The 144179-nt window shown below is 44.4% G+C and overlaps 3 protein-coding genes across 3 annotated transcripts; 1 reads left to right on the top strand and 2 right to left on the bottom strand.

The window, feature by feature from the left end:
* Positions 1-48283: 48283 nt before the first annotated feature.
* On the top strand, positions 48284-95496 carry CEP41 (centrosomal protein 41). Its single transcript, XM_080831405.1, has 11 exons — positions 48284-48408; positions 62804-62867; positions 77183-77230; positions 82167-82228; positions 83144-83213; positions 88627-88777; positions 90872-91023; positions 91435-91502; positions 92561-92675; positions 93140-93355; positions 94006-95496. Exons 1-11 carry the CDS (start codon positions 48376-48378, stop codon positions 94152-94154), a joined length of 1128 nt encoding a protein of 375 aa, XP_080687531.1. The 5' UTR covers positions 48284-48375; the 3' UTR covers positions 94155-95496.
* An 8348-nt stretch (positions 95497-103844) lies between these two features.
* CPA1 (carboxypeptidase A1) lies at positions 103845-110369 on the bottom strand (the record flags this gene model as incomplete). The annotated part of the gene is made up of 10 exons (XM_080831404.1): positions 103845-104032; positions 105672-105756; positions 106155-106354; positions 107088-107178; positions 107774-107884; positions 108069-108170; positions 108707-108808; positions 109057-109290; positions 109748-109829; positions 110305-110369. The coding sequence occupies 10 exons, from the start codon at positions 110367-110369 to the stop codon at positions 103845-103847; spliced, it is 1260 nt and encodes a 419-aa protein (XP_080687530.1).
* Positions 110370-120480: 10111 nt separating this feature from the next.
* On the bottom strand, positions 120481-140017 carry CPA5 (carboxypeptidase A5; the record flags this gene model as incomplete). Its single annotated transcript, XM_080831406.1, has 11 exons — positions 120481-120668; positions 121114-121198; positions 121492-121691; positions 125000-125090; positions 125513-125623; positions 125966-126067; positions 127270-127371; positions 128561-128659; positions 137525-137659; positions 138712-138793; positions 139902-140017. 11 exons carry the CDS (start codon positions 140015-140017, stop codon positions 120481-120483), a joined length of 1311 nt encoding a protein of 436 aa, XP_080687532.1.
* Positions 140018-144179: the final 4162 nt, after the last annotated feature.

Genomic DNA, 144179 nt, shown 5'->3' with positions numbered 1-144179 from the left:
AGGGGCTAAATCACCAGCACCTTCAAGACTGAGCAGCAGAGCAGTCTTTTTTTTTTTTCCCTTCCTCCAAAGCAGCTGTCCAGAAAACACATCCAATGATTTGGTTGTATCTTTCAAGTTAATATTACAAATGGTTCCCTAAAATGCCCCCCAAACATCATCATATCACCATTTTTACCCCACAATAGTAGCAGGCTACATCCCAGTATCTACTTGAAAAATGAGATGACAAAAAGTATCAGGTTTGGATATCATTAGCTATCATCTGTCCTGTACTTCAGCTCCTACATTTGCACGTTCACATTTCATCACTCCTTCCCCAACCCCCCCACCCCCGCTTTTCCTCTCATTCATTCAGGGGTTCCAGCGGAGGAATATCTGCAATGACTCAGCAGAGAGCCAGGGAGGGGCTACGAGAGGAGAGAGGAGCGGGCAGAAGGAGGCTCCATGCAAGTGGGGGGAGGGTTGGGGGGATGGAGGGGGATAGGAAGGTGGAGTGGAGGGTGAGGGATGGGGGGATGGAGAGGGGTTGGAGGGTGGGGGTGGGGTGGAGGGAAGCGGGGGAGGAGCGGAGGGTGGGGTGGGCAACGACTGGGCATTTTCCACTCCTGGACACCCCCACCCTCTATACCTTCCTTCTCTTTCACTCCACGAAAAGAAAAGAGGCAACCTTTCGGGAAGCCGTTTTCTAGTTTAATTACTCGGTAAAAATGTCCCTAACTACATTTTGGGATTTTTAGTAGGGAAGCAATCTGGTAGTCAGTAGCCGAAAGGGATTAATCATTTTTTTACCAAAATCTCCATTACTTGACGAGCCACAAGTCAAGACTATAAATTCAGCAAACCCAAGTAACAAACGTTCTGGAAATTAATCAACCCTTCCAAGCCTTGATTTCTTCGTCTTGTAAAGAGGAAAAAATACATTTAATACCACCAAACCTGCCACCTTCCAGCGTCGGGTGAGGCTGTGAACTACTTTGTAAATCACTGCAAGCAATTCACGTGTAACATTATGATAGTTTGATCACATCATCATTCTCACTTAGCGTCTCATTACCGAAATCTAAAAAATACTTACGCCTCGGTGATATGGTACTGCAAGTTCTAGTCACACCTATGCAGTAACTCACGCCACAGCGATACCAGGGTCTTCAAATCCTAAATCGCGCCACAGCGATACCGGTGTCTACAAATCTTAAATTGCGCCACAGCAATACCAGGGTCTCGAAATTCTAAACCGTGCCACGATGATGCGGGGGTCTAGAAACCCAAAATCACGCCAGGGAAATGCCGGGGTCTAAAAATCTTAAATCACACCAAGGCGTCACCAGGGTCTAGAAATTCTAATCGCGCCTGAGCGATGCCGGGTCTAAAATCCTAAGTCGCATCTAAGCGGTATCAAAATCTAGAAATCCTAAATCGTGCCAGGGCAATGCCGGGGTCTAAAAATCCCAAACTGTGCCAGGGCGAAGATGGGGTCTAAAAATCTTAAATCGCACTAGGGCAACGCCGCGGTCTAGAAATCCTAAGTCGCGCCAGGGCGAAGTCGCGATCTAGAAATCTTAAGCCACGCCAGGGTGAAGCCGCGATCTAGAAATCTTGAAGTGCGCTAGGACGACACCAGGGTCTAAAAATCCTAAATTGCGCCATGGCGACACTGGGGTCTAAAAATCCTAAGTCGCATCAGAGCGATACCAGGGTACAGAAATATCAAATCTGGGAGATCTCCAGCTCAATATTCTACTGCGTGCGAGAGTGACATCCCCTCCCAAGTAAGCAGATAAGGCTCAGAGGGCAGGCAGGTGCTCCCCCCCACCCCACACCCCGGGTGGGGGTTTTCCCTCCACTGCGGGAGTCGCGGTCCGGCAGCCCTGGCACGGACACACAGAGTCCCCACCAGCTAGCCTGCACCCACCCTCTCCCAGACGGCGGCTTGGAGCCAGCCACACCCCCTCGCGCCTGCCGCACGCACCCACCTGCGGAGGCGATCTCGGCGTACCATGGCCGCGTCTTATCCCATGCCGCCCGGCACACGGGTTTGGAGCACCGCGCGCCGCAGCGCCCGCAGCAGGGCAGGCCGGCCGGCAGCCGGGCACAGCCTACAGCCTGCGAGGGCGGCAGCGGCCGCGGCAAGCAGCGAGCAGCCACCCGGGCGTGCGCTGCGGCACTGCGCGAGGTGCGGCTGCCGCAGAGGAAGCACCAAGATGTGCTGGTTGCCGCGGCAGTGCCGAGCGAGTGGGCACCGACTTTTAGAGCCCACCCGCGCCCCGCCCCTGGCCCGCCCACCACGCCGCAGTGCCCCTCCCGCCACAGCCACCACCCCTCCCCGCGGCCCCTCCCCGCAGCCCAGCCGCCACAGCAGGGATGGAGCATCCTTCTCACAGCAGCACCTCTAGGGGGCACCTTTAGAGTTGTCGACCCCCCCCCAGCACCCCACTGCTCCCTCACAGCCCCCCCAACCCTCAGCTCCGGGTTCTGCAGCAGAAATTCTCCTCTCCTGAGTTAACACTGCAGGAAAAGACCACAGATCCCGAAATCCCAACACACACCCCAACTTCAGACCACCACCCACAGTCCCCCCCAACCCCAGAGGTGGCCACTCGACCTCAGGTAAAGGGGCTCAGGGCGGCCAAATGTGGTACCTGCTCTCAGTCTGCACCACGCCCGAGGTATGGGTTCTGAAGTAGGCGAGTACCCAGTCCAAAGCAGCGGTCCTCAAGTGCCCAACACCTCTTGGGTCCCTAACTATGGGACCTATGTCCAGCAAAGACACAGCCAAATGGCTAGGGAACGATAAGCTCTGCTGGGGCCACTACCAATCTCATCGGCTGATTCGGGGTACAGTGGTTAGGAAGCAAGAAGGGCAAAACTTGGGGAAAAGTCTGGATTCCCCCTCTCAACTACCGCCATGACCACGGCGCCAGGCACGTCTCCTTTGCAGCAGCACTACGTGGCCCGCATGCCAGAGCCCCGCCGCAGCCCTCTCCCGCGGATCGGGCCAGAAATAATGATATTCACAATTATGAGACTAAAACGCCCCCCTTTTTTTAGATGTACAACTAAATCACAATGCAAGGGCCCCAGCGGTACAGGAAAGAGGGAAGGAATTTTCTTCCTCATCTATAATCCTTTAAAAGGCATATATTATGCCTTTGAAAAGAAAAGTAGAGAGAATCACAGTGTCTACGTTCATTTTCTGGCTATAAACTTAAACTGATGAACGCGCGCGCGGGATGCAAGCGAGCCAGGCAGCCCAAGCAGTGCCGGCTCCCTCCAGCGGGGGCGCTGCAGGCCTCTCCTTCCACTCACACCCGCCAGCCCGGGCCATTCTGCAGCCCAGAGCGCAGGCAAGCATGAATCGCAAAAGGCCAGTCCAGCTGAGCCCACCCAAGGCCACCCAGCACCTAACATTGCACTGGGAGGTAAGGGCCACCAACCAGACATAGGAGAAACCACCACTTATGAGCTGTCCTCAAAACGTGTGGCGCAATCCAGGGTACACTTCTGGTGTCCGATGAACAAGGTCGTGAAACGAACGCTTTTTTTAGCACCTACAATGAGCTAAGAGCCGGGGATACAAAGACGAATGAGAAATGGCCCCTGCCCCAGAACAAGATGCTGACCATCCAGTGGGGAAGATGGACAAGAACTGACGCCGCTTAAATTTTCTCTTTAATTTCCTGGCAACATTCTGTGACAGGTTGGCCCCCTCCCCCTAACATCTAAGGCCCTCAAAGGCCGAGCCCAAGTATTATTCACCTTTTGTATCCCCAGAGCCCGCCACAGTGCCAGCCACAAAGCAGGCCCCTAATAAATACTGCATGAATAAGTACAAGAATTTGAGGGGCGCACAGGGGAGGAAGTAATTAAGGGGAAGGGGGGGAGGGTTGTCTTGAATGATGAATAGACATTTACCGAGAGACAAAGAGCATTCCAACCAGAGGGGACGGCATTTGCAACCGGAGGCGCAGGACTGCACAACCTTTGGGGAAAACTGCAAGTCCTCTGGGTCCAGCGCCGGCAGGCAAAAAATTAGGCTACAACGAGTATTTCATCCTAAGGAGTTTGGAATTTGTCCTAAAGAAAATGAGAAGCCACAGATGGATGTAAACCCTTTATGGACTTAAATGGTTACTTACCAAAATATAAATTACTTCCTTTAACAGTAGAGGATTACCTATTTTAACTAACTACCACCTTTTAAGGACTGAATTAATTACTTAGCAAAATGTAAATCAGTCCTCTCAACAGAGTAAAGGTTTTCCCATTTTAATTAAGACAATAGTAACAACCTTTGCATTATTTTTTCCCCCATACTTGTTGTCAATGAGTCCCACGGATTCCATACTTTCATTCTCACCACACCAGGAATACCAGCACCCAAGATGAAGGCAGTTTGGTATTTAACGGACTGAGCGCTTACAAAGGATCTTATTCTGAGAGCCTTAGAACAAGTGGACACATACGAGAAACTGCTAGGGGGAGGGATAGAGAGGGGACCAAGGAAGCTTTTGAAAACAACAGGAATTCTAAGTCAGGGGCTCAAGAGAAACAGAGTGGCTAGAAAAAACTTCCTTGGGGAAGGAGGAATCAAGGGTTGAGGACTTCAAACCCAGAACTTGCTTAGGCGACGAAAACATTCCTGTTCGGAAGACCCTCCAGTGCAGAGGCAACGGAGTCTTAACAATGCAAAGGATACTATGAGAGGTCGGCTTCGCTAAAGCCAGGAATTTGCTTTTCCAAAGTCGAGGGGGACAATGCTAGCAATAATGCCCCAGGAACCAGAGGGTTAATGAATTTCTAAATGTGGAATTCTAAATTCCTAAATGTGCCTGCCTTACTTCCAGAAAGAAGCTTCTTCCACCCCGGGAGAATCTAGCCTAAGGTATAAAATAGTCCAAGCGCCTGAGAAAACATGTAACCATACATAAATCCAAAGTCTGCCTCCAGCTTGCTCTCGTACACTCTTTCAGTTCTTGGATACAGAAACCAAAATCCACCGACATCCAATATGCCGTGCAGCGCATTCCCTCAACCAGCAGCTTATCAGACACTCCTGTCACATTCCAATTCTAAGATGGTCCCCCATAATAAGACCTCGGATTTGTGCAAAAATTAGTGTCGGAAGCTCAGCATTCATTGTACGACAGCGGTATGAGATCAGTGGGGCTGGTACCATACGTTTGATCATCATATTTTTTCTAACCCCGGTCTGAGACCCATACTATGACAAGCACAAGGATATTTCTGAAGACGACGAGACAGAACTGGGACTGCCACTCTGAAGAGCCATCTATAATTATTGATTCAAATAAATGGAAGAAGTTCAACATAGGAGAAATTTGGCTGAACAGCAGCACATGTTAGAGACTTAGGGCTTTAGGGGACAGTGAGCCAATGTGATATGGCTCCAAAAATGCCATTGTAGACTGCAGAATGTCATTAGAGAAGCACTGGGAATAAATTAACCCTACTCTATTTTGCTAGTCAGACTTCACAGAAAGTATTTTATTCTGTTCTACAAAGCAATTTAAGAGACACATAAACAGGAATTTGTTCAGGGATCACCTAAAATGCATTGCAAATTATGTCACTGAAGGTATAACCACTCTCATATTTTAAGCATGGATCTTCACCAATTTATCCCTAATCCTTACAATAACTCAGCGAGAGGACTATTTTCATCCACATTTTGCAGAGAAAGAAAAGATACAGCAGCTCAGAGCACTCAGTGTTAGTATGTAAAGGACTGGGAACTGAACACAGATGTGTCTGGCTCCAAAGCTGGCGTTCTTTCCACTACCCCACACTGCCTCCCTGTTTAAAATAACTGGGCATGTTTAGCTGGAAGAAAAGAAGCCTTGTGGAGTACGTGGAAGAAGGAAATGTGTTAGCAGTCCTCAAATATTTGTGGAAGCAGCATTAGACATTTTATTCTGTATGGCTCCAATGAGTGCAAATTGTAGAGAAACAGATGTCGATTCAACATAAAGAATTTTCCAACGGTCAGGTCTGTCTGGAGAGACTGAGTGGCTCAGCCATTTTGGGACGTGACAAGTTCCCCGTCACGAGGAGCTGGGTAATCCTGTGGCAGGTATGCAAGCTCTCAAGAATGCACGAATGACCTTAAAGGTCTTTTCCCATCTGACAGAAACTAAGGATCAGAGAAGTACTGGAACTTGGCCAGGGTGACCCCTCTACTGAAGGGTCAAATCCAGAACTAGGTCTTCCCTGGGTTCCTCGGCCCACAACTCTTTGTACAACATGGCGTTTCATGCTGAGGGCAAGAAAAATTGAAACCATCAATACAATGACAAATACCTCCCTCTCAGCCAAATTTAATCAATATATCCCACAAGTGACTGGTGTTTCCCTCTTCAGGCTCATTTTTGGGTGAAAGTCTTTGACTGAAGAAAGCTCAAAAGTTATGTGGTAGAGAAGCAAAAGGTGAATAATCCATTAACCAGATAAAATGAACCTAAGTGACCGAGAGCTGTTTCTATTGATTACAGTGTCACTTGGCCCCCCAGTGTATCTTTACACACCCTCTACGTTACTGGGCAGGTCCCATAATCCCACAGCCAGTCCTATCCCACTGATCCGTATCTATAGCACATCTTATACACTCACACAGGTAAGATAAATAGGTTGGAGGATTCGAAATAAAATTTCTCTAAGGAAAACAGCTACTTTCTTTCAGACAGACAAGCAATTTCCTAGCTGCCCGGGGAAGAGAGGACGACGGTACACAACTCACTTAAAAATAAATAAGTAAACAACCTCCTTTCCACATTAGATTATTCCTCCAGCCTGGATGAGTCAACCCAGAAGCAGGTGTTTCGCTTTTGCTCGACTGCTATCCTCACCTCACACCTTCTCCAGCTGTCCTCCCCCACCGTGCCCTCCAGTGCCCCCACCCACGCTACTCCTGCGGTGCTGCCTCCCGAGTCCCTGTTACTACCACACTCGCCTGGCACCCCCAGCGAGTGGCTCCAACTCCCAGGGCAAACTACCCTCCCTGCGCCATGTGGCCACGCCGCCGCACCCCCACACCCGCCGAGGACCCTGTGGCTGCCACATCCCTGACCACGACCACTACGGCTGTCCCAGCGTGGGAAGGCACAGCCTCCCAGGAACGCGAGTCCCGGTTCCCTGGAGGGCGGGGAAGTCGACTAACGGGAGTCACGCCGAGGGCGAGGGTTAAGGGACTTTTGTGTTCTCGTCCGACCCCGAGGTTCTGGGAGATGACGACCGAGGACCTCGCCCACGTGGCCCTCGTGTGGCGCGCACACCTCGTGCAGCCACCCACGAACCCCAGCGCGGTCCTGCACGCCCCCAGCATATCGTCACGCCCTCCTGGGCCATTATCATCACTCCAAGCCTGGTCCCCAGGATGGGTGAGTGCTCCACGCACACTATCCACATTCCCCAAGTGTGGCCACACCCGCTCTTCGGGGGGCCTGGGAGGGTTAGGGTCACTTCTCCCCCGCCCGTCTCTTACCTGACTCAGGTAAGACCTGGGCTACCACACTCCATGTTTGGGGAAAACGGTTGCGCATGCGCTTCCTGCGGCCAGAAGTACTGGGCCTTACCCCAGTCTCCAGGGAAGCCCTGCCAAGCCACTGAATACCCGGCTCTGGGCTAGAGCGTCGCCCCTCCGTGCACCGGCTCGTCGCCCCCAACCCAACCTGTGCAGCCGCCTTCTCCCTGCCGGGCGTCAGCGCCACCTATTGCAAAGGGTATGAAATGGCAGCCTGTGCCTTGGAGAAGAATCTAATGGATTGGATAAATGAGAATGAAATTTTATACGGCCTCATCTTTTATGTGATAAACTGAAGGCCAAAGAACAGATATTTGGGTAGTTGTTAACTTTGTAGAGATCTTTGGTGAGTCTTCTATATCTCAGCTATTCATAGTCCCTAACGACTTGTAGTACCCTAAAGGCTCCCCAGTCTACATCTCTAGTCCTGTCCTCTACCCCAAACTCTAGATGCATATATTTGCTTGCCTTGTGTTCATCTTGCCATGAATGGTGCACACACATCTAATATTCAACAAGGGCTAAGTTAAATTCACTGTCCTTTCTCCGTGTCCTCCTTCCCACACTACAATGACTTCCCAAGAACCTGTGCTTCCTTGTATATTCTCTATCTTGGTTAATGACATTACCATCTATTCCAGTCTCCCACACACAATCACCAATACCTGTGACGTAATGGAATGAGGCTAAAGAGCCTGGCAACTTTGGGTGTAGATGCAAGTTCCTTCCTTCCCCCTCCTTTTCATCTTACCTCCCAAGTGTCTCTTGAATTCATCTGGCTCCCCTCTGTTCCCACTACTGTTTGTCCTTATTCAGGTCTCATTATCGCTCACCTGGGCTACAGCCTTCTAATTGGTTTCCAGGTCTCCACCATCACATCTTTCTAATCCATCATTCACGCACCTGCCAGTGATTTTTCTTAAAACTCTTTCCTGCCTCCCTATTGCCAATGCTAAATTCAAACTCTTTGACTTGGCATGCAAAACACAAATCCTTCCTCTAGAATCTTCTCTCTTACCATTTCCACCTGACCCACGCCCCAAAACTTCCCAAAACTTGTACTTCCTTCCAAACACCGTGGGTTTCCTTTCTCCCTGTTCTCCATGCACACATGTTCTTTTCCCTTACCAAATATATTCTTCCCCACTTTGCTACCTAAAAAGTTCATTCATCAAAACTCAACTTAGTTGTCACATCCTCTTGCAAGCCTTTCCTAAAACCTTCTCACAGAACAATCACTCTCTCCGTTGTAATATCTGTGTCCCTTGCACACACTTGAACAGTTGAACAGTTGAACTTGAACAGGGACAGCTTCTTGTTCATGTCTGACTCCCTTGTGCCAAGCCAACAGTTTATAATAATGATAAGAATGAATAAAGCACACATTTGTTCATCACTATGTGCCAGACTTTGCTAAACTCCTTATATATGTCATATTATTTAATTCTAGCATATAAAAAGAGCTATTATTGTCTTCATTTAACCAATGAGAAACTGAGGCTTTGAAAGATGAAGGAGCTTACCCAAGGTGGCTGAGCTGGTAAGTTGTGGAGCCAGGATTTGAACCCAGATATGTCTACTTATGTTTATTCACCCAAAAGTTTGTGGAATTGGGGTGCCTGGGTGGCTCATTCGGTTAAGCATCCAACTCGTGACCTTAGCTCAGATCTTGATCTAGTATCATGAGTTCACACCCCATGAGTTCAAGCCCCTACTTTTTAAACATTATTAATGCTTACTGAGTTAATTTATTTTTTAAAGGGAAACACATAACTATTCTATGCTAGTGGATGGAAACAGATTGTTCTAATTTAAACTAATGGTATAGAAGGTCAAAGAAATACCCTTGATATCAGGTGAAATAAGAAAACAATCCTGCTGTTATTCTGTATAATCTGTTCTTACTATATGCATGTTATGAATACTTTCGTATTGTAACCAATAATAAGTACATTTTCTCAAAACCCCTTCTGGGTGAGTGGGGGAGGAGAGATATAAATTAAAAGAGTCACCATCAGAATGCTCAAGAAGTTGCTGGAGGGGTGCCTGGATGGCTCAGTGCGTTAAGTTCCTGACTCTTGATTTCAGCTCACGTCATTTCACAGTTGTGAGATCAAGCCCCCACCAGGCTCCATGCTGGGCATGAAGCTTGCTTAAAATTCTCTCTCTCTCTGCCCCACCTCTCTCTCTCTCTCTCTCTCTCTCAAAAATAAATACATAAAGTTATTTTTAAAAAGAAGAATAAAAAAGATTCTCTCTCCTTCTCCCGCCTCGACCTCCTCTTTAAAAAAAAAAAAAAAATTGCTGGAGATGAGGATACCAGAATATTATGTGGGATGCCTGCGGTCTAAATGAGTTAATATTTGCAAAGCCCTTCAAAGAATGCCTGGCACACAGGAACTACTCTATTACTACTACTGCTATTACTGTTGTTGCTGTTAAGATCTTCAATAGCTCCCAATTCAATGGTACAGATAAGCACATAAGCTGATAACAAGCAAAGTGATGAATGAATAATACAGCTGTGAACAAAAGTCCAAGGGCATTCCCAGAGTGGAAGGGGGCACGTATCTGCCAGGGAATAGGGAGAGGGGCAGGGAAACAAGATGGCACCCACAGATAACACGACTGAGGAAGGTTGCTAGAACCAGAGCAACACCACCTAACTTCTGCAAAAACATTTGTCAGCAAATCTCTTACTACTGAAGGTTCCGTTTCTCCACATCTTTAATATTTGAAGTTTCCTTGCTATTCTAAGCATTCTTTTGCTGCTGGCGCGGGAATGGGGCATTAACCACTGGGCAAAACGAGACTTTCACCAAGTTGGCATGAGAATATGCAGGAGGAAGAAAGCTGAGTGCAGCTTAGGATGGTGTGGCCCCGTCCTCAAAGGAGGTTCCCACCCCACCTGGAAGTCCAGCTAGGATAATCGCGACTCCATGAAGGAAAAGCACGTTCCCATCCCCCAGTCTCCAGGCCCTCCTTAGCAGAAGAGACACAGTTGGGCATAGACTTGCTGATGTGTGCCCTGAGCAAGCAGGAAGGCAGCAGAGGCCGTCGTCCAGCTTGGCAGGCTCTGCCCAATACGGCGCACCTCTTTCCTCCAAACCCATGCCAGGTGTCTAGCACACTAACCCAGTGTTTCCTAAGCCAAACGACATGGAAGGCTGCTTAAAGGTCTGCATTCTTTACCACAGGCCATTAACTTTATACGTAGGCAAAACATATTTATGTTCCTCCCGTTCTTCAATAAACAGAGTAAAGAAACTTTCTGTGGGTAGTTCACTCTGGACCCGTGAAATGAGGGCAGCTATCCTGATGGGAATAACTAATGAGACACATACAGAAGAAGAAGTTAAACATTAAACAGAGGAACACTGTTGGTGGAATTAAATAGATAGAACTTTTTTTGGAGGGCATTTTGGCAACAGCCATCAAAATTGACCTCGCGATTCCACTTTGCCAAATTTATCCTATGTGTTTACCCCTTAACATGTGTTCAAGGATGAACAATGCTGCATTATTAGGGGAAAAAAATGTTTTTTTAACTGAAAATGAGCCAACTGTCCATCTATAGGGTGCTACCTGTGAGGCTAACTCCTAAAGCTTCTGAATAAACATGGAAAAGCAAGGTTCAAAGCAATGTCTGTTACAATCCTACTTATATAAAAACATCTGTGTATTGTGTATCTAAATATCTATACATTTATAATATTGATATGTTTGTATATGTATTAGAAATGCCTGGAAGGATACAGATGTGGCAAATTGGCAGCTTAGGGACAACTTCGGTCCACAGGGAGATTGGTTTTACTGTTTTTTTTTGTTTTGTTTTGTTTTAAATTCAAATCTGGAATGCCTTTAGGAAGGGTTCCATACAGCTAGCTCTCTTAACCCTATTATCTTACCTTCAATTCCCTGAGTCTTCTTTGCCAGGGCCCTAAATGCTAGTGAGGAGACAAGTGAGCATGGGGGTGGGGGGAAGGGTAGCTGGTGGGTACTTTAAGTTTTTACTTTCCACTTCCATCTAATCAGCAGACAGGACTTAAGGGAGGGTGGGGTAGGGCTTGACGTCTTTCATTCTCCGGAGAAGAACTGGAGGAAAACACCCATCCTGAAAGAAGAGGCACAGATTTGCAAGCTATTGCTATGGTCCAGATAAGGACAAGGAGGATCTGAAAAAGCCCGTAAATGCAAGGCTGAATTGTGAAACCCAGATTTGAAACTTCTTTTTAAATCCCTTATCAGCCACTGCAGTTAAAAGAATGCACAGGCTTTTCTTTCTTCTTCCTGTTTTCCCCATCATGAAAAATCGCAACCTATGGTTTATCACATGGGCCACTGGGCAGGACACTGTTGTGCTCTGTGGGAATCTAGCTCTGCTCAAAGCGTGCCTGGAGAGTCTCATTTTCCCATGCCCACAAGTTCATTTCTTTCTCTTCACTGTGTTGATGGTACCAGCTGTATAGAAAGCAGAAGTCTTCACCACTAAAGGTATAGCAGAAACCAAACTCTGATGTCCCTGGACCAGAGTCAACCAGATAGGACTGTCCTGGCCCTTGTTGTCTACCTTGTAGGATCAGTGGTTTCCACAGTTCACTTTGAGATAATATTAGAAACCCCACAGCCTGCAAGTAAGAGTAAAGCTTTACCTTAAAATAAGAACAAGGAAAACCTCCAAATGAAACATTCCCTTGTTTTTGGCAGTAGCTAAAAGACATCCTGGTGTGAGAGTCCTGGATGCCATCCTATGCTCTTTCATCTACTGGAAATTCTTCAGTTGAATGAAATTATTTATTTGAAAATGTTTCATTGAATTTAGGCTGGTATTTCAGAGACTTTCTCTTCTGCTGTCTCAACAGTGGGGAATGCAGCATGGTACTAAGTTGGAGAGCTTGGGGCACGAATAAAGTCAGATCCATGACTACTCATCTCTTTAGCCGGATCATTTCTCAAAAACAGAGAGAGGGAGAGAAAGGGGGATGGGGAGGTGGGATGTAACACAGAAGTTCTACAACTGTAGAAGGGGTTACTGCCCATTGGTAACCCACTGAACCCCCATTCCCACTATGTTTGTCCCAAAACATTATGCATGTCAGGGATATTCAAGTCCTTCAATGCAAATCCACTGAGTTCATACAAGTAACTCAAATGTCCGTTTATTGATTGATGGATAAATAAATATGGTATATGATACGATGGAATATTATTTGGCAATAAAAAGGACTGAAGTACAGATACTTGATACAACTTGGATGAATCTTGAAAATACTGCTAAGTGGGGCACCTGGGTGGCTCAGGTCATGATCCTGGGGTCTTCGGATGGAGCCCCATCTCAGGCTCCCTGCTCAGCAGGAAGCCTGCTTCTCCCTCTCCCACTCCCCTTGCTTGTGTTCCCTCTCTCGCTGTGTCTCTCTATCAAATAAATAAATAAAATCTTAAAAAAATACTGTATTATGTGAACAATGCCAAACACAAAAGACCACATGTTGTATGAGTCCATTTCTACACAACGTCCAGAATAGGCAAATCTATAGAGACAGAAAGTAGATTAGTGATTGCTTAGGGCTAGGGAGAATTGGGAGAATAAGAATGATTGCCAACAGGTATAGAGTTTTTTTGGGAGGTGGTGAATATATTCTGAAATTGATAGTGGTGATAGTTACACAACTCTGTGAATAAGCAAAAAACCACTGAATTGTATATTTTACATAGGCAAAAGAGTTGTTTTTAAAAAAAAAATTAAAAGGGGTACCTGGGTGGCTCAGTGGGTTAAGCCTCTGCCTTTGGCTCAGTTCATGATCTCAGGGTCCTGAGATCGAACCCAGCATCGGGCTCTCTGCTCAGCAGGGAGTCTGCTCCCCCCCCTCCGCCTGCCTCTCTGCCTGCTTGTGATCTCTCTCTCTCTGTCAAATAAATAAATAAAAACTTTTTTAAAAATCTGAAGTAGCTAATTTTATATAAATATATATATACACACACACACACAAAATACTTAATAGAATTAAGAAGAATTTCATAAGAAGAATTTCACAATAAAGAAAAAGGGATCAATTCATGAAAAAAAATTCTAAGTGTGTGTGTATATGTGATAATAGAGATTCAAAATAACTGGAGCAAAAAATGATGGAAATCAGAAAAATAGGTAAATCCACATTATAACTGGGAATTTTCATATTCCTCTCATTAATTTATAGAAGAAATAGACAGAAAATCAGACTATAGAACACTTGAACAACACCATCAATCAATTTGAACTAAGTGCCATTTAAATAAAACTCCATCCAACAAAAGTAGAACACATAGTCTTTTCAACTGAACAAGAAATATTCACCAGAATAGATTATATTCTGGATCATAAAACAGGTCTCAATAAATTTAAAAGGACTGAATTCATATGACATATAGTTCTCTAACCACAATGGAATTAAATTATAAATCAATAACAGAAAAATATATGGAAATCCTTAGATATTTGGAAATTAAACACTAGACTTCTAAATAATCTATAGGTCAAATAATAAATCACAAGAGAAATTATTAAATATTTGAACAGAGTGGAAATAAAAACAGAACATATCAAAATTTGTGGGCTACAGCTAAAGCTGTGCTAGGAAGGAAATTTATAGCAATGAAAGATTATATTCAACAAGGAGAAATGTCTCAAATCAAAACTTTAATCTTCCATCATAAGAAACTATAAAAAGAAGAGCAAAGTAAACTAAAGTAAATAGAAAAAAGGAAATAATAAAGAGCAACTGATAAAATAGAAACAGAAATAATAGAGAAAATCAATGAAAATAAAAGATGATTCTTCGAAAAGATCAATAAAATAAAACTCTAGCTAGACTAATCAAGGAAAAGAAAAAGAAGACAGAACTTACCAACATCGGGAATAAAAGAGGATAGAATACAGATCCTCATACATTAGAAAGATGAAAAGGAAACATTATAGACAACTTAATGCTAATAAATCCAACAACTTCAATGAAATAGACAAATTCTGTGAAAAATACAAACTACCAGAGATCACTCAGGAAGAAAGAGATCAACTGAATATCCTTATATCTACTAAATAAATTGTGCTCGTGGTTAAAAACCTTCCCACAGAGAAAACTCTAAGCCTAGGTGACTTCACTGGTGAATGCTACCAAATAGTTCAGGAAGAAATAATCCCAATTTTACACAAAGTATTCTAGAAATAAAAGAGCCAGGAACATTCCCGATTGATTTTATGAGGCCAGCTTTATTCTGTTGCCAAAACCAGATGAAGGCATTACAAGAAAACTAAATACCAATATCCTTACGAACATAGATGCAGAAATCCCTAACAAATTTTTGGCAAATTGAATCTAACAGTATATAAAATGAATAACACATCATGACTAAATGGGGTTTATCCCAGGAATGTAAACTTGTTTTAATATTCAAAAAACAATCAGCAGAATTCACCACAATAACAGACTTAAAAAGAAAAACCATCTCCATAGATGCAAAAAGCATTTGACAAAACTGAAACCACATTCTTGATAAAAATTCTTAGCAAACTAGGAATTGGAGGGAACTCCCTCAATCCAAAAAGAGAAAGACCTATCAATAACATAATTTTTAATGTCTTCCCTACTAATACAGGGAGCAAGGACGTCTACTCTTCACATTTCTATTCAGCATTGTACTGGAGGCCCTAGCCAGTGAAATAATGCAAGAAAAAATAAATAAAATCACACATGTTGAAAAGGAGTAAGTAAAACTGTCTCTATTTATATACAACGGGATCGTATATATGAAAATACTAAAGAAACTATTAAAAAGCTACCAGAACCAAGAAGTGAGTTTATTAAGATCGTAGAATACAAGGCTATAAGTATATTTCCTAGCAATGAACAATCAGAAAAGGGATTTTTAAACAATACCATTTACGGTACATCCTAAAATTATGAAGTACTTGGGGATAAATTAACTAAAATATTATAAGATCTGTATACTGAAATCCTTACTGAGAAAAACTAAAGAAGATTTAATAAGTAGAGTTATATGATGTTCATGGATTGGAAGACTCAATATTGTTAAAGTATCAATTCTCCCCCAGTTGATCTATAGATCTGAGATTTGTTTTTTTGTAAAAAACAAACAAACAAACAAAGAAACAAACGAAAAAAACAAGCTGAGGGGTGCCTGGGTGGCTCAGAGGGTTAAAGCCTCTGCCTTTGGCTCAGGTCATGATCCCAGGGTTCTGGGATCGAACCCAGCATCGGGCTCTCTGCTCAGCAGGGAGCCTGCTTCCTCCTCTCTCTCTGCCTGCTTCTCTGCCTACTTGTGATCTCTGTCTGTCAAATAAATAAATAAAATCTTTAAACAAACAAAAAATAATAACAAGCTGATTCTAAAGTTTATATGGAGCACCCAGTTTGGCAACACACATACTAAAGTTTATGTGGAAATGCAAAGAATACCAGAAATAATTTTTAAAATGAAGAACAAAGAGCACTCACACCAACTTATTTCAAGACTTACTCTAAAGCTATATTCATCAAGACAAGGTGATGCAGGTGTAAAAATAGACACGTACAGTAATGTCACAGAACACAGAGTCTAGAAATAGACCCACATATATATGATCATTTGATTTTCAACAATGTTCCTAGGTAATTCAGTAGTGAGAGGATAACATTTTATTATCTATTTCAGAATACTATTTCAGAAAATAGTACTAGAACAAAGCTGAGGTCTATTGGGTATCCAACTGCAAAACACGCACACACACGTGCGAGAAAAAAATCTGGTCTTACTTCATATCACTTATAAATTTAATTCAAAATGAATCACAGACCATAACCAAAACATATTCAAAATGGATCACAGATCTAAATATTATAAGAACTATAATAATTCTAGAAGAAAACATAAGAAAAACTCATAGTGGGCTTTGGTTAAGCAAAATATTCTTAACTAGGACATAAAAATATAAAATATGACAAAAATGATAAATTAGACTTTATCAAAATTAAAAACTTCTTGGGGCACCTAGGTGGCACAGTTGGTTAAGCATCCGACTCCTGGCTTCAGCTCAGGTAGTGATCTCAGTGTTGTGAGATGGAGCCCTGCGTCAGGTTCCCCACTCAGTGGTGAGTCTGCTTGAGATTCTCTCTCCTTCTCCCTCTGTCCCACCCATTCATGCTCTCTCTCTCTCTCTCTCTCTCAAATAAATAAATCTTTTTAAAAAATTTAAATTTCTCAAAAGACACTGTGATGAAAATGAAAAGCTACAGACTAAAGATATTTACAATACCTATAGCTTAGGATTTGTATCCAACATACCTAAAGAATCTTGCAATTGAATAAGAAAACCACCCAGTTTAAAAAGAGCAAAAGAAGGGCACCTGGGTGGCTCAGTGGGTTAAAGCCTCTGCCTTCGGCTCAGGTCATGATCCCAGGGTCCTGGGATCGAGCCCCACATCAGGCTCTCTGCTCAGCAGGGAGCCTGCTTCCCCCCTCTCTCTCTGCCTGCCTCTCTGCCTACTTGTGATCTCTGTCAAATAAACAAATAAAATCTTAAAAAAAAATAAATAAAATAAGTTTTAAAAAGAGCAAAAGATTTCAACAGACACTTCACAAAACAAGGTATATGAATAGCAAATAAGCACAGAAAAGATGCCTAACATTATTCCTCACTAGGGAAATGCAAACTGAAATCACATGAAATACTATTTCAGGCCCAGCAAAGTGACTAAAATTAAAAAGACAGACAATACCAAGTGTTGACAAGGATATGGAACAACTGAAACTCTCATACATTGCTGGTGAGAATGCAAAATTGTGTAACCTCTTTGGAAAACAGGCTGTTTCATGTAATGTTAAGCATATGTTTAATATAAGACTCAATTACTCAGACACTGGGTATCTGACAAATGGAAATGGAAATGTACATTCACACAAAGTCTTGTCGAATGTTCAGAGGAGTTTTATTTTTAACAGTCAAATCTAGAGAAGGTATTCCTGGGGCCCACTCATATGAAGTAAATGAATCTACCTAAAATTCATATGTTGAAACTTTAACCCCCAATGTGATGATATTAGAAGGTGAGGTCTTTGGGAGGTAATTAGGTTAGATGATGTCATGAAGTGGAGCTATCCTCCATGATGGGATTTGTTTCCTCATAGGAAGAGGAGGAGACTTGGGGCACCCGACTCTTGGTTTCTGCTCAGGTGTTGATCACAAGGGTGGTGAGATCAAACCCCACATCATGCTCCAGGCTCAGCGCAGAGTCGGCTTGAGAGCCTCTCTCTCTCTGCCTCTGCCCCTCCTACTCATGCTCTCTCCCTAAAATAAAGAAATAAATCTTAAAAAAAGAAGAAGAAGAGGAAGAAGAAGAAGAAGAAGAAAAAGAAGACAATGACAACGACTAGAGCTCTCTACCATGTAAGGTACAGTGAGAAGGTGGCCATCTATATGCCAAGAAGTGGGCCCTCATCAGACAGTCTCCCAGCACCTTGATCTTGAACTTCACAGCCTCCAGAACCGTGAAAAGTAAATGTCTGCTGTTTAAGCCTCTGGTATTTGTTACAGCAGCCTAAACTAAGATGCCGACATGGCAGCACTCTCTGAGATGGATTGGAGAGGAACTAAGGAAGATTTTATCCAGGAGGAATACTTTCCTTGCCAAAACAGAGAGTAATTTGTAGAAAGGGGTTCTTGAAGGAAAGGACATTGGAAGTTGACTAGGGATGAGGAAAGGATTTCTGAGTCAACCTGAGGGTGGGGCATGGGGATAGCTGGGGCACAGGGATGGCTGAAACCCCTGTGGGTGGCTTCTATGCACCAGGATTCCAGTCCCAGGATAAACATGCTGCACTTCCAAAGAATCAGGCCAATTTTGCCTGATGGTAAATAATTTTAAATACTTTCATATTAATACAAATTCAAATGCATTATGAAGTAGAATGCAAGAGTTGCATGAATTCTTAAAATAAAAATTCCTTGCTTGCAATCATCCCTTCGGCTGCCTCTCCTTCTCTCCTCATGAATTCAATCTTTTCTGCTGTTAGGAATGCTTCGGTGGAAGATTTTAGGAAGTACTTCTTTAAGGAATAAGGGCTGGGGATAAGGGATGTTCTTGGATTTTTTTTTTTTTTTTACAGTGTCCAGACACTTTCCAGAAGAAGAAATCAGGCAAGGATTCAGAATTCAAAAATTTGGGATTTTGAGGACAGGGCTAACATCTGGAGGGGTTGGCAGAACAGATATGAGTATAAGCATTAGGGACTGAGGTTCAGGACTGTTCATGCAAACCCTAAAAGCAGCTGCATTCCTGGGTAACATCTCATGTGGAAACTATGGGATCCTGCCCTGGCTCAGGGTCTGGATTAACGTCTCTTGGTAGGAGTAGGAATCTAGTGTTCTTGGAGAAGCAGATTCATGTCTGGGGTCAAGGGAAGTTCATCTCCAAACAGCAAGCTCTAGCGAGCCAGCTTTCGGCTTCAGAACTGGTGGAGGAGACAGATGGAGCCCAGAGGTTTTGAGTTCACAGGCTTAATAAAATATGGGAGAGCAACAAAGGGTCATAAAAATAAAGACATTTTAACACCAGAAAAGTACGAAGGACAAAATGGAAATGACAGTCCTTCCCTAGAAAAGGACCATTAACAGGCACCTGGTCTTTTTTTTTTTTTTCCCTTCCCCATCATCATGAGGTACGAAAAACCTTATCACAGATCACATCATTCTGAGAAACTGGGAACCAGTGAAGCAACAAGAAGGGTCCTTCCTTTCATGCATTGTGGGATGAAATGAAAATTACCCCCAGGGGACTTTATTAAAAGGCAGCTGGATTAGCTAATACTACTGGAATAATCACATTGCAATATATATCAGACTTACATGTCATACACCTTAAACTTATACAATCTTATATGTCAATTATATCTCAAAAAAAAAAAAAAGACAGGGAAAGATCAGCTCACAGCAATCAGCTTGGCATCTACAGCTAAACCACTGGATAACCAAGGACACCACTGCTCTGCTTCCTCCTGGGTGGGGGCCCTTTGGAAATCTTAATAAGTCTTGACTAGCATGGTGGATTATAAAGGACAGGGAACGAGAAGGGGTGGCGTCAAATGAGAGGATTAAATTGAAAATATAGATTCTTGGTGTGGGGTGGATGAAGAAATTAAGTAATTACAAATCCAAAGGCAAAAGAAAAAAAGAAAAGAAAAGGAAAAAGGAAGAAACACAATCAGCCTGCACCTGGAGCCTTAGGTTCTGGAAATCCAATTTGCACATAAAGAGTGAAGGGGCCTTCACAAAGGGGGGCAGGAGCTGAAGACCTGCTAGTGGGCAGAGGACCGTTGCCCTGGAGACAGTCTTAGCTTAGAAATGGCAAATAGAAAAATAACAGGGGCTTAAGGGAGAAAGAAAAAAAAAAAAAAGGCATTACTCAGGATGGTTGAAATCTTAGAAACCAGACTAGACTACATGAAAGAAATGTACTTAAAAGGACAAATATAGATTTAACTGCTTTAAAAAATGAAAACAGGAAGAAGGAAGGTGTTTTAGTTGTTTCTAGGTTAGGATAGGTGATCAAACACACAATAGATTGAATAGAGGATATGAGAGAAATTTGTTAGAAACAGAAACTGGGATACTCTTGTCTATCTCCTAGCCTTTGTCCTGGAAGGTACTATCAAAATGTACACTTGGAGAGCCATTATAATAGAAAAACAATAGTGAAAATAAATTCAGGGAGCATCCTTATTGTTGCCCATGATAATGATTTGAAAGGGTAGATTTAAGAGGGGGAAGTCCAGAGTTATTAGCATGAAAGCCACAGATACTAATTGACTAGTTCCAAGGCAAGGCAATGACTGAGGGGAAATAGTTTGAGCAAATATAGCCAGGAGGTTTTGGGGTTAGGACTTGCTAAAAGTTGGTCTAGACATCGTCTGCAAGGTAGCTAAGGGTTTTGGTATTGAATTTGGAAACCAGAGAGGCTTGACTAAAGAAGGGATCCTATCTGGATGACCTGGAGCAGGAAGAGCCACCAAGACAGGTCAAAGGATTTAGAGTAAAAGACAACTGGGAGAATGAGGCCCAGGAAGGAGCACAAAAGACAGGTGTGGAGCTAAAACGGTAAGTAGCCAATAATAAGGGAAAATTTAATAGGGACACTTGGATATCATATCAAGTAGGTTGCCAAAAGTACATCAACTGACAAATGCATAAAGGTCATACACACACACAATGGAATATTACTCAGCCATCAAAAAAAAATGAAATCTTGCCATTTGCAACTACATGGATGGATCCAGAATGTATTGTGCTAAGGAAAATAAGTCAGAGAAAGATAAATACCACATGATCTCACTCATGGGGAATTTAAGACAGAAAGCAGGTAAACATATGGGAAAAGGGGAAATTAAAAAAGGAGAGAGGGGAACAAGCCATAAGAGATTCTTAATAACAGAGAACAAACTGAGGGTTGAAGGAGGGAGGCGGATGAAGGGTGGGCTAGATGGGTGACAAGTATTAAAGGGGGCACTTGTGATGGGCACTGAGTGTTGCATGTAAGTGATCAATCACTGAATTATAATACAGAAACCAATATTGCACTGTATATTAACTAGGTAAAATCTAAATATAGAGAGAGAGATAAAAATGAGGGTTCTGGACAACTGCAAGAGGGTACTAAGGCAGTGGTTTTCTGAGTGTTGTCCCCTGACCAGCAGTATCAGCATCAGCTGGGATTTGGTAAAATGCAAATGCTTGGTCTCCCTAAAGCAACTCTGGGGATGGGGCCCAGCAATCTCTGTTTCAACAGCCCCTCAAAGTGATAGCAACGCACTGAAACTGAAGTTTCAGAACATCCCTATTAAAGCATCCCTGACTCACCTTTTAATGGCTCCTGAGATCAGCTTGTTAGGAGGCTCCTTTAAACCTCTGGACCAGCCTCAACAGGAGGATAAATAGTAAGACTCACTGAAGGGGACTCACACAAAGCCATATCGGGGTTTGACGTTGGTGTCAGACTGATGGTGGGAGAGATCTGAAGCCACATGACCCAACTAGAAGAGAGTTAGACAGAATTAAAGAGTAGAACTTCGGGAAGAATCCGAATTCACTGCTAATCTGTATCAGATAATTAACTCTAGAAAACTATGGGTTTGTAATAGAAAAATTCATGAACCCAATAACAGAAAACAAACAAAGGTGACCCCCTGGTCTTCATATTGAACAGGTCTACAGATCAGAAGGTCCCCTGGAAATGGAAAAGGAAATTTTTCAGCTTGGAGAGATCAGGTAGTAAAGCAACAAGAAGCTTTAGGCATCAGGAACCAAAAACATGCAGACATCGCTGGATGGGGTCAGGGCACTAATGGAGAAGACTGTAAATGACTGTAATTTTCGGAGCCGTGAAGCCATAAATTGCACTGGGAGGGCTGCCTGCTATTAGTGTAGCACTCTCTGTTCTCAAGATGAAGCAGCTGGAGGCTGTGGAATTGGTTAAAGTGATTCCTGGAAAAATAAAAGAAAACTGAATATGTACCATAAGAGGTCTTCTGCAACCCTCCCCAAAAGAAATGGGGCCCAAATCCCTGGGCATAGGGGCCTAGAACATCTCCAGAGGTGACACTGCCTTCATGCTTCTGAAATTCAAATATGGGATTTCAAGGCTAAAAACTCAAGGACACTAAATAAGTAAAAAGACTGCCCATTCTTGCTACCACTAAACTTTTGGTTTAATGGAGAGGCAGTGGAAGGGCAGTGGGGGTTGTGATGATATGCAGGATGCAGAGAGAAAAACTTGCTCAGGTTATGGTCTTAGCTTCAGAAATGACAAGAGGGCAAAGTAGGGACCTAACAGAGGCTTAAGGAAAAGACATATCCTCTCCAAGTTCCAACCCCATAAACTGCTGATACAGCAATAGGAAATAAAAGTTAAGATAAATGAAGGTAGATCAAGGCACTAGGAAATCCAAGAGTGAGAACTAGGCAAGTGGGTGGGCCAGGGATGGAAGACTGCCAGAGACTGAGTCTGTTCCAAAGCTTTCCTCAGCCCTCCCTCCTATTTCCTTTTTTTGGGGGAGGGGGTCGGGGGGAGGTGGTAATGGTGGTGAGTTTTTAACAGTTTTCTTGAAATGCAACTGATGTACAACAAACCACAAATATTTAAAGCATATACTCTTCATATGATCTCATGAATTTTAACATACGTATATACCCCTGAAATCATCACCATTATCCAGAAAATTTCCTCCTGCCCCTTTATAATACATTTATTTCCCTTCCACCACCTCCTACCTACCAGTCCCCATCCAGGCACTCAATCGCTGACACAATTTCTGGCACTAGATTGACAGAAATTTTCTAGAAATTTCTTATAATTTTTGTATACACTTTTCTAGAATTTTATAGAAAATTATGTAGTACATACTCTTTTGGATGACTTTTTTCATTCAACATAATGAATCTGAGATCCGCCCATTTTGTTGTGTGTGTATCAATAATTTATTCCTTCTATTGCTGAATAGTATTCCATTATGTGGAATAAACTATATAGCCAACAAGTATCTATTCATTTATCCAGTCATCTGTAGATGAACATTCGGGTTGTTTCCATTCTGGGGTATTATAAATAAAGCTATTATGAACATATGCAAGGCTTTGTGGGGATGTATTTTTCTTAAGTAAATGCTGAGTAAGGAACCTTGCCAGAGATAAAGCTCTGTATCAGTTTTCTATTGCTGCATAGCTAATTACCACAAGCCCAGCAGCTTAAAATAACACCCATGTATTTGTTCACATTCTGTATATTAGAGGTCTGGTATGGCATGACTGGGTTCTCAGGTCAGGGTATCACAAGGTTGAAATTAGTTATCAGCCAGGTTAAGTTTTCATCTGGAAGATCTGTGGAAAAAAATCTACTTTCAAGATCACTTTGCTAGAAGAATTCAGTTCCTTATGGTTGTATAAGTGAGCTCCCCATTTGTCTGCTGGCTACGAGCCAGGGGTCATTCTTGGTTCCTGGAACTTACCTCATTCTTTGACTTGTGGTACTCTCCATCTTAAAGCCAGCAAACAGGGAACTGAATCCCCCTCATGTTTCAAATTTCTGACTCCTCTTCGGTGACTAACGAAAAAATTCTGCTTTCCTGTGATTAGGTCAAGCCTTATGCAGATAATTTCCCTATTTTATTTATTTTTTTTCAAAGATTTTATTTATTTATTGGACAGGCAGAGATCACAAGTAGGCAGAGAGGCAGGCAGAGAGAGAGAGGAAGAAGCAGGCTCTCCGCTGAGCAGAGAGCCCGATGCGGGGCTCGATCCCAGGACCCTGGGATCATGACCCGAGCCGAAGGCAGAGGCTTTAACCCACTGAGCCACCCAGGTGCCCCAATTTCCCTATTTTAAAGGTCAATAGGGCAATATAATATAAACTAATGCTAGGACTAAAATTCATCACATTAACAATCTTGAAGATTATTCAGGTCATGTATAACAGATACAAAGGAAATATTGGGGGGTCATCTTAAAATTTTTCCTGCCTCAAGGTCATTTCATAACAGTACAATGATCAGTTCATCTAAACATAGGAAAACTAAATGTGTTTGTATCTAATAACAGAGTTTCAAAATATAGGAGATAAAAACTAAGGGAACTAAAGAAAAATTATACAAATTCACAATTGTACTTGGAGATTTCAGCTTCCTTTCTCAGTAATTGACAGGACAAATTACAAAATTAGATAAGATTTAGAAGACTTGAACAACACTATTAACCAAATTGACCTAATTGACACTTGTAGAGCATTATTCCCAGTGATTTTAGAATGGCCACTCTTTTCAACTTCATGTGGTATAGTCACTACTATAAAACAAAAACAAACAAACATATATAAACTAGTATAAGTTTCACCAAATGTAAAAGGACAGAAATCATATAAAATGTAGTCTCTAACCACAAAGTCATTCAATTAGAACTCACAAAACCCCCATTATAGCAACTCCATCATGGCATGGAGACACTCCAACTTTATGTTTAGATGTCAACAAGACATTAATCCTTTGGTATGATCAAAGAAATATTATTTAATCACAGAGAATGGAAATCCCAAGGTAACTGGTGGGGAAGACTGCTTCCTCTGGGACAAAGTCCAGAATAGAGAGAGTGAATAGTGAGTGTGCAACTTTTTTTTTTTTAGATTTTATTTATTTATTTGACAGATAGAGATACGAGTAGGCAGAGCGGCAGGCAGAGAGAGAGAGGAGGAAGCAGGCTCCCTGCTGAGCAGAGAGCTGGATGTGGGGCTGATCCCAGGACCCTGGGCTCATGACCCAAGCTGAAGGCAGAGGCTTTAACCCACTGAGCCACCCAGGTGCCCCGTGAGTGTGCAACATTTTATAAAGGGAAAGTTCTATCAGTGTAATATTTGAAAGAGGTTCCACCCAGCATGAAACTTCAAAGAGCCAACAAAAGGGCCCAGGTGCTTATGGGGCCTGGGAGCGAGCTGGCTGTATTGGGATGCTGCAGGAGGCAACAAACACAAGCAAGCAATTAGGCCTATAGGTGTCTAGCACCAAATCAGATGTCAAATCAGATGTCAGAATTTGTTTCTTTCATATCTTCTTCATAACCCCAAATAGGAGAAAATTAACAAAAGTAAATAATCTGCAGATTAAAGATGAAGTTATAAGGGAAATGAGTAAATATTTTGAACTGAATGACAATGAAAACACAGTATATTAAAATTTCTGGGATGCAGCTAATTCAGTGCTTAAGGGGAAACTGAAATCTTATTGAAAAGAGGAAAATTAGATTCAACGACCTAAGCTTCCACCTTAAAAAACTGGAACAAGAAAAGCAAAGTAAGCCCATAATCCATAAAAGGAAAGAAATAATAAAGAGCAGAAATTTACAAAAGAGAAGAGAGGTAATGGAAAAATCAATGAAGTTAAAAAAAATGCTTCTCTGAAAGGATCAACAAAAAGGACAAATCTTTAGCTAGACTGGTCCAGGATAAAGAACACAAATCATCAATATCAAGAATGAAAGGTGTCATCACCACAGATTCAATAGCTATCAAAGGGACAATAAAATAAATATTTTAAATAATTTTAGGCTAATAAATTTAACAACCTAGATGAAATGGAAAAAAAGTTCTTGAAAAACATAATTTGCAGTAGTAATTGATACTTTAAAAAAGCAAGTACTCACAACACATTTTTCAGATAAAGGACTTGTATCCAGAATATATATGTGATATATAATGGTAATAAAATTATAGTATAATATCAAAGTAATATAATAAATATGTAATATAAAAAATATATCTTACAACTCATTAAATAAGAAAACTATCCAATTTAAAAGTGGGCAAAGCATTTGAAGAGATCTTCACAAAGTAAGATCTACAGTCAATCTGCACATGAAAAGATATTCAATATGATTAGCATCAGGGAGATGCAAACTAAAACTATAATAATTTATCACCAGTACCACTAGAATGATTACAATTTTAAAAAGTGACAATTCTAAGTGTTGGAAAAGATGTGGAGAAATTAAAACTCATTTATTATTGGTAGGAATATAAAATGGTACATTTTAGAAAACACCTTGACAATTCCTTTTAAACATACACTAACCATACAATTCAGAAACTCTACCCCAAATTACCAAAGAGTAATTAAAACATATGTTCACACAAAGGCTTGTACATAAATATTCATAGCAGCTTCATTCATAATAGCTAAAATCTAAAAATGACCTGATGTCAATTAACAGATATATGGATACACAAATTGTGGCATAATCACAGTCAGCAATGAAAAAAACTACCACCACCTGCAGCAGCATGAATAAATCTCAAAGAAAAAAAAAAAGATGAACAGTGATTCCATTTAAACGAAATTCTAGAAAATGCAAATCTAATCTATAGTGAAAGAGAGCAGGTCAGGGGTAGTCCAGGATGAAGGGAAGGTATAGTGCCTGGGCCTGGGCACAGAGGAAATTTTAAGGGTGATAGAATTGATTGCACCTGTGATTACATGGATCTATACATTTGTAAAATTCACCTGCTTGTGTACTCAACCTTAGTGCATTTTATTGCATGTAAATTACAACTCAATAATTTGAGTGTAAAAAATCTTCCCACAGGGGCGCTTGGGTGGCTCAGTGGGTTAAGCCTCTGCCTTTGGCTCAGTCATGATCTCAGGGTCCTGGGAACGAGCCCCAAATCAGGCTCTCTGCTCAGCAGGGACCCTGTCTCCCCCCGTCTCTCTGCCAGCCTCTCTACCTACTTGTGATTTCTCTCTCTGTCAAATAAATAAATAAAATATTTTTTTAAAAAAATCTTCCTACAAGGAAAACTCTAAGTGATTTTTCATTAAATATTTAAGGAAGAAATCATACCAATTTTACACAAATGCTTTAAGTAAATAGAGGAGAGGTGCACCTGGGTGGCTCAGTGGGTTAAAGCCTCTGCCTTCGGCTCAGCAGGGAGCCTGCTTCCCTCTATCTCTCTCTGCCTGCCTCTCCGCCTACTTGTGATCTCTATCTGTCAAATAAATAAAATCTTTAAAATATATATATATAATACACATATTATATATATATAATACACATATTATATATATAATACACATATTATATATATATATAATACACATATTTTTTATATATATATATACACAAAAGAAAATAGAGGAGGGAACACCTTTTAACTCATTTTATGAGACCAGCTATACCCCAATACTGAAACCAAAGAAGTTACAAGAAAATAAAACTCCAGGCCAATATCCCTCATGAACATAGATATGTAAACAGACAAAATATTAATAAATTGAATGTAGCAATAATAAAAATATTAATATATCATGACCAAGGGGAGTTTATCCCAAGAACAAAAGACTGGCTCAACACTTGAAAATCGATCAATGTAATTCAATATATTAAATGAATAAAAGAGGAAAAAGCCATAAATGGGCAATTTTCTAGGTCCTCTAAGAATACCTTTTAAACAATTCTCCCTTCAGCTGATTCTTGTCCAATATGGGTTAATATTACGTGAGTGGTTTGACCCCACCTGCCAATTTGTCTCACATCTAATCACCAATTCTTTCTTGAACAAGCTTTGCATTATCAATGTCCCAGGCCCATGCCTGCGTGACTGCAGGAGAGGGTCAGAGCAGGCATTCAAGTGATGACTTCACCCTTTCTTCCTTACAACTTTATTGAAATACTACTTTTGTAGAAAGGGTTTATATTGCTATAGCAATCACATTGGATTCTGGGATTTGTTGTATTTTATTTTGTCAGGGGGCAACACGCAGATGCCCAGACTAGGAGAATTCTGTCTGGTGCTCTCTCCTCCAAAAACTTAAAATACTAATAAAAGATAACCTTTCCTTTAGATGCCTGCCCACCAACTGGAGGCACCCAAAGGAAACCACCGCAGCCAGATTTTGCATTTACTAGCCACCCTGAATCCTGGGAACCTGGTCTCACAAATCTGTGACAGGACTCAGCTTCTGTGCTCGCAAACTGGATCCCTTACCTTGGTCCTTGGCAGCCACTGTGAGTCTCTTTGCCTGTACTTCCAAACAGGCTTCCACCAAGCCACTGATAGCGGCACAAAGACCATTAGAGCAGGACTTCCTCCACCAGATAACTCACCACCATAAATCTCAAGCCATACTCTGGCTCAGGGAGCTCAGAGAGGGACTACCACATAGCTGCTCTTACCAGCAATCCATGGGAAATGTCTGCCACAGCCTGGAGGTGGGCCTCAGCTCCCCTGTGAGCCCAAGCAGGTGGGAGAAGGATCCAGTGATTGTTTTGTAGTAATTTAGGAGGAATGAGCTTGAACCACGAACTCACCCAAGATGGGAGTTCAAGAGATACTTAAGAAACTGAAGTGGGAGCCTCCATGCCTTTGCTGGGGAGCCGTGCTCAAGCCCTTCAACTGTTTATCTCCAGGTCCATTCTTGGTACTGGCCTGGTTCCCCATGTCTTCTGCTCTTGTGGCTGTCCCTGAGTCATCTGCTGGCTTCCTCACCTCCTGCTGTTGTCAATAACTAGTGCTGGCCATGAAATTTATGATCTAAGCTAGGACACCTTTAAGAACGTGAAGTGGGTGCTATTAATAATTATCCTGTAACAACAGGTATAAACTGTTTTTCCCCCCCCAGGAAAACTAGGATATATGATTACTCTAGCCATGATCCCCCCCAACCCCAAGGAGTTCTCTCTCTCTCTCAAAACTAACTGGGAAAGTCACAGTCACCAACCACATCATTTTCTTTGCTGCCCCCACAAAAAAAGACACGCTTTTAATTTTAAAGGCTTTATCTCTGAACACTAGAGGTAAATTCGTAATGGTACAATGGTAACAAAAAAAGAAACTAATTAGGGAAAATTAAAAGAATATAAAGTTTTTAACTTATGGCCCCTGGTGTGAATAGCCAAATTTACTAAAATGGCAAGTAAAATTCCATGGACTTTAGATTTTTTTTTCTTTTTATAAATGACCACTTATTATTACAAACATATCACATGTGTATTGTGGGAAAATAGAAAATGTAAACAAACCCAAACTACAAAATAAAACACTGCATGCCCATCGTCAAGAGATTACTGCTGCTGAGTGATGTTAGCAAAAACAGTGGACTAAGAACCTCCAAATGCTCTCCTCCATACACGCAATGAAAAAAGTAGCAAAAATCATTAAACTCAACTTCTCAGAACTCTGGAAATTAAACAAAGCAATCCAAAGAGCATTTAGTCAAGAAAAAAAAGACAGCTGAAACTCAGGAAGAACTATGAGTTCGTGATCATTTAACTCGCTCTATTCCCATGTACCTCCCTCCAGCTTCATAGCAGCCTTGAAAACCGATAGTCCACAATTACAGTGAAAATTCAGCAGTTTGGCAGCCACCAGAGAGGCAGAATGAAGTTGGAACTTCTTTAAAGCCTCATTTATAAAGAATTGCTATCTGACCTATCTTGGTGGCTCCCTGGGAGACCCCATTTGCAAGCTGGCTTTATTTGAGTAACTCAGGGTTCAGCCAGTAGAGAAACCCTCTCCCCAGGACATTTGTTTAAAACAATAAGAGGTAATTGTTTGACTTCACAGCTGCCTGAATTATGGGATAATGGTTGGGGCAAATAATAGACCAACTAAAAATGGGGACACCTGGGTGGCTTCGTTGGTTGGGCATCCGACTCTTGATTTCGGCTCAGGTCATGATCTCAGAGTCGTGAGATGGAGCCCCACATTGGATGCCACACTCGGCAGGGAGTCTGCTCAAGATTCTCTCTCTCCCCCACCTCCATGCTCTCTCTCTAAAATACATAAATAAATCTTTTAAAAAAATAAAAATTAAAAATTAAAAAGCTTAAAAAGAAACGATGGGAACAAAATGTCCATAGGGGCTATAAAAAGATCTGTATATTCCTGGGACTCTAGAAGCCACATACATATGTGGGCTTGTGCTCATGCCCAGGGCTGTGTACATGATCAGCAATGATCTTAAGAGCTCACTTTTACTGATCTGAGGCTCTGTGCAAGTAGGAACTAAAGGAAAAGGAAGAATTTTCAACTGCCTGGCTGAGTATTGAAGGCATGCCCCAACATACACACTGAACTCCTGTGTAAGGGCTGGGAGACTTCTTGGTTCCAAGGAAATCTCTTTTATTATTGACTGACCACTAAACTAATATATTGATCAGAGACTTCAATGGTCATATACAACAAAGAATACAGACTTCACAGAATTTGTTCAGAAAAGTCTCTAAACAAATAAACAATAACAAATAGCAACAGGAATAAGAAACTATGGGGAGGGGAGATTTGCAGATTATATTCCAGACTGCCAATCTGAATTCTAGACTACCAGATAATATGATATTATTTTAAATGCCCCGTTAAAAAAAAAGATTAAAAACTAAAATGTCCATTTTTAGTAAAAACTTCTGAGACATGAAAATAAACAAGAATATAGTTGAATACACAGCGGGGAAAAGCAATCAATAGAAACTCCCTGAGGAAGCCCAGATATTGGGCTGAAAGGACAAAGATTTAAACAAGCTATTACAAATATTTTCAAAGAATGAGAAAAAGCCAGGTTTAAAAAACTGAAGGAAAGTTTGAGAACAATGTCTCATCAAATAGAAAATACCAATAACAAGGTAGACACTACATTTTTTAAAAAGGAATCAAATAAAAATTCTGTAGTTGAAAAATACCATAATGGAAATGAAAACACTCAAGGGGCTCTAAAACAGAGTTGAACAGGCAGAACAAAGAATTTGCAAACTTGAAAACAGTTCAATTAGCTTATCCAGTCTGAAGAATAAAAAGAAAAAAAGAACAAAGAAAAATGAAAAGAATCTCGGAGACCTGTGGGATGCCAACAGCAATTCAACAAAAGTTGGCAACATCAAAAAGCCACTTTCGATAATAGGTAGAACAACTAGACAGATAACAAGGAAATAGAAGACAGAAACACTCTGAACCAACTAGATCTAACAGACATCTACACAACACTCTACCCGACAACATGGAATGCACAGCTTTCTCAAATGCACCTGGAACATCCATCCTCTAGGACAGACCATATGTTAGATCATAAAACAAGTCCTAATAAATTTGAAAGGACTGAAACAATACCAAGTATATTCTCTGACCAAAATGGACTGAAATTAGAAATCACTAACAGAAGGAAATCTGAGGAAGTCACAAATAATTGGAAATTAAACAACACGCTCATAAATAACCACCAGGGAAAAGAAAATGTCACAAGGGAAACTAGAAAATACTTTGAAATGAATGGAAATAAAACAGAACATGCCAAACTTTACAGGATGCAGTGAAAGCAATGTTCGTATGGAAATATATAGCCGTAAATAGCTACATTTGGAAAGAAGTTTTCATGTCCATGATCTAACCTCTCGGGTTAAGAAAGTAGCAAAGAAGAGCAATCCAAACATAAAGCAAGCAGAAAGACAGAAATAAAAAAGATTACAGCTAAAATAAATGAAATAGCGAATAGAAAACAACAGAGAATATTAATGAAATTTAAAAGTTGGTTATTCTTTTTAATCCACAACATTTAATCCATAACATTAATAAAACATTGACTAGACTGACCAAGAAAATAAAGATGGAAGATTCAAATTACTAAAATCAAAAATGAAAAAGGGGATGATACTAGTGACCTTACTGAAATAAAAATGATTATAAGGAAATTCTATGAACAACCATATGCCAATAAATTAGATAACCTAGATGAAATGCACAAATTTCTAGGAAGACACAAACTGTCAATACTGACTCAAGAAGAAACAGAAATTTTGAAAAGACCTATAGTAAAGAAACTGAAATAGTAACCAAAAACTTCCCACAAAGTAAGCCCAGTACCAGATGGCTTCACCAGTAAATTCTATAAATGTTTAAAGAAAAATTAACACTAATCCTTCATAAACTGTTGCAAAACATAGAAGAGGAAGGCACATTTCCCAACTCATTCTAGGAAGCCATTACTACTCTGATACCAAAACAAGATAAAGATATTACAAGAAAAAATTAAAAACCAATATCCCTTACAGATTTAGATGCAAAAATCTTCAATAAACCAGACAATTGAATCTAGCAACATATAAGAAGTAAATATACTATGACAGAATGTAAGGTTGGCTCAACATATGAAAATCAATGTAACACACTATATTAATAGAATAGAGCATAATACCACGTGATCATCTCAACAGACACAGAACAAACATTTGACATTTCATGATAAAAAACACCCAACAAAACAAAACAAAACAAAAACACCCAACAAGGGGTGCCTGGGGGTCTCAGTCGATTAAGCATCTGCCTTCGGCAGTTCAGGTCATGATTCCAGGGTCCTGGGATCGAGCCCAACATCAGGCTCTCTGCTCAGCAGGGAGCCTGCTTCTCCTCTCCTTCTGCCTGCTATTCCCCCTGCTTGTGCTGTTTCTCTCTCTCTGTGTCAAATAAATAAATAAAATCTTTGGGGAAAAAAAAAACTCAACAAATTATAAAATAGAAAGGAACTTCCTCAACCTGATAAAGGCCATCTACAAGAAACCCGCAAGTGACATCACACTTAATAGTGAAAGACTGAAAACTTTTCTCCCTAACATCAGGAACAAGGCAAAGGTGTCTGCTCTTGACACATCTGTTCAACTTCGCACTGAAGGTTCTAGCCAGGGCAATTAAGCAAGAAAAAAAAAAAAAAGACATCCAGAAAAGGAAGGAAAACTATTTTTAACTATTTCTATTTGTGGATGACATAATCTCCTAATAGCAAATCCTAAAGAATACATACACACACACACATAAACACATACACAAAACTAGCACTAATAAATGACTTCAGGAAGAATACAGGATACAAGATTTAAAAATCAATTCTATTTTTATATGCTGGCAAAAAAATAAAACTAAGAAAATATTTCCATTTATAATAGAATAAAAAAATATTCAGGAATGAATCTAACAAAGAAGTACAAGACTTAAACAGTGAAAACCACAAAAATATTGTTGAAACAAATTAAAGACCCAAATAAAAGGAAAGACATCCTGTGTTCATGGGTTAGAAGATTTATTAGGGTTAAGATGGCAATAATTCCCACATTGATCTATAGACTCAGGGCAATCCCTATCAAAATCCCAAATGCCTTTTTTGCACAAATTGACAAGGTGATCCTAAAATTCAAATGGACATTCAAGGGGCCCAGAAGATCCAAACAATCTTGAAAAAGAACAATTTTGGAGGACTCACACTCCTCCATTTCAAAATTTATCCAAAAAGCTGTAATATTCAAGACTCTGCAAGGTTCTGCCATAAAGAGAGACATACAGATGAATAAAATGGAATTGAGAGTTCAGAAATAAACTCATATATTTACAGTAAATTGATTTTTTTTAAAGATTTTATTTATTTATTTGACAGAGAGAGACACAGCGAGAGAGGAAACACAAGCAGTTGGAGAGGGAGAAGCAGGCTTCCAACTGAGCAGGGAGCCCAATGCAGGGCTTGATCCCAGGACCCTGAGCTGAAGGCAGACGCTTAATGACTGAGCCACCCAGGCGCCCCGGCCAATTGATTTTTGATAAGGGTGCCAAGATGATTCAGTAGGGAAAAAAATCGTCCTTTCAACCAATGTTTCTGGGGAAACTGGATACCCACATATAAGAGTGAAGTTGGGCACCTACCTCATACTGTATACCAAAACTCTCAACATGAGTCAAAGACCTAAGTTTAACAGCTAAAACTCTAAGCCTCTTGGGAGAAAACGTAGGGGTAAATCTTCATGAATTTATATTAGACACGGTTTTTAAGATATGACACCAAAGGCATAAACAGCAAAAGAAAAAATAGTTAAGTTGGACTTTATCAAACTTTTGTGCTTCAAAGCACACCCATTAAGAAAGTGAAAAAACAACCCAGAGAATGTAAGAAAATACTTGCAAATCATACATATGATAAGAGTCTAGTATCCAGAATCAGCTCAACAATGAAGAGACAACCTAGTTTTAAATTGGCAACCAACTTAGACACTTCTACAAAGATATATAAATTGCAAATAAGCCCATGAAAAGATGCTCAACATCGTTAGCTATCAGGGAAATGAATGGCAAAACCATAATGAGATCCCCCTCATGCAGAGTACGGCAGCTGTGATAGAAAAGATGGACAGCGACTCGCGTTGTAGAGGATGTGGGGAAATTGGATTCCTCATACACTGGTGGTGGGAATGTAAAATGGTGTAGCCCTTTGAGAAACAGTTTGGCATTTCCTCCAAATGTAAGCCGTGTGACCAACAAGTCTACTCTCAGGTTTATATTCAAAAGAATTGAAAACATATGTTCACACAAAAACTTGTATATAAATGTTCATAGCAGCATTATTCCTAATAGCCAAAATGTTAACACAACCCAAAGGTCCATCCACCGACAAACAGATAAATAAAATGAGGTATATCCATATAATGTAATATTACTCAGCCATCAAAAGGAATGAAGTACTACTCATATATGCTACGATGTGAATGAACTTTGAAAACATTATAAGTGAATGAAGCCAGACACAAAAGACCACATATTGTATGATTCCATGTATATGCAATATTCATAATAAGCAAATCCATAGAGACAGAAAGTAGACTGTTGCTTGCTAGAGGCAGGGAAAAGGGGTTAAGGGGCTGATTACTCATAGGTATGGGGCTTTTCTGGGAGGTGACAGAGCTATTTTGGAACAATACAGTGATGACAGTAGCAAGACCCTATGAATATAGCAAAATCCTCTGAATTATATACCCTGAAAGGACAAGTTTTATGGTATATGAATTATACCTCAATAAAAAATATCTCAGAAAAACAATTGTATTTCAATACCAACATTACCATCTTTGTGGATCTTTCTCTATGCTTAGATATAGTATGTAAGATTTTAGCTAAAATGGCATATCGCTAACTATACCCTTGGAAACCTTCTTTTCAGTCACCTTATGATTTCTGAAAGTTTCATTTCATCTAATACTCAATCCATATTAAAATGTCCCCGTTTGTTTAAAAAATGTTCTTTCCAGCCAGTTTGCCCAAATCCGTATCAAGCCCAAGACCATATAACACATCTTGTTGTGATATCCCTTAAGTCCCTTTTCCAGGACACTGGCTGTTGAAGATGCCAGGTCAGGTGTCTTACAGAATACCCTACCCCCTCGGATTTGTCTGACTGCTTCCTTATAATTTTGTTCAGCTTGTTCTTCCATCTTCTGCTTTTCATATAAAATAAAAGTTATATCTAAACTATATATTCCAGTTAATTGTATTTGTCTAGAACAGATCATAGGTTATATTGCATACTCCATATTGAGTCACAGCAGAGGACACATAATATCTGGTTGAGTGTCTATTAGTAACACTACGTCTGATCCCAAGATGAGAGTGATGACAGCCTGACTCCTTCATTGCACGTTTTTTTTTTTTTCCACCTTGCCACTGGAAAGCTATCTGTGATATATTGCTTCCACACTACACATGTCTCAGCTCCCCAAATAACCATTCACCAAATGCTTTTTTTTAACACTAACTGAAGCTCCTTGCCTGAATCTGTATTTTCATTAGAGTTTCCAAAATATTGTTTTCCTTATTGTGTAATTCCTTCTTACCTTCTATGCAGGAATGCTTCTGGTGGGGCTTTTCCTTATCAGCTAGGGTTAACTGGTACCTTGAAATACAGCTCCTACTAGAAAGGAAGGATAAATGCTTAATTCCTTCCACCTAATTACAAATTTTCAGGGTTTCTTTTTTTCTTACAGTAGCGTTCACCCATCCCATCTTCCTTCCTTTTACTTTCTGTGGCTCTTCCTTTCAGCCTGAAAATGTATTCAAGGCCTCTCTACCGGCCAGCCTTGATCTATTAGGCACGTCCTACAGGGGTTCCTAACTTTTCCTAACTTTTCCTAAAACTGAAATCAGCCCATTGAGACAAAGCCCCCCAAGAACACCCACAGAACTACCAAAATCATGAGTTGAGGCCTTAGGGTTTCCAGAAATTGTCCAGGCATGCATTTCAACAAGACTAACCAAACCAGGTAGAGGCTGGTCTCCTTTTTCTTCTTCCATTTTTATTGTACCTGAGCCCTTGTCAGGGCAAGCCCTTGCCAGACTCAGCTCAGCTCTAACCATGTTCTCTGAAAGTAGTCCTCCTAACCCTCAGCCTTTGGAAATGATTACTAAGGTAAATAAACACATGGGCTCGGAACTGTGGTATGGGGAGATAAGAACTGTATCCGCAGTAGAGGCCGTATTTCTGAAGAAGAGAGAGAATCCTGAGGAAAGATCCTGCACATCAGCACAGCTTGTGGGTCCGAAGCCCTTTTCTTTTTTCCTATGAGGAAGACATAAGTCTGAAGCAAGATGGGCTCGAATCTGGAGGAGATGTGGCCGATTTGAGATACTTTGTCCTCAGCCTGGGCTGAGTGAAGGTGCAAACAAAGGGGAACAGGACCTCACTGGCAGCCTCAGCGAGAGCTGGGAGAATGAGCACCTCTCTAGCCCCTGGGGTATACGAACTGACTGATGTATAAACCAGAACACCAATGCATTCATATACAAAGAGGACGGTCCTTGCCAAATGGACCAGATGTCCATGTTGACTGGTCAGCGCATTCTCTCCTGTTGGAAAATCTACATGGGAAGCCAAATTATAATCCAGAGGTTGTTTGTGAGCATGAAATCAGAACAAAGCGGGGGGAATTGGATGAGCTCTGTGGCATCCATAGGGATAGAGGGTGGATTGCATATTTGTGTCTAACGGTCAAAAAACAACTCTTTCCCTTGACAGGGCTGGAGACATAATGACAAATGTTTGTTCCTTGGCTCTGCTTTTCAGCACTCCCTACAGACCACCCCCCTTCTGTTCGAATATTCTTTCTTCAGCTGTTAAGCCCATTGATTATGTTACAGCTTTCCTCCACATTCCGTCATGCCTTGATTAAATTTCCAGGCGCTGCTACATCCTGTTTCTTAGGATGACATTTGCAGACACGTATTCACATCCATTGTGTGTGGATTTCACTAGTTTAACGATCACAGAATATTTATTATCAGTTTGGGGGACGCTTCACAATTATTCCCTACATGTTGATGCACTAGACAGCAGAAAAAAAGGAAAAAATGACCAGTGTGATGAAGGAGAAGACGTCCTGTGTTTTGGTCTCCCATGTATCTCCACAACCACTGTCAGAGAATTTGATTCATTTGACAAATGCTTATTGTGTGGCCACCATATGCTAGGCACCATAGCTGGCACTAGGAATTTAAAAAGTAGGATATGGTATCCCTGCCTTCAAGGAGCTGACAAGGTAGTAAAGGAGGCAGGCAAGGAAATCATAGCACAGTGTGATAGATACTGTGTGCCATTTAGAAAGAGCACCTCTCGAAGTCTGGGATGGGGTAGGGGTTAAGAGAAGGCTCTCAGGAAGGGACAGTCTCGGGGCACCTTGGTGGCTCAGTTGGTTGAGTAACTGCCTTCAGCTCAAGTCATGATCCTGGAGTTCCAGGATTGAGCCCCCTGTTGGGCTCCCTGCTCAGCGGGGAGTCTGTTTCTCCCTCTGACCTCTCCCCTCTTATTCTCTCCCTCAAATAAATAAATAAAATAAAAAGAAACAAAGAAAGAAAGAAAGAAAAAGAAAGGAAGGAAGGAAGGAAAAGAAAGGGATGCTTTCCATCTTGTTCCCAAAGGAAGAGTGAAGGGTGAGAAAAAGACTTTCCAAACAGGCACAAAGACTCAGAGGCAAGAGACAATGAGGCATATATGAAGCTATTCTGTACTTCAGAATGGCTAAAGCACTTACCATGGTAAGAGACTGGGATGAAATGGTAGGCAGAGGACAGAATTTCTATGGTCTTGCATGTCATTTAAAGGATATGGACTTTGACCATAAACTGTGGAGATTCAATGAAAGGTTTTAAAGTCTACTTTGTCTAAAATCAATGTAGCCAGTCCAGCTTTTGTTTTGTGTTGTTTTTACTGTGAAAAAATATACATAACGGGAAGCATATAATTTTAAACATTTTTAAGTATGTATATAGCATATTTTGTTTATCTACTCATTAGCTGATGGACACTTGGGTTGTTTCCACCTTTTGGCTAGTGTGAATTACACTAGACAGATTACACAGATAATCTGTCTGAGTCCCTGCTCTCAATCCTTTGGGTATATATCTAGGAATGGAATTGATGAGTCATATGTAACTCTATGTTTACATTTTTGAAGAACCATCACACTGTTTTCTCACAGCCAACTGCACCAGTTTACACTCCCACCAGCACAAGACTTCCAATTTCTCCATGTCCTCACCAAGATGTTTTCTTTCCTTCCTTCTCTCCTTCCTTACTCCCTTCCTTCCTTCCTTTTTTCTTTTCTTCTTTCTTCCTTTCTTTCTCTCTCTTTCTTTTTTCTTTCTTTTCTTTTTCTCTCTTTCTTTCTCTAATAGCCCTTGTACTGGATATGAAGTGGTAACTCACTGTAGTTTTGATTTGTATTTCTCTAATGACTAATGATGTTGAGCACCTTTTCAGATGTTTATTGGCCACTTGTAGATCTTCTTTGGAGAAATGTCTATTCAAGTCTTTGCTGTTTTATATAAAAATTGAGTTGTTTGTTTTGTTGTTGTTGAGTTATAGGAGTTCTTTATGTATTCTGGATATTACTTCCTTATTGAATATAGGATTTGCAAATATTTCCTCCCATGCTGGAGGTTATCTTTTCATTCTCTTGACAGTGATCTTCAAAGCACATTTTTAATTTTGAAGTCCAACTTACTATTTTTTATTTTGTTGCCTGAGCTTCTGGTGGCATATTTAAGAAATCACTGCCAACTCCAATGTCATGAAGACATCCCCCCATGTATTCTTCTAAGAGTTTTATAGTTTCAGCTCTTCCATTTATGTCTTGATTCATTTTTAGTTCATTTTTGCATATGGTGTAAGGTTCAACTTCATTCTTTTCTGTATAGATACCGAGTTTCCACGGCACATTTGTTCAAATTTGTTGAATTTCCCTAGACCAGCTTTGTTTTGATTAGTGTTTGCATGATATCATTTTTTCTATCCATTTACTTTTAATCAAAGGTTATTTTTATATTTAAAGTATATTTCTTGTAGATAACAAATAGTTGGTTTTCTTTAGCTAAACTGACAATCTTTCCTTTTAACTGGGGTACTCATACTAAGGGCTGGCAAACTTTTCCAGTTAGTAAATATTTCAGGCCTTGTAAGCCATCCAGTCTCTTGACTCTGCCATTGTAGTAGGAAAGAAGCCAGAACAATACCTAGATTAGTGAATGAGACTGTGATTCTATAAAACTTATTTTACAAAAACAAGCAACAGGAAATTTGAGCTGAGGGTCAGTTTGTTGACACCCCCCACCCAGTTTAGACCATTTATATTTATTTTAGTATAAATAAATATTTAATATTTATAATATTTATATATAAATTTATATATTTATATATTTATATATATAATATATATAATATATATTATATATAATATATAATATATAATATATTATATATATTATATATTATATATTATATATATAATATATATAATATATATAATATATATATAATAATATATATATATATTATCTATATATATATTATATATATAATATATATTATATATTATATATAATATATTATATATTATATATATATTATATATATATATAAAATATATATATTTATATATATAATATATAAATATATTTTATATATATTTATAAATATATATATATATTTATATATAAATAAATATAATATTTATTAATAAATATTTATAATAATTTATTATATTTATTTTAATTAAATATTATAAATAATTTATAATATTTATTAATAAATAAATATTTAGTATAATAAGGTTGGATTTAAACCAAACATCTTACTGTGCATTTCCTGTTTATTCCATATCATCTGTATTCTTCTTTTTTCTGCTTTCTTTGGGATAATTGAGTATTATTATTATCTATTTTATCTTCACCATTGGTTATTTAGCTACAATTCTTTTTTAAGAGGTTACTCTAGAGTTTACAATATATGTCTTGAACTTATTACAGTCTACCTTGAAATAATGAACCATTTCATGAATAGTTTAAGAAACTTTCAACAGTACACCTCAATTTCCTTTCCCCAGGAAAATAGCTTTGAGCTATTATTGTCATACATTTTAATTTTACATGTTATAAATCTCATAATACATTGCTACTATGTGTACTTAGTAAATTTTCTTTTAAAGAAAACAAAAAGGGAAATATCTCTTATATTTATCCTCATTTTATCATTTCCACTGCTGTTCATTTGTGTATGTCCAAATTTTCACTAGTACTGTACTCTTTCTGCCAGAGAACTTCCTTTAACCTTTTGTGTAATACAGGTTTATTGGCAACAAATTCCTTCGGTTTTTGTTTGTGTGAGAAAGTCTATATCAACTTCATTTAAAAAGATATTTACACTGAGCATAGAATTCCAGAAAAACATTTCTATTTCCCTTTCTGCACTTGATGTCTCTTTATTGTCTTCTACTTTGTATATTGACAAGAAGTTATTGACAAGAAGTTTGCTGTAAACTTATCTTTCTTCTCCCGTATGCAATGGCTGTCTTTGAGATTTTCTCTCAAAAGAAGAAAAATCTTTGGTTTTCACCAACTTGACTATGATGTGTCTGTAAGTGGATTTTATATTGATTTTGGTTTGGTGTATTTATGTTGCTTGAGATTCTCTGAGCTTCTTCAAGCTGTAGTGTTGTCCTTCATTAATTTAAAAAAAAAATACTGGCCATTTTATCTTAAAATATTTCTTTTGCCCTATTGCCTATCATCTTGATATTGTCCCACAGTTCTAAACTCTATCTTCAGAGCACCTGGGTGGCTCAGTGGGTTAAAGCCTCTGCCTTTGGCTCAGGTCATGATCCTGAGGTCCTGGGATCAAGTCCCGAATCGGGCTCTCTGCTCAGTGGGGAGCCTGCTTCCCCTTCTCTCTCTGCCTGTCTCTCTGCCTACTTGTGATCTCTGTCTGTCAAATAAATAAATTAAAAATATTTTTAAAAATAAATTAAAAAAAAAAAAACCCTCTATCTTCTGTACCCTCCTTCCCCACCTTTTTCTCTGTGTTTCATTTTGGATGATTTCTAATGTACTACCTTTAAGTTCATGCTTTTGTCAACATTATCTATAGTCTGCTGGTGAACATACTATAAGAATTCTTCATCTTTGACATTATATGTTTTTATCTCTAATTCCTTTTTATAGTTTCCATTTTTGTGCCCCAATTCCCCACATGTTCATACATGTTTTCTACTAGACCTTTCACATATTAGTCACACTTATGTAGAAGTTCCTTTCTGATAGATCTTTATTGTTAAGATCTGGTTCTGTTGATTGTTTTCACTTGATAAGTTCTCTCCCCATTTTTCTTTTCTTTTTATATTGTTATAATTTGTCACTGAATGTGGAACATTACATATGAAGCCAGTAGAGACTGAAATAAATAGAGTTTATGCCTGGAAGTGGGCTTGCCTCTTCTGTCAGGCTATTATTGGACCGTGGGGAGGGGGGGTTAGGGTATAAGGGGTTGAGTTAATCTAGCCAGTAGTTGAGCTGGTTTGAGTTTAGCTGTTGAGGTCCTTACCCATGGTGCACCTCGTGCTTAGTGTGATGGGGAATGGGTTGCTGGAGGGTTTTTCTCAATACTCTACCATTGGCTTTCAGCAGTACCTGCATATTTGCACCACTCTGTGGGGTTTCTCTCCACAGTCTTGCCTTCTCCTTGGCAACAGACTGCTTGCTGCTTGTTGCTAGGCTGTGTTGGAAGGCAGGTTGTGGTCCTTGATTCTCCTGGAGCAGCCTCAGTCTCAGGCAAGTCCTGTGCCTCTGGGCCTGGAGAATAGGACATTTTCAGCGTTACTCCCCTCCTCCCCTCACCTCCCCAGTGGTAACCAAACTCTGTCTTGTGTCTTTGGTGGGCCTTGGGGAGGAGAGAGGTACCTGTTTCTCTCCCAGTGGTAGTCTACCTCTGCTTCAGTTGGTGCAGGTTCTTGGACCCAAGAGGTTTTCATGATCACTCTGCCCCACCCCAACCACAGAGCATACAGCTTTTGCTTCTATCCTTTCCCCCGAAGTAATAGATATCTTCTGGGTTCCTGAGAGTGAGAACAGTGAGAAGGTTCCTGCCCTCCCCCAGATGCAGACAGATTTGTTCCTACCCCTCCCCTGGGGACAGGAGGGTCTGTTTTCCCACCCCCAGTGGCTTAAGACTTTTTGGCTTTAATAAAAGAAAGGTCACAAGATATGGGTGATTTGTGCCTGTCCCCTACATCAGGCAGTCACCTCCTATAAACCTATATCACCAAGGGGAGGGGGCTCTCTCTGGTCTCCTGTCTCCCGCTTTCTTTTGAGGACCCAGTGACACTATGTAGAAGACCTTGGAAATGAACATAAACTTCCCTTGTTTCTGTCACTCTGAATCAACATAAATACATAGAGATACAGACATAAATCTATCTACCTACCTACCTATCTGGGAGAGAGGAAAAGATATTTATTTTAAGGAATTCGTTCATGCAATAACGGAAGCCGGCAAGTCCAAAATCTGCAGAGTAGAGCAGCAGGCTGGAGACCCAGGCAAGATTGCTGGGTCTACATTGCTAAAGGCAATCTGCTGGCAGAATTCCCTCTTCCTCAGAGAATTTGAGTCTTTTTCCCCTCAAGTCTTCAACTGATTTATAAGGCCCACCATATGATGAAGGGTAACCTGCTTTATTCAAGTCTACTGATTTAAATGTGAATCTCATCTATTAGGCTCCTGGGTTGGCTCAGTCGCTTAAGAATCTAACTCTTGGGGTGCCTGGGTGGCTCAGTGGGTTAAGCCTCTGTCTTTGGCTCAGGTCAAGATCTCAGGGTCCTGAGATCAAGCCCCACATTGGGCTTTCGGCTCGGCAGGGAGCCTGTTTCCTCCTCTCTCCCTCTCTCTCTCTCTCTGCCTGCCTCTCTGCCTACTTGTGATCTCTCTCTCTCTCTCTGTGTCAAATAAATAAATCTTAAAAAAAAAAAGAATCTAACTCTTGCTTTTGCCTCAGGTCATGATCTCAGGGTCATGAAATTGAGTCCTATACTGCTCAACACAGAGTCTACTTGAGATTCTCTCTCCCTCACCTCCCAACCCCCAGCTCACTAGCACGCACGTGCTCTCTCTAAATAAATAAATAAAATATTTTTTTTTAAATGTCAATCTTATCTAAAAAGTACCCATAGAAACATCTAGAAGAGTGCTTGACCAAATATCTGGGTACTGTGCCTAGCCAAGCTGACACATATAACTAACCATCACAGGCTCCCAGTTGTTCTAAACTGATCCACTAGTCAAAATTCAGCCTTTAGGAAATTGTGAAAATTTTAGCTTGATTTCTCATAGTCAAATCTATCACACTCACCTTTTTGCTGGTGCTCTGCCAAATGAGAAACAGTTTGCACGTCCCTTTTTCTCCTTAGTCGGGCTTGCCCCTTTTTGGCATTTGGTTATATGGCTGCCTTGGGATCTCAGTTCATACATTCAAGAAAATGTATGGATTTTGTAGATTATTCATTTTTATGGATAGGAAAGGAATAATGGCCCTACAGGTTTCTACATCTTAAATAAAAGCAAAACTCCCACTAATGTTTGCTTGTCTTTTACCATGGGTATGATCTTGATTATTTAAAAACCATAAAGGACAGGAATGATAGCTTGGTTTTATATGTCATATGTTGGTGGCCTATGCATTTCACATGAAAACCTAGGTTTCTATATTATTCTGAAATTCTATTTTATTCTGAAAAATGGACATCTGACACACTTGATCCACATTTACTGAACTTTTCATGGGCAGGGGGTCTCTAGCTGTCCAGCATGCCGAGTGACACAGGTACCTCACGGCTAACTCCTCCTTCTCCCCGAGACAGAACATTCTGAGATTCAGGTTGGCTCCTCAGAGTCCTCTTGGAATGAGAGTTGTGGCTCTATATATATCCTAAGGCAGAAGCAGAATACGGCATGTGACAACTGAATGGCCTGGGATAGGATCACAGTGGGTGAAGAAGTCTTAGATCTGCTGGGAAGGGACATTGTACATCCTTCCTACAAACAGCTGGGCATCCTAGGTGGCTCTCAGAGGTGGCTGCAGAACTCCACATGTGGGACCGCCAAGGCCATTATGTAAGCAAAACCAGGATGCCAATATTTTGTTTCACAGACAGAAAGCACTGTCCCCGGTGGTGATCCCTGAGAAATCCTGGGAGGTGGGTATTACTTTCTGGGAGGGGCCGTAGGGATGGCTGACGCCTCTGGGCCCAGGCCAAGCACTTCAATTCTGGCCTAAGCTGGACACAGGCAAGGGTCAGCCCTCCACTCAGAGGCTGGTGTGCTACTCCCTTGGGGCACGTTCTACCACCAGACAGAGCGACACTAAATTGCTCCAAGGACTTCGGGGACTTTCTCCCAAGGTAGGGTCTGTCTGGGGATCTGTGGGTTCACTGCAGCAAGTACAGTTCCATTTCTTGGGGAAAGGGAGAGAACCCCAGAACTGGACTGGATCGGGCAGTATTCCTTCCTTGCACGCCTAGAAGTCCTTTATTTAGGGAACAAAAGTAAATGAAGCCAAGGAAGGGAGCCGAGGCCCATTTCTGAGAAGCAATGTCATGAGACAGATCTGAGGGGAAGGTGCTGGGCTCCGGTCATCAAAGGCTGAGAGCTGAGGGTGAGGGGGGATGGAAAGACAGTTGGATGGCATGAGGCCAGATTCAGGCTGAAGATGGGTCCAGAGGGTTTTAGGCTCAGGACAGAATCGGACTGCAACACCTACATGCCCACATCGTTTCCCAGGAAGGGAGCCTGGGGGGAGGGGACGGACCAAGTACAGCAGACCTAAAACATGAACTACTCTTAAGCCAGCCCCACTTAACCTATCTGGGGCTCCCACCAACTCTGCGGAGACTGAAAGCTTTTTGGAACACCTACAGGGTTAAAAAAGAAGACATCAAACAAATGGAAGTTCACAAGAGCACTTCTAACTTCATGAAAAATAAGATTAATCAGTGGAAGCAGGAACTTTTAAAGAAAAGAATCAGAACTTCTTCTCTTACAAACAAAGCTTGAACCTCTTAGCAATCACGACTCTGATTGCAAGGATCTCACTCAAGTGCCTGGAGGGTCTTTTACTGCCAAGAACGGGAGAGCTGGAGCACTTCACAGAGCAGAATTACGCAGAATTCAGCTCAGGTCTAAAACGGCCCAGACAAAGGCCACAGACCATTTTCAGACTGAAATCAGAATCAGGCTTTTTTGTGTCTTAGAAGGAGAAGGCTTTTTATTAAAGTACAAAATTAATTCACAGTCACTGAAGGATATCTGCAAAATACACAAAAGTGTAAAGAATTTTTAAAATCCACTTCCCATCATCCAGAGACGGCTTACATTTAAATTTTTCTTTTCAGTATTTTCTGTGGATACCTTTATGTTTCTCTACCCAAATCAGGATTATATTAAGTAAAAAATTATTTCCAGCACTTCTCTTTTATATCATTCTCCATTGCCTTAATTATTCCTTGAAACTTACTTTTTAATGGTTCCATAATTTCACTTTTTGTGGATATGCCCTCACTTATTTTAATCATTTTTTAACTGATGATCATTTAAGTTGTTACAACTTTTCATCATTTTAAAAAGATTGCGGTAAACATCTGTGGGTGTAATCATTGCATATCTCTCTGATTATTTCCTTAGAAGACATTCTGAGAATATTAAGATTAGAGGGCTTGACACCTACTCTAAAATTACTTTTCAAAATGGTTATACTTCTTTACAGTCACACTAACAATGTATGAGCATGCTTGTTTCATGCACTAGCCAATACTGAGCATTATCATTTAAAAAAGAGAGAAGAACACAAACTTTCGTCCATTTGTTAGTTGAAAAATGGGATCTAGCTGCACGGTTTTATATTTCTTTCATTATTAGTTGGAAGTTTCTTCATATGTTTATTAAATGCTTTTCTTCTATGAATTATCTTTTTATGACATTTATCTATTTTTCATATTAGCAGTAAGCACCTTGCTTTAATTATGAGGCAGTTTTGCTACATATCCAAAAGGAATCTTGAAGGGAAATTCATCATGTTAAAAGCCTTTTGATTTATAGCTTTAAGTTTTCTAAGGATTCCACTGAGGCAAAATAAGAAGTTCTTCTACAGCAGAGCCTCTCAAGGTGTGGCCCTTGGACTCCATGCATCAGAATCAAAGAGTAGGAGTGGGAAAACATGTATTTAAAACCCTAAACCCTCACCCTAGACACACAGAATCAGCATCTCTGATGACTGGACCCCAAAACCCACATTTCGATAATCTCTCTGCATGCTTTACATACAGCCCAAATTTGACAACCAAAATGAGTATTGAGACGGAACCGATGTTCCCATACCCTCTGGGGAAAAAAGGGAAACGGCCATATAGAGAAGTGAAGAATGGAAGTTGAGCTTCTTACTCTAAAAGGATTTTGGATCTTACACTTTCTGTTCTTTTGATTTATTGACCTCCATTGTTCTTTAACTTGATTCATGCATTATCACTCATCTACTTGGTCCCGACGTTGGAAAAATTATAGCCATCTTTGATGCCTTCCAATTCTTTGCACTCCTTACTTCTTTGCACACATATAACTGTTCCTTTAACCTACAAATGTCTTGAAGAATATTTTTCTCTTTTTACCACCTTTTAGTTTAGTATCTTATTCTCACTCTCTCCTCTTTCTTCTATTTATTCTACCCATAATCTCCATCATCACCCCACCTCCACACCACAGCAGTAAGTATTCGTTCTAAGTAGCAAAGGGTCCAGAAGCCTCTGAATAGTAAGATATCCTCCCCACCGCCCCCCTTCCCATTTTTTGCAGCCCCTAAACTCCTCCTCATTCTAGTGGAGGGGTGAAAAACTAGTAATTTTAGAGGGATTAAAGGATTGGAGGACACTAGGGAAATTCGGACAAACTCAGTAGGCATGAACGTGCAGGAGACAGCTGTGGCCAGTTTAGACTCCTAGAGGTCAAGCAACACCATTTAAGGTGTGGCCCTCTGGGTGGGAGGCTGAAGTGTCTGAAAAGACAAGGGCATGTGATGCTATGTTGTTGAATGGGTCACTGCACAGACCCTGCTATTACTCACAAGCAGAGAGCTAGTGAATATGAACATATGAACATTTCAGAGTAACCTTTCTCCATTCCTGGAAAAACAACTTAGAGCAAAGGACAAAGGGTTATTGTGTTGTTTCCCATGTCAAAGTAAATAATCTTGTTGGATTTGGTGGGACATTTTGGAGCCAAAGTCAAACTGTGTGTGTGATAGTCTTGTAAAGGTGCTAGGACTTAATTTTCAGATCTGGAATAAGAACAGGTGGCAGCTGATGGCAGGAGTCACAATGGTTTCCATGACAACGGGACTGGTTCTTAGTCACCCTCCCATCCTCCACAAAACCAACTGCAGCTTTTCTCATAAGGTGCTTATTAAATATTTGTTAAATGAATGATGAATCACAGAATGGTGTGTGCGCTTTGCAATTAAGGCTGCCGTTCCCTAGCTAGCTAAAAAGCTTTTAAAGCTACAATAATTACTGTATTTACCCATGATATTTTGCATAATTTGCATATTAACTTAACCCGAAAATAATAAACTAGAGATTCCCATTCTTGCTGAACCACCCTGTCGCAGATCTTTTCCCTATTGTAGAAGTAGCCCAGATGTTTGCTTAAGACGGCCTCAGGATGGGAGGGTGCCCTGTGTCATATAGGTGCCTGCACATTACCTAGAAATACTTGTTTCCCCCTTGAAGTCCCCCTCCACCGCCTTCTGCTCTCCCGCCCTTCCCCCTCCCTGGGCTCTGCGCATTAGCTCACGCGCAGGCGCTAGCCTACCCCTCCCCCGCGCCTCTCTTCCCGCGCTCAGACAGCAGCCGGCGGGGACCAGCCGAAAACACAAAAGGCTTCCGCAGCTGGCGTCCCCCGTTGCCTGTGGCAACCATTGAGCGGCCCTTCTCTCTCCCTTGACCCCGCAATAACAGAGTAAACAGGGCCTCCATTGGCTGGCCGGAGAAAGGAGGCCAATCGGAATAGAGGTTGTAAGGAGGCGGCCGAGAGAGGTTGTGGGGGGGGGGGTTAGGAAGCTAGGGTTAGAGGCTACCGGTGAGGCTAGAATCCCAGCGTGGTCGTTTGGAGCAGATATGTCTGTCCGGAGGCACATTGGGAATCCTGAGGTGAGGGCCAGGTCCGGATCGGAGAGCCGGAGGGGGCGGGCGCACCGGAAAAGGCTCCACGTGGCCAGGGAAGAGCAGCTAGCGACTTCCGCTGGCCGGAAGGCGGGAAGCGGCCGGCGTGAGGAGGGGTCTGGAGAGCGCAGAGAGGCGGGGCGGGCCTGGGGGACTCGGAGCTGAGGCCGGGATCCGGTGGAGGAGAGGCCACTCTCTCGCACATGCTCACTGAGCGCTGGAGGTTGTCGCCCAGAGCCGCAAAGTGCGCGAGGACACAGCCCCTTCCCTCAAAGGGCTTCCAGTCTAGGCGCGGCGGTAACACAAAATAATGAACACGTGAATTAACGCCCCAAACACTGAAGGAGCAAAATCAAGGGCAGCCATCATTTCTGATGATGGGGATGCAGAAGAGGAATAGCAGATCAAGCCATTTGGAAAGGACGCAGAATATGACCTTAGTTTACCCTCTTCCCGATAGGACCTTTAACTTTGTTCCGCCTCTAGTGCCCTGCTGTATTTGTGGTCATTTAGTTTCAACAAATGTTGATTGGACTCTTACATGGCAGTAGGTGCTAGAAACACAGAGTAAGACAAGGCATTCGCCCTTGAGGAAGCTCAGTCTAGGGAGGGAGACTTGGAAACAATTTGAATACAGCGTGGTTGGGGAACAGGTTGCCAGAGCACAGAGACTGGACTCGACGGAGTGAGGGAAGCGTCGGTCCTGGACATGGTCTGAAATGGCGAGGTGACTGGGAGTGGACAGTTGGTTCCCTGTAGAGAAGCTGGAGTAAAGTCTGGAAGGGTCTTCTGGGCCTTTATACCGAACAGGAGTTGCAAATTATTTCATTTCATGGTGGTTGGCTATGAGCTATGCAGAGAAAGTTGTGAGGCTCTGCAGGAGAACACCAGGATCAAATATAATCTCTACTATGAAGGTGGGGGAGGTAGGTGGGGAGAGTGGCCGTTTATTTATCTTGCCTGCTGGTCTGAATTTGAGAAGCTTTTGAGGACTTTTCAGTAACTGAGTGATGTGGTCAGATTTGCATTTTAGGCAGAGGGCTGTAGCCACATCGTGGAGTTGAGGAGGCCAGGACTGAGGTAGGCGGGTGGGTTAGGTGGTATTTGCCATATAGACCTAAAGGAAAGTCATGGAACATGGGACAGAAAAGAGAAATATTTAGATAATTAAATCATTAAGACTTCATGATTAGCTTTGAGAAATGAGAGTGGAAGGGATGACTTAGTTTCCCAGCTTGGGCTACTCAGCAGTGCCCATGCCATTGATGAGATCAGGAATGTGGGAGAAAGAGGAGTGTAGGGGACCGGAGCTGGGATGCTCTGTGTGGTCATACATTTGTGTCCTAGAGGAAGATGTCCAACTTACTTGTTTTAGTGGAGCACATTTTCCAGTAAGTTCTTGAAAAAAAGTGCATGAGAAATAACCATTTTTTATTTCTGTCTAAAATGCTAAGCATGTCTGAAAATGTTGTTATTCTGCCTTCACATTTATTTGCTTGCAAGTTTGGTGGAGTATAGAATTCTTGGTTGGAAACCATCAGCATTTTGAAAACATTGCATTATAGTTTTCTAGTATGCACTGTTGCTGTGGAGAAGTCCAGAGCCATGCTGTACCTTTGTACTTGACTTGATTTTTACTTTTTAGAAGCTTGTAGAATTTTCTCTATGTTATCAGTGTTGTGTTTCACAAAGATACTCCTTGCTGTGGGTCTCTCCACTCGTTTTGGTAGGCACTGGAGTTCATGTCTTTCTGTGCTGTGAAATTCTGCTGAATTATTTTGTTGTTGACTTCTCCCTCCTATTTTCTCCATTCTCTCTCTCTCTTTCTTTTTTTTTTTTTTTTGATTTATTTATTTATTTATTTGACAGAGAGAGAGAGAGAGAAAGAGAGATCACAAGGAGGCAGAGAGGCAGGCAGAGAGAAAGGGAGAAGCAGGCTCCCCGCTGAACAGAGTGTCCCATGTGGGGCTGGATCCCAGGACCCTGAGATCACGACCCGAGCTGAAGGCAGAGGCCTAACCCATTGAGCCACCCAGGCGCCCCTCCATTCTCTCTTTCTTAAATTCATTATTTTCATGTCACTTCTATAAGACTGGTTCTCTAATTTTCTTAAATTTTATTTCCTGTTTTCCGCATCTTTGTCTATCTTTGTCTTTTTGCTCTCTTTGGGAGATTTGTTTATTTAACTTTATCTTCTAATCCTATTTAATTTCTGCCATTGTGTTCTTAATTCTTAAGACCTGTTTTGGGCTCTGATGTCCTTTTACAAAAATTTTATTTTGAAATAACTATAGATTCATAGGAAGTTGCAAAAATATAAAGTCCCATGTACCTTCACCCAGTTTCCTCATTGATTATAATTTATGTAAGTATAATACAATATCAAAGCCATAAATTTGTACAATTTGACATTTGTACAATGTGTGTATTATTCTAGGCTATTTTTTCACATGTGTAGGCTTAATATAATCAAGGTTTCACGTGTTTAGATTTATAATCAAAATACAGAACTATTCCGTCACCACAAATAGCTCCCTCATACTGTCCCTTCCTAGTCATTTCCATTTCCTCTACCTCACCATCCTAGCCCCTGGCAACCACTAATGTGTTCTCCATTTCTGTAATTTTGTCATTTGGAATGTTACATAAATGGAATCACATGATATGTGACCTTTTGAGACTGGCTTTTTTCACTCGGAATAATGTCCTTGAGACACACCCAAATTGTCGCCTATAGCAATAGTTCATTGCTTTTGTCGCTGATTAGTATCCTGTGGTATGTATGTATAACAGTTTGTTTAACCATTCAACTATTATAGGATATTTTGGTTGTTTTCAGTTTGGGGCTATTGTGAATAAAGATATGAACTTTTGGGTACAGCTGTTTGTATGGATGTTAATTTTCATTTCTCTGGAATAGATGCCTAGGAGTATAGTTGCTAGGTTGTATGTGAGCTTACATTTAGTTTTTTAGAAACTACCAAACTATTTTCTAGAGTGAACTGTACCATTTTACATTCTCATCACCAGTGAATGAAAGATGAGTTTTTGCACATTCTTGACAACATCTGGTATTGTCAGTATTTTTTATTTTAGTTGAGTTTTTTTTGTTTTTTTTTGTGATTTTTTTGTGTGTTTGTTGTTTTATTTGTTTTTAGAGAGGGAGAGAGGAGGAGGGAAGGAGGGACAGAGGTTGAGGGAGAGAGAATCTCAAGCGGGTTCCACAACAAGCACAGAACCCAGTGTGGGGCTTGATCTGATAACCCCAAGACATTGACCTAAGCCAGAATCAAGAGTTGGGCTGAGCCACCCAGATGCCCTATTTTAGTTGTTTTATTTTTTTAAAGATTTATTTATTTATTTATTTGACAGAGAGAGAGAGAGAGCATAAGCAAGGGAGCAGCTGACAGAGGGAGAGAGGAGAAGCAGGCTCCCCAAGGAGCAGGGAGCCTGACGCGGGGCTCGATCCCAGGACCCCGGGATCATGACCTGAGCTGAAGGCAGTTGCTTAACCAACTAAGCCACACAGGCGCCCCATTGTTGTTTTAGTGGGTACACTGTGACATCTCCTAATGGTCTGAACTTGTATTTCCCCAATGGATACTGAGGTTGAACATCTTAAATTTTTTCATGTGCTTATTTGCCATTCATATATCTTCTTCAACAGAGTATCTCTTTGCATCTTTTTCCTAATTTCTAATTGGATTTTTTTTACTGTTGTTTTTGTTTGTGACTATATAAATATAGATTGTTGCCAAAGCAGTGATCATTATGGTTACATTTGCTTTCTTATTATTTTTTGTTTTTCCTGGAGTTCCTATCTACCTTTATTTTTATTCTATACTATTCCTAAATTTTTATAAATAATGTAGGAAAATTTTCCTACATCACTATTTATCATTTGTTTCCAGTTATCTTTTCCAAAATGTTCTCTGTGCGTGTGTGTGTGTGTGTGTGTGTGTGTGTGTGTGTAGAGTTTTATTTTGCAGTTTTCTTTTACCTAAATGTTGCAACATCATATATATGGCTTTTTGACTTGCTCTTTGCACTTAACAATAAGTCTTGGAAATCTTTCCATGTCAGACAAATATAGGTCAACTTAATTTATTTTTAAGATTTTATTTATTTGTTTGACAGAGAGAGAGAGACACCAAGAGAGGGAACACAAGCAGGGGGAGTGAGAGAGGGAGAAGCAGGCTCCCCATTGGGCAAGGAGCCTGACATGGGGCTCGCTCGATCCCAGAACCCTGGAATCATGACCTGCGGCAAAAGCAGATGCTTCAGGACTGAGCCAACCAGGGGGCCCTCCCCGCAACTTAATTCTTTTCTTGTAACTCTTACATAAGTACTTGGTCTTGTTGTAGAGCAAAAGTTGTTTTTTTTTTATTTTTGTTACTTGTTAAATTTTAATGTTTTTGCTAACAGCATTATGAGGTATAATGCACCCATTTAAAATATACAATTCAGTAGTTTTAATATATTCACAGAGTTGAGCAATCATCACTGATCAGAATTTTTATTACACCAAACAGAAATTCTATAACCTTTAGCTATCCTCAATTTTCCCATTGTCTACCCCATCCAGTCTTGACAATCACTAATCTAATTTGTCTGTATATTTGCCTTTTGTCTACATTTCATATAAATGGAGTCATGCAAAATGTAGTCTTGTATGACTGGCTTCTTTAACTTAGCACAACGTTTTAAGGTTCATCCAGGTTATAGCATTGTATTCGTACTTCATTCCTTTCTACTACTGAATGATATTCCTTAACATAGACATACATATTTTATTTGTCTGTTCTTTCTGATGGACATTTGGATTGTTTCTACTTTGGAGCTATTATGAATGATGCTACTATGAATATTCATGGACAAGTTTTTGTGTGTATATGTGTTTTCATTTCTCTAATGATAGTTTTTGGAAATATTTTTTCCCCTGCATAGTTTATTTCCTTCCTCTTGCTATTTTTCATTTTGTTTTGTTAGATTAATATTAGTTAACTCAGGCTGCCATAACAAAATGCCACATACTGGGTTGCTTAAACAACAGAAGTTTATTTCTGGCAGTTTTGGAGTGCTGGGAGGTTCAAGATCAAGGTGCTGGCCAGTTTAGTTTCTAGTGAGAGGTCTCTCTTGCCTTGCAGATGGCTGCCTTCTCATTGTGTGTTCCTAGATTTCTTTCTGTGTGTACTTGTACAGAGGGGGAAGCTCTTGGGTGTCTCTTTCTACTACACTTGTGCCCCACCCTTATGATCTTATTTAACCTTAATTACCTCCTAAAGGCCCTATCTCCAAATACAGTTACACTGGAGATTAGGGCCTCAACATGACTCAAAAACATTAATTAATAATTTAGGATTAAAAGAAGCCTCAGAACATTGCTATGAAGTGAAGTGGATTGCTGTGAATTTTGGGGGGGACACAATCCACTTCACTTTGTAGAAACTTAAACGGGTGATTGCAATCTGTATATTTGAGAGGAGCTTTCTGATGGTGAGCCCAATTACAGGAAGATCTCACTGGGCCATGATTTGGGCGACTATCCTCCCAAATCTGTACCTTCAGCTCTTTCCTCTTAGGCTGGTGATTTTCCTCAGAGAATTCCTTCAGTCTCCTGAGAGTAAAAGCCTACCTGAATTCCTGGAGGAATTAGGGCTAGGAGCTAAATCTCAACATTAGTATGCATCATTCACTTAATACCCCTAGTTTCAGTAATGATATCTCTGCCTTTCTTTGTCTATAGACCTCCCAGTCCAGAAATCCTTCTCAGGGAATAAATCTATAGAGAGCTACCATGGTGGGGGAGGGGCAGTCACCCAGTAGGGCACAGGGAACAGGGATTTGGAGATCAAATTGCTTCTCAATCAGCCTTCAAACAATCTTCCTTATTTGAGCCACTCCTTCTGCTCCCCACTTCCGGAGGTGCTTGAGGCTGTCAATTCCTAAGACTTTTAAGAATTGTTCTTGGCTTTCCCTTTGACTTTCTTGAATCAGTCAAGTCATTTTCACTGTTGATTCGCTTTCTAGAATTCAAAAATCTATTGCTGTCACTTCTCCCACACTCTGGTTTTTTGAGCTTTATGTCCTTAAAATAGAAGACAAAATTGAGGTTTTGGAAGGAAGTGAAATTAAATGCATGTGTTCAATATGCTGTCTTCACCCAATAGTTCATGATCTGTAATTATTTTATTTATAATCTATAATTACTTATTTGTTTATTTCTGGCATACTTACAAGAACATAAACTAGGGTCCTTGTATGCATTGTCCCACTGCCTAGCATGCAGTAAACATCTGTTGAATGAGTAAATGAATATAGGCCTGAGCTGGGAGAAGAAGTCAGGCGGTGGTTCCCTGTTTGGATATCAAGCATATAAATGGAATTAGACCTAAGTGTTTGGCTCTCAGAGAACCTGTAGATTGAGAAGATGGAATCCTGGGGATCACAGTGTTTAAGCAGCTGACAGAAATGATCCATGTGTCATTGGAGAATCAGGGGAGAGCAATATCCCTGAAGCCAAGGGAGTGGAAACTGAAGAAGGTGGGGCTATATACCAGTGTCAAGTGGTACCGAAAGGTTGAGTGAGTTAAATAATGGAAAGTCAGCATTATAATCAGCAATTAGGGGCTCTCTGATGCTGGCTAGCTACCAGAGGAACCATAGGAGAATGGTGGGGACAATAGCCATGTTGCAATGGATTGAGGAATAAAGTGCAGATACCCAGAAGGCATTCCAGTTATATATTAGAATATGTATTCCGCTTATATATTGACTTATCACGAATCACCCCATGTTTAGTGACTTAAAATAATAGTCATTTTATTATGATCTCTATGGTTCTGAAGGTTGACCGGGCTCAGCTAGGTGCTTCTTATTTGGGATCTCATGTGGTTTTGCAGGCAGACAGAAGCCAGGCTAGTGTTTTCTTGAAGGCTTCTTCATGGCTGTTGCTACAGTCTGTTGGCAAGGACCTCAGTTGGGGCTATCAGCCATACCACCTACAAATGGCCTTTTCTATATGGCTTGGCCTTCCTGACAACATTGTAGCTGAGTTCCAAGAACAAGTATCCCAGGAGAACCAGGTGGAAACGTATTGCCTTTTATGATCTCGCCTCAGAAGTCATAAGGCAGTACTTTAATCATAGTCACAAGCCCATCCAGATTCAAGTGTGGGTCTGGGGGGTGCGGGGGGAAAAAAGGGGACATTGGCCCACCCCACCATGGGAGGAGTTTCAACATCACAGTATACGTGAGATGGGAAATTCTGTTGCAAATGTCTTGAAAAATACAATCAGCCATAGGTAGTAGTTGCTAATAAAGTGGGGTTGCTACATGTGCATACAGGGTCAAGATTGGTGTTTGAGATCAGTAGAATTGGACCAGATTAAAACTGCCATTAAAAAAAAATGTTCTCTTTTCAAAGACCTGTATTAAATGTGAGATTGCCTTAAATGAGACTCTTTTCAAGATTGAATTCATTTCCTTCATTTTAGGGACCTCCTGTCTATTCAAAGGAGATAAGTAGGGAAATTCTGAACAAAATGTATAATGGTATTTTTTAAAGTCCTTTAAATGTAAATCTTATTATATATGTTGCAGTTGAAATACAACCAACCTTGTGAGTTTCATTTTGAGAGAGGTGGGAAGTCAGAAAAGCTCATTCATGTTTGAACAATTTGAGATTCAGACAATCTCAGTCATTTTTTAGTGATTTGCTTTCAGAAAAATCCCATTGTTGACTTCTCATTCTTCTCCCCTCTCCAACATCCATGCATTCATAGAGCCCAGTATTTCTTTGCATGTATTAGTAATTGGTCAAAATACTCTTGCAATGATGTGGCTCACAACTCAGTATTTTTGGTACCTTCCGTTGTCCTCAGGACCTCCTCCAGACGCTCAGTCTACGTTCGGGCTTCTCTGCTTAGAGTCTACATGTCCATGTCCCACCATACAGCACAGGATTTCATATACCCATGGTTCTTAACCCTTTTTGGGTTATAAACCCCTTTCAAAATTTAGTGAAAATCTCAGACCCCTTCCCCAGATGAATGCACATTCACAAAATTTTCGTAGTTTCATAGGACTCATGGGCCATCTAAAACTCGCTGGTGGATCTGGTATTCAGAGCCCCTGGAACGAGTGGAAGTGGGCAGGCTCTAGAGGCAGACTACCCAGTTTCATTCCAGGTCCCGCTCTTCTCACCAGCTGACTAACCTCGGGAAATCACTCCATCTCTGTGTCCCATTTCCCAATATGTAGAATGAAGATAATACTAATATCTACATCAGGAGTGGTTGTGAGGATTAAATGAGATAATGTAGGTAAAATGCTTAGTCAAGTTGCTGATGACATGGTTAAGTGCTCAGTAAATGTTAGCAGGGATTATCTTCATTGTTGTTGTACCTTCTCTAGCAAATCGAACAATGTGGGGTTCTTTCAACATGCTTTTAAAGTGGCTTTACTGCTCTAATTTTCTCCACTTGGAATACTTTTTCCATCCTTCCCCCCCTGCCTTTATCCATAGAAGTTCAACCCTTAAAACCCAGTTCCAGTGCCATTTCTTCCACAAAGTCTTGCACCCCCCAACCCCCCCAACCCCTCAACCCCGTATGTGGGTTCCTAGGACATCCCGCTGTGCTGTTCAGGGCTCAGAGCCAATGCATCCATTAGTCAGTCCTTACTGCTCACACTGGTGGGAGGCCCTGCAGCAGGTACAGAGATCCAAGAGGTCAAGCTATGTCCCAAATGCAGGAAGTGAGGAGTGTGATTCGTACAAAGTGCTGTGACCATCCGGGCAGGGAAGAGACTTCCATCTGGCCGGGACCTTCACAGGAGTCTGCTTGGAAGATACGTCTATGCTGGGTCTTGAAAGACAAGTAGAAGTGATGGATGGCATGGGTAGACAGAAAGGACATTATCTTTGGACCCTTTCCAGGGATGTAAACCCTCAAAGGATCTTTGACATTTTTCATTGCTCACTGATAATATCACAGACATGAACTTTCTTAGCCTCCTCCATCCTCCTGATAAACTTCATCATGACTACCTATCTGATATCTTTACCTTAAATACATATCCAAAGCAGAACCTTCCACCTGGGCTCTGGGCCTCATCCTCTCCCGTTCCCTCCTGTCCATACCTTATTGCTTCATTTCCAACCCCTCCTATCTAGCCTCTAAACATCCTCAAATCTCTCCTTTCTTCCAAAACAAAACAAAGCAACAACAAAAACTAATTCCTTAGCAACTCTCAAGGAAAAAAAAAAAAGGCCATCTGGCTACTATCTTCTTTCCTCCCTCCCCATCTCATACAACCTGCTGTTTTTGCTTCTGCTTCTGTTAGTTTGCTATAACCTCATCCACCAGGGTCGTCAACAATGTCCTGCTTTGTTCAATCCAAATTTGCTTTGTTATTCTCTTACTTGACCTGCATTCTTGCTCGCTTGTTCATGTTTGACCTCTTGTTCTCGGACTTGACAGCATTGATCACTGTTGACCACTCCCTTCTTCCTGAAACTCTTTAGTTTTCATGACCCACTTTCTTCTGGCCTCTCATGAGTCTCATGCATGGTGCTTTTTTCTACCTGACCTTAAGTGCTGGGGTTTTTCTTCTCCGTCTTACACAATCTCTGATGGTGATTTTGTCTATTCATATGGCTTCCTCTGCTTCCTAGATGCCGACAACCCCCAAGTCTTATTTCTGCAACCCCAGATTTCCCTCCTGATCTCAGACCCAAACAGCCAGCCCACCACTTCCATTTCAAATGACCTACAGACATTGCACACTTAACATGCCTCAATAGGAAAAACATGTTTTTTTTTCAATATATGCTTCCCCCTTAAATCCCTTTTTTGGGGAATGATAATCACTGTCATCTCCCTGTTATACCGGTCAGTTTTCAATCATATTGATTTTACGTCTTTAAAAGATTTCTTGAAACTGTCTCTTCTTTGTCATCTCTACTGTCACTCCCTTAGCACCGCAGATGTTTCTTTTTTTTTTTTTAATATTTTATTTATTTATTTGACAGAGATCACAAGTAGGCAGAGAGGCAGGCAGAGAGAGAGGGGGAAGCAGGCTCCCTGCTGAGCAGAGAGCCCAATGCGGGGCTTGATCCCAGGACCCTGAGACCATGACCCAAGCCGAAGGCAGAGGCTTAACCCACTGAGCCACCCAGGCGCCCACCGCAGATGTTTCTTAGAACAACTACCTCTTAACTGATCTTGGTGCCTCCATCCTTGATGGCGGCGATCCCATTAGTTCTCCAAAATGCTGCCAGTGTGAATTTCTAGAATGAAGGATAATCCCATCACTTCTCCTTAAACTGTCTTCAATGACTCCCCAATCATCTGCACTAGGGTTTCTCAACTTTGGCACCAGTAGCATTTGGGGCCAGCTCCTTCTTTGCTGTAGGGGACTTCCCTGTCATTGTAGGATGTTTGGCAGTCTCCCCGCCCTCTACTCAGTGGATACCAGTAGCATCTCCACCACCACCCCCAGTTCTGACAACCTAGAATGTCTGCAGACATTGGCAATTGTTCCCAGGAGCAGAGGGAGCAAAATTGCCATTTAAGAACTAGTCAACTAGGGGCGCCTGGGTGGCTCAGTGGGTTAAAGCCTCTGCCTTCGGCTCAGGTCATGATCCCAGGGTCCTGGGATCGAGCCCCACATCAGGCTCTCTGCTCCGTGGAGAGCCTGCTTTCTCCTCTCTCTCTGCCTGCCCCTCTGCCTACTTGTGATCTCTGTCTGTCAAATAAATAAATAAAATCTTTAAAAAAAAAGAACTAGTCAACTACAGGAAAAAAAAAAATCTGGGTTTCTTAGTGTGGATACAAGGCCCTTGAGGAACTGCCCTCCCTGCCTCTTCAGTCTCATCTGACCCCATGCTGCCCGCTGTGCCCTGGGTCCACCCAGAAACCCTGCTGCTTCCACCCACGACTCCTTTAGCTTGACTGATTTTCTTGGCCATCAGATTTCGGCCCAAAAGTCACCGCTCAGGACATGGTTCTTGACTCTTTCAATCAGGATCAGCGGCTGATCCCGCAAGCTCCTGTCCCCTGCTTCCCTCTCCTTTTCATCATGCAAAGTGGGGTTTCTCTTTGTTGGTTTATCTTCCTTCCCAGCACCACCGAGAACTGGATGGCTGTGGTCCTCAGTGCAGGAGCTCACTCCAGTAAATGTTGCCTGAATGGTTAGTGCTCAATAAGGCTTTGTTGAATGAATGAATAGTCCTTGAAACAGCTTCTTTCCTCAGCTCTTTCACTTTCCACCATTCCATCATGTTTATGTAATTGAAAGAAGCCAGTTGGTCAGTAGGTCAAGAAATAGTCAACCCCCCCCGAAGCAAGAATTTTAAGGAGAAAAGTATGGCAGTTCCATAAAATCTATGGCAGTCTGCTTAGAGTGAAGCACAGTTGTACGTTGTAGTTGGCACTAGAAAGTCAGGAACAAGAAGTGGGTCCAAAATGGGAAAATGGAAAAGAGACACTACATTTTTCTACTGCAGCATATGGATTTCTCATTAGTCTCTGTAAGGGAAAACCGGGGGCGGGAAGGGCCCAGCGACTGCAGCTGTCCACACTCTCTCCCCCCATCATTCTGCTGCCACCACACCTGGTCCTCGGAGACACCCTCACTTCTTAGCTATGTTGGCTTAGGTATGGACAAATCCCCTTGGTTCAGCAGAGACTAGCCTGGAGTTTTTCAAAAGACACTTTGCTAGGAAACTAGTGGAAAACAAAACTAAACAAAAGTAAAAACAGGAAATAGCATATAGAAATTATGAAAGTACAGAGTACCAAACAAAAAAAAAATTAAAGAAAATCCCTTAGCCTAAGATAATGGAATTCTACTATTAGCTTTTCTTGACTCAGTTTACCAGATGCATGATTTCCCTGGCTTTTTAGTTTGCATTTTTGGGGTTTTTGGTTTGTTTTGCTATGATACTGTTTTCCTCTGGGGTATCTTATTCTAAAGTTCCCCTTTTCAGTCTTTAAATATTTCCCTTCTCTCACTTAAGAATCTTCTGTTTTCATCTAGGAAAGAGTTGGAATCGATGTCAGAGTCACTTTCTCTTAAAGACAGCAGTTTGCTGGTCAGAGGGAGACTGAAGTTTTCCAGTCTTTCCCTAGGGATAAAATAGCTCAGGGGTTACGTGCGTGCGTGCGCGCGCGCACACACACACACACACACACACACACATCAGAGGCCCAGGGCTAAGTGTTCACTTGCCTGGAGCGAAATGGAAAACACAGACAATGTCATGAGTTTTTTAATAACACTTAAAGACCAATCTTTTTATTCTAGGATTTTTTTTTCTTTCTTACATTTTAGGTATTAAAATATCAGATGGTGGTTATGAGTTTTGTGCTTTTTTTTTTAAATGTCCTTTCTTGGCAAAATTAAATGTTGATTTTTCTCTGTTGGTGCCCCCAGTTTTAAAAGAAATTCTTCCTGGTCTCTGAAATCTAAAACTCTGGCCAGCAGGACATGCTGTAGCTAACTGCATTTTCAAGGGCAGATGATACGGGTTTTAAAGTTTGGTGTTCTCCACCTGATTTTTTCTTCTTCTTTCTTTCAGCCAGTAGAGGAAGCGACTCTTAATCTCGGGGTCATGAGTTCAAGCCCCACATTGGGTATAGAGATTACTTTAAAAATAAATAAATAGGGGCATCTGGGTGGCTCAGTCGTTAAGCATCTGCTTTTGGCTCAGGTCATGATCCCGAGGCTGGGATCGAACCCCACATCGGGCTCCCTGAACGGCAAGAAGCCTGCTTCTCCCTCTCCCACTCCCCCTGCTTGTGTTCCCTCTCTCACTATCTCTCTGTCAAATTAATTAATTAATTACAATAATTAAAAATAATAATAAAGTTTGGTATTCTCTTCCAAGGAACCAGGGGATTATTATAAGATACTCTAAGATTTTATTTATTTATTTGCCAGAGAGAGAGAGAGAGAGAGAGCTCAGCAGGCAGAGGGAGAAGCAGGCTCCCCACTGAGCAGGGAGCCCAGTGCTGGGCTTGATCCCAGGACCCTGGGATCATAATCTGAGCCAAAGGCAGATACTTAACCAACTGAGCCACCCAGGTGCCCCTATACTCTGCATTCTAGATACTCATTTGTTGACTGCATATCAGTAAATATGTCCGCCACGCACTAGGTCCTGGATGAATACAGATTTGAGGAAATCTAGAGGAAATCTAGAGAAGCAGCTCTGGTTGTAAACAGTGATGCAGGGTGCTCTGGGAGCCAGGGAGAAGAAATGCCTGATTCCACCTTGGACAGCTTACAGTGGAAGTAAGTTTCTGCCTAAGGGCAAGTCGGGGAAAGGCATTCTAGGCAGACATTTGCTAAGCCTGGAGACTTAAGTGAGCGCAGCAAGTTAGGGGAGCACTGGGGCAACAGCAATACGGGAACACGTGCGAGAGGGGCGGAAGATGAAGCCAAAAGCGTATTGGCCAGTTTTAGTTTCCTATTCCACAGCTGCCTGTGCCTGAGCGAATGATGTTCATTCTTCTAGGCCAGGAAAAGGCCCAAGCGAGAAAGCTGTATCTTGAAATGTCAATTCACCAGCCTTCCCTCACTTCGATGGCTTTCGCCAATACCCCTGAAACTTAATATGCATAAATGTCTTGTGCTTGGACTTCGAGTTCACTCCCAGAGTACAGGACAATAGCCATTTTTGGATGACCACAAACTTACCCTGGGCGGCGAGGAGCCTCAGCTGCCCCAAGAGCGGACACCATTGTAGTGACATCTGTGGAGCCTCAGACCCCAGGCACGCAGCAGGGGAGGACTGCCAAACCGGGTCCTGGCCTGGCAGCATCTGGGCACAGTGCTCAGGTCTGGGTCCAAGTGCTACTTTTCAGGGAAGAGACGGATAAAATCTGGAGGATGTCCAGGGGCAATGGCCTAGAAATCATCGTACAAAGAGTAAAACTAAAAAGAAGGGTGAGAGAGCTGCCTTTAGTTATTTTCACAGATTTCTTGAGGCAGGGGTGGAGGGGGGGTGTCTTATTCTGGGTTGTGACAGAGGATTGGATGAAACTTAGAGGGAGACTAATTTGGCTCAATGTCAGAAATCTTATAACTTTAAGAGTTTTTCTTCACCCCCACCCCCAAATTACATCATGCTATGAGATTATTTTGACAAAAAATGGAAATATTTTGACAGAAACAAGATAACCATCTTCACTTGTGGAAATGCTGTCGTGAAGCGTCCTTGACCGAAGGGACAGTTGGACCTCTAGAGCTCCTTCCTTCTTTAAATTTGATGAAATTTTAGCATCCATTCTATTTTTTAAATATCTGATTCTTTCCTGCCTTTGTCACCCTTACTTTTACATTAACTCAGTTAATTGTGAATTTTCTTATTTTTTAGTATCTGACCAAAAGAATACCACAGAATCCACGGTATCAGCATATCAAGTCAAGACTGGATACTGGTGAGTAAATATTAGAAAATTAAAACTTAAAAAAAAAAATCCAATAACAAATTACTGGCAAGAAGCAGGCAGTTATACCTGCTCTCAGTCAAAGCACAAGGTTTCTCACATTCCAGCCCCATGGCCTTCCAGGTTCAGGTTCTATCGATGAGAGCTTTTTTTTTTTTCCCTTCAGATTATCAGTAAAAGTTTCTATTTACATAATTTAGCTTCTTATAAATTGAAAAACTGATAAAAACCTTGTTCAATAAATTACGAGGCTGAAGCTAAATAAATAAATAAATAAACAAACCTCTCTTTTGAAACACTTCAAGTATATTCCTTTAAACTTGGAATAATAGATAGTATCTGTATATATTTGTTCAATTCGGTACTTGCCGAGTACCAACTACATGCAAAGTTATGGACTACGGGACATAGAAAGATGAGTGTAAATTGTGAATTTTGTGGTCAAAGAGCTTAACCACTCCCCGGGTCCCTGGTGGATTTGTAGGCTTTCCAGATTTTGATTTATTTGTTTCGTTTTTCAACCATTCAAAGTCCTTTGTGGCAAATCCATTCCATTGAGAAGGTTTTGCTAGTGGATTGGGGCACCACATGCCTTTGGCAATGCTGAATTTGCCGCTGGTAACCTGAGGACAACCAAGGAGATATAGACAAGATATTGACTTGGTTTGAATCTCATTCATTTTGTCTTTCCCTTCCTCCAGTCTCCTTTGAAATTACTGTGTTCCATTATGCAAGCTTGCTCATATAAAATGAACTTCAATTGAATGTTTTAAATGAACCACCTTTGCAGATACAATTTCTTGGGACCTTTCTTTCAAACATTTCCAAGCTGTATAGATATTTATCCTTGCAAATATCCTGTTTGACAGTAGGTAGAAAATTTTATCTCCGTTTTTGAGGAGGAGGAAATTGTGACACAGAGATTGTGTCATTTACTTGAAGTTCAATAAAAGGAGACAGAACGAGGGTTTGAACGCAGGGTGCAGAAGTTAATGGTACATCAGGAGACCTGGTGTGAAGCCTGGCCACTGTCTCTTTGGCCAGCTGCCCCAGCTTTTCCCTGAGCCTCATTCCTTCTACCACAAATGCCTTCAATTCCTCCATCTTTACCTGCCCCCCCCCACCGCCCCCTTAACTGTACCTGTGACCCACTCCTCTGGAATAAGCTATTCTGTGAAGGAAGCACTTTGGTTAAAAATGCCATATATTTTTTCTGAGGGGTCCAGATAACATTTAAAAGGCCACTATAAAGGAATGCATTTCTTTTAGAACCTTCTTAAAATGAAAATTTTTAAGAGCTGAGGTTTATTTCAGATACATAGGTTTGTCTGTATCTTCATAGATTTTTCTCCTGGAAATTGAATTGGGATTTGTGAATGAAAACCCATTTCTTTCCCTTCCATTCCTCAATTCATAACTAAAATTTGACTTAATAATAAATAGTACCTGAAATTAATTTCCTCTGTTTTTTTTTTAAATTGAAATACTTAAGTCTGCTTTTTGTAATTCATAGTAATTGCCGATAGCCTTTTATATCCCCGGGTTTTTTAACTAGTGTTTTGCTAATTAAACTTTTTATTTTGAAGTAATTATGGATTCACAATTTTAAGAAATCATGCAGAGAGTTTTCATGTACCCTTTGCCCAGTTTCCCATAGTAACATCTTATGGAAACTATATAGTATAATAACCATGATACTGACATTGACACATACAAGTCTAAATATGGAACATTTCCAGCACTGCAGGGATCCCTCATGTTGTCCTTTTAAAGGCATATCCGCTTTCTACCCTCACCCCCTCCTTAACCCCTGACAACCACTAATCTGTTCTTCAATTCTATGATTTTGTCATTTCACAGATGCTATATAAATGGAATCATATAATATACACTTTTTTTTAAATTGGCTTTGCACTCTGCATAATTCTGTGGGGACTCATTAAGGTTGTTGCATTTATTAGTTGATACCTTTTAATTTATTGAGTAGTATTCCCATTGTATGGAAGTACCACAGTTTAACCATTTATCTGTTGAAGGACATCTGGAATTGTTTCTACTTTTTAACTCTTACAAATACAGGTGCTATAAACGTTCATGTTTTGATTTTTGTTTGAATATAAGCCTTCATTTCTCCCAGGTAAACACCCAGAAGTCCAATTACTGGGTGAGATGATAGTTGAGTTTGCAGTTTTTTAAGGAACTGCAAACTGTTTTCCAGAGTAGCTAGACCATTTTACCTTCTTCCCAGCAATGAATGAATGCTCCAGTTTCCCCACATCCTTACCAGCATTTGGTGGTGTCACCATTTTTAATTTTAGCCATTCTGCTAGATGAATAGTGGCATATCACTGCCATTTTGATGTGTGTTTCCCTGATGGCTAATGATGTTGAGCAGCTCTTCGTGTACTTATTTGCCATCTGTATATCTGACTCAGTGAAGTATCTCTTCATGTCTTTTGCCAGTGTTCTGATTGTTTTGTTTGCTTTTTAACTTGAATGTGGAGTGTTCTTTATTGATTTGAGCTACTGGTCCTTTGTTGGATGCATGGTTTGCAAATATTTTCTCCAGTCTGTAGCTTGTCTTTTCATTTTCCTGGCACGATCTTTGAAGAGCCTAAGTTTTTAATTGTGGTGAAGTCCTGTGTGTCAGGTTTCCTTTTCTGGATCATGCTTTTGCTGTCAAGTCTAAGGATTCTTTGCCGAGACTAGATCCCAGAAATTTTCTATCGAAGTTTTTTCCTAAAAGTTTTATAGTTTCAGGTTTTACACTTAAGTCAACAATACACTTTGATAAAATAAATTGAAAAAATAAGAAACAAAAAAAGAGAGAGAGCACCCGAGTCACTCATTTGGTTAAGCTTCTGCCTTTGGCTCAGGTCATGATCCCAGAGTCCTGGGACTGAGTCCCACATAGGGCTTCCTCCTCAGTGGGGAGCCTGCTTCTCCCTCTCCCTCTGCTCCTCACCTCTGCTCCTGCTCTCGCTCGCTCACTCTCAAATAAATAAATAATAAAAATACAAAAAGAGAAAACAAAACATTTTGAGGTGATTACTATACAAGATATGCGGCTTAGATCAGAGTTAACTTTTTGCTTATGGATGTCTAGTTGCTCTAGCTCCATTTGTTAAAAGCCTGCCTTTCCTCCATTGGATTTCGCACGTTCACCTTTGTCAGAGAACAGTTTAGCATATTTTTGTGGATCCATTTCTGGGTTCTCTCTTCTGTTCCATTGATCTGTGTGTCTGTCCTACCACTATCTCACAGGCTTGATTAAAATTGGTTAGACTGGGGGCACCTGGGTGGCTCAGTGGGTTAAAGCCTCTGCCTTTGGCTCGGGTCATGGTCCCAGGGTCCTGGGATTGAGCCCCATATCGGGCTCTCTGCTCAGCAGGGAGCCTGCTTCCCCCGCCGTCTCTCTGCCTGCCTCTCTGCCTACTTGTGATCTCTGTCTGTCAAATAAATAAATAAAATCTTAAAAAAAAAAATTGGTTAGACTGACTGATTACTCCCACTTTCTTTCTCTTTACAAATTATTTTAGCTATTCCAATTCCTTTGCTTTTCCGTGTAAATTTTAGAATAATCTCATTTACATTTACAAAAAAAGCATTGCTCTGATTTTGTTTTAAAGATTTTATTTATTTATTTGACAGACTGAGATCACAAGTTGGCAGAAAGACAGGCAGAGAGAGAGGGGGAAGCAGGCTCTCTGTTGGGCAGAGAACCTGATGCGGGACTCGATCCCAGGACCCTGAGATCATGACCTGAGCCGAAGGCAGAGGCTTTAACCCACTGAGCCACCCAGGCGCCCCTGCTCTGATTTTGATAGGAGTTGCATTGAACCCATATACCAATTTAGGAAAAAACTGACATCTTTACTATGTCGAGTTTTCCAGTTCATTACTATAGTACACTAGTCCCCCACCCCCCTGCTGCCCCCCACCTTCCAGTTTCAATTACCTGTGGTCATCTGCAGTCTGGAAGCAGACACTCCTCCTCCTGATGCATCTCAGAAGGTCAATAGTAGTTTCATGCTACTTTACAATGCCTATGTCATTCACTTACTTCTCATCAGGCATTTTATTATCTCACATCATCACAAGAAGAAGAGTATAAGATGTTTTGAGAAACACAGAGACCGCTTTCCCATAACTTTATTGTAGTATGTATTATAATTTTTTCTTTTTTATGATCAGTTATTGTTGTTAATCTCTTAGTGTGCCCAATTTATAAATTAAACTTTGTCGTAGGCATATTAGTGTAGGGAAAACAGTACATACAGGGTCTGGTACTATCTGTGGTTGCAGGTGTCTATGAGGGGGGACAAATTGCAGCGTAAGCATCCTGTCTCTTAGATTTACATGTCTGTTAGAGTTACACCTAAGTATTTCATTTTTTGTTCAGCAATTTGTAATTGGTGTTATCTTTTTAATTTTGGTGTCATTGTGTTCATTGCTAATGTATAGAAATTACAGCTGATTTTTATATGTTTCTCCAGAATTCTAGGACTTTGCTATATTCACTTACTAGGTACAAGAAGAGTTTGTTTATTGGGGGTTTTTGTTTGTTTGGTTTTTTTGGTAGATACCTTGGGCTTTTCTCTGTAGACAGTGATGTCATTTACAAAAAAGAAGTTTTATTTATTCCTTTCCAGTCTGTGTATGTGTTTTATTTCCTTTTATTGCCTTATATTGCACTGGCTAGGACTTCCAGAACTATGTCAAATAAGAGTGATGAGAGTAAACATCCTGTCTTTTCCCTGATCTTAGGGGGAACGCATTCAGTCTTTCGTCATCAAGTATAACGTTAGCTGTATCTGACTGAAGAAGTTTCCTCCTATTCCTATTTTTCTGAGAATTTTCCATCATGAATGACTATTAAATTTGAACAAATGGTTTTACTGCATCAAGTGATATAATTATGTGATTTTGTCTTTAGCTGGTTAATATGGTGGATTACCTTGATTTGCAAATATTGTACTATTGCTGCATCCATGGACTAAACCTCACTTAGTCATGGTGTGTAATTCTTGTTAAATATTGCTCAGTTCTGTTTATTATTTGGCTAAAGATTTTTGTGTCTATATTAATGACGTGCATTAGTTTGTAATTTTTTGGCAGGGGGGGGCTGTCTTTGTCTAGTTTTAGTAGCAGGGTAACACTGGCATCATAAAATGAGTTGGAAAGTATTTCCTCGTGTTCTGTTTTTGGGAAGAGATTGTGTATTATGAATTGTATACTTAAAAATGGTGACTTTTAGTGGCGCCTGGGTGGCTCAGTTAGTTAAGCATCTGACTCTTGATTTTGGCTTGGGTTATGATCTCAGGGTTGTGAGATCGAACCAGATCTAAGCTGGTCCTGGAGCCTGCTTGAGATTCCTCCTCTCCCTCTGCCCCTTCCTCCCCACCCTACTCCCACTGATATTCTCTCTTCTCTTAAAAAAAAAATTTTTTTTTAAATTAAAAGGTGACTTTTATCATATGTAAATTATACCTCAATTTAAGAAAATAACACACCATTAGAAAAAATACTGAATAGAAAACAAAAAAGCCCTGGTGTTAATTGTTATTAATTGGTTAATTGTTGTTAATTCTTTCTTAACCATTTTGTAGAATTCTCTAGTAAAACCATCTGAACCTAGAGATTTCCTTCCTGAGGGTTTTTAAATTTTGAATTTAATTTTCTCATAGTTATGGGGCTATTCAAATTGTTTGTTTCCTATTGGGTGAGTTGTGGTAGTTTGTGTGTTTTGAGGAATTAGTACGTTTCATCCAAGTTTTCAAATTTATGTGTGTAGGACTGTAATCTTCACTTATTATCCTTCTGTTGTCTGAAGTGTTAGGCCCTGTTTCATTCCTGATACTGCTCATTTGTGTCTCTTCCCTTTTTTCTTTGCTATGGATTTGTCCATTTTACTGATACTTGTGAAGAACAAGCGCGTGGTATTTAAAATTTCATTGATTTTTGTTCTCATCTGTATTGTTCCTTCCTTCTGCTTTGGGTTTATTTGTTCTTCTGTTTCTAGGTTGTTGAGGGTGGGAACTTAGCTTATTGTTTTAAGACTTTTCCTTTTTTTTTTTTTTTTAAGATTTTATTTATTTATTTGACAGACAGAGATCACAAGTAGGCAGAGAAGCAGGTAGAGAGAGAGGAGGAAGCAGGCTCCCTGCTGAGCAGAGAGCCAGATGCGGGGCTCGATCCCAGGACCCTGGGATCATGTCCTGAGCCAAAGGCAGAGGCTTTAACCCACTGCGCCACCCAGGTGCCCCGACTTTTCCTCTTTTTTAATGCATATAGTTAGTGCTGTAAATTTCTCAACACTGCTTTAGCTGTGTCCCACAAATTTTGATATGTTGTATTTTCATTTTCATTCAGTTCGGTGTACCTTTTTATTTCCTTTGAGACTATCTTTCTGACCCATGAATTATTCAGAAGTGTGGTGTTTCATTTATAAGGGTTAAGAGATTTTCCTGTTATTTTGATTTCCCGTTTGATTCCATTGTGGTTGAAGAACACACTGTTTCGATTTTTTAATAAATTGTACTGATGGGGGGAAAGTTGGGTGGCTCAGTCAGTTAAGTGTCTGCCTTAGGCTCAGGTCATGATCCCGACTCCTGAGATCGAGCCCCATGTCAGGCTCTTTGCTCAGCAGGGAGTCTGCTTCTGCCTCTGCCCCTCCCCCATGTTCATGCTCTCTCTCTCTCTCTCTCTCAAATAAATAAAATCTTTTAAAAATACCTTTAAATTAGCTTTAACATTGATGTTCATTTTATTGCTCAGGATATGGTCTATCTTGGCATTTATTCCATAGGCACTTGAAAAAATGTACATATGCATATTTTTGCTTCTTCATATTTTTCTTCTTTCCTTGGGTTTCAAGATTCCTTCTTCCCTTTCCTTTCCTTTTTTTAAAATACTTTTTTAAAAAGATTTTATTTTATGTAATCTCTACACCCAATGTGGGGCTCAAACTCACAACCCCAAGATCACACACTCCACTGACCGAGCCAGCCAAGTGTCCCTACTTTTCCTTTTTGATTAGAGAACTTTCTTTAGCTGTTCTTTAGGGTAGGTCCGCTGGTAAACAGACTCTCTGAGTTGCCTTTCATCTGCAAAATGTGATCTCCTTTCATTCCTGAGGGGAATTTTCTCTGAGTGTGGGAGCCTAGGTTGACAATTACTTTCTTTAAGCCCTTGAAAAATACTGTGCCACTTTCTTCTAGCCGCCATGATTTCTGATGAGGAATCTGCTCTCATTTGAACTGTTTTTCCCATATAGGTAAGGTGTCGTGTTTTTTTTTTTTTGTTCTTGCTGCTTTCAAGGTTCTTCTTTTCTTTAGTTTTCAGAAGTTTGATTATGATGTATCTTGGTGTGGGTGTCTTTGGGTTTATCCTGTTTGGCATTCACTGGGCTTGTATGTACATCTATAGATTCATGTTTCTTGTCAAATTTGGGAAGTCTTCAGCCATCGTATCTTTGAGTACTTTCCCATCCCCACCTCCTTGATCCTCTTTTTGGTGCTTTCATGGCACCTCATCATAGCCCAGCAAGGATAGAAATCAAGCCCCACCCTCCGACCCCCCCCCACCACTGCTCCAACATTTGCTGACAGGTGAGGGTGGTGTTTGGTTGGAGCAAAGCAGTTATTGTCTGACAGTTTTCTGGCTTGCTAGGCTGCCCCTTCCCCAGTCCTTTGGGTGGAGCCAGCAGGCTTTTATCGGGGATTTATTTTTTCCTGTCTGTCCATTGGTGTTTCTGGGTTGCTGGCTTCTTTAGCTCCAAGTCTAAGATATATGAGGCAAACAAACAGGCAAGACAGATAAAACAAAAAGCCAAGTAACTCAACTATCATGCCATTTCTTGGATCCTGAGGTCCCTATCCAGTCTGCCCTCCTGTCTCCAACCTATCAAGTCTTCTTTTATATTTTATATGTAATGTCCAGGGTTTTTTTTTTTTTAACAGTCTTTTTTTTATAAGTGATATGTTATTGTCTTAAATTGAGATATAATTTACATACCATAAAATTCATACTTTTATGCAGTTCAGAAGTTTTTAGTACATTCACAAAGTTGTGACTCCATCATCATTCTAATTGCAGAACATTTTTGTCATCCCAAAAAAGAAAGCCCATATCCAAGAACAATCACTTCCCATTCCTTACTTTTTCCAGTCCCTGAAAACCACCAGTCTACTTACTGTATCCATAGTTTGCCTATTCTGAACATTTCACATAAGTGGAATCATGTAACATGTAGCCTTTTGTGTCTGGCTTCTTTCAGTTAGCATAATGGGTTCAAGGTCTGTCTGTGTTGCAACATGTATTGGTACTTCGTTATTTTTTACTGCCAAATAATATTCTATTATATAAATATACTCCACATTTTGTTTATCCACTTGTCAATTAATGGACATTTGGGTTGTTTATACTTTTTAGCCACAATGCTGCTATAAACATTAATGTACAAATTTTTGTGTGAACATATGCTTTTAATTCTCTTGGTTATATACCTAGGAGTCACATAGGACCGTATGTGGTAACTCTGTGTTTAATTTTTTGAGGAACTGCTAAACTGTTTTCCAAAGCAGCTGCACTACTTTGCATCCTCACCAGTAATGCACGAGGGCTGTTTTTCTCCACATCCTTGATGATGCTTGTTACTGTCCATCATTTTGATTATAGTCATCTTTGTCGATATGAGTGGTATCGCATTGTGGTTTTGATTTGCATTTTCCTAATGACTAATGATGTGGAGCACTTTTTTATGTGCTTACTGGCATTTGTGTATCTCCTATAGAGAAATACCTATTCAGATCATTGGTCCAGTTTGTACTTGTTGTTGTTGTTGTTGTTTTTCTATTGCTGTGTAATAAGAGTTCTTTTACATAGACTGGATCCTAGACCCTTATCAGAAATATAATTTGCAAATACCTTCTCCCATTTTGTGGGTTGTCCAGTGTTTTTGTTGTACTTAGCTGAAGGAGTAAAGTATATCTACCTCATTTTCCTGGAGTCAGAAGTCTCCCAAACTAGTTTTAGAATAGCTTTTGGAAGGTCCAAAGTGTACTTCATTGCTTAAAACTCGGTATTTTAAAGTCAGTGTGGGACTGTGCTAGAGTTCGATTTTTTGTTGTTGTTGTTGTTGTTTCAAACTTAGACATGATTTTGAAGTCAATTTCAGGGGAGGGTTTTAATGGTTTTTTTCTGTGACTTACCTCCTTGCGTATTCAGAGAAATTTCCACTTGGTGTGCCATGGCCTATTGGTTATGTGCCATGATACATGTCCCGTTAGCTCTCTGGGTAGCCATCAGGGCCCGGGGCACCCAGCATGTACACCAGCGTTTTGTTCAAATAACATCATTTATATGTGTACCAACAGGTACAAAGGGTGAGGAGTCCTGGTTAAGAGAGCACAAGAATAACCTTATAGCCCCATGAGAGTAAGGAGCCCCAGTCTATGGTACGTTTTTAAGCTCTGCAGTCAGAGCAGTGGAAATAGGGCCAGGTGTGAGTGAGCATTCCTCATTTCTAGGCAAAACAGATGGGTCTTTAATCTTTTCTTACCAAACAGTGAGCAATTCAGAGTTAATCACAAGGAATCAAGAATTGCATGGTATCTCCGGTCTTCACCCAGATCACCTCCTGAGTTCTTCAAAGACTGCTGTCTTCTTCCTGGGTAAAGATTATTTTTTACTTCTATGCTTCTCACTCTACTTCTCCTATAAACTCAAACACTGCTGTATAGCCATGCTAGAAACAGCAGAATCATTTTGAACTTCAAATATTTCTTTTGTTCCATAGGTGCCTGGGTGTCTCTAACCGGCTCCCCAGCCTTGCCAGCCAGTGCCATGAATGGATTATGCTTCTGACGAAATCCCTGACGGCGTTTTGTTCGGTCTCCACCGCAGGGTTCTGGTGTATTCTCAAGCACCGTTTCTGGGTTTCCGTTCCGCAGCACCACAGGCTGATGAAGGGACACTTTCCAAACCACAGGGCTCTCCCTTTGTCAGTGTCCTGCACTCTTTCATCGCCTGCATTAGCCTCTCATTTCAGTCTCTAGCCAATCTAATTTCAAATGTCTTCAGTTTTCTAAAATTCTGTAGATTTTCTCCACTGTGCCTCTTCTAGCCTTATTTTCAATTTTTTAAAAATTCATATTACTCTTGTTATTGCCACACGAACTAGTCATTTTCTTTTTCTTTTTTAGCCTCTACTCTGCCTGAATATTTGCTAATAGCCTTGATCTTAAGCACTCAAATTCATTACAGACAAGGTACTCTTCACTTTTATTTAGTATTTAATTCTGTTTCTTATGTCAAAGGAAGAAATGTATGTGAAAGCCTTTTATAAACCAGAAAGCACTATACACTCATATAACTTACTGAGATTAACAAAGGACCACTGTGCTTCTTTTCACGCTTTCTGCTCCTTCTGAGCCAAAGAACTTCTCAGTAGAGGAGGGAAATATTGAAGAAAAATAAAGCAATGGAGTTGTCTCTTAGCAACTGAGTTCGTGCCTTATAAATCTTGCCCACTTTAGATTGCTGCTGCTCAAAATCACTTGCTTTCTTTACTGGCTCAGTGCAAATAATGTTATTAAATTATAGGAAAACAAAGGGGAAAAAATCTAACGAATGAGTCACTCCGTTTATCGACTGTGCTCTCTCTTGCGTAGCACTGTTGATGGAGTTGGGTTGTCTCTTGATTCTAATTGCAAAACGTTTTTATGTATATAAATACATATGTGTATATGTGTGTGTGTGTGTGTGTGTGTGTGTGTGTGTGTGTGTGTATAGAGAGAGAGAGGTGTGTGTGTAGGTATCTTTTTTGTAATTTAAAATATAAACTTAGGTAGAAGCTGAATGCCACCTTATACATTTCGAGGTTACCCAAGTCTTGAAATAATATGGATGTCACATAGATAGTACAAAACATAAACTGTGATAATGATCAAGTTGTGCCTAGCTCAAAAAAAAATCAAGTATCCAAAAACTCAAGCCAAATTGGGGGCATGATAATTTGTGTTATAAAATAATTCATTATAAGGATTCTTCAGATAGTAGATCTTCATAGTATATTTCACTTAGCAAATAATTCCAAGTACCTTTTGTGCTAGACAATGGAAGAGATAAAGATTCCGTGTGTGTGTGTGTGTGTGTGTGTGTGTGTGTGTGTGTGAATAGTCTTTGGCTTTCACTATCAGAAGGTAGATAAGACTTGCACACAAATGAGGCGGTAGGATGATGAATTCCTTGTGGGTGGTGAGCTGAGTCTGTAGAAGTTCAGAGGAGGGAAAGGTCACTTCCAGCTGGGTGAGCTATTATGATTACATGGACAAGATGACATGTTAGAGAACAGAAGACTAACGGAGAGTTTGTCAAGTTTAGTAATTAAGGCAAGATTGAAGAGGCAGGTAAGACGTTGGTGCTTTCAGCTCTAGAACAAGGAGTTTAAACTTTAGTCAGGAAGCAATGGGGAGCCACTGACATTTTTTTTTTTTAATCAAAGTCTTGTCTCAGAAAATTTATCTAGCAGTAATGTGTAATTTCAGTTAAAAGAAAAGAACTGGTTTGCTGATAGTCTTTTATGCTCCTTTTGTATGAAACAAAGCTGCATTTATAAATAAGCCAATTACAGAGTTGATTCATTTCTAGTCTTTTTAGAAGGTAGTCAAAAGCCTGTTTTCAGATGCAATTAGATCCAGTAAGATAAACTGCGTAGTTAAGATAGAAGTATTCTATGAAGTGGGGTGAAATATACTACATTTCATACTTTCTAAAATCATTTTTAAGGATCTTTCATGGCAGGCATCCTAGTGTCTTTCTCTACCTGAAACAATGCAGAAATTCCCCATTTCCTCTTTTCCCCCACTGCTTGGATAGAATGAATGTCTATAATGAAAAGACCTCCTTAGCAGTCACCCTCTCAGATTTGTTCTTAATTTTACCAAATATCTGTATACCTCTGCAAAAGACTGCGTTTGCCTGCCTTCTCCTTTAGTGGGAGAAACCGAAGGCACGCCGGCCTACCTCACAGGGTTGGTGTGAGGCCCCGCTGCCACAAAGACGAAGTGCTGGGTAAATACTCAGAAAATGCTGATAATTGACTGATTGAGAAACGGGCTTGGTGTTGGTTGGCTGTTGGTGGAAACCTCTCTAGACTGGAAATGCAATGTTTTAATAATAAAGGCCATATAATAAGCCTGGCTGTTGTCTTCCATGTGTGGTGTGCCTCGGGGAGTTCAGAGTGTAAAATGGGTCCCACCTGCTACTATCAGGGAAATCACACTTCCTACATATTTACCTCACAGTGAAATCGTGTTTTTTTAAAAGCAGCACACCCGAGAGAAGCAGTATGTTCTCGTGAGCCATATTACAAACCAGGAGGTTGGGAACATTCAGCCCGGCTGAGTTACTCATTTGCTGTGTCACTGGACAAATCGGTGATCCTTTTTGTACCTCGGCCTCCTTCTTTTTTTTTTTTTTTTTAAGATCTTATTTATTTATGACAGAGAGAGACAGTGAGAGAGGGAACACAAGCAAGGGGGGAACTGGAGAGGGAGAAGCAGGCTCCCCACTGAGCAGGGAGCTCCGATATGGGGTTCGATCCCAGGACCCTGGGATCATGACTGGAGCCGAAGGCAAACACTCAACCAACCGAGCCATCCAGATGCCCCTGGACCTCAGCCGTCTGACGAGACTGCCTGAAGCTGCCAGGCCAAAAGAAGCTAACTGCTGGGTCAGCAACACACAAATATAGGGGACTCAGGAACACTCGTGACCAAAATCTGTTATGTAAAATAGTTTAAGAATGAGACGTTTGCCATGTCTTCTTCCCCCATTGTATTGACCAGTGGGTTCCCACCTGAGGTCAAAGTTGCAAAGGGAGAAGGGTGTGTGTTGAGGAAGAATTCGTGGCTCCCACTCCAGAAATCTGGTCACATCTCAGGTTACTTCCAGCTGAAGAACCTAGAAAAGATCATATTTGATGCTATGTTGGTATGGGGTGCTGTTTGAATCTCTTAGCCATTTTCAGGGTCTCTCCTGAGAAGTCTCAGGCGTTTCAGCAGCCCTGACTGCTGTCATGTGTCTCTGAGCTTTTGGAAGGCCACAATCTGGCTCTAGGGCTACACTGTGTCCTGCTGTCTCATCCTGATCCGGACAGTATGTGTCTTCAGGTGGAAAAAAAAAAAAAAAAGAATAACTGTTTTTAACTCAGTGGAATTTTATTCTCTGATGAATTTATAAGTAAAGATAAAATAACATGATATAAGATTTTTGTTCTGTTTTGAAGATGTATTTTGAGTTTCAGAGCAAGAATTTTCTCTACTTCTGACCTAAAACATGAAGAAAAGTTCAGGCTAGTCCTTAAAAAACATCAGTTCGTGCCATTAATTGAAAGCATTTCTTTTATCTGAAGTTGGGACTGAATCGGACTAGCTCCTCCCAAAGCTTAAAAGTTAGCACAATTTTCAAAATGAGAAACTTTGAAACAGTTTTCCCCTTTTTTGCTGTATCTTTCGAATGCCAGGCAGAGCTTGCTGTATTGAATCAAATTGAAGCATGCCCAGTAAAAAATAATAGCCCCTGGCTTGGGAACTAGACCTTTGGTTCGTTCGGAAACCAAAAGGATCCTGGCCCAGTTTTAGTGTATGGAAACCCTCCAAACCACCTTGGCTAGCCCCAGTATTGTAGAACCAGGCTATAGAACACGAGGGCTCAGTGCTCTCCGCAATGGTGGGAATCTGCTGTTATTTCTTAGCAGATCAAATCCATGGTGAATACTAGGGCACAGACTGTGTGGTCTAGTTCAGGCTGCAACATCAGCAAGAAAAGTTGAAGACCAAGTTCAGGAAAGCGAGGGAAACCACAAAGACTAAGCAGAGGGCAAGGGCTTGCTTGGGTAGCCACAGCAGCACATTTTAGACATTCAGAGAGATCCTTGCTTTTTTCTTTCTCATTGGCACATTTTCCCCACAGAAAGATTATGGGAGAATAAAGGGAGGAGGAAAGTCTTGACTCAGAAAGAAAAAAAAAAAGATTATATAAAGTGATCATTTGTATGGCCTGGGACTTCCTAGTGTTTACTGGGTGTGTACCCTTTCCATACATGTGACCAATACTTTCCCCTTGATTCCTCATCGTTTAACGAGGCTATATAATCCAAAAGACTGTTAATGTGGCCCATTTACCTACTATGATTCCATAAGAAGAGGATAAGAAGGCTTAGGGAATACTTGTACTCCATTCTGTTTTTACAGTGTTCACTCATTTTCTTCTACTAAGAGCCTATTTTATTCTCTTTCTAGGTAACAGTATGACTAAATACACAGAGAAGCTAGAAGAGATCAAAAAAAGTGAGTAACACTATTGATGGTCTGGGATAATGGAGCCCTGAAGTTCTAGAAGTCGGTTATTAACAACCTTAGCCCCATCCTACAGCTGACAGGCATGGAGAGCTATGGGAGGTGGGCGAGCCTGGCAGGTGCCAAGGAGGATGTGGGAAACTCATGTACCATCCCAGCCAGCTGCTAAGGTTGTCACCTGAGGGCTGAGTTCTGCCCAACTAACATCCCACAGGAGATGTTAGTGTTAGAATGCAGAATGAGCTCTCTAGTTAGGCAGTTGAGAGTCCGACCTTCTTGTTTCACTGGACTGCAATCTCCACGACCTTTTTCAAGGTCATGATCTTTCCTATCTTCTTCATTTTTTTCTATGCCTGAGATAGTAAGCATACTACCTCTCCCTTCATAGCCTCCTTTGGTGTATAAATTAGTCAGTTATTCATGAAAGACATGGGGGGCGAGAGGGAAAGAGCTTAGTCTTAAGTGGTGCTGCCATGCCTTCTAAATTCATTGCAGTCTGCTTTCCTTTAATTAAAAATCATATTTCATGCACATCCTTTTTACAAACTAATCTGCTTCCAAGATAAGCTACTAGTCACCGAGTGTATCACCCTTGCACAAAATCTTAATTTTTCAACTTGTGTCCAAAATGGATGGAAAGTGTACACACCAAGGCCAGAATGAAAGAAGTAGAAACATCTGTTTCCTAAGATGGATCTGTCCATCTCCTCAGTAGAGGGACCCGGTGCCAGAGGAGTAGTTAGCTAATGGGAGGCAAGAGGCCCTCTAATGGTTCCCAGTTCAGGACTTCACTCTGGTAATACACATCCTTCGGGAAGAGAATATTACAAACCCAGAGTTCACCAGAACTTCTGTTTTTATAACACAGGCCTTTTAATTTAAATGATAACGTTTCTGCTTCTTTTGAATTGCCGCGGTATTAAGAAACCCCAGCCGATAGCGTCAGGACTCAGGGGCGGCTTTATGCTGTGACCCTGCTGGTTGCCGTGTTCGGCTGTAAGGGCTGTTACAGACATTTGTTTTTTCCTGTGTAATGTCACACTATCCTTTTCTTCTTCGCTCATTTATATCAGATTTTGTACTTTTATTATATTTTACATTACATAAGTGTGTATGTGTGTGTGTATATATATATATATATATAGCATATTTTACCATTTTAAACTTATTTGGAAAAAAAATCTCATTACTCACCCATGCCTCATTGTTGTCATCCTTAGTTTATCCACAGCAGGTAAAATTCAGCTGGCTTGCTTCTGGTTGGGTCTGCGATCTCTTTTGCCTCCTATCCATTCGTAGCTTAGTGTAAGCACTCATGTCCACACCAAGATTTGTCCTCTGAAAATGTCCCATTCCACCCAGATTGCTGAACCCTGTTTAAAACATTTCTTAAAAGCACAATGTGGGGGCACCTGGGTGGCTCAGTGGGTTGGGCCTCTGCTTTCGGCTTGGGTCATGGTCTCAGGGTCCTGGGATCAAGCCCCACATCAGGCTCTCTGCTCAGCGGGGAGCCTGCTTCCCCCTATCTCTCTGACTGCCTCTGTCCTGACTTGTGATCTTTCTCTCTGTCAAATGAATAAATAAAATCTTAAAAAAAAAAAAAAGAAAGAAAGAAAAAAGCACAATGTGGTTCCTCTAATATCTAAACTTTAAATGGAGCTTGTCTCCCCACCCTCTACCCCCCCACACCCAAATACCTCTAGATAAAGTCCTTGAAAATGTTTGCTTCCCTCTTTAGAAGTTTTGGGCTTCCTTTTAGTAAGACAGGAGGCTCCTCTCACTTTATTTCACAGACTTTGTGCTGATTCCCTGACTAGAATTACTTCAGATTCTGGTTTGAGATCTACATTTTGGAAGCTCTTTCCTTCTCTTTCCCCATTTTTTGCTGTAGATGTTCTTTTGGGTCACAAGGGAGGAGAATATTGCCTTGTTTCGTGACACCCTAGACCCCTCACTTTTCTCGGGTTACCTTAGATGCCATGTCTTTCTGTGAAATCACAAACCTTTTTCTCTTACTTCCTTTGATTTGTCTTCCACTGTGAACCCAACTTCCCTTTGCTACTAACGTGTTTTAACAGAACCCTGAAAACGCAGAATTCCTTTGTAATCTGAATATTCTTTCTGCTCTGTCTCAGGAAAATAGACACTCTGTGTCTATTGACTGCATACAAAGCCTATTCTTGGTTTCTGGTGGTTGGGTGACACTAGCTGAACCCAGTCTGAAGCATCCTAGATAGTCAGGTCTCTGTCCTTCCAGTAACTCGAGAGAGCCAGCCTGAGACTCCGCACTTACCGGAGAAGCAAAACTTGATAACATATCTAAAACTAGGATTTTTTTTGTCTTCGTCCTGGAGTTTGGGAGAAGTGAGGGTAGCAGAAGCTCCATTCTTAAAGCTCTGTTCGCCCTTGCAAGGAAAGACTGACAGAACTTTCCAAGTCAGCCTTTTTAATAAACTTTAAAACTTACTAGTAAAACGTCCAGGTTGATCTTTTATCTCTGAGTAAGAATGTCAGAGAGTCCTAACGATGGCTGTCCTTCTAAACAAGAACCAGGTATGTAGAGTTCAGGTTCAAATGTACAGCGGGATTCTGAGTGCCTATGAGAGGATCCTAGATATGCCAGTCAGCAGAATAGACGAGAGTCTGTTTTTCGTTTGAGATCATTTCTACTTTGTCAAAGGGGATTTGGATGGGTACATTTTGTACTGGGAATGTGAAGAAGTGGAGAAGTATTTCAAACTATGTAACTATTTATCAGTGGAGAAATGCCACAGAGCAAGCTACTTGAAAATTGTTGACTCTCTTGATTGGCTGATTTTATTGCCACTGTGATGGACATAAATGACTTTTGGTGGGCAGGTTTGGTGGTAGTCTTGGGTCTGCGTCCTGGTGGGTCTTAGAAACTCCTTTGCATCTAGGTTTGTTACCTTTTTGTATCCAGAAGAAGCTATTATGAGACTTATCTAGAAGTAATGGTTAGTTATTAGCCACCTGTCTCTCTTTGAGACATGAGAGAGCAGAGAAGCTTGAATTCATCGTAACAAAGAGTCCCGATATAGTGACAGAAGTCTAGTTTTTAAAGTACTATTATTTCCTGACTCTTGAGTCATAAGGTGTTTTGGTCAACCAAGCTAACATCCTCCAAAGGATTTGTTCTGTGTTGGTTTTTGGAAAATTCATGGAAATGATTAGTAACACCAGGTAAATAATTTTAAATACCTTTAATCCTTTCCTTTGTTGCTAGGAGTCTCGGTTTATGCGACTTCTACCCTGTGAAGGCCACAGTAATTATCCACCTAACCTTGAGTAATTCGGAATTAATGAGGAAGTACTTAAAGAATCATGGCGCCAATATAAAAATGTAGAGATGAAGGGAAGCATAAGGGTGGGTGGGAGTTCCATGCTGAAAACTCTTCAGAATTGGCAGTCATCTTCAGGAAATTTTAAGGAACTTTTAACATGCCTCTGTGGGACAGATACTAGATCGTGTGAGACTGGCTAAATTTTAAGACCTTTCAATGTGATATGAAGAACTGTTAACAACAAACAAGCGTAAAAGTTGTCCCCATTTGAATCATGTCTCAGGACTGTCAGGATAGAGCTGAATAAATACTGATGTTTCAGGATGATGATTTTTTTTTTAACTCTGGTTAAAAAACAACAACAACGACAACAAAAAAAGACAAACAAAAAAACCCTAACATAAAATGTACCATCTTCACCATTTTTATTTTTTAAATTTATTTATATATATTTTTTAAAAGATTTTATTTATTTATTTGACAGACAGAGATCACAAGTAGGCAGAGAGGCAAGCAGAGAGAGAGGAGGAAGCAGGCTCCCTGTGGAGCAGAGAGCCCGATGCGATGCGGGGCTCGATCCCAGGACCCTGGGATCATGACCTGAGCCCAAGGCAGAGGCTTAACCCACTGAGCCAACCAGACGCCCCCCTCTTCACCATTTTTAAATGTGACACTGCTGCACGACAGGTCTCGGGAACTTTTTCATCTTGGAACACTGAGTAGGTGGATTTTTACGGAAGTGGAGTTGCAGAGAAACTGATAGGAAAGATTATCTGCACCAGGCCTAACTTTGTGCCCAGTGCAGTGGCAGTGGTGGTGGTGATTGGGGCGGAGGTGGGGGGAGGTTGTCCTGTGTCTCCAGCATAATTTGTAACCTCAGGAACAGAACCGTTCTCCCTTCAGGGCAGAGTTAGAATAATAGGGTGTGAATGTCTTACCAGCTGTTTGACCTGGGGCAACTGAGCTTCTCTGGGTCTCTGTCCTCATTTGCAAAATGCAGGCATTTATTACCCCCCCCCAATCTCTTTGTTGGGAAAAGGATTTAAAGTGTCTTACAAAATGCATGTAATACAACAGTGGTCAAAAGAAAGAAAGAGGGCGCCTGGGTGGCTCAGTTGGTTGAACGACTGCCTTCGGCTCAGGTCATGATCCCGGACTTTCAGGATCGAGTCCCGCATCGGGCTCCCAGCTCCTTGGGGAGTCTGCTTCTCTCTCTGACCTTCTCCTCTCTCATGCTCTCTTTCACTCATTCTCTCTCAAATAAATAAATAAAATCTTTAAAAAAAATTTTTTTTAATTAAAAAAAAAAAAAGAAAGCAGAGTAAAAGGGAAAAATGGTAAGCAGATAGAAAAAATGCAAGGGGTAAAGTCACCAGACACAAAAAGATGACTTATAAATTGACTTTAGGCTTCCTACTAGCCAAAGCAGAGGTGGGAATATAGAGGTGATAAAAATGTGTTGCACACTTCATTTTGACCATACCATGAGGATCCTATATGAGATAGGATATGTAAAAACAAATAAATCACTTGAAAATTACACCGTCTAACTTGATGAGTAGAAAGAATGAGTACCTCTAAGAAAAATATACCTAGAAAATTATTTGTCCTATCCTACTTTTCAGATTATAGATACAAAAAGGATGAGCTTTTCAAGAGACTAAAAGTTACAACTTTTGCCCAGCTGGTAAGTTTAAAATCCTTTGGAGTAAAGACTCTAATTTGCGCTGGTTTATGTGAGTATTTCCAATGCCACGCTAGGTAATGTTTGTAGAAGAGTTCCTTCTGATTCTTTACACCTACGGGAGGATTGATGTGTGGTGTGTGTGCTCACTCAAGTGTAGTATGAACAGTCTTCTTTGGTAAGAATTTTATAAAGTGCACGTTCTGCCTTTCAATCATCACACTTATGGCTTAGGTTGTTGTTTTTTTTTTTTCCTTTCCTTGCACCCTTTAATTTAATATTTAGAATCTAGAATTGTGGTCTTTGGATTGTTTGGATGTTTTTCTCCATGAAACCAGGTGATTGCTATGGGCTATTTGTTACTTTGGGAAAGTCACTTTCTTCTTTCATTTGAAAATTATGGACAAAGTGTTTCTCGGGCCCCCCAAACATGAGTTTCATTGATGTACCTCAAGGTGGATCTTGGGTCTTAGGAGCTGAGCTGTGAAAAGTGCCTTAAAAACTGTGTTTAGGTATATGGTGTTGTGCTGAATATATTTATAATTACATTTATTTCCTCATTGCATGTAGAGTTGTTGATTCAGTTCTGTCATTGTAAGTACTGCACATTGAGACTGAAATATATATGATTATTTATTCACATTTCTTGTCCCAAATTGCCCTTTTTGGTCTTTTTAGTTTATTACATGATGTTTTAAATGAAGCTTTTATTTCTGGAACCATCATTTGCGTGCGGTATGATTACCACTCCCAAAATAAGGAGGCCTGAGATTTAGTCTCCAATGGAGGACACTGACGGTTCCTTAAACCCAGAGTTCTTGATGTTTGATGTTTCCTCATCTTTTATAAAAGACAGAATTGCCTCTGTTTAAAGACAAGCATACATGCACCTATACATTTCATTCTTTCTTCTATCAGGTCATCCAAGTTGCTTCCCTATCTGATCAGACACTGGAAGTGACAGCTGAAGAGATTCAAAGGCTGGAAGGTAATGGGAATCGAGGATGTGGGGTAGATAAGTGATTGACCATTTGACCAAAGTGCTTGCCCCGTCCGCCTTCGCTGTTGTGTTCACAGGGAATGGGACTTTGACGGGTCTATTTGCAGTTAGATTGTTACTCTCCGGGCAATGCTATCTGGTGCTTTAATTGTTAATTCTTATCTATTTTCAAAAGCCATCTGGTTTTCTGGCTAACATTTGTAGTTTTAAATGTTTTTGATGTGTTTAATATACTAATTACTTTCCAACAAATATTTTTAGTGCCTTCTCTATACGCACAGGTCACAGTATTAGGTGCTAGGAGACCACAGAGATGAATAAGGCCTGCTCTGCTTACATGGAGCTGGTAGCCGCAAGTGCACACGCACACACACGTATGTGTACTGGATGAGGAGAGCGGGAACAGAAGCACAAAATCACGAACGTGGCAGAAATTCATAATGGAGAACTGGAGAGAATATATATTGCTAAGTACCGTACTCAAGTTTTCTTATTTAATCTTATCGAAAACTCTAGAAGGTACACTTTAGAGATGAGAAGCCGAAGCCTCAGAGGTTACATTACATGCTCAAGGTGACACAGCCAGTAAGGAATGGGCTCAGGATACAGAGATTTGCAGGTGTCTGGTAACAATCAGTGTCTTTGCTATGGGAGTTCTGAGGAAGGAAAGGTACTTTCCAGTTAGAAAACTGAGGTAGGCTTTCTTAAAAAGCTTTTGAACTGGGCCATAAAGGAGGGTAGAATCCCAGCAGGGTACAAGTTAAGGGTGAGGTTCTTGCAACCTGAGCAAAGAAAGGCATGCGGAGAATGAGAAGCTCCACGCGAGTTTGGGCAACAAGTCATCCAGCCTGGCGGCCGTGGGGTGAATGGGGGTGGGGATGGGTGCTGGGTTGGAGATAGGGCCAGGAAGATAGGCTTCTAGAAGCTCCAGGTTTCCTTTCTGAAACACCGAGTGGAAAATAAAACCTCTTAGTTGTACTCTCGAAAAAGAATACACAGAGTTAAGGTCTTTATTTTATCCTGAGGTACTCAACCGTCAAATGTGTGGCTGTTTACTGAAGGGAAATGTGTTCTGTGAAGGTTGATGGAGGCCAGGAATCTGACTTCTGATTTCAGGACAAGTTTCTCAGGAAGTCCAAGCCCTGGTTTTGTGCGACTTAACTGTCATCTCCCTGGGCTTGTTTTTGTTAGGGAGGATAAAGAGCATCTGACAAAGACAGGAATTTAACTTTGACAGATGCCTCTCACACGGCAGAGAAATAAGGGCTCTTTGTAACAGAGATAATTGAGTCTCCTCATAGAAGTACTCCCAATTTTAACCTGGTTATATAAGTACCTGGATTTGGTCCTTTAATTCATTGCAGTTGCAGCACTGGAACATATGGGCACATGCAATTTTCTCTTCTGAGATGAATTTGCACAGCAAAATAGGCTCTTATAAAGTAGGACACCATAATGTGTGAGTAATATTAGTGTTTTTCTAGTGCTCTACACAGAATAATAACTCACTCAGGAATGCCTGTAGAACAGATTGTATGCATATTGGCTATTTTTGAAGGAATAAAAAAAAATCTACTTTTGTAATGTTTATTGTTTTTTTCCTGACTTAAAAGTGTATTTCTAGAAAATTAGAAAACGGCAAAAAAAAAAAAAACCCAAAAACTATATAAAGAAAATTAAATAATCCTTGCTAACATTTTGCTCTATTTTACCCCTATCTAACTGCCCAGCCAAATCCCTTCTCTTTGGGCATACTTGTGAATTGTGCTGTTTGAAATTAACATTTTATCATGCATACTATCCTATGTCATTAAATGGGCTTCAAAACCTGAATTATGAAGGTTATGTTGTCATATAATGCCTGTCCTGTGAATATACCATAATTTATTTAATTATTCTCCTATTGGACATTACAGTTTTTCTAATTTCTCACTTTTATAAAACAATGCTGTAATGTAAATACGTAAACGTCCATGTGCTTCTGATTATTCCCTGAAGATAAATTGCTGCAGATGGTCAAAGGATAGAACCGTTTTAAGATGCTGGATGCTGATTCCACATTATCTCCGGAATGGTTCTTCCTGTTCGCATTCCCAACAAATAAATGAGAAGACCTGTTTCTCTTCATCCTAGGCATTGCTGAATAATTATCATTTTTGCAAAAGTTTGCCAATTTGGTAGATGAAAAGTGGCATCTAATAATTTTCCTTTGAATCTCTCTGATCATGAAATAGACCTTTTTTGTATGTATGTATTTGTTGGTCATACCTGTTTCTTCTGAGAACATTACATGTCCTTCCCCATTTTTTTCCTCTTGTGGTATGTCCATCTTTTACTGATTTGTAAAAGCTCTGTATATTAGGATATCTTTAAATATTGGAAACCAGTACAGCCTTGAAAATGAATGAGAAAAAGCTTTACTTAATGATTTGAAACAGTTTTCAAGCTGTATCCTTAAGTAAAAATAAAACAACAACAAAACAAAAAACCAAAGTATAGAGCAGTATGAATGGCATCTCCTGATATGTAAAAAGAGGAAGAAATAAAATAGATGCTAAAGTCCATGGTTATTTTATTTCTGGAAGGAGACATAAATCTCTGAATGTAGTTCCATCGGGAGAGGAGCCTGAGGGCCTATGGGTCTGCAGTGGGAGGGGACTTCCCTTTCCCTATTAATAGTTTTATCTTGTTTGCATTTTTACCTTGTACACGGGATCTTTTTTCAATTAAAGCACTAGGTAATTAAAAAACACTTTGTGAATTAAGTATATTAACCTTTTCTCATGCATCTAGGTCATAGATATTTTTCCTAATTTGTTACTCACCTTTTAATTTTCATGTTGGTTTTTGACATACACGAGGTTTGTTGCATTTTTACAAGATTAAATCTATTAACCTTTCATGTTGTGTTTTCTTTTATTGCCTTAGGCTCATAAAATCCATAACAAGATAAATGATTCACCTATACTTTCTTCTGTTAGCTTTGTTGTTTGTTTTCCTACATCCATCTATTTGTTAATATTTTGGTATATGATGCGAGGGGTTTTTCTAAATTTGATTTTTCTAGATAGTAGGCGCAATATCCCACCATCATCTGCTCAGTCGTTCTCCCTTTACCCTCTGATTTGTGATGTTACCTTTAACATATATATTAGCTTTTTATGTATATTCTGGGTTTTATTTCTGTGTTCTCATGTTCCATTGTTCTGGTTTGTGGTTCAGCATTCTTTTGGTCATTTATCTTTCCAATATATGATACTTACTATTTGCTAAGGCATAGTCTCTAAATTACCTGTATGTATGTATGTGTGTCTGTGTGTGTGTATATGATATAAATATAAAATATTTACATATATTTTATATTACGTATATATAATATTTTATATATAAAATATTTTTCTCTCTCATCTTTAAAATCCCTTTAAGCTTTTCAGAAATCCCATTGGGATTGTTTTATGTCTAAAAATTAAGTTTGAAAAGAATTAATATCATTTCACTTTTAGTCAGCCAGTCAGGAATGTGAAGGTATATCACTGTCTTCATTCAGATTGTCTTTAATGTCTCTTAAGTAAAATTTTTAGAAGACCTATAAAGGCTGTAAGTTTTTACAGATCCTTTACATGTCTTAATAGGCTTATCTTTGAGGAGAGGATATCTAATATTTGCAGTTGTTACTGTAAACAAGATGCTGATCATATTCCTTTCTAATTGGCATATTAAAAAATAGTTTTTTAGTATTTCTTTTTTTTTAATTTAACCACATACTTATTTCCCTTATGCTCATAGAATTCTTCTGAAGTTTCTAGGTATATATATATCATATGCAAAGTAAATGTTAATATTCTCTTCAATAATTAGGCCTCTTAGTTCTATTTCTTCTCTCACTGTACCAGTTAGAATAGCGAATTCTCAAACTTTTTGGTATAGTGTCCCTCTGCACTCTGAAATTGAGGGCCTCAAAGAGTTTTGGTTTATGGACATTATATCTGCTAATATTTAGGATATTAAAATTTTTAACTGAGAACTTAAAAATATTTATTTACTATTTCATTTACAAATAGTGATACTGAACCCATTGCAAACATAAATAACATTTTTATGCAAAATAGTTGTATTTCCAAAACGGAAAAAAAAGTTTACTGAGCATAATATTGTTTCACATTTTTTTGTAAATCTCGATGTCTGATTGAATAGTAGACAGCTGATTCTCATGGCTTCTGCATTCAGTCCACTGCAATATGCTGTTTGGGTTGAAGTACATGGAGAAGATCTAGCCTCACATGGATCTGTAGTTGAAAAGGGGAGAATCTTTTAATAGCCCTTTCAGATAATTGCGGATACATACCTTCAATACTATACCAAAACCTGACAACCCGTAGCTTCTTAAAGGTTAGTTGTAATGTAGAACCTGAAACCATATCAATGCGGGTTTCATACTCTGTTCCATTAAACCCATTGGTCTGTCATGTACTTTGAATTAATCTTCCTACCCGTGCATGATTTTATAACATCATCCATTGGTCATTTGGAAAAGATCGATTCACCGAGTTATGAAGATCTTCCAAACATTGACAAATTTCATTCATTACACAGTATCCAAAAAAACTAATAATATTTATTAAACTCACCACCTATCTTATCAGAAAAGTCATTAAGTACAGGGAGGCAGTCAAGCTCCTGATGGCACGAACAGGGTTTCCAAAATTCTGATTTTTTTTTTCAAAATTGAATCATCACAACAGATACCATCAGTTGTTTTCCTTGAAATGACAGTCCGCTTAGATCATTTTTGAGAAAATGTCTGCCACATGCACGAGTCTAAGTAACTATAATTTTTCTGTCAGTTTTCCTTCCAAGTAAAAATGGTGTTCAGGGCAAAAAGCAGCACTAATCACACTAATATTTTCCCTTGAGACAACCATGGTGCATCTTGGTTTGGAGCCGACTTGCTATATGCGGACTCCCCATTTCATCCCACGGAATATTCAAAAGGTGTATACTTAAAGATGAGAGTTAATAGAATCATGGTTATGGCTCTATCGGGGACTTTTTCCCAACATGACTGTCCTATTTATGAACTGAGCGCATTCATGACGGTGAACAAATATGACGGTCACTAATAAAACTCGGTGCCTCTGCCCTGATTGTGGCTCAGGTGCTCACAGTTGTAGCCCCCATCCCTTTGGCACCATTCGTGCAAATATCAACACAGTAGGAGAGACCTCGCAGGTGCCCCTGAACAGGTCTCAGGGACTCCTGGGGTCCTAGATGTTAGAACTTCCGGGACAGTTTTATAACCCTGACGGAATTTCCCTGTCTTGACCTAATTTCAAGGGGACTGCCGCACACGTGAATACACTCAGAAGTCAACTTCACTTATTTATCCCTTTGCAAATCTTAGACCATGAGTCCTCGACGACTTCAGAGCCCGATGACAGGGAAATCGGTGCCAGGACCAACGGGAAGGGGAGCCCCGGGGAGCAGTCGCCAAGCCCCATGCAGGTCCTAAGCAGCACGGGAACGGGGGACTCCAACCGCTCGACTCTGCAGAGGTACGCTTATTGCTCATCGGATTCAGGGTTTTCCCTGAATTTGACTTCATACTCATCTGGATACCAGTTTCAGTGATTTAGTCGCCGTAGAAACAGACTGGTAGTAGTCAAGTCCCGCATTTTCACCCCAGCCCTTCTAATTTTCTCTTGGTATAAATGCCACCGCCTGGATCTTTTCACAGCATCTTAGCGAGCATAAGAGTATATTGCCAGGAGAGCATTCATTTCCACTCCCTAATTCCATCCTTTTCAGCCTTCCTGGATGCAGGTTTGCTATTAGGACTTAGCTTTACAACTACTATCTTCTGATTCCCACTCCCGCCTCCTTTTCTGTCTGCCGCAGCTTATAATTACCCTGTCTGGAATCAGAAGAAAAATAGAGTGCCATACGCCCTGCTCTGATATTACGCAGGTGCAAAGGAGCATGAAAGCAGCCTCTGGCGTCAGTTCTCCAACGGCACGGGACTGGTCCTCCTTGCTGCATAGACTACGATACAACACTTTCTCACAGATATTAGGTGTTGATTATAGGTTGATGCTGATTTTCAGCACGCGACCATCCCTTCTACAAGCAAAACAGTTGTGCCAGAGAAACTAGGTCTGCTAGAGAACGAATTGCTATCATCAGTACCACTATTATTTTTTTAAGATTTAATTTATTTGAGAGAGAGAGAGCATAAGTGGAGGGGGAGGGGCAGAGCAGGAGGGGAAGTGGACTTCCCATTTAGCAGGGAGCCCCATGCCGGGCTCGATCCCAGGACCCTCGGATCATGAATGCAGCCAAAGGCAGATGCTTAACCGACTGAGCCGCCCAGGTGCCCCAGTACTGCTATTATTTATTTTTTTTTTATAACTATTTCATGCAAGAACTCTAAAATTGGAATTAGCAACGTGGACCAACAAGACCTCCACTGAGGGTACAGCTTCACAGGGAATAGATTCTCTTCTTCTTCGGTGCGACAGAATGTGCCCTTGCTGGCATCTAGTTACAGCATGAACAGGTCTAAGTGCAGAATTTGATTTTCCTGCGCGGGGAGAGGAGCCATCAGGGGACACGTCATCAGATTTGCCTGGGAAGGGCATCCTCTTACTTCAATACAGTCATTTCACTCCTTGCCATTTTGTTCATTAACACCCACTCCTCTTAAGCCTTTGATTCATATTTTTTACCACATTTTGTCTGTAATCTTAATATGGCTACCAGTTTTATGACCTTAGAAACATAACTGTCAATGGCGAGCTCATTCATTTAATCCTAGTGTTTCCTCTGTCTCATTATATGAATGTCACCAAATCTAAAAGCCTCTTCAGCCTCAACACTGTCACCTATAAACTGGGAGTAAGTATAGATAACTTTTGAAGACATTAAGGGTCGAAATACCTATCGGATAAGTCGTTGTATAAATAGATGAGAAACATTAAAATGATGTTGGTTTTGTTTTTTTTTTTTAAGATTTTATTTATTTATTTGACACAGTGAGAAAAGGAACACAAGCAGGGGGAGTAAGAGAGGGAGAAGCAGACTTCCCGCTGAGCAGGGAGCCCAATGCGGAGCTCGATCCCAGGACCCTGGGATCATGACCTGAGCCAAAGGCAGATGCTTAATGTCTGAGCCACCCAGGCGCCCCATGATGTTGGTTTCTAGTGCACCTAATGCACATAGAAAGCCTTCCTTTTTCCCGTCCTACCAACCTTATTCTTTCCCGTTTTGTTCTGATTTCTTACACTCTTCACAATTCCATTAGATTAACTGTTGGCCTCTTTCTTTCTCTGAATGCTGTCCTTGTTGCTGGAGGTGGCATGTGCCCAACGGTTTCTGCCCCCTCAGCCATGCTAATGACCTAACATGCATTCTCTGAAGGTGAGTATGGATGGACGCCTGGGTCCCTTCCTCGGGGCCCAGGGTGCTAGCATAGGAATCCATACAGCCGTGCATTCAGAGGCAGAAGCGAGACACCATTTCCATTTTCCTTTTTCTTTGAAGTGTCCTTTGAAAAGACACTGAGTACTCTTCCGACTCTTCTGAAGAAACACATTTGACCTTGAAGGCACTCACCCCTGACTAGTTTCTGCCGACCTTCTTTTCACTTGCAGTGTCATCAGTGGTGTTGGGGAACTGGATCTAGACAAAGGGCTAGTGAAGAAAGCAGAGCCCACCACCAAAGACAAACCTTACCCCGACTGCCCCTTCCTGCTACTAGATGTGCGAGACAGAGATTCTTACCAGCAGTGCCACATTATTGGAGGTAAGAGAGAGAGAGGAGGTGTTCTAGCGCCTCACTCCAAGAACAGAGCCTGTTCTAGAGTCCCGGCAGACTGGAGCCACATCCCAGGGGCAGCAGTTAAAGAGATTTTCTGTTAATGGGATCCATCATGGGAATCTGGAATTGAGCTCTGCCATAATGCTCTTGAGAGAGGTTGGTGACATTCCCAGATGGCTCTGGGGCCCAGTGCTAAATGTCCTCAAAGGTGACATGAAGCTTCCGAATGTGTTCATAGTGCCCTGTTTCTCTTCTCTCAAAAAAGTATTTAGGTTTATGGCTCGTGGATTTTGCAAGTATGTTTCTTTGAGCTTTTAAACTTTAAACCAGCTGGGAATTGGGGGCCAAGTTGTACGGAGAGCTACAAACTGCCTGAGCTTTTTCTTCTCTTTGCAGCTTACAGTTACCCAATTGCAACTCTGTCTAGAACAATGAACCCTTATTCAAATGACATTCTTGAATATGTATCCTTTGTTGCATTTTAAGGAGTTGGGTGGTTTGAGGACTGTAAGAGTCAAACTTACATGAATCATGCTCCTAGGGAAAAAAAACTCTGTAAAGGACCTTTGATATTAATTAGCTTACTTAGCATATTTTAGAATTTGGATTCTTAGCTGTTGCTGAGTACCCTGACCAGCCTGGCAGATGCTTCCAAGCCATCCCGCAGTGGGCCAAAAAACATTAGGTTAAAGTCTGTGATCTGTTGAGAGTTAGTCCTAAGACCTTTTTTCCCCCCAAGAAAGCTTTCCCAACAAAAACTTCAGAGGTAAATTTTTTTTCTTTCTGTTTTAAAATTTTTTCTTTCTTAAAATTTTACTTGACTTTTTTGCTCATAAAAATGACACAGATAGAAAATAATCTAAGCACTGAAAAATATTAAAAAGATTGATAATCGTACAACTGAACAACTCTGATTTTGTTTCCAGTTGTCTTCTCTGTATTCTTTTTAACAAAGGAGAAATCATATTGGAGATATAATTTAGTATTTTGACTTTTCCTCAGTTCATAGTACAGTGTATTTCTCCAGGCTAACCCAAGCTCTTTATAAACTCTATTTTTGATGCAGCACATTATCTCATCTTACTATATACTATACTTATGATTTACTAAACTCTTCCTCTCAAATGGGCTTTTAGGTGGGTCTCCTTTTTTTTACTAGCGTAAATAAGGCTGCAGCGGACCCATGGGACAGAGAGGTTTTCTATTTCCTCACCTGTGAATGGAGATTGTCGTACCTCAGGGCTGTGAGGATAAAAGAGCTAAAGGGTGTGGGGTGTGGAGCTAGTGCTGTCTTGGACCACGGTGATACTCGTTTATTTAAAAAAAAAAAAAAAAGAATACCAGCTCATGTGGTTTCCATGACAAGAAAAAAGAAAAAAAGCCAGGGAGTGCTGATGTGCGGGGAAAAGAGTGGGGTTGTCCAACACTCTGAACTCAGGAAGGTGACCCTAGACCATTCCTTGTTCCTTAGTGGTTTCTGGGTAGTCTAGAGCAGGTGAACCTTAACTCCTGTGACTCTTAGAAAAATGCCCACGGCAAGGTCATCATTCTATACGACGACGACGAGAGGCTGGCCAGCCAGGCAGCCACCACCATGTGTGAGCGGGGCTTTGAGAACCTCTTCATGCTTTCCGGAGGTGAGTGGGCTGTACCCTGCTTGGGATTGAAAACACAGGTATTTGGATTTATAACCCTTCAACCCCCTCCCCTATCTCCCTTTTCCTGTGCATGCTCAGAATTGCAAATTCTGGAAGGAGAGAGAACCACGCTGGCTACGAGGGGTCAGGAGTTCTGTGAAACTTCTCTTAGCTCCGTCAGCACATGTTTTTAATTCCTGAAATACTGCTGTTGCTATAGGACTCTGGGAGAAAAACCTTAATGCTGAAGACTGGAGCAAAAGGATTTCTGGTGGAATTCTCAGAATCCCGCCTAACCATGGACATTTTCTGGTGTAATCTGCTTCATGGTGAGGCAGTTAAGATGTCCCGTCCTTGTGTTGGCTCGGACTGGAAGACCAAAGATGAGGAGACATGCAGCCGCCTTCCCAGGCCTTCGCCTCACCATGTTAACGCTGCTTTTTCTGATGCTCTTTCACACCCAGGTCTAAAAGTCTTAGCTCAGAAATTCCCAGAAGGACTGATTACGGGTTCCCTGCCAGCGTCTTGCCAGCAGGCCCTTCCTCCTGGCTCTGCCCGGAAACGATCGAGCCCCAAAGTGCCACCCCTGCCAGCTGAGAATAAATGGAGATTTACCCCAGAAGACTTAAAAAAGATAGAATATTACCTGGAAGAGGAGCAGGGTCCTGCAGACAATTCTAGTAAGATATTTTGACCTTTAGAGATCATGTTTTCCGTAGACCTTTGAGATATGCAGCTTTGAACATCACCTCCTCGTATGAAAAGTTTGATCTCTTATATTCAGTCTTAAAATATTTGTAGGGTGAGCCTAGGTTGTGGGAAGAATTAGGCATTGCGTATAGACAGAGAAAGGGAAAGGGTTTATCAGTTGGATAGCGTACGTATTCCAGAGCGGAGGGGCTAAGTTGAGGCACTAGGATTCCCTCTCCGATGGGCTTTGTTTCCCTCTGTGGCTTCTGGGCACCTTGAAACCCCGTCTAGCCTTCCCTTGAGCACACTACTTTCTCTTCTCTTTCCCTTAATCCCTCCTGTACCCATTTCTACCAAGAATGAAGGCCAGGCTAGGCTGGCTGGGGGTAACAGAGAGGAAGGGGAAAAAAAAAGAAAAAAAGCAAAAGCTCTCTGGGCTTCCTTTCCTCCCTGCCCCTTCCCCACCTTCAGGCTGATCTCAAGGATGAAGAGTAGGTTTTAGCCTAAAGTAGACACTGAATAGGACTTCATTAGCTTAAAAGTGGTTGTACCCTAAGACTTCATTAACTTGAAAGTGTACTTGGCAGATCGTGCCCAGAGTCATTCTTGCAGCTCTGCCCCTGCTTTCTCGCTCCCTCAGGCCGCCTGAGCCAAGCTAACGCCTCCGGAAGAGACTCCAAGGTTCCAGACACCCGCAGCGGTCAGAGCCTGCCGGCCGGGGTCCCCAGCGGCCCCCCGAACCCCCGCTCGCACAACAGCGGCCACCTGCAAGGCAAGCCCTGGAAGTAAAGACTTTGTCTGTCTTAGTCAAATAAATACTTTTTCTCCTTTTGGAACCCCTGGGCAGTTCCCAACTTGGTCATTTCCAGAAACTGCTGCAGAGGAAAGAGCCCTGCGCGTGACAGGCCCTCTTCCCTCTGCCCCAGGGCCAGCGCTTGCCTGCATCCAGCTCGGAAGGAGTTTTACAAAAACCAGAGGCATGACAGGCTCTAGCGTCCTCCCTGTTGTTTACAGAATATTTAAGTTTCTGAAACTGAGCAGGAAAAAAAAAGTCTAATGTTTTAGGCCCTTAAAAAAAGAAAAAAAAAAGGCCCAGCTTGTATTGGGTCATATCCTGCATTGTTTTGTAAATTCTTCAGTCCCATCTGGTATGTTCTTCCCAGACAGTTCTTTTTCACTCCGTGATCTTGGTTTCATGAAGATTCTCCAGGTGGACTTTGCAGCAGCCATCTCGGGGGCGGTGGGGGGTGGGTGCTTCTCACCTCTCAGCCCCTCCCAGCCATGGGCCCACTGGTCTGTTGTGAGTTGGGAGGCGACTGGGGACATCTGGAGCATTGCTCGGTTTTCAGTTGTGTTAGAGCCACCCTCGCACTCCCTGAGCGTCCATCCCTGCTGGCTGTTTTCCTGGAACCAGCCCTCTGACGATGCGTGCTCAGCTGCCTTCACACAGGGCACGAGGGCGCCTCACCGGGACGCCCTGTCCGCCGGACGGTCCTGTGTTAAGGGCCACTGACGCACCCCCACTGCCCACCCCGACCTGCCTCTCATTGGCAGTCGGTCTCCCCATTGTACGTTTCCACTTCCCAGCTCCGGTCCGTCCATCTTGGATGGATAGAAATTATGGCCCCTTGAAAACAGCAGCGTCAGTCGGGCAACCTCAGGCACACAAGGTGAGGACAACTCCATGGTCCTTTGTCAGGGCTGACAGCCCCTTTAAGCCCTAGCTTTAAAATACAGTATTAGTCTAATTGAGTAATTAGTGCAATTTCCTGCTTACTTTTCATTCTCATGACTGAGCTGTGATTAGGAGGTTGTGATTATAGATTCTGGTTTGGGCCAGAATTTTGAATCAGCATTAATTGAATTGCTAGGTGACTGACATTCATTCCATTTAATTGGAGGAACAAAAGACCTCAGGTAAGGATGAGGGACTCCGAAATCATCAGGCAAAGGGAAAGAACCTTGTTAATTTTTATGGTCTGTGATCTGTAGCTGTGATAAGGGACCGAGGAATAAATTGTGCACTTTGTCATGGCAACCAGCTTCTGAAAAGCCAACTGAAAATTGCCTGTCCTTAGGTGGTTCCTGCTGCCGGTAAGATTTGCCTTAATGGGACCATTTTCTTGCCACCAAAAAAAAAAAAAAAGGAAGGAAGGAAGGAAAGAAGGAAAGAGAAAGAAAGAGAAGGAAAGAAAAAGAAAGAAAGAAAAGAAAAAAAATGAAAAAAGAAAAAGTACCACAGTATTTCTGTATTTCTAGCATTGGGCGCTGTGTTTGTAAGAGAAATAAAGGTAATAAATATCTCAAAGAGACATATGGAAAAATAACTCTCAGATTCAGCCAAGTTCTGTTTTAGTGTGTTTATTCTTCTCTACTTGATTTCCAAAGTGCAACATATTCTGACGCTTTAGAAATCAAACAAACCAGGGACATTGTTCAGATGTCAAGCCGTGCCCAATTTTCCACAAGATTCAAGAATCCTGTATAAAATGCAGCCAACGTACACATAGCTTTAATGAGGAGCCTGTCATGTTGCCCCATAAATTTATTGCCTGAGAACTTAGTTCAGCCTTTTGCTAATGCCAGAATGCTCTGGCTTTTTATTTTCTTTACGGCATAGATTTTAAAAAATGCAAATTTTCCACACTCAACTTTCCCCTAGCATGGACAAGATTTTCAGCCATTTATGACACATATACATTTTCAAGGGGGGAAAAAATCTCTCTCTGTAACAAAGTTCTGTTTATGCCATTTTAAAGTTGACTAGTCAGGAGTTTCGATTCCCCATTCAATTCTATTTTGACAGGAATGGTAGCCCTCCTTTGTTCCCACTCTGCATTCTGATCACCAAACACCCCTAGAGTGTTAGAACCTACTTTGTGTATATATATATATATCCATACATATATAAATATATGGAAAGTCACCGTAGCCAAACCTCTTAGAATCGCTGTGCATTTAGCTGCGACATCTGGCAGGTTGAATATATTTATGTGTGTTTCTCTGTAGCGCTTTGCCTGTTGATAAGGATTTTAAATCACTGCTCCTCAAAGACCTCTTCTGATTCTGCTCTTTGTGTGTGAAGTGTCCACTCGCAGACAGTTTTTTACACGCTCGAGTTACTGCTTTGAATGTTCTACTCTGCTAGTTTCTTCATTGGATTAACTGACATGTATTATTGAAGTGATCGGTGGTACTTTGTGCAATTATGAATGTTGAAGATTAAAGTACATAGTTATTAATTTGTTGTTTGCCATTCCATATGCTGAGATCTGCCAACTTCTTTTTTCCTCTCTGTGGAGATGATCTGGGGGGGCTGCGAGACCGAAGTGATTTGAAAGCATGCCTCTTTTCACGGCATCTCCCCAGAAGGTACTTATTCTTTGTGTAAAAATCAGGACATCATTCCAACCAGAGCGAGTGACCTTAGCTCTCCAGACAGAAGGCCTGGGTTTCTCCTCATGTTCAGGCAGGGGCTGGTGGTCCCTTAAGCACCTCACAGCAGGACTTTCTTGTCAGTGTTCCAGGGGTTGACGGGCTGCACTTGCCTGGGAACTTGTGACCCCCCCCACCCCCCCACCCCCATCCTGACCCCCCCACAGGATGGCACTTGCATTAATGATGTATAAATGCAGTTCCACCTGAGCAGTGCTGATAGCCAAAATCTAAATAATAACACCCGTGCTTTAAAGGGGTGTGTCTTTAAGGAAGGAAGGAGAAAAGCAAAGAAGCAAGAAAAGGAGTGAGGGGCTATGGCAGGGGTGGGCGGCTGTGGGTGGTGGGGTGGGGGAGCTACATTACTCACCCAAAAATGAAAAACATATCTTGGGCTGTAATAATGCCAGGGTTAATCTACTGGAAGGTATGGAATGATGCAAATGGCCTCAGAGTCATTTTATTTTTTGCCTTTAGTAGAACACCAAGATCAGTGCAGTCATGTCGGACTTGTTGTAAATCAGAATTACAAGAGAACAAATAGCAGTGTTCATTAGTTGCTGAGGGACTTTTAATTTTTTTTCCTGTGGAGCTATCGAGATTATACAAAAATTCTGAAGACTCCAGGCCACTCACCAAAAAAACAGGACAAAACAAAAACCTTCTTTTCCCCAATTCCCTGGTGGAATATCAGTGAAATCAGAGTCCTCAGCTGGGAAGAAAGATGTAGGTAATTTTTCTTGTGCTGGTTTCGGGTTCTGTCATGTCACATATTGGTTATAGATTCAGTCTTTATGTTATCCGACATGTTGGCAGGGGTGGGGGGGTCATTAATTTCTGTCCAGTGGGATTTACATCCCCGACTGCCTTCTTCCCCCAACCCCGATGATTATCGCCGAGAACCTTCCTTTCCCCGGTTGCAGCCCATAGTCATTGTCTTCCTTGGTCATTCAGAGTCATCACAATTCTTTCAAAGACATGATTCCTATAATACTTTTCTTTTCCTTTTTTTTTTTTTTTACAAGAAGCATCAGAAACATACATTATAATTCATCAGTTTAATTATGTGGGCATGATGATATGCTTATATGCAGTTCAATTAATTTTTTGATTAACAAATGTATTTTTTTCCTATAAAAACAGGAAATAAGACGCACTGTGCTCCCAGAGTGTTCAGAATACGTTTGGGTCGCAATACTTTCTCAAAACGGTAGTAATTATTGACACTGTTGTCGCCGTGTCCTTCAGCTGATCTGTAGGTCCGTTATGGCGTGGAAAATATAAGGATGGAAATTTGTCAGCACTGAATTCTGACAAAGCAGGATTCAGTGCGTGATTTTATGCGTGTTTACAAAAGTCTTTGTCACGCTGCGATCCGCGATCCCCTGGCGGTCTCACTCTCTGATGCTGATCCTCCTTTGTTCCGAACGCAGAAGCAAATGCTCTTCGCCTGTGTAACATCTCGAGGCATCTGGTAAGATGCGTGGCAAACAGAGGCCACTTACTAAATGCTCCTGACTGATGGACTGTCTTTTTTAAAGGATGCAAATACGTCTTCCAGTAGACATTATTTTGACTATAAGCTCCCAGAGGGTGAGAATCACCAGCGATAGGACAGTGACCTTAGGAAGCGCGCGTGAATAAACGCACTGAAGCTGTCCAGACTGAGGTCTGGCCTGGAGTATGGGGGCCACTTGGAGCCGGCCTGCCGTTCTGGAGACCCTGGCAAGCTCTTTATCTTTTGTCCCTGTGTACATCCTGCTTTTGTAGGAGAGGCATTCACAAGCCTGAGATTTTTAGATTACCCACTACAGGGGGCACCCTGGGAGCTGTTAGGGCCGTTATTATTACCCTGGCTATGTGCAGTCCGCCAGGCCCGTTTTCATGGTCCCCTCAGGCTCTCAGTAGCCTTTGGAATTCATCAAACACAGGTGGCACACCATCCCCATCCGAGAGTGGGTTCTTTATCTCCCTTGTTTCAAATCTCGAAACTCTCCAGATAATGATCCTAGCAAACACGCTTACTGTTTGTTAGGCCGTGTTTCTAGACTCTTCCAGGTGTGTTTTGGCTCAGTTCTCACAACAGTCCCATGAGAGGGGCACCCCATTTTTCAAGCGAGGGGACTGAGGAGCAGGTGGAAATTAACCAACTCGCCTTGAGCCCCTAGCCCCTGAGCTAAAGATGGAGAAGCCCAGAGGCGACCTGAGAACCGTGGTTTCTGAGCAAGTTCATCCTGACCGCTCCGCTCTGTCTACCCACATCAGCTAGGCACTGCGCTCTCCCTCAGTAACAACCCGATTTACCAACGTGAATGCAACTTGCCCTCGGGTATCAGCCTCCCTTCCCTCCTTGTTCCCGGCAATCCCACTGAAAGCTTGTCCTCCTCAGCCTGCACAAAAGGCAACAGGAATTCAGAGACTGCACATCTGCTCCCGGGAGTATGTATTTCCACAGATCCACTGTCTGTCTGGCTCCCACCGCCTGTCCTGAGAGCAGGGGCGCCAGGCTTTCTGGAATCCATTCTGTGTCCGAATGAACACGAATGAGGTCTCACTTAAAAAACGGGAGTTACAAACTTTGAACCTGTCAGAAAAGAAGGAAGCTGTTTTCGTAAATTGAACTATTCATTTAATAAACCACATTGATATGATTTGTGTCTGATCATTCCTTTCCTTTGGGGTGAGGTCTCTGATTTAAACTGAGACGTAAATTGCGGGAATTGGCTCCTGGCCACGGGCCTGGGTCTCACGGGAGGAAAGCGGCGGCAAACCTCTGCCTCCATCCGTGTCCACAGAGCGTTTGCTCCACTGCACTCTCCCCAGAATGTAGCAGAATGCCCCCCCTGTGGTAGAGCAGGAGACTTTTCGTTTTCTTCTTTGCGTTTGGCCATAAACATTTGGCAGTCTCCGTCTCTGCGGTTGTTAGGCGATTAACTCAACTCAACAATTCCAGTTGCCAAATTAATGCAGATCCTGAAAGCTTTGGGGAAAATTCATTACCCTGTGACAGTTTTTCAGATTTGATGGGTCCTCTGTGCCTCTCTCTCGGAGTCCTTCTTTCATGTGGCTGATTTGAATGTGATAGTTGGTCAGATCAGTTTCCTGGGAGTAGCACCTGGGGCTGATGATGTTTGCAGAATGATGTTTCTGTCCTTGGAGTCCTTAGGACAAGAGCCCTTCTGCACCCTCAAACCCACCTGGCCCCACTTGCCCTTGCAAAACCCTCGCTGAGATGATGAATAGCACTGCGCTGGATGAGGGACCGGTGAGGTCATATCTGGATTGTAGCCAATGACATTTCAATTTGAACTTCAAGCCCAAACCGGAAAGCTACACGTGCATATCTGAGTGTCCCTTCAAGAGGCCACCCGAAGGATTCTCGTGGACCACCAGTGGCCCACAGGCCATATGGAGAACCATCTAGAATGGTCTTAGAAAAAAGCCGAATGTGTTCATTTAGAAATAAAGACTTTTGGAAAGCCCTGGAAAATAGGAATTAGCATAATCAATTCCCCAGATTGCTGCAGGAACCGAATGCAAGCAGAAAGGGCTCTTGGGGATTTTCATCTGAGCTATGGCAGACTGCTCAGGGAACAGCTCCCAACTGGGAGCAGGGGAAACCCCTTCCCTGGATAGAAACACTGCTGCTTCCAGTTCTATCTGGAGTACACATTTTTCCGAAGGTAAGATTCATTTTTCTAGGCGAGATGGAGAAAGAGGAGGCCAGAGCAGAAGAGATGAGTTGAGGCAAATTATAAAAAACAACCTGGGCACAAATTAAGATTTGGCCATGAAATGCTGGATGTTGATGTTAAGTTCATTCCGGATAACTTTACCCACAGGGTATTTGGTGTGTTTGAAATAGTTGTGTTTTTTTCCTGATTCTAAAAGCTTATTTCAAGAAATTCAGAAAAGAGGAAAACCACCACCACCACCACCGCTACCCAGGGTGACCTCGATTATTACTGGAGAATATATCCTTCCCGGCATAGTGTGTGTCTACATGTGCATGTGTATGTGTGTTTCAGACAAAAATGAGATTCATACTCAACATACTATTTTGTAACCAACTTCTTATTTTTTTAAACAACTGTATGGAAGTACAAATCCCATACTCTAAAAGCCATGCATTTTTAAAGGTACAGTTTGATGACACTCAGCAAATTTACAGAGCTGTGCAACCATTACCACAATCCTATTTCAGAACATGGCTGGCTTCATTTCACTCGGTATTTTGTGACCCATTTCCCCATGTCAACACAGTCTGCAGTGGCCTCACGCTACTCTATTGTTCAAACACGTCAAAATGGGCCTCTACGCTGGAGCCCAAATGGGTTCTTTTCCTTTTTATTTAATTTTGTATTATTGCAGCCTTTACATACATATCTTTGAACTTGTCTGAATGTTTTTATAAAATAAATTTCTGCAAGTGGACTTTCTGGGTCAAAGCAACAGTACATTTGAAATTTTGATTTATTTTGTGTGTTCCCCCCCACCCCTGGGAAGGTGGCATAAATCTATCCTCACACCAGTAGTACATGACAGGTCTTATTTCTTCATACCCTTGATAACACTGAGTTGTCAGTCTTTTTTTTTCTTTGTCAATCTGATGGGAGAAAAATGATTCCTTTGCTTTCCTTTAATGTACAAAAAAATCAGAGGATCGGTATCTCTCATACGCTTATTGGCTTTTTCTGTTTCTTCTTTTGGGAATTGCTTATTTTTCTTTCAAAATGGTAGTCCTTTTTATTTAACTCCTTTTACTTATAAGAACTCTTTTCCCCTCAAGATTTTTAATACTTTTTCATATATGCTGCACTATTTTCTAAAATTATCATTTCCCTTTACGCTTTATGTTTTGTTCTAAAATAAAATTTTCGCCCCCAGATTTGTAAAAATATGTATCTGCAAATAAAAATATAAACCCCTTCCTATTCTTGGAAATACAAAAAAAAAAATAGTACTAACAAGTTCCATGTCTCCATTTAACAAGTATTTATTAAGTGCCTACTGTGTGCCATATATTTGGCCAACCAGTGAGGATTACGTGTTGAAAAAATCAATGCAGTCTCTGCCCTCATGGAATTTTCCTACTGGGGTCTGTTCCTTATCTTGTCAGGTGTCTTAAGACTAACTTGGTCTGAGCCTCACTTTCTAAACTACCATTCAGGGAATTCAAAATACCTCCCCAGCCTATACTATACAGATTATAAAATTCATGAGTTCATTTGTTAGCAAAAGGAGAGAACATGGGCTCAACAAATATTTATTGGGCATCTAGATATCAACTACTGTTGGTGGTTTTGGACATTGAATGCCGAACAAAGTGGTGCCCGCTATCAGGAAGCACAATTATTTTAAATTAAGCAATTCTATCCTTGAAGTCTAAGTAATCCAATTTTGTCAGATAAAGTGTCCTTGCTAAAATTAATATTTTTTTTGCTTCTCTCTTCTTGTCTTTTGCCATCTTAAGCAAAAAACAAGATCAGCTTTCGACTTGCCCAAACTGAGCCTTTAAAATAGGTTTCAGCCTATCTACATAGATTAAATGGAAGTGTTTCCCAAAAGATAACTTGAAGGAAGTGTTATAAAATCTTCAGGTCATTTTTCTTTAAAGACTGAAATACTTGGATACCTGGGTGGCTCAGTAGGTTAAATGGCTGCCTTTGGCTCAGGTCATGATCTCTAGAGTCCTGGAATTGAGCCCCGCATTGGGCTCTGTGCTCAATCTGCTTCTCCCTCTTCCTCTGCCCTTACCCTAACCCAGCTTGCCCTCGTGCACTCTCTCAAATAAATAAAATCTTAAAAAAAAAAAAAAAAAAGACTGAAATACCATTTTACCTTGCCTCATAAACCTACATATATATAAGTTTGTATATACCACATGTATAGTCTTCCTCACACTTTTTGTTTTCTGGAATGTTTGGTAGCAAAACAAAAGTAGGGCATTTGAGCTATGGAAAAGATAAGCCTCTTAAGTCCTTAGAGCTGGATGCCATGTGACACCCCACCTGGCTCACACAGGGGAAGGCTGCCATCTTGACCTGCCAGCTTCACTCTTTGGGGACCTACCAACCCACCCTCACCCCCTTCCCAGTGACTCCTGTGAGAGTAACCCCCTGCTCCACATTGGCATCTGAAGAGATTGGGAAGAAACACGAGGTAGATTCTTGCTTTGAAATAAGTTGAGATGTCCAGTGTCTTGTGGTGCTAGTGCTCAGTGCCATACCACAGCCATCAGAACCACCAAGCCAAAGGAGGAAGGTCAGCAAGTTTTAGGAGCTACGGAGAGTATCAAAGGGAGAGTCTTATATTTGAGGAATTGTGCAGATGATAAGGGAGCGGTAGTGGGTAAAACATGAGGGGAAATGGAAGTGTGCCAGAAAGGATGTGGCATATGAAAAATAAGGTTACTTCTGTCCCTAAAAGCAAAGTCTTCGTGACGTACTACAACTAATAAAATGTTCTGGGATTGCTGTTTGTTCTTTATCTTCAGTAAATTTTTCATCGAACCCAGTTGTTTTCTTCTGACTTAATTAAGTTTGCTCTGCCTGGCAGCGACATGTCTTTGGAAGAGCAGTGGCCCCCACGATTATTCTAGTCCGTCTCCCGAGTTATTGCTTCTGTAGATAAATGGACCCAACTAGCTCTACTATTGTGCAGGCGGAATTCCTCACCCCTGCAGGGTGCCCAGCATTTGGTTAGCAGCTGTGGCTGTGCTGGCTCCCGAGGTAGGAACCAGTTGCCGCCCTGATGAGCTGAGCGCAGGGTGGTCTAATTAAAACAGATGCCACTTGGATCCAACTTCAGAGGACCTTGGAATGCAGGGGAGTTTGGGGGTCATCTAGCCCAGCCACCCACACATTCCCCTTGAGGCCTGCGGGAACTAAGCCCCTTCTGCCCCAGCTTGCAAAGGCAGACACGCCGCGTACACTCCTCCACGCCAGCCCCCAGATTCTGTTCCATGGACAATCAAACTTTATTTGTTGTTGGGGGGCAGGGGTTGGGCAGGGAGGAGGAAGAGGAAGGTGCCGATGGGTCAGTTCAGTAGGGGTGCTGCAGGGTGTGCTCCATGATGGTCCGGAGTGCCAGCCACGTCTCCTGGGCCGTGGGGACGATCTGGGAGGCCGGCAGCAGGAAGCCGTAGCGCCCCGTGTCCCGGAGCTCGAAGGTGAAGGAGTACTTGATGCCCTGGTTGTAGGTCCAGTCAATGGTGCTTCCACTGGCTTGGTCTGGGGCGGGAGCAGATGCCAGAGAGCAAAGTTCAATCACTTTTGACACATTAATATGGGCCGGGCCCACTGGTCCAAAGCCCGGAACCTCGCGCAGGGTTCATCGGAGTTAACGTCTGCTGGGGCCTGCAACTGACCAAGCCGCCTGGCTTCCTCCCAGAAGCTTCCCCAACAGCTCTCAGCTCAAGAGGCCCAGAGAGAGGGACCAGCAGAGGTTCTCCTATCACAGGGGGTTGCAAGAAAGTTCTCGCAATTGTGAAATCCCCACTGAATACACCCCCTCCAACAGCTGCTTTGGTCAAACCTCCAAATATACCAGAGTTACCCACTTGGGCAACCAGGATTTGTCCCCTGGGGCTCTAGTCTGCAGGAGAAAGTGCAAAGGGCCAGAGGCAAAGTGAAAGCCCCCTGACTGGCTTTTTGCAAGAAACTTGGCCCAGATTTGCAGTGAACAGTGGGTAACGAAGCTGTTTCAAATCGGGCAGGGGTGCAGGAGGCAGCTGCGGATCAGAATGTAAGTTGACAGCACTGAAGGAAGCCAAAAAACTTTGATGCCATTTGCAACCGCTTCCAAACAGGGCCTGGAATCCAAAAGTAAGGCCAGTGGAGCCCACTCACGGGCTAACACCTGGCACCCTGAGCAGAAGGTATGTGAGGGGTGTGTGCAGCCCTCTCATCTCTGTCCCTGTCCCCTGCCTCTTGTCAGCCAGCAAACCTATTGCATTCCTCAGGGCCCTAAGGCATCTGGCCCTACCCCACCCATCCCCTATGACTCTGAGCCCTCTCACCCCACTGCCATCACATGGGGCTTCATGTTGTTCCCAATATGTTCCCAACATGCCAGTCCAGATCACAGGGTAGGTCCTTTGTTCTAGAAGATTCCTCTGCCCAGAAGTCTCTTCCCCAGATAGCCTCTTAGCTCCCTTCCTCATTTTCCTTCAACACTTGCCCAGTTATTACTAAATGAGACCTACTCTTCTACCCACATCCCCAACTTCCATGCCCCATATCCCTGTTTCTCCTTACCCTGTTCTAGTTTATCTTTTTGTCCCTAACTTTCACCACCTAACATACCGTATCATTTACTTCTTCATGTTTATCGTCACTCTCCTCCACTAGAATGTACAGTTCCTGAACTTTGCTTATTCCCAACTGTTCCCCAAGCACAGAAAACAAGGCATAATAGGTGCTCAATAAAATTTGCTGACGTTATTCCATTTTGATGTAGCAGTGCACCTCCCAGGGGCATTGCAGGTACAAGTAAGCTGGGGATAGATAAGATAGAAGATATCTTCTTTAAATTGAAAGGCATCGGAAGAGGAGTATGTTTTTAAGCTGAATTTCTTGGTGATACAGAAACGCCAGCAGAACCCTCCACCTCCTCCATAAAGCTGGACTTAACCTAAAACAAGGGGACAAAGATGCTCAAAGGAGCTGATACGCTTGTCTGAAGGTATCAAAGAAGGCAGAGTTCCTGTCAGAAAAGGGCCCTGCTGCCCCCCAAGGCACGGCCGAGAACTGTTCTCCTGGCCCGTGCTCCCAGATCTAGGCACGTCCTCCAGGAGGGACAGGACCTCAGGCAGGAAACACCAGCTAAGCTGGCACCTGGTGTCACCCCAGAGACCATGCACCCACTTACAAATTGCTTTGATGATGCTGCCATACTTGAACTTGGTCCCATACAGAGAGGCGAGGGCTGTCACAGCAGACTTGGCCAGCTGATCCTGGAGAAAATGCCAAGCGATACCAGCTGTCACAGCCAGCAAATAAAAGGCCATAACAGCAGGGCCTGGGTAGCCCAACTTTCAGCTGGGAAGTAGCCCAACAAAGCGCAGGATTTCGGCAGCCCCACGGCCCTCTAACCCCACGGGATGTCTGGCTGGCACTTCGGTCTCTGCCCTTTGGTCACCCTGCAGCTCCAGACTGAACTTGTGGTACCAGCTCCAAGTCTAGTCCTGCCCCCTGCTCGCTCATGTGACAGGAGTGAGTCAAGCCCTCTGTGCCTCAGTTTCCCAGGCAGAAAATGAGGCTAGTCTGCATTGCAGGTCTGCCTAAGCCATCGGGGTTCCATGGGAGAAAGGGGTGCTAGGCACCGGAGGGCAAGCAGGGGATGGACACACACCAGCTCATCCCGGTCAGGGGCTGCCTCTGTTTTGTAGCCGTAGGGATACAGGAGGAGCTGGGAGTAGCTGTGGATGGAGATGAAGGCCTTGATGTTGCCGTGTTTCTTCACAAAGTCCACTATGGACTTGACCTCCACTTCGGAATTGGCAAACTTGCCATGGTAAGTCTCCGAGCAGGGGTTGCTGCTGGCTCCAGCCACTGTGGGAGAGGAAGGGGGTTAGCTGGCGTTCCTCACGGCCAAGCAGTGTGGCGTCCACAACCTCAAGTTCTTTGCATGGATGTAGGAATGAGGTGGAAAGCAGGAGGGCTCACCCACACTCTGGGATTAAGGAAAGACCAAAGGCCTTTTATAACCTGGGGATCCTCCCTCTCTCCCCAGCCAGGCATAGGTAACAACGGGCAGAATCTCCTGCCCCAGGAGAGTCTCAAGCAAGACCCATTCTTTTTTTTTTCCCCTTAAGATCTTATTTATTTGACAGAGAGAGAGAGCAAGCATAAGCAGGGGGAGCCGCAGAGGGAGAGGGAGAAGCAGGCTCTCCACTGAGCATGGAGGCCGACATGACTGACACTGGGCTCAATCCTAGGAGTCCAGGATCATGACTTGAGCCAAAGGCAGATGCCTAACCAACTGAGCCACCCAGGCGCCCCAAGACCCGTTCTTGTAGTGAAGGAACCACAGAGGGAAGGAGTTAAAGTTACCCTAGAAAACCCCTACATGGGTTTCAGGCCTTAATTCCATTGAGGCCAGATTTGTTTCTAGAAACAAGGCACAAGAAAATCTCACTGAGAGCCTCAGAGGAGACGCTGATATTCCCCCCCCAACTCCGCCCTCGCTGCTGGGGCAGGAAAGAGGTGGGGGAAACAGCACACAGGAGGATAAGGAGCCGCTCTGGGTTTCCCATCCCTGCTTCCAAATCCCATGGGGCCTTACTCCCAAAGCCAGCATCCCAGTTCCGGTTGGGGTCCACTCCAACACAGGAGGAGCCCGCCGTGAGGGACCGAGTCTTGCGCCACATGCGATTCTGGGGAAGGAATCAGACACTTGTCTGTCACCGTCTGTAGCACAGGTGTGGACACAGCATGTGTCAGAAACCCCTTTTAATGGCTTGTCAGGAAGGTCTGCAAAGGAGGCTCTTGGTGGAAAGAGGACAGTGGCAATAGTAGATGGCATCTGGCCAGAGGGAAGGAAGGCACCAGGCGTCCCCCCCCACCCCACCCCCCACTACTGGACTGGTAGCGTGATATACCCACCATAAAATAACCTGAAGCTAGGAGATAAGGTCCAGGGCAGTGGGTCTCCCCCGGGGAAAATACCAGGACGTTTGGCAAAGTCTGAAGACATTTTTGGCTCTCTCAATGGAGGGGTTGCTCCTAGTGTTTCCTGAGTATTAGGTCGGTTGTTGCTAAACCCTTTGCACGCTCAGGACAGCCCCCCACACAAAGAATTCTCCGCCCCAAATGTCCAGAATGCCAAAGATGAGAGCCCTGGTCTGGGAGGACAAGTCTATCTGCCCCTCCCTCGACTACTGGGGGTTGAGAATAGGGGTGAGTAGTTCATGGGGCTCAGAGGCCAGAGGCCCACCCTGTTTCCCCCCAAGAACGGGACAAGGCCTGTACCTTGCTGTGGGTGAAGGCAAAACCATCAGGGTTGGTGACGATCTCCAGGAGGATATCCATGGAGTCAAGAATGGTGGTGAGAGTGGAGTCCTGGCCATAGTCCTGTGTGATCTGGTGGGGAGTTCAGGGACAGACAGGCGGGGTGGGTCAGGCCAACTGTCCGCCACACGGAGGCAGTGACCACCTGCTCCATCTGCCTCACGGCTTCGGGGTGAGCCGGGGAGGCCAGGGCTTCTTTGGGCCTCTTGACCACAGCCCCACCAGGCCAGGGCCCCACGCAGTGCCCCAGGCTCACCTTCTTTGCAAACCAGACCCCGCTGGCCTGGGTGACCCACTCCCGGGAATGGATGCCTGTGTCGATCCAGATGGCAGGACGGTTTTCTCCCCCAGTGCTGAACTGGACAAGAAGAACAGAGAGATGCAGCTAGGGTCCTGTCTTGGCTCCTTGAAGGGGAGCAAACCCCGGCCCGGAGGCCCTCTGCTCCCCGGGTATGTCAGGTGGAGGCTCCGTGTGTGGGGCCATCACTCAGGTGAGGTGTGGGGCCGGGGGGGGCGGTGTCCGGACGGGAATCCAGCAGGACGTGGCCTCCAGCCTTGAAACCAGCCTTGGGGTGAATAGGCCTCAGCCAGCACTCTGGGCCCTGCCCTCTTCTGCTGCCCATACACAGTCCTCTGTGGGGTATCCCAAACAAAATGTTTTCTCTGGACTCCCCCGACTCTGGGTTACTTCCCGCAATGTGACACTTGATTGAAAATACGTGGGTCCCTTAAAAATTTAAGAACTGGGTGTGCACAGGCATGCCTACAGCTAGACCAGCATAGAAACTCTGCCCTTCCCCAATGTCCACACGGGGCATTCATGTCATGGTGCGTTCTCTGTGACCGTGGCTCACCACACGGGTGGCTGCCCGTTCTCAAGCAGGTGCCTGTTACCTTCAGCACGTAGATGGGACGCCCTTCGTAGCTGTTGCCAATCTGGAGCTTGCTGACCAGCTTCGGGTGCTCGGCCACCAGCATATCCATGAAGCCATAGATCTGAGAGGGGAGAGAAGGGCAGGCCAGCTGGAGCGGCTGCCAGGCACCTGGGTGCCTCCCGGAGCAGCCCCATTAGCCTGCCAGCTGCAAGCCTGGCCATCCAGGGGAGCCACGACCCCGGCCCCCACACTCCCCCCCACAGGGCCGCCTGGAGACCCAGCAGGTGCCACGCCCACCCAGGTGGGCCGCGTTCCGCCAGCCTGAAGCAGAGCTCGGTGCTTGTGCTGAGTGACCCAGGGCTCCCTCACCTCCTCCAGGGTGTGGTAGGTGGCGTAGTTGAAGGTGTCCGAGGAGCGGGCCCGGGCCTGGAAGGCGAACATCTGCTCCTGCTCCTCGTCCAGCAGGGCCTGCACGTCCTCAATCATGGTCGTGTACCCAATGCCGTGGGCCTCCAGGAAGATTTTGACGGCCTGGATGCTGGGGAAGGGCACTCGGACGTCGATGGGGGAGCCAGGCTGGGCAGGGCCCCGCCAGAAGTCCAGCTGGGGGGGACGAGAGCAGGCATGGTCACAGCGAGCTGGGGAGGGGTCCGCCCGCGAGGGGAGGTTGGGCCAGAACGTCCCCTATGGCTGTGGCTGCGGCATGGCTGTTAAGGGCAGGGGACGAGGAAACTGTGGGCATCAGACCGAGTCCACTGCGGTCAGGGAGATGGCCCGGGACGCACGGTGGAGGGGCTTGCAGACCGCAAGACAGAGAGAAGGGCCGGAAAGGAGGCCCCCCGCTTCGTTCAGATCCTCGAACGCAGCGAGACTCTGGAACTGGGGGAAGTGGGGGCTGAATCATTTCCTAACAGGGATCCGTCCCATGGGTCCTTTCTGGGTGGTGAGGAGAGAGGGCCCAGGACCCGGGGGGCCCCAGGGAAGGGTGGCATCCTGGGGTGGATCGGCTGGCCCGAGAGGAACCAGGGGGCCTCAGGGAGGACTCCCCACTCCTTCTGACCTGCAGGTGCTCCAGGTCCTCCAGCTCCTTCACCTTCTCTACCTGGGCTGCATCGGCAGTGGAGATTCGGAGCACCTGGTGCCTGGGCAGAGCGGGAGGAGAGATGAAGGGCCTGAGTGACTGGGACTGGCCATTCACCCTCCCCAGGTGGGAGGAGGGAGGCATGGAGCAGCCTGGAATCCCCGGGCTGGGCCCCGACCCTCTGGCTGAGCAGGAGAAAGCATGAGGGGTCTTAGCAATGCAAGGCCTAGGCTCCTTGGAACCTTCTGGACACAGCTGCTATCCTCACCTCAGTTTAGACTCTATTTTTCTCTCCAAAGCCAGCCAGGCTTCCTCCCACCTCCTCTCCTAAAAACTCCTTCAAGCTCGGATTTCTCCATGAGGGCCCGGGCCCCTTCTAAGCCCCGGCCCCTGGTCAGCCTGCCTCCCGGGGTATACTAGGCTGTGCCTCTCTGGAGTCTTCCCACAAGTCAGCCCATCTGTCGCCTCCAGATGCTGGCCCGGGGCCGAGTCCTCCCTTCTCCTGCGTGAGCACCCCCTTCTCGCCATCCTCTTACCCCGAAAAGTCCTCTTTGCCAAGCACAGCCCCTAGCAACACACTGAAAACCAGCAGCCCCCTCATGCTGCAGCCAACTGGGAACATCAACTGAGGCTGAGAGAAGGTTCTGGGGCCTTTTAAACTCTCCCAGGTCAGATGTCTTCTGGCCATGCCCAAGACTTGTCCTCCCGCTTGCACCTGGGCTGGGTCCCACGGTGGGGGGAGGACGGGAGTCCTGAGCTCTGACACCTTATCACCCTCCCTGATAAAGTGGCAGGGAACTGGGCAGCTGGGGAGATAAACCAGGCCTCAAGCCCTTGGCTGTGAAGCGCCCACCTGGGCCTGAGGGTCAGCTGGGGCCTGAGGCTTCCCAGCTGGGCCCTGGCTTGCCCATCGCCCCAGGTCTGCACCTCAGGCCCTGCACCTGGGCCTCAGTCCTGTTTGCCCACCGGGCAGTGGAGGAGCCAGGATTCCAAAGCGGCCACACCAGCTGGAGCCTCACAGGAGGTGTCCCCTTCCCCCATGTTCCTAAGTGCCAGCCCCTCTGTTCCTGTGGCAGAGGAAGCTGGGGCTCTCTGCCCCCACCCCGCTCCCGCATCTGCTGGCTTGGTCCGGGGCTGCCCCTCCCTGGGGCTAGGCACATTGCCCTCTGGGGTATGGCCCCCAGAAGGGCACTTCCCAGCCCCACTCCTCCCAGCCTCGATGGTCTTGTGGGAGGCCACAGCAGCAGCAGTTGGGGCAGGAACCTGACTCTCGCCTATGTTGGCCCCCACCCCCACTGCTCTAGGGCTCAGGATCAGGGCTCCCCTTGATGGGAACCACAACCAGATGTCATCTGAGTAGAAAGCGTGGTGGTAGGAAGCAGGGCCAGACCCGTGTTGGGACTGCACAGTGTCCAGGAGAAAGTGGAACTCACAGGGGGGAATTGATTCTGGCTCTGGACGCTGATCTCACCTCGGAAACATCTCACACAAATCCGCCCTAATCCACAGGGGCCCCCAGGGGCTACCCAGCACCATCTGGGGGCCCTGCTCTATGTCAGGGCCTCAGGCTTGGACACTGACAACAGCCAAGGTGGCCCTTTCTGGTTTCCATCTGTTCCCTCCGCCTCCCTATCCCACCCCCTACCTGGCCAGCCCTCCCATGCCAGGACAGAGGGATCCCCTTCTATTGCCCACCCCCTCCCCACTCTGTCCTGAGCCCAGCTCCGAGCAGACAATAGCACACTGGACCCCCACCCCCAGCAGATTCGGAGACTCCGTGAAGACTGTTTCTTTCCTCTCCAGCAACCTAGCCTGACGTCCAGGCCCCAGACAAGATCTACTTCCTCCCTGAAGCTTCCTCTGGCTTCTTTCTCGAGTATTTGCCCCTTCTCTGAATGCTAACCCCCTCGTGTATTCATTCTTCAGGTGAAGCACTGTACTCTCCCCTGCGATGATGCCCAAGGCGCATTGTCCCTGGTCTCAGCGAGCTCACAGTGTAGTGGAGGCAACAGAGGTAACCAACTAACTTGTGTTCTCTTGGGGTCCTCCAAGAAGCTGTCTCCAAGACAGGATAAGACATGCAGGAGAGTCATGGGGAGAACTGCCCATGAAGGATATAGGAGAGAGAACAGGAGAAAGCAGAAGAGCCTACATACCAAGCTATGGGGCTGACCCCTGAGAGAAGAGGCGGGGAGGGGAGGGGAGGGGGGTTGGGGAGAGAGGAGGGAAGAGAAGGGGAGAAGAGGGGAAGGAGGGAGGAAGCAAAGGGGGGAGGAGAGGAGATTGGGCAGGAGAAGCTCAGACAGGAACCATTCTGAGAACGTTTCGGCCAGGCTGACACAAAATCTTTGAGTCAGGGGAGTCCTGCATCCCACAGGAACACCAGTCAATGTCAATGTCTAGGGTCAGCCTGTGGGATATATGGCCACATCACAACACAGGGGAGAGGCCCTCGGTCAATTCGGCTCCCTCTGACTTGTCCCTGATCTCAGAGAGCCCACAGTCTCATGCGGAAGACGGAAGTAACCAACCAACGTGTCAGTTCTCCAACAGGTCTTACAAGAAGCCATCACCGAGACAGAATTACATGAACAAAGGATCCACTGGGGATGCCTTCCTCCCTGTTGGAGACCTGAGTGGGGTATTTTCTCTGCTGTGCGTGAGAAGTACCTGGAGGGCTGCGGACTCCAGGCTATGGGCCCATATTCAGCATCCAGGGAAGACTTTACCAAGAAGGTGACATTTGACCTGAGTCTTAATGACAGGATTTTACCAGACACAGAAAGGAATGGGTATTTCATGACTCTAGGCAGTGCTTGAACACACTCTCATTTACTCCTCCTTAATGTGTGTCTCCCCAGTGAGACTGTAAGTTTCCTCAGACCAGGAACTGTGTTTTAGCCATCCTTCATATTCTCCCTCAACTCTTAGCGCCCTACAGTGTTCTCGCACTTTCCAGTATGTCCCCCAGCAAGAAGAAAGGTTCTGTAGACCCTTTCTTCAGTTTGCATTACGAAAACAATATTTCTTTCTGTGTTTCTAAATCTAAAGGTGTCCTGTAAGTTTCATGCACACTACACATGTTGGGGGTGTTGGGTATTTCTTGAGCCTTCTGTGAATTCCTTCCAGGAAAGACAAGTCCACTGGAGGAAGGGGGATGATGGGGCATGTGGGGAGAGGGACAGCCCCACCAAGCAGGCCTCTTGAAGCCTCTAGCCAGCAACCTAAGGTGGCCAAGAGTCACATAATCTATTTTTCTTGCAAGGTTGGAAAAGATTAACTCAATGCTGCAAGCCAAAATTAGAGGCAGCATTGGTAGAAAGCTGAAAACACAACAGGAGAGGACTCTGGGTCTCAGGTGGAGGCTAGGCCTAATTCCCTGGGTCCCTCCAAAGCCCCTCAGGGAGCCGAAAATAGTCTTTTGGTGAAGAGCAACTGCTAGAATGGAACCAGGAGCAGAAGGCCACAGCCCTGCCTTTCCACGGGAGCTTCTTTCACATTGGTCCAAAGCAGGAGCAAAGATGGAGGCCATTGTGTGGAAAACGGGGGGTATATGAAGGACATCAGGACAGGACCTAGTAGCATGAGAAAGAAGCCACCAGCCTGGCATCCAGAGTCAAGGAAAGGGCACAGGTCAGAGGCCTGAATGCAAACAGAGGAAGGCCTGCTGTAGCCACATGGAGTAGAGTCCAGTGGCCCTCCCTTCTTCCTCAAGGAACAAACCTAGATTCGGTGCAGGTATCACCGCTCAGGAAGGTCACCCCCTTCCCAGCTCAGAGGTAAATTCCAAGATTGGCTTAAGACAATTGAGGAATCCCATTGTCTTTTGCAAGTAATTGATTTAGGGGTAGGCATTTGACCCAGTTTGGCCAATAAGACATGAAGGGAAGCCAGCAAGGAAGTTTCTAGAAAATGTTTTTTCCACACTTGAGAAGGAGACACCTTTCCTTGGTTGTGAAGTCTGTTGCCTCACCTTTGGACTACATAATATGAAAGAATATACGTTTCTTTTTTATTAACTGTAAAAAGCACTAAGTCTGAACAAAGCATTCTAAGTGATGCCCTGCTAAGCTTTTATTATGTTTTTTAAGATTTTATTTATATATTTAAGAGAAAGAGAAACTGGGAGCCGTGGGGTTGGGGGCAGAGCAAAGGGAGAGGGACAAGCAAACTCCACACCAAGCACAGAACCCAATGTGAGGCTCCATTCCACAACCACAAGATCATGACTTGACCCAAAATCAAGAGTCAGACTCCCAACCAACTGAGCGAGCCACCCAGGCACCCCCTTACTAAGCTTGTAAAATGCTTGTGTTGTGAGAGGACAATACAATTTTAGCCTAGGGGAGACTTTATGAGAAAAGGGCATCCTTCTCCCTCTGAGCAGACAGTCCCTCATCCTCTTAGCAGAATGCTTTTGTGCAGTGCACAACTTGGACAACTATTTGTGGCAGCCCTGTTGCCAGAGAGTGCCCAAGCATGGTAAACATAGGTTTTAAGACAATGCTTAAAGATCCCCAAACTAAAACCTAGAAAATGGTTTGTTAAAAAGGCAGGAGAGTCAGTCCATGTCCATATTAGGGATCAAAGGAGGACAATGGAGAAGGGATATCCTTGCAGATAGCACATATGGGCACAGTCAAAATGGTCAAATTTTGACTGGATGACAGCTGGATGAGATTTCAGCTGTCTCGCTTTGGCAAGTGTGTTTAATGCTGTCTGGGGTACAGTTGTGTGTATGGGAAGAGAAGTCTGTGAGAATCTGAGGCAGTGAGGTGGTGAACTATAATGGCCATCTCTTCATTTTCCCTGCTCAGCACCCTCCTCCTTTTGATAAATAGCACCTCTGTCTTCCCCTGGGTCCACCCTTCCCAACTCTGAGGACAGGTGACTGGGGTGCTTCCAGCCACCCCACCCCCACCACAGATCTAGAGATGAGCCAACTAATTCCATTTCTTCTCCCTCCGGCTTTATCCAGTCGGCTCTCTGTCACATGTGCCTGAAGAAAGTACACAGCTCACACAGAGACATTCTCCAACTTCAGGAGAGAGCAAAACGGGGGAGGGAATGCTGTCCAGGAGTAGAAGGCCACAAAACCCATTATATCATTCAGGGAGGTCACCGCACATCCCGGAGCCTCAGTTTCCTTCACAATTCTGTCCTACGGAATGTGGACGGAATGATCTCTGTGATCCCTTCCAGCAGCGACACGTTATGATTCTAGGACATTTGTATATTTTACCCCCAAACAAATCACAGCCCTGGTGACAGGTCTGGGCAGAGCACAAAGAGCCTTCCCCAGGTTTGTGGGCAGATCAGAGTAGAGCCACGGGGGCCCTGGGGCTTGTGATGGGTGAGTGTTCCCAGGAGCCTGCGGGTTGAGAGGGGCCTCCGACTGCTGAGGCTGTGGTGGGAGGTTGCAGGCTCTGGGGGCTTCCTGGAAGGCTGGGTGGGGGTGGTGGGGAGGCCCTGACAGCAGCCTCCTTGAGCTTTTCTTTCATTAACTGAGTGCCCAGTAGAAGCTATTGTTTGTTTGCTTGGAAGCTGCAGAACTATCCCTTTAAAGGGGCTGCTGGGGCTTGTGTCTGGAAAGGAGGTACAATTTGTAACCTGAAGAGAGAAACACCCCAGTGGGTCTTTAGGAAATGTCAAGTCAGAGCCCAAGTCTCAGAACAGAGACGGAAGAGAGAAGATCTAAGCAGGAATGTCCCATAATGTAAAAGAGGAAATGGGGGAGGGGAGAAGTAACGTGGGAACAGGCAGAAGGCCAGGGAGAGTGAAGGCTGTAGGACGGGGTTGTCTCACAAAGGGACTCAAACTGACTCCAAAACCAGCTTCCGGCGGAAGTGATTTACTTTCTACATTGTATTTCCCTCCTGTATCCCCAAGTAAAAATTAGTGAAATGTTACCGTGAGGTCTTAGCTAGGCATTGAGGGCGTTGAGGGAGGTGGATGGAAGGAAGGGAGGGTGGATGGGGAACCACAGAGCGTGGCAAAGCTGGTTAGGAGGCCAACTGCAGACCCTGTGGGGGTGAGGGGGAGGGCCAGAGGCGACCCAGGGACAAGCCAAAAGAATGGATTTGCAGACATGATATCATTCCCAAGGATGATCCCAGATGCTTGGGACAGGAGAACATTCGAAGGCCAAACAGGTTAAAGTTGTCCTTCAGGACACCCCCGTCCCCAGAAAAACATGACATGTCCCCCCGAACCCCAAACTCAAGATGTGGTGTGACTTCACCAGAGGGTGAGGCCCCGACAGGCCAACCATCCCTAGATTCCCTCCAGCCGTAGTCAGAGGCTGTCTGGGCCATCTTATTTTTCTGAAGAAGCTTTTTTAAATTTAATTTTATGTTTTCCGTAAAGTCATTTTCTCTCCGGGCCTGTCTGGGGCGGTCAGAGGGGAGACGGAGGAGGGAGGGGAGCGGGGGTGGAGGCAGCTAACGGCTCCTCACTGGACTCCCTGGCCCCCGGCCACGCGCCCATCACTCTCAGCCTCTGCCGCCCGCCTGCCCTCACACAGGACTCTTTCAGGTTCCAAACCGCCTGCCTGGCTTGTTTTTTTAAGAAAGCAATAACCGCAACACATTCACTGTGGCTCTTTATAGCTTTCCATATGTATAATCACTCTTTCTCTCTTCAGTTTTTCCAATGTTTTTTTCTTTTAAATAAATGCTCATAAATTTTACTGGTGAAAAGGATGAAAAAACATACCTAAAAAGAGCAGTTTGTTGGAAGGGGAAAGGAAAAAAAAAAAAAAAACCCAACCCTAGCAGAATGTAGAAAAACTGAACTCCTGTTTAGCATTATATACCTAAGAAATGAAAAACAAAAAAAAAAGTTCAGATTTTACGAGAAAGAGATGATTCTGTAGTATCTCTAAAACTCGCATGTTTAAGGCTTGAGCTTTTATTGGACACACTTAAACCCCTCCAGCCACTACGTTCCTGGGCTTGCTGAGGAGAACCCCTCAGTCAGAGGAGGAAGACCCCTGGCTTTAGTCTCCTCTCGGCTGTTAGGTTCATGGAGGGCCTCACAGAAGTTCAATGATCCAGAGACCCCAGATGAGGGGTTTGGCTGGAAGCTTAAAGGGCCCTGGAAAGTTCTCTGGCTTGATGTTAAGTCAGTCACTTGTTTAACGAGAGCAAAGAAACTGACTCGGAGACCCCTTCAGATCTTCTCTCCCTTCAGAGCAGCTTCAGGAGACTGCTGGCTGTCCTCCCATACCCATTCTCTCTGTTCTCCTACCAACAGAACTCTAATTTTATTTGGGGCAACACCGTGCTCGGCTATAAGGTGCTTTTCCAGCTTCCCTTGCCGCTGAGCATGAGCACCTGACACAGTCCCAGCCGACAGAGTGTCATGGAAGTCCGTGGATCGACCAGCTTGGCGGGGGACTCCCACTCCTGGCCCCTGTCCTTCCTGCCTGGAATTCAGTCCCATGATGGCGTCGAAATGACGGGAGGGTAGCCAGACGCAGCAGGCCAGAGGGGCCTGGGTCTCCCGTGTATCAAGTCATGATCAGTCAGGTGGGCGGGTCTGCCCACTGCATGCAACTTAGTATGTGAAAAAAATAAAACCCCCATCTGATGAAGCCACAGTAAGGTGGGCTTCCGTCATCTGATGCTAAACGGAAGTAAGAATCTATAAAAGCCCCAGGAGGAGAAACACTCTTTCCACAAATACTGAGTTCCTGCTGTGCACCCGACAGGAGCTGAGTGAGGCTGAATAACCCAAACATGGTCCCTACCCTCATGGAGCAGCCAAACTAGCGGCAGAGACAAAACAACACAGAAGTCAATTAATTATCACTGTAATCCCGGAAATACACCAAGGCCTTGCAAAGAGGATAATAGATCCACTTCTAATGGGTGGTTCTAGAAGGACTGGTGAGGAAATTATATTGAAGGGAGAAATTTAAGGAGTGGGCCATATGGAGGAAGAGAGGAGAGGAGAGAATGTTCCGGAAAGAAGGAGCATCGTGTGTAAATGCTTCCAGCTGGGAAAGAACTGAGAGGAGGCTGGTGAGGTTGGGGCCCTTGAGCAAGGTGTTCAGGCAAATTAGGAGAGGTCACCAGGGCCAGCCATGTAGCATCTTGGGCAGTGGTGGGGTAGGGATGGGGCAGGGGGAGTTGAGTCACCGAAGGATTTTAAAGAGAAAGCTGCCTTTCAAGACGACCCCCTTCTATAAAGCAGTTTCAGCTCCAAATTTCCCGAGTCTATTGGCTGCACACAAGTCTTGTCAACATGGCTGTGAGAACAAGTTCCAGGCCCTTGGTTCTGAGGGGCTCTGGGCATGACGCAGGTCCCAGAACTGCCACTCAGGTAGCTGGGTGCCTCTTAGCTACTATCCTGAGCCTGAGCTTCTTTATCTGAAAATCAAGGCAGTAAAGGTCCTAATTCTTAGAGCTGCGAGGAGGAAATGTGTTGAATCCTGTAATGCACTTGCAGCCATGCCTGGCACACAGCAAGTGCTAGGAAAGCTTATTATTTTCACTGTTGTTACTGAGAAACCCATCAGGGTCCAGCTACTCCTGCTTCTAGGGCAGTGCTTTTGCAGCATCGCCTGGGCCCCATTCCCAGAGATGTGGGTTCAGGAGGTCTGGGGTGGCCTGAGAATTTGTATTGCCAGAATTTGTATTGATGCCTGTGGCCTCTGACCACATTACTTTAGGTGAAGGCCAAGGCAGCCCCTTGGGAAGAATGACCAGCCTCCTGCTGCTGTAACCACCTTCAGACCTAATGGATAATGGCAGAGGGTAGAGACGCTGAGCCCCAACGTCCCCAGGAAGACTCAAATATGTTCTTCCGGGAGGCAGGAGAGCAGGTGGTTCTCAGCCTTTAAGGAACCTCACAACTCCTGGGGCAGATAGTAAACATACAGATTCAGGGGGGTACACCCCAAAGATTCCATTTCAATCTGGGAATGGAACCCAACTACCGTCACATTCAACGACTCCCCACGGACTCTGCTGCAGGTGCGGTTACACGTCGCACTTGGACAAATGATGACAGAGTGGTTTTGGAGTTAGACACACCCAAGTTCAAATCTCCCCCAACCACTTCACATGCGTGTGGCCTCATGTGGTCTTTAAAACCTCTCCAAGTCGTGACCATGCGTTCCTCATCTGAAATACAAGCTTACTAATACCAGTAATATTCCCCTCAAGAGGATGAAATGAAAATATTTGTGCAGAGGGTACAAAAGTTATAATCACAGACTCCAGTGTGCAAAGGTGTAACTTGCTTTATTTGTCTATAGCTTATACTAACTCAGCCCATGGCTTCGTATTTCCGCTAAGAGCCGAAAACTTTAACTTGGAGGTTCTAGCTTGCTCAAACCACTTCCACTTCCTCTCGTAAGGAAATGCAGCCCGAATCGGGACGCTCTCCTCCTCTGTTGTTGGCTCTTGCCCTGGAGAGGATCTGGGTTCTTCAAGGGTTCTTTACCTTGACTTCCTCAGGTCTCCTCAAGGCGCAGCTTCTCTGGGCACAGGCCTCCCCTGGCCGTGGTGCCTCCGTGACCACCGGCTGCATGGTCCTTGGGCTCAGCCTTCTTGTCTCTACCCCAGGCCTCCTCACCGTTTCTTTACTTGGAGCTCCCGAGAGCTGCACTGCTCAGGTGTACCCCGCCCTATGGGCATACCCACGAGTGTACTTTAATCACCCGTCTAGACCCCCGGCTCAGTCCTTGTTAATCTGTGCCTCAGCCGCCATATTGGACGTGGGCCTTACCTAGAGTTTTGATCCCCACTGATCCCACCTCCCACTGATTCAGCCTCTGTCTTCTCTTACAGGGTGGGTGGAGAAGGGGGACTTGTTCTCGTTTTCCCCTGCTTCCTTCCATATCTGTGATTTATAGTAAAACCCTGTGCTCTGTGTCCTGCGGGGACCAAATCACGGGTCCCACAATCCTTTTCTTTTGCAAGAACAACAACAAAAGTCTGGTCCTTGCCAAGGAAAGTCTTGTTTTCTGCCTCAGACTCACAGAGACCCTTTCAGCTCTTTGGTGAACCTCTTGCTTCTTCAGAGGACCTGCCTTCCCCTGAGGGCAGGACAAAGGGACCCACTCTCCCTGCTCCCCAGTGGCTGAGGCAGGCAAAAACTATAAGGAAGCCTCAGGATGGGGGTAGGGGGCACCTCATTTGTATCTCAGAACATCGTCCCTTTCTCATCCCTCAATAAAGTGCTTGCTTGGTAAATGCCCGGCCTGCTCAGGGCCTGACTAGAGCTTGGTGACTACAGGTGAGGAGGAGGAGGAAGCTGCTTGTCTGCACCCACCTTTCCCTCGGGGCGCCCGAGATGCTGCCACCGCAGACCCACTCCTTAGGGTGAAACATTGTGCCCTCATCTCAGAGTGTAGACACCAAGGGGACAATGTGTATACCCGTAGCTCCCAGAGAGTGAGTTATGTGTTCTGGGCCTGGAGAGCACTCAGGGGGAAGGAAGAGGAGGTCTGCTAGCCCCCTGATCCTCCCGGATTCCTAAGGAGCAAAGAGGCATTTCAAGCTGCCCCTGGCCCCTTCTCAGTGCTGAGCCCAAAGTGGGTTGTGGCCAGCACCAGAGGCCATCCAGCCTGTTCAAACCTGTTATTTATTGCCTAAGGGGTCAGGGTAAGGGTGTGGGGAGGACCATGGATCACTCGGGGCTCAGGAGAAGCCCCGGCCTTGGGGAAGGGAGTGCGTGCTCCTGCTCTGCCCTCAGTGCTGTTGCTAGTAGGGGTGCTGCAGGGTGTGCTCCATGATGGTCCGGAGCGCCAGCCACGTCTCCTGGGCCGTGGGGACGATCTGGGAGGCCGGCAGCAGGAAGCCGTAGCGCCCCGTGTCCCGGAGCTCGAAGGTGAAGGCGTACTTGATGCCACTGTCGTAGGCCCAGTCCACAGTGATCCCACTGGCCACATCTGGACACAGAAGGGCAAAGAGATGCCCCCAGCAGGAAGAACAGGGTGTGGTCCGAAGGTGCAGGGGTAGTCTGAGATGCCAGTGGGCCCTGAGGGCCAAACCCCAACTCACCCCAGACAACACTGTGCTTTCTGACCCCAGCCTCAACCTGGCCCATGCCCTGCCCACCCTCCCCATTCTCTGTGCCAGCAAGAAGAGAGCTCCTGGAAGCCACCGAGCTTAAGATCTGCTCCTTCAAGGAACAGCACAGTAAGCCGGGCATTAACTAGTGCTGCAAAGAAAGACCAGCACTCACCCCTCCATTCAGATGCGGACATCAGCTCTGACCCAACCCAGTTAGGTCAACGGTGCTGCCCTGGGCCCAACCAGCCCTGCCAGTCAGCTACCAGCCCGCACCTGCCCCACCCCAGGGGAACGAGGGGCCTCCAGCAGTGGCCCACTCACAGAGCGTGGCGCTGATGCTGCCATAAATGTACTCGATCCCATGGACCTCATACAGGGCCTTCACCGCGTCCTTGGCGAGCTGGTACTGTGGGATTGCAGCCAGAGGATGAGAGTCTGGGGCTCCCCACGCCCCCACACCCTCACCAGCTGCTGAGAAACAAGAATTGAGGGGTCCCGGAAGCTGAATGAGCAGATGGCTCTCATGAGAAGGGAGCACAGACCCTTTGGCTTTGAACTCGACCACATGTGAGAACAAGCTCTCCCCCTCCTCCCTACCATGGGGTCGATGGGTCCAGACCCTGGTTTTGGAGTGAGGGCCTGAACCTCTGGGGAGGTCTTCCTGACGCCTCCCCAAAAGCCCCGAGCCGCCAATCTCACCAACTCCTCCTGGTTTGGAACGGGTTCCAAAGAGTGGCCATAAGGGTACATGAGCATCTGAGAGTAGCTGTGAATGGAGATCAGAGCCTTGACGTTCCCGTGGGTGGTGATGAAGTCCACAATGGCTGCCACCTCTGGCTCCGACTGAGGGGAGGGCCCACGGTAAGTCTCAGAGCAGGGGTTGTTATTAGAACCATTTCCTGGAAGAAAAATAAAACCGTCCACAGGGTTAAAATTCCCAGGTTTGGGAAAGGCACTTAATGCTCCCAAAATATCCGGGTATTCCTCTACGTCTCCCATCGTCCTTTGCAGTTTGGTTGAGGCCCCGTGACGACTTCGGACCAATGAGAATGTGAGCAGTAATGATGGGTCACTTGTAGTTTGAGGCTGTTAAGGGCAGGCATGGCTCCTCCACAGTCTCTTCTGTCTATGTGGTTGCAAGCAAAGAACTCTAGATGGAGGAAGCATCCTGGGTCCCTTTGTCACAGTCGGGAGAAAGCTGCCAAGGAGAGTCACCTACCCATGTCGGACTTCGTGCGTCTGAAAAATTAACTTCTACTGTGTGGAGCCCCTGAGATTCGGGTGGGTTTTTATCACTGGGGCACACCCTAGTCTAACACATCAGAGGGATGAATTCACACGAGGACTCAGCCGTGCTGCCGGCCTTGTAGAGAGCTCCCTCAGCCTGTCCTATGCATCAGCCCTGACTGGTTCCACTAGAAAAGTGGGACAGCCTTCGGCGGAAACTCTAGGTCTGCAACCCTGGCTTCCCCAATGAGCATCGACCCCTTTGAGCTGACCCTTCTCTGCCAACTCTCCCCTGCCGTGCTGAAGTCTTGGGTCAGTTGAGGGCTCAGACTTAGTATCTGTTCAAGCTTTGCCACAATCACAGCCTCGGGAGCAACATGGACTTGGGGCCGGAAAAACAGAGGCTAGATCCCTGCCTGAGGCTGGTCTGGGAGCCACCAATGTAAAGAGCCTTTGACAATTCTTCTTGGGGACCTCAGCTGGGGGAGAGGAGCTGAGTTTCTATTTTGTTCACAAATTTAATTGGTTCCCATCTCCTAGATTCTCTGCTCTCCGTCTCTTTTCTTCCTCTTACCCTCTTCTTGTGTCTCCTTCCCCTCCCCAAGGGCCATGTCATAGAGGGCTGGATTGTGGGCTGGTCAAGATTTGTGGGTTAGGAACATGTTTGGAAAGAGCCATCCCAGTTCCTCCTCTCACTCCTCCCTGAAATGATTGCACACAAACCTGAGGCCGAGGTCAGGGGTCACCCCAACTTCTGAAGCCACCTGGGGATGCCAGACCAGTCCCCTAGACCCTCAGGGCAGTGCACTGGCTGGAGGGCTGGGGGACTGGCCCAGGGACCTGTTGAGATGCTGCACTAGGCTAGCAGCAAATCAGTCCTCCCCAGGAGTGCAGGTGAGGGCAGCATGAGTGGGAGGGATGGTCTACAGATGACTCATTATGCAGCAATTAAATTAAGGCAATGATAAAACCATAAACAAAATCTTCCCGCCTGAGTCACCAACCCCAGCACACACTATTTCTGTCCACAGGCAGGCCCAGAGGCGGTTCCCTCACCGGGGAGAGCGTCCCCCCCCCTTGGTCTGCGGGGTCCCGCCTGGGGTGGGGACCCGGGTGAGAAGGGGATGTGTCTGCAGGAAGCACGGGTGAGGAGCAGCCCTTCAGGCTGGACAGTGGCCCTGTTTGTTGTGTCTGCCGGGAGCTTCTGCACCTGCTCCCCTTGATGAATGACAAACAGCAACAGATGAGCAGAGCGGGGTTGGGGGGGTGGGGGCTGAGAGCTTTGTCTGCGTTCGCAGCCCACGCACAGAAAGCGGTTCCCCTGCCAACAACCAGGTGGCTTTGCCCAAATATGGAGAAACACTTCAGGCCATTAGTTCTGGTTTGAGCTAAGCAGCATAAACTAATCTTCCCTGGACCAAATGGGAATTAGCTGCCTGCCTCTTTCTGACGTTCACAGTCCAAGTCCTCTGAGCCCGCCTGTGTCACAAGTACCTGCTAATGGAGTCATTAGCTATTTATTTTTCCTTCTCTGAAAATGTAATCTGTAGCAAGGGGACATCTCTGGAAGGACATGGTAAATTATTAAAAGCAGTAATCTTTGGCAGTGGAATTATGGGAGCTTTTTGTCCCCTCTGGGCTTTCTTTTCTCCCCCATACATTTTTTTATATTGTGTATATACGGACTGCCCCCCCTTCCTGCCCCCTGTGGAGAAACACACAAATGTTATTTTCTTTAAGAGATCATTTGTCTTGCTGCTAGCCGGTTTATCCTGGGGCACACGGGCACTCGCTTCAGCTGGTTCCGAGGGGCCCACCTGGATGCCCACTCGGAGCAAGTGTCTGGTCATTTGGAGGTGAAAACACCCATTTTTACACGGTTGTGTTCCCTTACACAAGTACCTACACACACAGAGCCAGATTCTCAGACAGCCCCCACACCACGGGTTGAGAGCCTCACTCGGGATGCTTCAGATGCTGATTTTTCAATGAGAACAAACAGAAGGGAGCCAGATTTCCAAAGTGATGGGCAGATCTAGAATGTTCGATCTCATTGGTTTGGCCACCCATCTGTAGAATCTCCTTTTCAACAGCAAAGGCACTGTCTCCTTGGAGCCAAACTCCGACCCCCCTTCCCACCCCAGTATAGTGGGTGCCGCATCTGGAGCCCGAAGACTGTGCCTGTGCAACTTGTCTTGGCCAGGCCCAGCATCCCACCCATCAAATTCCTGCATTCCCAAGGTCCGCATAAGGGTCTCTAGGTTTTCTGGAGGCCTCAGTTTCCCCATCTAGTCACTACGTTCTTGGTACATCAAGGGAGATCATTGAGAAGAACAACAAGGAACTTGGGAGGAAGCTGCCCAGCTCTGCCTAGAACAGTATGACCCTGCAGACATGCACCAGCCCACGAGGCCAGGATTACAAAGCAACTGAATAAAAAATAAAAACCAGGCTCAAGTCAGAGTTGATAATAAGAAATTGACTTATTCTATTATTAAAACTATTGTTCTGGCCTCCCCAGAAGGCAAATTTCAGGTCGTAGCTCTCAGGAAATGAGTTTGAAGACCTTTTCTTTTGGTGGGCTCCCTACAAGGGCAGGCTAGAGAGATTGGGGGGTGGGCATATAAACTGAGTTTTGAGCAAGCAGCAAGACCATCTTGTACCTCTTGAAGGTACAACCTGGAGACTCTCTTGTACCTTCCCCCACTGTACTTAAGGTACAATCCCTGGAGTTAGTCCTGCATACAAGGAGCTGTTTCCCGCGTCTCCCAAGGAGCCTGCGCATACACGCACATCTATGCACGTGCAACGTCTCCCCATACTGCTCGGCCAATCCTAGGCACATCTCCGGCCATGACTCACTTGCATTAGCTAACTACACCGCCTCCAAGGTGTGCATCCACGTAACCTGACTGTGTGGGAGACGTGCCAAGGCCCCAGTACTCCTCCAGCCCAGCCCCAGGTCCAGCGGACTGCATACCTCCAAAGCCTGACTTCCAGTTCCTGTTAAGATCCACACCGATGCAGAACATTCCAGGTCTGGTGGACTTGTTCTTCCGCCACAGGCGGTTCTGAAAAAGCCCATGGCAGGTGACATTCACCCCTTTCCCAAGGGTGGGAGCCTCTGACATCCTGTCCTAGGAAGGCAGGTCTGGGGGGACAGAGAGGGGCAAAAGGAAGGAATCTCTAGGGCAGGATGCGGCTGGCACGAGCATGGGGCAGGACTGCAGATCCCCTTGTGGGGGGAGGCCAGAGGACAGGCACAGGCTGGCAGCAGTGGCCTTCCTGGGCAGCGGGGCAGGGATGGAAAGGCAAGGTCCGAAGCTGCAGCTCCCGAGTCACCCGCCTGCCTTAGTGAGTCTCCGCCATGAGCCCCTAAGGGGCCGGCCCCCAGGCAACCTCAGGTCAGCTTCCCAAAGCCTCAGCAACCTTTCCTGCATCCGCCCCAGAGCTGACTCTGACCCCAGTCCCTCTCCTTCCCAAATGCCCTCACCATGCTGTGGGTAAAGGCAAACCCATCAGGGTTGGTGACAATCTCCATGAAGATGTCCATGGCGTTCAGTATGTTTGTCAGGGTGCGGTCTTTGCCATATTCACTGACAATCTGTAAGCAAGGGCAGAGTGGGGACGGGGGAGGGATGGGAGGCGCTGCCGGCTTTCCTCTAAGGTGGCCCAGCCAGTGGCTGCGGGCAGGGGTGGCCTCAAGCCATCAGATGCATTCTTGGTGCAGAACTAAAGGCTTGGATTTTCAACAACTAGAAGGCAAAGGATGGATGTGGGTGCTGGGCTGCCGACGGGCAGACCACACGGCAGCTGTTCCAAAGGACAGGAGGGGAGAGAGCCCCTGAGTTTAAACAAACCCAGTATAAATTTTCAGCTGGTGACACCCTGAAACAGTCAGTCGTGGGTGACACCCAGCCCTGCCCCACCCCCATTCCACGCTGACCTTCTTGGCTGTCCAGATGCCAGTGGCATGCGTGATCCACTCCCGGGAGTGGATTCCAGTGTCGATCCAGATGGCCCGGCGCTGAGAACCTCCAGTGCTGAACTGGGTAAAAAGCACCAGGCCCCAAACGAGCGTGAACTGAGACAGCTGCAGGGCTGTCCCTAGGCTCCCAGGAGGAGGCCCCAGATGTCTCCACACCTCCTGGGGCAGCCCCTCTGGGCCCAAGAGGGGGGCTCTATGCGCAGGTACTTGTGTCTGAGTCCAAAGGGCACACGTGTGTGGGCCCTGATGAAGCCGTGGGGCACGTGCACGTGGGGAGCGGGGTGACCCAGCCAGAAGCACAGAACTTCCCGGACCTGAAAGTACCTTAGACTGGTGTTTCTCGACCTTTCAAGGGCACGTGAATCTCCCAGGATCTCCCTAACATGCAGATGCTCGGTTGGTAGGTGTGGGGAGGGGTCCGGGGATGGGCATTTCTGACAAGCTCCTGGGGACGCTGCTGCAGGCAGGTACCAGGACCACACTTTGAGGAGTAAGCTCTTAGACAACATTAAAGAGAGAACCCGCACAGCCCCCAGGGAAATCAAGGCAGGGACAGAGGAGGTCACGTCCCAAGGGAAAGGAGGACACCTGGCCCTTTGGAAGAGTCCCCCAGGGCAAGGTTGAGAGCAACAGTGCTTGTCTTCTCTGAGAGCTGGATGTCAGGGGCCCTGTGTGATCCACACTCCTGAATGCCCTTTAGGGCACATACTAAGAATTGTTTTTGGGCTCCGTGTTCCTACCTATCCCGCCTCATTCATGACCAAGGGCATTGCTGTTGCCAAGTTTGCTCAAACTCTGTTTCTGGTGGCCCCTGGGAAGGGCCAGGAGGTCTCCTCACAGACTCAGTCCTATCTGAGGGGTTGCCTGAGCCAGATGGCCTCATTCATTTGGAAATGAGGTCTCTATTTACCTCTCTTCCCATTTAACAGATGAGGCAACCAAGGGAATAGGGAGATAGCCGGCTCCTCCACACTCACATCCCAAGACCAGCATGACGACTGCCATCTTGCAGTTTCCTCTCTTTAGCAAGCCTCCCACCTACTTCCTGAGGACATGTCAGGTCATTGCACTGTCACCTGCCCATACCTATAAGGGTGGGTCCCTGAATACCACAACCTCAGAACTGCAGGTCACCTCCGGGCAAGAGCACACACATCTTCTCTGTCCCTACAATTCCCACCCCGCCATGACCCCACATGAGTTCAATCTTATGCCAGAGGCACTCACTGTAGAGTCTAGTGGTCAACACCGCCAGCTTTTACCTTCAGGACAAGAATGGACCGATTTTCAAAACTGTGGCCAATCTGAATTTTTGAGACAATATCTGAATACTCAGTTACAAAGTTGTCCATCCAGTTATATATCTGAAAGGAATGACAGATATCAGACGGGCTCTTGGGCAGAGAGGGGCAAACCCCAGCGTCTCCCCCATCCCACCTTCCTGAACGCTTTCCCACCTCCCTTGAGGATCTAGGAGAATGCAGATGGAGAACTCCACAAATCAAAGACACCCACTAGGCCTAAGGCAATGAGCTGCGGTCAGCCTGGACCCGAAGGCCACACACCACACGCAGAGCTAAGTGTTTGTATATGCTCACCCACTCAGCTCCCCGGCTCGGCCCCTAAGTCTCTCTCAGGCTGGGAGTGTTTCTTCCTTCCATTCTCTTGATCCACTGAGTCCATCTGACAGACCCCGCAGACCCCGCTGTACTGTTGGGGTCTTCTCGGCCCTTTTAGATTCTAAGCCCTCTGAAGGCAGGGTTATTTATCTCTGATACCAATAAACACTGACAGGCCACATTAATCCCTTCCCTTCCTCTTTCAATGTATATAATTGAATTATCAAATATATGGGAAAAATGGATCTTCTATTCCAGGCCGTGTGAAACGGGGAAAGAAATGATGATCACAAGGTGGACAATACCCTATCATCCCATCCTTTAACTGAAAATGGACCTGTTCCTTGAGTTTCTTTCTGGACTGGGCGTCTCTATGTTCTCCTTTATAAACAAGCCACAATTGGTCACGCCTGCCCTAGCTGGCTGTCACTGGGATCAGGAATTTTCTCCAACTGAGGCAAAACTCTGTTCTACTCTACAAAATGGCTCTCCAACATGCCTGGTCTTCTGCCCCTTTACACCCTAGTACCCACAGCTGGGGCCCCTTGACACCAGAAATGCTTGTGGGGAGGTCGAGACCCCCCTGAATCCTCAGCCACAGTGTTGGCTACCGAAACGGTCCCCTCCTTCCCCCAGCTCTGCACGGGCCAGTGACACATCTCTACCTCATCGTCCTGCCTCCTCGACCCATTATTCTGTCCCATAGCGGCCCTGGGTGGTACCACTGAGCCCCAGTTCTCTCTGAATCCTGGCTTCTGGACCTCTTTGAAGCTGTCTGCCTGACAGGCTTTCCCCCAGTGTCTGCGCTGCCCTCCCCAAGTGTCGGCTCACACTCTCCCACAGACGTCAGAGTCCTTCATTAGTCCCTGCCCGAGTCTGGAGACCTGGAGAGCCCAAAGGGCAACAGAGCCCCGAGTCGGCTAGGCAGACCCACCTCCTCCAGGGTGTGGTAGGAGGAGTAGCTGAAGCTGCTCGTGCTACGCTCCAACCTGCGGGACTTGGCCATGGCTTCTCTCTCCTTATCCAGCAGCACCTAGAAGACACACACACATGCTGGAAGGGAAGGGGAGGGCGGGGCCGGGCCTGCCTTCCCGGAGGCCTGCCTCAGCTGGCTGGGCGCAAAGACAGCACTGACACAGGAGAATGAGCCACTGTGAGCGTGAGCTGCACAACGGGAGGAGATGCCAGTTGTGAGGTGACTCTGCTGGGCCACCAGTGTTCATGCTGCCATTTCCCAAGGGAGCACGGGGTGAGGAGTCCACCACCAGCTTGCTGCGGGGCCTTGGCCTTAGTTTCATCAGCATGAACTTTGGGACAGTAACACCTGCCTTGCCCATCATCACATAGATAAAATGTGATCATGGATATGAAAGTGTTTTAGAAAAGTGCTCGTCTATTGCCAACACCATTTTTGCCCTCTAGGGGCACTGCTGAGTCAAGGTCCAAGCTGAACCATGTACGCTGGACCCCCAGTCTCCCCTGACCCACAGTAGCCTCTCTACCCACAGGGAATAGCCTAAATAATTGATGCCCAGGCCATTTGGAAAGTCAGCCATGGACTAAGCAGGTCCAAATAATTAGAGATTTAATGTATCAATAGTCTTTTACTCACCATCGTAACTGCCTCTTAAATACAAGCATGGGTGAACCAAAAGCAATGTCCTTGGGTATCATTGGAAGTTGGTACTCAGTCCTCATGTAGTACTTCCCACTGACCACAGGGAGGGCACATAGCTAGATTGGGTTGCCCTCCCACATCATTCTGGGACACTTTTCCCAGCATGGGACTCAGTGAGGAGGGCAGCTGCCCTTCACCCCAAGCTCTACCCTTACATTGGCAACCAAGGAGAGAGACATCCCAGGATTCTGCACTGACTTGCAGCATGGGAAGTGCCTGGGCCCCTCTGTTATGAAGGGTGAAGACCTCTCCCCAAAGTCACCCTGGTTTGAGCCCTGGGACCCAATAAGTCTCAATGATGCCTTGCTTCAGGCCAGAGCATCCTTTCAGTTAACCAGACATCCTTATCCTCATTATTTCAGCTGATCCAGTACATGACAAATGACAGGGTAAGAAGTAACTATTCGTGTTAAGGAGATAAAGCAGATTGGGGGAGTGAAAGGACACAATGGCAAAGCCAACAAAAGGCAGAGGTGAGGTAAGAACCCAGATATCCTATTCCTAGCCTTGGGTTCCCTAAAGCTGTCTAGCTATCAAAACTAAAGTCTAATAAGAATCATAAACACATATATTATTTATAACATATGTGATAGACATATATATATATGCACACACATAGATATGCATATCTACAGGAATATACAGTTGATCAACCCCCACAGAGCTGAAAATCTACACGTAACGTTGACTCCCCAGAATCTTAATTACTAATAGCCTACTGTTGACCAGAAACCTTACCAGTAATATAAACAGACAATTAATATGTATTTTGTATGTTATATGTATTATACACTTATAATAAGAAAAGCTAGAGAAAAGGAAATGTTTTAAGAAAATCATAAGGAGGGGCGCCTGGGTGGCACAGTCCATTAAGCACCCAACTCTTGATTTCAGCTCAAGGTCATGATCTCAGGGTTGTGAGACTGAACTCCTTGTTGGGCTCCATGCTCAGAATGGAGTCTGCTTAAGATTCTCCCTCTCCCCATGTCTCTGCCTCCACTTGTGCTCTCTCTCTCTCTCAAAATAAAGAAATAAAAATCTTTTAAAAATTAGAAAATCATAAGGAAGAGAAAATACATTTTCAGCATCATACTGTATTTATTTTTAAAAAATCCATGTATAGCCACACAGTTCAAATCCATGTTGTTTAAGGGTCAACTTTATACTTATCTGTGTGTGTATGTGTGTGTACATACAGAGAGAGCACATGTGTAAAATGTTAACAACGGTCAAAAAGTCCATCATACTATTCTTGCAATTAAAAGGTGTTTTAAAATAATGAAGAAAGCAATACCCCGAGTATGGGAAAACATGACACTAAAATGTCAAAAAATTACCAAAATGTTAACAATTTCTGTTAGAATAGAAAGATTATTATTTTAAGTCATTTTTAAATTTTCTCTATTTTTACATTTTGGCAACGTGCTTATACTAAAATGTGTATAATCTTTTAAATGAATAAATAATACTAAAACAAAAATAAAACCCCCTGTGACTAAAATAAAGGAGCAGCCATGGACTCTTCAGTGGGGGGGTTGGGAGAGAGGTAGGACCACCACCCCTGCTGCAGACAGAGGCCACCGCCCTGTGACCACCCCCCGCCCCTCCTCACCCCTGCTGCCCCCGGCCAGCTTGCTCACAACCCTCAAGTTCACAGATTCAAAAGTGGGACTGGGGATCAAGGGCTGGGCCTCATTTTCTTTTCTTTTTGAGCACCGACTGCGTGTTAGGCAATGGTGATTGCAACGTTTTCTGGCGCAATGGGGTGGGCTGGGGACAGTCCCACTGGGGCAAAGCTGGGATTGCTGGTGGGGTGAAGGAAGGAGGGACTTGATCCTTACTGGCACAGGCACCCCCCTGGGAAGCTCTAACAAAAGGGACTTGTCTTTTCCCAGGAAACCAACGGAAATCTCAGCAGCCCACCATGACCGATGTGTGCCCGTCGTTCTGGGCCGGGCACGACCAGCTGTGGAGAGCAGCTGCAGGGGGGCAGGCGGGCTGGCTTGGTGTACCCGGAAGCCCCGCTCAGGCCCCAGCGGAGTGAAGGGTCCGTACACCCGACGGCCTAGGAAATTGGTCAGGGGCCCGAGGCAGTGGGTGAAGATGGAGGGCGAGGAGGAGAAACTGGGAAGACAGGAGCAGAGGACCCGGCTCTTCCTACAGACCCCAGGGACACCCACAGGAACACAGCTCCCTTGAGGCCGCTCTTTGTTCCACAGAACAGCTTGGGGGCAAATGGGAAATCGGCTCCGAACTGCAAATAACTTTCCAAACACCCTCACAGGCTTGTGAATGGAGACGACACCCGCTTACAAATTGGGAATGCTCAGCCCTCACAGCTGGGCCCCAATTCCAAGAACACTAATCTCCCCTGGCCTGAAAACTACACAGATGTTTGCTCCCTTCACGAGGCCGAGGGGAGGCGAAGGGAGAACCAAGAACGCAGTCTTGCCACAGGCTCAGGGAAGCCTAATTACAGCCCTGTCAGGCTTCTCACAGAAAAAAAGAAACAGCTCAGAAGTAAGCCATTTGCCTCCCTGGAAGCCATAACCTGACAAGGAAACTAATACCTTGGTGTGAATTAATTTATGACAGGGTTAAGGAAGGATGGGAACATCGAGCAGAGAACAGCACCTCCAGGATGGAGGAGGGCAAGAGGCTGAGGGAGGCCCCGGAAAGGTGAAGTCGATGCCTGAAGGGAACCGGCACCGGCAGCCAAACTCCAACCACAGACGCAAAATGGACGAGGCTCCGGGTAACAGCGGATGCGGAGCATCGCACCACCCACCCCCCAACCCCCCAGGCACCCCCGTTCTGTGACAACAGCAGTCACCTCTCCTCATATGCCCCTGGCCTCTTCCAGGCAGCTTCATGGTGTAGGCAACTGCAGTCCGCATCTCTATGGTGGTGGCTACAGATCAGGGGTTCTCGGGATGGACCCCCTCCGAGGTCAAGGTTGAACGGTGACCCCACTGTCCAAAAGACAAAGTTAAATCCACCCACACCAACAACAATGGCAACTGCTGAGGAAGCAGATGGCACAAGGGCAGAGAGAGGACGGGTCCTGTAGCCAGGCTGTCTCAGGTTGAATCCTGACGCCATCACTGACGGGCAGGTATCTCATCGCTCTGAGCCTCAGGTCACCAAAGCATTAATCTCTCTGTGCCTTCATAAAATGGGGGTCATGTTATCACACACTTGAGCACAGTCTTTAAGCTGTTCTCATGAGGATCAGAAGGGTTAATATATGTAAAGTGCTTGAAACGTTGCCTAGCATGCAGGTCTGAGGAGAGCCGGAGGAGGATGGCAGGGCAATAGTCACTCTTGGGGTGACTCCAGGACTCTGTGATGGAACAGTCATTAACCAGACATGAGCAGGAAATCTGGATTCCTCCAAAGAGAAGTGGTATCTGGAGGACTTGGATGACAGATGGCCGTTAACGGTCAGTCAGCAACAACCCTCCTCCCAGGACCAATGGAAGGGTCAGGCCTTCTCTCCCGGCCCCCTTGGAGCATGTGGACTCTGCCTCTCCATCAGTCCCCTGCCCACAGCTGCTCCTTTCCTCCCTTGCCTTCTCCTGCTCCTTCCTGTCCTGCCTCCTCTCCTCTAAAGAGCTGCCTCCCAACGCCACCCCAGCCACAGTCATGGCCACTTTTTAATCTCTTCTTTTCAGTGAACGAGTGTTTGTTGAGCACACACTAGGTATGAGGTATGGCAGCCAATGAAACAAAACTGCCTGCTTTCATGGAGCTTACAGTCTGGCAGGGGAGACAGAATAATTTCATAAATTATAAACAGCATAATTACATAAACTAGATAGGATGTTAGAAGGTGGTAAGTGCAGAGGAGAAAAGTGGCACAGTGGAAGAAGGGAGGGAACTGGAGAATGTAGGAGAAGGGTACAACTTAAAATAAGTTGAAAAGGGGACCTATGAATAAGGTTTTGAAAGCAATGAGGGAAGAGATCGTGCAGATATCTGCAGAAACAGCATTCCAGTCATAAGGACTAGGAAGTGCAAAGGCCCTGAGGTATGAATCTAGTCAAGGACCCTGAAGCAGGAATGGATCAGGCAAGTTCAAGGAACGTTAAGGAGGTCCAGGTATCTGGAGCAGAGTGAGCAAGGGGAGAGTAGTCAGTGATGGGGGGTAGAGGGGCATAGATCATGTGGCATATTATAACCATAACTTTGGCTTTTACTCTGAATTGGGAAGTCATTAGGGGTTTTAGACAGAGAAGTGACATAACTGAATATAACATATAATACTAATGATTTTAAAGGACCTGTTTTGAGACAGGCAACAAGGAGGCAAGGGTGGAATTGGGAAGAGAAGTAGAAAACTCTTGGAATAATCCAGGTGTGGGGCCAACGGCGTGCTGTCCCTGAGTGGCATCCTAGAATGGTAAGATACATTTTAGAGGGAGAGCTGATGGGATTTGTTGATGAAATGAAAGTGGGATGGAAGAAAGGAGTCAAGGATGACTCCAGGCTGCTTGACTGAGTGACCAGAAGGATGGCATTGCCATTTCCTGAGATGGAGAAGACTGTGGAGGAGTGGGTTGGGTGGGAGATAGTATTCACTTTGGAACAGTGAAGTCTGAGATGGCCATTAGGCAGGAGGTGGTAGCATATAGGAGTCTGGAGTTCAGGTTGGATGTAGGAGTCTGGCTGGAGCTGTAAGTATGGGAATATTCAGGGAACTGAAGGTATTCAACACCATGACCCTGGATGAAGAGATAGAGGAGAGGTCAAAGGACAGAGCTGGGAACTAGGAAAACAGTGTGCAGGGGAGCTGCCAGTCAGATGGGATAATCCAGGAGAGTGCAGTATCCTGGAAGCCCAGACAGGACATTTTCAAAACAGGAGAGAGTGGCCAGTTGTGTTGAAAGTTGAAAGAACAATGGGCACTCAAAGTTGACCCCTGAGTTGAACCTAGATGCTGTGGGTGAGGACACCATTTTGGTGACAACACAGTTTTGGTGACGTGAGGGGTGGACAGTCCACCCAAAGAGAAGGATGGAGATGGCAAGTACTGTCCATATTTCCAGGAGTTTTGCTGTATGGGGAAGCAAAGAAATGGGGTGATAGCTGGAGATGGGTGGAAAGGAAGGCTCAAGAGTGGATTTTTTTAGGGCAAAAGAAATAACTCTATATTTGTATGCTAATGAGAATGATCCGGTTGGGGGGGGGTTGGCAAAGCAATATTTACGCTAAGTTGTGTTTTGCTCTAGATGCTCAGAGAACTGGTGGTTTTTGTTTTCTCCTTTGTGCTTTCCCCTATTTTCCAAATTATCTAACATGAATATTTATTAATTTTGTAATCAGAAAAAAGCCATTAAAATCCACAGAGCTGATTGCTCAAGTGAAGCTTTTCCATGGTGACTCATCCTAGAGAAAAAAAAAAAAAAAATACACCAAACCAAAGGGCTGAAAAAAAGGGGGAGGTGAAGAAAAATTAAATGCAAATAGAGCTCACTCGGAATCAGATAATTTCTTGCCTGGCCCACTGCAATTTCCTCAGCGCCCTCCTTCCTGTCAGTCTCTCCCAGCTCCTGTCCCCAACTCAACATTGTCACTGTCAGAGGGATTTCTCTTAAATGCAAATCTGATCATGTCAGAGCCCTCCAATGGCTCCCCCACGATTTTCGATTTTCGGGATAAAATCTCAACCTCTTCACCTAGCAGAGGATGCCCTTTGTGATCTGGTTGGGCCTCATCGCCAATCGGGGGCCCCCTTCCCCTGCCGGTCCCCCCTCGCCTGCTCTTCAGCCGCACAGCACCCGCACCGCACCGTAATTACTGCCTTCTGAGAGCCCAGACTCTTGTCCTCGCTCCCATAGCAACCTGCTGCACTCCATCAGCACACTCATCCACTCCATTGTAATCACTGATTTACTCCCCTCGGCTCCCCACCCCCATGACACCAGCGCCCCTCGATACAGGACCAGAGCTCTTATCTTTGTATTTCCTGCACCTTGCACACAGTAGGTGTCTCTGTATCCGTGAGTGGAATGAATGCACCCAACTCTCCTACCTCAAGCAGCCCCCTGATCACATCTCGGAGGCAGGGGGTGGGTTGGGGGGATGGAGGGCCTCTTCCCTTCTTCAAAAATCTCCAGCGCCGTTGGCCAAAGCAAAAGCCCACACCTAGGTTTTTCCCTGTCCCTCTCAGCCTGGTGCTATCCAGCAAACACAACTGCACTTCTTTCCTTTTCTCGAATCCGTTAGTTCACCTAACATTAAGCCCCAGCCGAGCGGCAGGTGCGACAGCATGTGCTAGGGTATAAAGATAGACAAGGGGCATGATCCTGGACCTTGAGGGGCTCGGGGGTCGGGGGGCTCTGGAGACAAAGACCAACATAATAGAAGGTCTCTGTCTGGCGTAGCTCTTCCTGAGCCTGCCAACACAGTAACTGTTGCGACAGTTGAGGGCCCCTGTGCAAGGGACACTAGGCCAGACACTGCAGCTGAGAAGGTCTGGAAGATTCGGAACAAATTCAGCCTCTGAGCCAATCACTGAAACATGAGGCTGGAAGCCAGCAACCTGAGGGGTGCAAAGCCTTCCCCTCCTGTTAGCGCCTCTAAGCTTTTCTCCTCCTGGACGCCCTCCCCCTCATCACCACAAATCAAACTCAACACAGCAGCCTCCCCCACCCCCCGACCCCCCGCCCCCCTACCCCGGCTCCCTAGAAGCCAAAATGGGATCTTAAGTGTGACAATCAGAGCTTGATGCAACGCAGACAGAGCGGGTCGTTGGTGAAAATCCCGCCCGGCTGGGTGAGGGCTGGGAGTCCGGGGCGTCTCACTAAGACCCAACCCCCCACCCCCCAGGGATTCCAGGCCAGGGGAGCACAGGAGAGGTCAGGCTGAGGAGAATGAGGACGACAGCTCCAAAGGAGCCGGTGGGCAGGCTCAGAGTGCCTCTGGGGCCATTCCTGATGTGCAGAAATCAACAGAAAATTTTGAGAGACCTCTTCATATCTGCTTGCCAAATGCTGCAGGGGTTTCCAGGGCCCAGCAGAAGCAGGGAAATGCAAACTTCAAGATTCAGGCTTGGGCTAAAAATGAGAATGGAGTGCTGTTTCTTTCGATGTGGTACCCTGTCTTGTCTGTGGGAGTGTCCCCATTTTGGTTCGTGGGGAATTAGTCAGAGAAAGAGCCCAGCCCTACACGCTGGGCAGCAAACACGTGGACCTGACGAGGGATCAAGGTCTCTGAATGGACCTAAGGGACCCAGCCCCGGGCTCCCATGGGAAAGGAATGCCCCCAATGCGCTTATCCCTCGGCACCGGTGTCAAGTGTGTGCGCCAGGAGACTGTGTTCCCACACTCGGAGCCCTCAGAGAGTAGCTGCGGCACCGCGGGGCCGGGGAAGGATCTAGGTGGCTACGCTCCTACAGGTACCCAACGGCAGAGGGGGGCAGCCGGGGAGACCTAACTAGCACGTGGTGCCCACAAGATCGGCTTGAGGAAGGAGGTTCCCTCGGAGAGCCTTGAAGACAGAACAGTGGAAACAAAATGCCACGATGTCCAGAAAAGACACCGTTAGGTGTGCGGAGCGGTGGGGGTGGGGAGTTGGCATGACCCAGAGGAAGGCTCCCTCTGCCCTCCCCGAGGCCAGGTCTGCGGCTCCCCTGGGAGCGCCCTGCCTGGGAGAGGTGTCCAGGACTGAGAGCCTTGCGGTACTGGCATTGGGAGGGAGGCCACAGCGGGCCCACAGTTAGTCTCATTCACCTCCTCCTGCTTGTCTGGAGTGAAGGCACTCTCTGGTATTGGATGGCTGAGACACCACCAGGACAGGAGGGGCGGTCAGAAAAGCCAAGGGAGCCATCCAGTGCTGCCTTCTCCTCATGCCTAGGAAAGACCTGAGCTACTTCCTCCTTCCTGCCCGCCCCCCCCCACCCCCCACCGACTCTCCTCCTCAGCTGCAAGCAGCTAATTCCTCCCCAAGAGGACTCACCGGCAAGTGGCTGCCATTCCCACACTAGGAGGAACCCCCACCCCCACCCACCCTGCCCCATGGACTCTGTCCTAGATGTAAATATTCTCTGAGAAGTGTGAGATTTCATTCCTTCCACAGCCGGTTCACAAGAACGCAGATGGAACTCTAGAAACAAGATGTCCCCTGTTAGCCCCGGTTTGTTTTCCTCCGAGTCGGGCCCAAACCAGAAAGCCATGTGGAAGGTGGGCCCCTAGCCGCAGCCCTGGGGCAGGACCTCACCTGGATGTCCTTTATCATGATGCTGTAGGCAAGGCCGTGAGAGTCCAGGTAAGCTTTGATGTCTTTCAGTTCCGAGAAAGGAACTCTCATATCCACAGGGAGGCTGGGCTTGGCTGGGCTACGCCAGAAGTCCACCTTGGTGATAAAGGAAAGGAGAGGAGAGGAAAACAGACATGTTTCTCACACGTCCTTACTCACGATTCTGTAGGCACCTTAAGTAGCCAGGTGGTCGTCTTCTCTTACGCAGTTCAAAGGGCCCCAGTTCCAATAGGAAAACCCTAAGGCCTAGCAGAAAGATGGGGGCAAACAAACAAAATCCCTCAACGGAGCTTCCCTCTGTAATTCCCAGCCCCCTCCTCTCTCAGGCTCACCCACACACTGCAACTTCACCTGAACCCCAAGAGCCCGACACGGTTGCCAAGAGCGAGACAGCTCGTTGTGTGGGACATGAACACGGACAAGAACCCTGGTCAGAAGAGAAGGGCCTCACTGCCCCTAAGTCCCGGAGAGGTGGGAAGCACCCGATCTGGATTCCCACCAGTCAGTCATTCAAATGCCACGACTCTTTCCCAATTTGTAAAACAGAGAGAGCTGTTACAAAGTCCTGGGGGAGAGAGAGGTACGCAAACAAATAGGGACAAGGGCTCCGGGCCACTCCCAGAAATATCTGGTTGTTTCAAGAGGCTTCCAATATAACCCTTCTATCCTAATGGTTGAAGAAAATGTTTTCCATGGTGGAGTACTTGCAGAGGACAATGTTCTCGGAAACAAATGCTCAGCCTGACAGGGACGAACCCAAATAAAACACAGGTTTGCCAAGCTAAAGCCATTTCAGTAGGGAAACAGATGTGTCCAGGCTACACTCGGCGTGGCATCCCACCCAGGGACCTATGTGCTTCCTGTGTGGCGTCACGACATTCCAGTCCCTTGCAAGGTGGCCCCCGACGGGGTCTGCCCTACAGCCCCCCATCTAGGACAGAGGAGAAAGCCAAGAAGGACCACCCAACCTTCTGGACGAGGGTTCCCAACCTTTCCTGAAGAGAATTTGATTTTCCACAGTGTTGTGCTCTTTGGCGGAGCTGTCTGGCGGGCGGGCTTGGGGTGCGGGGAGCAGGAGAGGGGGCTGAAAGGGCAAAGCCACTCTGAGAGAGTGCAGAACATGTTCCTCAGCCCTGAGGAGTCCTCACCTTCTGGGGCTTCAGGCCGTCCAGATCCCTGAGAACTGAAAGCTGCTTCTCATTTTTAGCCAGGACTCGAAGAACCTGGTCTCTGGAAAGACAGAGGGAAGACAGAGGGAGCTGCAGTAAGGGCCTCCTGGGCTGCTTGGAGGAGGCTGCGTGAGAAGACACCAGGCCCGAGGGCCCCTGGTGGAAAGGCTGGGAGGCTAGAGGACCCAGAGCAGAAGGAAACGTAGCTCTGGGAAGCATACGAGTACTTCTGCCTGGGATAGGGGCCGCTCCAGCGGACAGAGACAGTCCCTTGGGTGGCCAGAGGACAGGCCACCTAAGGAACTACATAAAGATCCGGGGGGGCAGGGGAGACCAGCTGTGGCCCCAAGGGCTCTTCACACAAGGGCCCAGGGCTGTGGTCTGCCCAAACCTGGGCCCTTTCCGGCCTTCTCTCAAGAGCTTGAGGACACAGAAGGGGGGTCAGCCTGACACTACCTTATGGGAGGAAGCTGAGCCCCTTCCCATCCCGCTGGAGGGGCTACGAGGCGGTGCGACAGCAGCCTGCATTGTGGCCTCCAGGGTCTGCCGTCTGGGAGGGCGCCGTCTTCCTCCCTGGCTGGCTCTGATAGTGGGGAGGATGAAGCCCCTCTCTGACCCCCTCTCTGATCACCACTCTGGGGATGCCATGGGGTAGTCACCTGGCGTGAGCTTTGGGAGGCTGAGAAACAGGTCCCTAGAGGGCCTGGTGTAAGACACTAACGCTTCTCCTTATTCACAGGAGGACAATACTGCATCCCTAGGGTAGGGAGACACAGTCTTCTGGCGGTTACTAACTTCCTTAAGAACCAGAGGAAAGTTATAAAACTTCTCTGCCCCCAGGAAAAAAAAAAAAAAGTAGATATGCCAACAACTTCACCTATAACCAAGAATCAGGGGGTTCAGGAAGCCCTGAAAGCTTCCCCATGGGCCGCAGATGAACTCGTGTGGGGAGGGACAATATTCCAGCCCCTTGTCCCACCCTTGAGACAGGCACGGGAGATTACCGACCTGAATGGGAACCGAAGTCCCCACTCCCTCCACTTTGGCCAGGTCCCAGTAGGGCAGTCACCGCCCCCCCCCCCCCACACACACCTGATCCCCAAGCTCTCAACAGCTGCCACACACACACACACAAACACACACACACACACAGTGGAGCAACCACTCACCCTGTGAAATTCATTTGGCCCAAAGCCGTTGCCATAATAAAGCTGAAGCCCACGAGCGTCCACCTGTCCACAGGGGATGGGCCAGGGCCCAGGCCTCCTCCAGGGGCGCCCTGCATGCTTCTTCCCTCAGGCGAGCTTCAGGGGCCTTCCTCGCGCATGGCCCAGGCCTCAAGGCAATGCAGCACCTAAAGGCCGGGAGGCCCGGCCTGAGAACAGGCATTAGGTTCTCTCTGGGGAGACCCAGCGTGTGACTCCCACACGCAGGGCCTGGGGAGAGCTGGGGCCACCCCTCCCCACTGCTAGGCAAATCCCCTCCTGGGAAGAGGAAAGAGGGAAAGAGGAAGACAAGGCTCTTGGCTTTCTTTCCTCCCTGGAGGTTTGCCGGGCCAGCCTCTGGTGAACATCAAATCCTCCATCTCCGCGGAAAGATGAGAAGAGCTAGAGGCCCAAGGAAATCACTCCTTTCCTCCCTCCTCATTGAACTCTTTTCTTTTTGGCTCTCCTTCGCCCTCCCCATCCACTCACACTTCCCCTGGGCCACGTCCTCCTCACACATAAGGGTGTGGACGCCATGGAAAGGAGGCTGGGTTTAGAGACAGAGACCACGTGCTCACTTCCGTCTAAAAGACCGAGGGCAACTGCCCTAATCTCTCTAAATCTCAGTTTGCTCATCAGGAAAATGGGGTTAATAATACCTCCCCTCCCTACCTCACAGGGGTTTGGGGGGGTATTAGGTGAGACAGCTTGGGTGAACTGGCTTGGCCAGGCCTGCAAAATAGAATGTATCATTATTTCCGAGCATTAACGCTTAGTCACAGCTGCACCTTAGGTCAGGGCTCCAATGGCAGCAGGGAGGAGGGGGACAGAAGGGAACGGAGAGGGGAACCAAGCAAATAGGTACATAGCATGAGAAGGAATTCGGGGAAGACTCCCTTCCTTTCCTCTGTCTTCAGCCGGTCGCCGCTAGGCCGGCGCAGGTAGTGCATTTTCTGCTAGACACCAAGGTCACTGCAATCATTATGGTTCTCGACAGACAGCAGAGTCAATTTCTCGGTCCTGCCGAAGCCCCACACAGCGCCCTTTATGGTCCGGGAAGAGCGGGAATAAAGCCGAGGCCAGCACACAAAGCAGTCATATTGGAAGGGGAGAGTGAAAGATGATGCCTGAATGGTAAATGAATCTAACAGAAAATCCACAGGAGGCCGAGGAAAAGCAGAGACTAAAATCCAACAAAGTTGTTCGCAGAGGACGTCAACAAAAGGCCACTTAACTGTCACCGGCGATTCTCAGAAGCCCCCCTCCCCAACCATCCTTTCCCAGAATGACCAATTAACCAGCCATGTGTGCGGAGAGGGGAGCTCTTTCATTGACAGGATGCCCTGCTCCCACACCCCACCTGACCTACTCCATTATTTCGGGGTTCAGCTGTTCAGACATGCCAAACTCTCCTAGAACCCTGACTTCGGGAACTCTCAGACAGAAACATTAGCAAAGGGTTTCAGGACCTAGAAACGAAAGCAATTAGGCTTTCCACCCAAGTAACATTCAGTTTTAGTAGAAACACGAATAAGAGAGTGTTCTAGTAAACAATAGCTTGGGAATTTAAGAGAAAAAAAGTGGGATGGTACTAGTCACCAAAAGTACCCAGCATCTTCTTGTTCAAAATCATCACTTAAGTCACTAATAATAAAACAACTATCCCTGTCTTTTTGGTGTAGGGGTGGGGAGAGAGAGAGAAAGATCGAGAGCAAGAGCAAAAGAGAAAGAGAGAAGAGCTCTTCAGAACGCTTGTGAACTCTACGGCCGCCCTTCCAATAGAACTTTCTGTGATAATGGAAACGTTCCATGTCTGCACTGCCCGATAGGATAGCCACGTGGCCAGTGTGACTGAGGGGTGGAATGTCTTATTTTATTTAATTTTAATTAATTTCAATAATTTAAATAGCCACATGTGGCTAATGGCTATCACATTACACAGCACAGTTCTGTGGGAATTCACCAGCCCAGAGCAGTGCCTCTCAGAGACACATGGCTGTGCTTGCCTTAATACCTAATATTGGCTTCTCACTCAAAATTAATTATTCATCTAGTCATTTACTCAGTAAATGTCTACTGAATTTCTGCTATGTGCCAGGCACTTGCTAAGTTGTGGGAGTAAAATACAGAACAACACAGACCTGGCCCTGAGGTTTCTAATGGGGTAAGTAGACAGTTAAATAAGTACAATTATTTTGCAAATAATTGTAAAAATATCACAGGTGTGTGTGTTCCAGTGTGCCATGAGGACAGGTACCACGGACTCCATACAGATTGAGGAGACAGGGAGAATCTTCTAGAAGAAGATCTGTTGGAGGAATTTTATCTCCTGCAGGTGAGCTCAGAGTTTACAAGCCCAAACAATCCTGCCCACGTGAAACAACAAAAATGTTGGGTAACGTATCTATAATGACTTTTAAAAGGTACCACTGAGTTGGCATGAGAGTAAAAATCTACAGATCCCAAAAAGGAGTAAAAGCCAGACACCTTAACGGTAAGCAAATTTTCCCCCCTGAGGGGTTCTCTCCAGCCCAATTCCTGATCTGCCACCCTAGGAGAATATGCCTAGAATCTAGGGTCATTTTCCTTCTGCTTGAAGTAGATTTGAAACTTTCCTTTAGTGACGTTCTCTGTTTTTATTTGTTTGCAAGTTTTTCTTTTGTTTTCATTCTGTTTATTTATTTGTTTATTTGTTTGTCAGAGAAAGAGCAAGAGAGAGCACAGCAGGGGCAGCAGCAGGTGGAGGGAGAAGCAGGCTCCCCGAGGAGCAGGGAGCTTGATGCGGGACTCCATCGCAGGACCCTGGGATCACGACCCTGGGATCGCGACCTAAGCCGAAGGCAGACACTGAACCAACAGAGCCACCCAGGTGCCCCTCATGCCATTTTTTTAAAAGATTTATTTATTTGTTTGGTGGGAGGCAGGGAAAGAGCACAAGCGGTAGGGGTAGGGAGAAGGAGACAGAATCTGAAGCAGACTCCGTGCTGAGTATGGAGCCCAAAGTGGGGCTTGATTTCATGATACCGAGATCATGACTTGAGCCAAAACCGAGAGCCCAAGGCTCAACCGACCACACCACCCAGGCACCCCTAATTTGCTTTCATTCTTAAAAGAGTTTAACTGGATATCCGTTCCAGGTTGATTATTATTTTACTGTCAACACATTGGAAACATTCTCCCACAGTCTTCCGGTTTCCATTTGTCCTGTTCAAAGGTAATCAACTAGTCTATTCACTGTTCTTTAGCAGGTGTTCTTTTCTTACCCCCGGTTGCTTTGAAGATCTTCTTGTCTTGGATGTTCTGCCGGGTTAGCTTCCTGTACTGACTCTTCGGCTATCCCAAACAGATCCAGAGATGCAAGGTGATTGCCTTCAAAAGCCCAACAGTCCCACAAAATTTCACAAGCTGATAAACATGTATAAAAAAAAAAACCCACAAACAACCATACATCCTAAGAGTCAAGATAATCCTGAGATCAGAGTGGGAGGACTTCCTACAGAATCCATTAAAACATATTGTAAAGCTGTAGTAACAAAGACACTATAGTATTGGCACAGATAGACAAATCGAGTGCAGAAACAAACCCAAGCATATTCGGTTCTTCATTTTTTGCAGACTTCGGCCCAGCAGATCACTATGAAGTAAACAGGCTATTCAGTATATGTTTCTGGAATGACTGTAGATGGAGATGAGAAAAAATGGAATGAAATCCCTTTTGTACCACATATAAAAATCAATTTCAGGTAGATTAAAATGCTCACATGGAAAAGGCAAAACTGTAACACACTTGGAAGACAACATAGAGAATATTTCCTGAAGTTGGGATAGGGAATAATTTTTGTAAATAAGACATAAAGAAAAAAAGAACATAAAAAGAACATGCCCTTCCCGTAAAGGGCAAGATGGATAAAACCAACAAAACTAAACTAAATTTTAAGAACTTCTGTTCTTAAAATCTTGACAGAGAATAGAAAACCGACTTCAGGGGCACCTGGGTGGCTCACTCCGTTAAGTGTCTGCCTTCAGCTCAGGTCATGATCCCAGAGTCCTGGGATCAAGCCCCACGTCGGGCTCCGTGCTCTGTGGGGAGCCTGCTTCTCCCTCTGCCTGCTGCTCCCCTTGCTTGTTCTCTCTCTCTCTCTCTCTCTCTCTCTGTGTCAAATAAATAAATCTTAAAAAAAGGAAAGCCGACTTCAAACTGAGAAGACATATTTATGATACACAAAACCAGTAAGCCTTGCT

The sequence above is a fragment of the Martes martes genome (assembly GCF_963455335.1).
Source record: "Martes martes genome assembly, contig: scaffold_152, whole genome shotgun sequence".
In the NCBI taxonomy this organism is placed as follows: domain Eukaryota; kingdom Metazoa; phylum Chordata; class Mammalia; order Carnivora; family Mustelidae; genus Martes; species Martes martes.
The sequence above is the reverse complement of the archived record's forward strand: the minus strand, read 5'-3'. Positions and strand labels throughout refer to the sequence as shown.

Bases quoted from the DNA above. Each gene is read 5' to 3' on its own strand.
- CEP41 (XM_080831405.1), top strand. From the start codon at position 48,376: ATGTCTGTCCGGAGGCACATTGGGAATCCTGAG. The intron at 48,409-62,803 runs GTGAGGGCCAGG...CTTATTTTTTAG, and splicing joins GGCACATTGGGAATCCTGAG to TATCTGACCAAAAGAATACC. The intron at 92,676-93,139 runs GTGAGTGGGCTG...TTTCACACCCAG, and splicing joins CCTCTTCATGCTTTCCGGAG to GTCTAAAAGTCTTAGCTCAG.